Here is a 125,653-nt window from a genome sequence, read left to right on the forward strand (position 1 = left end):
AAAAAAAAACTTAAAATGGATTAAAGGCTTAAATGTAAAAGCCTATACTGTAAAACTCCTGGAAGAAAACAGGGAAAAGTCTTCTTGACATTGTTCTTGGCAGTGATTTATTGGATATGACACCAAAAACACAAAAATAGACAAAAGCAAAAATAAACAAGTAGGACTACATCAAATGCAAAGGAAGCAGTCAACAGAATGAAAAGGCAAACTATGGAACAGGAGAAAACATTTTCAAACCATGTATCTGACAAAGGGTTAAAATCCAAAATATATAAGGAACTCCTACAACTCAATAGCAAAAAAACAAATAACCTGATTTTAAAATACACAAAGGATTTGAATAGGCATTTCTCCAAAGATGGCATACAAACAGCCAACCTTATATGAAAAGTGCTCAACAGCACTAATCATCAGGGAAATTCAAATCAAAACTGGTGCAAGATATCACCTCACACCAGTTAGGAAGGCTGCTATCAAAAAACCGAAAGAGGGGGCTTCCCTGGTGGCGCAGCAGTCGAGAGTCCGCCTGCCGATGCAGGGGACACGGGTCCGTGCCCCAGTCTGGGAGGATCCCACATGCCGCAGAGCGGCTGGGCCCGTGAGCCATGGCCGCTGAGCCTGTGCGTCCAGAGCCTGTGCTCCGCAACGGGAGAGGCCACAACAGTGAGAGGCCCGCGTACCGCAAAACAAACAAACAAACAAACAAAAAAACCCAAAAGATAACAAATGTTAGGCAGGATGTGGAGAAATTGGAACACTTCTAACTGTTGGTGAGAATGTAAAACTATGCAGCCACTATGGAAAACAGCATGGAGGTTCCTCAAGAAATTAAAAATGGAGTTACCATATAATCCAGCAAGTTCACTTCTGGGTATATACATACACACACATGTATACAGCAGACACAAGGAAACCTTTGGAGGTGATGGAGCTCTATTACCTTGATTATGGTGATGGGTGTATGCATATGTCCAAACTCATCCAACTGTATACATTAAATATGTACAGTTTTTTGTACATCAATTCCACCTCAATAAAGCTGTTTAACAAAAACATACAGATTGGAAAGGAAGAAGAAAATTGTCTTTATTTGAAGATGAAATGATTGTTTATGTAGAAAATCCTAAGGAATCCATGAAAGAAAAACTACCAGAACTAATAAGTGAATTTAATAATATCATAGTGTGCCTATTATCAATTTATTGCCTCTGAGCTCCAAATGTGTCCTTTTAGCCTGCTCTGTGAAAATAGATCTGGGCCTGTTAAAATATTTTTTTCCTGCAACAATTGGTACTGAAGTTTTGTCAGTAGAGGGCGCTAGAGAGACATTACAAGAGAAGCTTTTGCTTCCTGCTTCCAGCATGCTTGCTCCTCGGGCTCTTGGCTGGAGGGCAGCTTCTCCAGAGCCAGCCTTCTGATGCACTCACACCTGGTCTCGTGCCTTCCCCGCCGCAGTGCACAGCAGCCAGCAGCTTCCTCTGCAACTCCATTCCCACCCCCTTCTGACAGTTTGTAGCAAAATGCCTCTAGCTCCTGAAGTGCTCACAGCTTCTCCAGAGCCCCTGGTGGCTTCTGGTGTTTCGCATGGTTTCTGGTGTTTCGCGGACAGCTTTCCTGGCTCCCTAGACAGTGGATTTCCAGTAAGTCTTTCCAGCATTACACCTCAGCAACTTCTCTGCTCTCCAGTGAGCTGCAGCTGTGCCCTATCCCGCAAGTTCTGTACCTCTGCCTGGAGTGGGAGGGTCTCTTCTATGGGTGCTTTGTATCCAACTGAGGATCAGTGACTGCATCTTATAACTTCTTTTTTAAAATAAATTTATTTATTTAGTTAGTTAGTTTTGGCTGCGTTGGGTCTTCTTTGCTGCATGTGGGCTTTCTCTAGTTGTGGCGAGTGGGGGCTACTCTACTCTTCATGGCGGTGCTCGGGCTTCTCATTGCAGTGGCTTCTCTTGTTGCGGAGCACGGGCTGTAGGCTCACAGGCTCAGTAGCTGTGGCTCGCAGGCTCTAGAGAGCAGGCTCAGTAGTTGTGGCGCACGGGCTTAGTTGCTCCGCGGCACGTGGGATCTTCCTGGACCAGGGCTCGAACCCATGTCCCCTGCATTGGCAGGCGGATTCCCAACCACTGAGCCACCAGGGGAACTCCATCTTATAACTCTTATTTCTATATTCTTCAGAATTCTTTTCACTTCTTACTAGCCAATCCCTCATCATTCAAACCCCTTGTTAATAATTCTTAATATTAAACTTTCCATATTCAAATTAGTGTGTGGTTACTTTCTCCTGTTTGGACCCAGGCTTATATACTCTGGATATACTTTTATATTATGCTGACTAACCATTATATTATCTTACTAGCATCAGTCAGTGGGAAGCTTTTTAAATTTTAAATTCCATTTACACCCACACCAAGAAACATAAAGTATTCAGGAGTAAATTTAACAAAAGATGGGCAAGCCCTCTTCATTGAAAACTACATTGCTGAGAGAAATTAAAGAAGACTTAAATAAATGAAAAAAATGCTGCATTTATAGATTAAAAATTCCAATACTTTGAGATGTCAATTTTCCCCACATGTATCCATGTATTTAATGCAAGTCTAATCATAATTCCAGCAGGATTTTTTTTTAGAAATTAACAAGATAATACATAAATTTATATGGAAATACAGATGTCTAGAATAGCCAGAGCAATCTTTAAAAAAAAAAGGTCTTACACAACCTGACTTCAAGACTTTAATTATAGAGTTACAATAATCAAGACAGGGTAGGGACTTCCCTGGTGGCACAGTGGTTAAGAATCTACCTGCCAATGCGGGTTCAGCCTGTTCCGCCCCTGCCACGTGCCGGAGAAGCCACCTCTTTCCCCCCTGCCCCGAGGTCTGCCCAGCGAGCTCCTGTCTGTCCACCCCAGCAAGGTAGCATTCCCTTCCCCGGGAGCACTATTTTCATGAGACCCTGGAGGGACCCAGCAGTCTCTGCAACCCAGGGAATCTCCAGGGACTCTCTCTCCCCGATCCAGGCATCTCTCTGAGTTCTCTCCTCTGTGACAGGAGCCAGCCAGTCCCTGCTTTCTCTGCCGCACGGCCTCTGCCACTCACACCATCGCTGGACGCTGCCTCCCCACCACTGCTTCTGGGTGGGACACAGTCTCTCCCCTTCCTCGCTATCTGTGAATGTGAGCACTTAAGGACCATATGCTGGTCATTCCTGGGGAACAGAGAATAGCAAAAGTAACGATGGGGAGATGGGGTCCTAAACATTTCAGAGCTGTACCGTTCTTCTCACACCTGCAGCCCCTGATCTTCTTCATTTTTCCATCACAAAGCGAAGACAGATGAGCTCTTCCTGGCCTGAAGCTTGATTTGTTTTGTTTCACTCATCTATAATAAGTTTCTTTAAGTAGTTGCCAGGATCTAGAAAGTGAGAGATTGAACATTAAAAAAATCTGAATTTCAAGCTTCTCTTGAAAAACTGTAAACTCTGGCCAGGCTAGGCCCGCATTTCCGCGCAGCAGTGATTAGCAGGGGAAGCAGCTCTCCCCTTTGGAAATGGAAGTGTCACTCTGGGACAGGTTGAGATCTGGGACCCGGGACCCTTTGCTGCAGGTCTTGCACCTGGACAAACGTCTCCTTGAGCAACAAAATACAAAGAAACTATAAGGGACTAAAAATAACTGTGTACATGCAGCTGGGGCAAATTATGGACAACAAGATACAAAAAGACCAAAAACCCAGCTGCCACTTCTGAGGAGGCAGGAGCAAAAGCAGGGTGTCGGGAACAAAAGCAGGGTCCTGCGCATGCCCCCTGCTCTCAACACCACCCAAGGGGTGGGCAGACCACCTAAGCCCCCCTTCTGGCCTGACCTCTGGACCCGTCCCTACCCTCACCCCATGTAAAGAACAAGCTCTCCCCAGCTTGGGGAGTGAGCAAGGGAAACTGTTATTTGTTCTCGCTCCCCTTTGCTGCATCAGGGGCCCCAATAAAGCCTTGCCTGAATTTCTTGTCTGGCCTCTGATCAATTCCTATCGATTAAGGAGGCCAAGAACCCTGGTTGGTGACTGAGTGACAGATTAACTGAGGTTCTCCAGCCGTCAGGGCAGAGCCCAGAGCCTGGGAGCAGGACAGACCTCAACCCAACCTGAGAAAGAGGATTTTGATGATCACAGAGGCCTGCAGGAAAGTGGATTCTTTTCTCAGCAGAGATTTCCAGGCTCAGGGCGGGTGTTACTAAGTCCCTTCTGACTTTGAAGTGTCCATTGCCATCAGACAAATGCTCCAGGAGATAGAGACATCACCGAGGGCTGGAAGACCCCACAGAGCGGGGAGAACCCCTTCCGGGTCTACAATAGTCGGTGATAGTTTCTATTTGATTGTGGAATCGACGAAGGAAGGGTTCGGTTTAACTGAATTTTCACAGCCAGCGTGCTCCCCTAACTCACTCCGCTGATGCCAAGTCAGCGCTGCCCAGGGAGGGGGGACCCAACTCTCTCAGTACCCCCAACAACCCCCATCCTCCTCGGAGCAGTAAACCTAGAGTTAACTCCCTTCCTACCCCCTACTACAACCGAAGAGCTGGAGGTGCCCTTTGCAAACAGCAGAATCAAAGTGGAAAAAATTACAAGGCAACTCTCCTGGTTTCAACTTGTCCCCTACAGAAAGGAAATAGATTTTAATATAAGATCTGAGAGGCAACATGTTTAATAAACGGCAAAAAAATGTACTCTTGGCTGGATGCTAGCATGATGAGCTTTGGGATAAAAGGAGATTTTTTTTCTTTAAAAAAAAAAAAAGTTAGACATGGATCCAAAAGGGGGCTGCAATCCACCTCCCACTGTCCCACCAAAATGCTCTCTCAGCAGTTGGGAGCAGTGACCCCAGCCCCATCCCAGATACCATGTAAAAGGCAAGATTAAAGGCTTTTCCTGCTCCCTTTTCACCCAAATGGAAAAGTTTATTGCAAAAACCCTTTGTGCAAGCCAAGCTGTCTCTAGTCTTCTTGTGATGGGCCATCACTGAGACACTGACAAATCCCATTTCCCCATGTTGTGGGACCTCTAGCTGACTGTGAGGGAGCCGGCCCCAGAGGTCAGGAACAGGGATACTTCATCACGCCCACCCCACCCCCAAGTGAAGAAATATTTCATTCTCATTTGCCTCAGCCCAGTTGGAATCTACAGTCTAGACAGTTTTCAGATAACGACCATTAGAGACAGAAGAGGGGAGTGCATATGATAAGGGATTCTGGGCTTCTCCCATAAGTTTTCTGGAAAGCTCTGATGAGCAAGTGAGGGAAGAGTGTCTGGTAATACATTCTCAGATGCTGGGACACATTTTACTCATCCCTGGAACCCTCACCCGGTTCCCAGAGACATGGCAGAAAGAGGTCATCCTCTCCCCAAAGCTTGTTCAGAAATGACTGCAAAGGCACGGGAGTGTACACCTGTGTCCACTTCAGTCTCTCTCCAATTCCTTCACGGAGCAAATATTTATCACGTGTCTGCCGCTCCTCAGGCATTTCACTGGACACAAAAGACATACCTGCGAATAAGCCCAATAAAGACCTTCTTCTCCTGAAATTGAAATTCCTGCTAGAAAGTCTGGCAAAACTTCGTTCAGAGATGGGACCATATCTAGGGTGTGCCAACTTAGAATAAAACTTAGAATATTGTGGATCTCACTTTACTGCTTGTGTTACCGTACACAAGTCATGTGCCCAACTCACAGCAAGGCCAAACAAACCGAAACATCAGAGTTGGAGCAGAGAAAGGTTTATTGCAGGGCCATGCAAGCAGATGGGTGGCTTGTGCCCCAAACCCCAAACTCCCTGAAGGGCTTCAGCAAAGCATTTTTAAAGGCAAAGTGAGGGAGGAGTGTGGTTAGTTGTTACAAACTTCTTGGTGTTCGAATCCTTTGTTCTCAGCTGCCCTCCACCTAGGTCAGGTCACAGTGTTCCTGTAAACCTCCAACAAGACAAATATTTTTCTCTGTTCTGCAACTTTTTATCTTTATATGAATGGAAAAGTGTTACACCCTTAAAGGTCAGAGCCTTGGGAATGGGCTATTCTGTATATTTCAGGATATAGGCAACATTCTTAACTTGTAGCAAAAGCAATAGAATACAAATACAAAGGTTAAAATAAAAGGAACAGATCTACTATGGAGTCAGATTTGTTCTTCCCTTATTACACTGGTACCCTCAAGCAATCAAATCCCCTCCCTTCTTTCCCACATCCACAGTGGTCTGGGGTTCACAGTCTCTCAGTGTCTCCTTCCAGACAGCAGAGACGTTCCATTCCACTAAACCATGGGACCTCTGACAGCAGAGGCCACATCCCACATCTTTCTCCAGTCTTCCTTAGTACCAAGCATGGTCCCAGGCACAAAACGGGTGCCCAGTAACTGCGTGTACAGTTATTGATTAAGCAAAGGGGCTTACACACGATGAAAGGGGTACCCGTGCCTGTCAAGAGCTGTTGTAATGCAGACTGTATCTCTCTGCCTTTGGGGAGAGGACCATTCATGCTGGTCTAGCTCTGTTCCCTTTACCATGGGCCACTATGGGCTGAGGCACTCACCATCTTTGTGTCACATCAACTCCTGGAAAAGCCACAGCAGGGCCCCCAGTCTAGGTCAGACTCTGAGGCAGCTTTTTTTTGGCTTTTTTTTTTTTTTTAAATTGAAGTGTAGTTGATTTACAATGTTGTGTTAGTTTCAGGGTACAGCAAGTGATTCAATTATACACACATATATATATTCTTTTTTTATTCTCTTCCATTGTAGTTTATTACAAAATATTGAATACAGTTCTCTGTGCAGTAAATCCTTGTTAGTTACCTGTTTTATGTATGGTAGTGTGCATCTGTTAATCCCATACTCCCAATTTATCCCTCCCCCCCTTCCCCTTTGGTCACCACAAATTTGTTTTCTATGTCTGGGAGTCTGTTTCTGTTTTATAAATAAGTTCCCTTGGACTGTTTTTTAGATTCCACATATGAGCCCTATCATATGGTATTTGTCTGTCTCTGTCTGACTTCACTTAGTAGGATCATTTCTAGGTCCATCCGTGTTGCTCTCCCACAGCTTTTAAGATGGTTGCATCGATGCCACTTTTCTCACAGGAGGAGCTGGAAGCTCTATCAAGCCTCTGATCTGATACCAGAGTCTAGTTCTGCGGCTTCCCTGGGTCAGCAGCCAGGGCACACATGAGCCCTGGGAAAAGGAAGGAACAGCTATTGTTGATGCCTCATTCTTCCCCGAAGCTGGAAAGAATTATATGCCTTATATGACTTGACCCCAGGGCTTCTGTGCCTCTGATGAAAAGACTCGACCCCAAGTCCCAGAGCACAAGCTCCAGTAGGATTTCACCTCTCCTCATGCCAGGGTGTGGCTTCTAGAGCCTGGGCTGCTGACAAAATGTCAACAATGTTGACATGAAGAGGGGAAGGCTCGCTCCACCCGCCCAGAGCCTCGGCATTCTGATACAACATTGGTGGTCACTGGGCAGAGAAAGGACACTCTTCCCTTCCCCGACCTAGAGGTCCGGTGCGGTGACTAAGTGTGCCTGCTCTGAGGGCTGCCTCAGTAGTGGAAGTGGAGGCTGGCGTGCCCTCCGCCTCCTACAGGGGTCCTTACAGGGGGCAGCTGGTCTCCATCCCATGTTCCAAAAGCTGGTCTCTGTTCCATGTTCCAAGTCTCTCCTGCAGCAATGGACACTTGGGATCCAGGTTTGGAATCTGACCCCCTTCTAAGATCTCCACAAGCACTTGCAAATTGAACTTGGTTCCAAAGGGCAACAACTGGACCAATCCCAGATGCCAAAGATCCAAATGATGGCAGAATTCACTAGAGGGAGGTTCACGTCCCTGTGGGTCTAGCTCACCCTAAGCCCAAGACTCACACATTAAAATGTGAAAGAATGATTTGGAGCTAAAGGACCTGGTTGCCAGATCTTGATTAAGAATGAGCTCACAGGACTGGGTTACGGAAGGTGATGGAATAGCCGAGGGAGGACAGGACTTGTTTGTCTCAACTAAGGCGTGCACTTTCTTATAAACGTTGCTACCAAAGGAGGAAAAAAAGTGTTAAGAAGTGTCAGTGATGCAATAGCTGGCTTTGTGGTGACTCTGAAAAAGGAGCAGATGTTTGTCACAGGCTTCGCTGTCCTTCCACAGGATTGTAGAATTCTCCAGTTGAGGGGTTTCCAAACCATTGTGAGGCGGAGAAAGAGTTCCTGAGAACTCTCCAGCTCCACCCACCAGCCCTGCTTTACTGATGTAGCCCCTCATGAATACCATTCAGTTCTGAGTAAGATTTTGTTTGACGAAGTGGTTTTGCTGTTTCTATTGATATGACTCTTTTAATTGAAAAGATAGAGACCCTGATTTATAGAAAAATAGGTATAGGCCAGAATGGTGATGCACGTAACCAAAAAGTTAAGGGCTATGGGTTTCAGGCACAGCGATACAGTGGTTTAGACAGTGTCAGCAGGACACTGCATTCTGTTTCTTACCCTGCTTTCTTCTATGTTGGCTTCACTCAGGCAACCCTTCCCATGCAGTGGCAAGTTTCAATCATCTCGCAAGTCCAGTGTTCTTTTCCCCGATAGCTCTCTGTCAGTTAGGATCAGGTTAGTCTGCCAAGTAAAAGAAAATTCAAAATGACAATGGTTTGAACAAGAAGTTCATTCTCTCTTTTATAAAGAAAGTCCAGAGCTAAGCAGTCCAGGAATGAAGAGTTACTCCACAATCATCAGGAATCCAGGCTTCTTTTTTGTTGCTTTGCTGTCACAGGTGGCTTCCAATTCATAGTCCAATATGGCTGCATGGGTTCCGGCCATCTTGTCTGTATTCCAACCAGCATGAAAGAGGAAGGGAAGAAAAAGGGTTTGCCCCCTTCCTTTACGGAAACTTTGGAAGAGTAATATATAATACTTCCTCTTATATCCCATCAGCCAAATTTAATCATATGCCCACAACTGACTCTAAAAAAGGCCGGAAATGTCATCTTTATTCCTTGCACTTATAAGCACAGCTAAACATTAGGAATTCTACCACTAAAGAAGATGGAAAAAATGAACATTGGATGAAAACTAACAATATCTGCCTTGTTGGGACTAATAGTTCCAACAAAATGAGTCTTACAGGTTGGGCTTTAGTCCTGTGTCCACACCTGAACCAATGTCTGTGGCTGGATAGAGGGAATACACTGATGGACCAGGAGTGATTCTCATAGCCATGCCTGATCCTAGAGACAAAGGAAGCAGGAGAAGATGCTGGGCCGACAGAGATGACAGTACACGTCACGCTGCCAAAATAAATGCTGACAACAGCAGAACCCCAGCACTCTAGCACAATCTCTCAATCTTTTTATTCCTCAGGTGCAGAAACTAAGGTCCTGAGTGGTGAGATGACTTGCAACGGTGTATAGGTATTATTACTTAAATTCAGGTGAAGACTCTCTGTCCAGTGCTCTTCCTACTTCTGTTTGATTGCTCTCTGCTATCAGTCAGATATATTTCAGAGAAATGTGAAGTTTGAAATGAAGGGTCCATATTTGTCTGAACACAATGAGTTTCAATAAATTACCCCTCAATTTTCTCAACCTTTGTGACCAAGATTGGAGGATTAGTGACCCCATGGACATAATGACATAAATTCAGAAGAACTTTTTTTTTTTTCTTGCGGTACACGGGCCTCTCACTGTTGTGGCCTCTCCCGCTGTGGAGCACAGGCTCTGGACGCGCAGGCTCAGCAGCCATGGCTCACAGGCCCAGCCGCTCCGCGGCATGTGGGATCTTCCCGGACCGGGGCACGAACCCACGTCCCCTGCATCAGCAGGCGGACTCTCAACCAATGCGCCACCAGGGAAGCCCCAGAAGAACTTTTTTTTGGCTTTCCCCTCTGATGCCTTCTAGGAGCAAATACTTAGTGGTTTTCCACCACCATGAGCAATCTGTCTTCCCATCATCTGAGAATGCTGTCTCCCTCCTTCATGTATCTATCCATCCATCCATCCATCCATCCATCCTGTCTTGAAGCTGCTTGCCAAGCACAAGTAAGCAAAGATGCAAAAGGGTCCTTTCCCCCAAGTCTTACGGGGAAAACAAGCAGGTAGATGGATAAATGAGATAAAATGGGAGAAATAGGTTTGTATGCTTAGGGTGTCAAGGGAAACAGAAAGAGAAGGGCCTTGTTGTCCAACTTCACAGGGAGAAGCCAGCCAGGCAGGAAAGTGCTCAGGTGCACAGAGCAGGATGTGCAAATAGACATTTGCCTAAGAGGACACGTCACAGATTTCCGCAGGGCTGGAGCCCCATTGTGAAGGGCCTGGAGGAAGACAAGGCAAGACAGGTGACAGTGTCAGATCTCATCTCAAAGGTCCTCCTTTGCCTTGTAAGTAGGCAGCTGGATGGCATCATCGCTTACCTAGACCCAAGGCCAGAGAATGGTTTAAATCATTCATCAATTCAAAATTATAATTAAACTTGAGGCAGGGACTTCCCTGGTGGCACAGTGGTCAAGAAACTGCCTGCCAATGCAGGAGACACGGGTTCAATCCCTGGTGCTAGAAGATCCCACATGCTGCAGAGCAACTAAGCCTGTGCACCACAACTACTGAGCCCGTGCGCCTACAGCCCATGCTCCGCAACAAGAGAAGCCACCGCAATGAGAAGCCCACGAGCTGCAACGAAGAGTAGCCCCCGCTCGCCGCAACTAGAAAAAGCCCACGCACAGCAACGAAGACCCAACGCAGCCAAAAATTAATTAATTAATTAAAAAAAAAAAAAAAAAACTTGAGGCAAATCAGTGCTAAGTCACCAACCAAGTTCCAAAGTGAAAGAATCCTATTTAGTGATTATCTTTCATAAGACCTGGGCTCTGTGAGAAACATTGGGAGGTGTCCAGAAGAGGTAAGGTGGAAGGAAAGTACAGTTGATCCTCATTATTCAGATTCCACGTTTGCAAATTTGCTTACTCACTAAAATTTATTCATAACCCCCAAATCAGTAGCGCCATGCTTCCATGATCATTAGAGGACACATGCGCAGGGGTGAAAAACCTGAGCACCAGTGCCCAGATGATGTCGAACAAGACGACGCCCTGCCTTCTCGCTACAGACTGTAAACAAATGTCCTCTGTGTGGTCTTTCTGGTGCCACGTTTTTATGCCTTTTGTTGGTGATTTCACCATGGCCCCCAACCGCAGTGCCATCCCATGTTCCTAAGCGCAAGATGGCTGCAATATGACTTATGCAAGAAAGGACTTGTGTGAGACACGCTTCTTTCAAGTGTGAGTTAGAGCTCTGTGGATTGTGAGTTCAGTGCCACTGAATCAACAATATAGAATAAGCAAGGCGTCTTTGAACAGAAACACACAGAAACATTTAAAATAGATAGTCAGCAAGGACCCACTGTGTAGCACAGGGGACTCTGTTCAGTATCCTGTAATAACCGAAATGGGAAAAGAATTTGAAAAAGAATAGACGTATGTATATGTAGAACTGAATGACTTTGCTGTACACCTGAAACTAACACAACACTGTAAATCAACTATAGTCCAATATAAAATAAAAATGAAAAAAAAGAAAATTCATTGGATGCACTGAGAAAATGTTATCTAATCTTTAATGTAGATAAAAGACAAAAGCTTATTTTAAGAAATCTTTTCTTAAAATAAATCTCCTTTGTTTTGTTATAAAAAAAAAAAAAAGAAGCACACATACTACAGGGTGCTATAATGATTGGTTGATGAAAATGAGTTTATCAGAGGCTTAAATGAACCTAGCCCTGTATTTCCCCACCACCATCACATTGACCTCCTTCACGCCACCCCACCCGACCCGGGCAATGTGGATCCCACTCACAGAGAGACACGCTGAGTACCTGCCACTTCCCTGTTCTCAGCTGGAGTGAGGCCGGCTTGTCTGAAGAGCCCCCCTCCGTGTCCCTACGTCATAGGACACTACAGGCATCCCTTCATTGTGCTTCAGAGCGACACACAGCAGCAGAGATTATGCTGTCACCTGAGCCCCCCTGGTCCTCCATCACAGCCTCTGCAACTCCCTCACCCAGAGGCTCACGTCTGGCCCTGTAGACAAGAGAAACATGCAGAAATTCTGTCTTGGCAGCCTTGCCAATGGTCACCCCCATTTCAGGGACAGCCACCAGGCAGTACTGAACTGCAGGAGCAGACAGCAGGCAGGAAGGAGACATGAAGCAGGACGGAAGAACAGGCTTTGCGCGATGCCAGGGCCCTCAGTGTATCAGATGTCACGTAATCCCTACCTGGGGATGATCCCTGCCGTACAGAGCAGGACATTGAGATGTAGAAGAGTTAACAACTTACCCAAGGTCACAGCTATTCAATCTAGAAGGAAGACTCAAACCGATGTCCGTTTCATGCCAATCCCTGGGCTATTTCTGCCTCTTCGTGTTGCCTCTGCTTTGTTCCCACGGAAAAGTCAACGGATAAGGACTGTGAAAGTGCTCTGTGAATTAAGTTCTGTACAAACATAGAAGGACATTACTGTGAGAAACCCCAAGGGATGGTCCATATTTTCCCAGCGCTCTGGCATCTGGTTGTAGCAAATTCTGCTGCCTGCTGGCTTGACCTTGTTCTTGGTGCTCCAAGGACCCAACTCCTAGGTGTCACTTCATTTGGAGGCAGAATGTGTGAAAAGCCCCGGAGACCAGCACCTTCCTTTCCATCTGTGCTTAGTACAGGTTCACAGGACTTGCAAAAAGGATGCTCAAGCCCCAGTCACCAACTGCATTCTAACCAAGACCTCAGTGGGCTCCCAGCCACCAAGGACCAGGCCTGGTGCCTGGTCCTGGTGTGAGTGCTGGGCACCTGTGCTCCTCTGGAAGAAGGCCCTTTTCCTAACCTCCGGTGTGCATCCAGAGACTGCAACAAAGTTTTAGCCTGGCTTTCCTGCTTTGACTCCCAATTCCCCTCACCCAAACAAGATTCCTGCTTTAATTCCTTCAGTCAGGAAGCTTAGAATTTAGCCCGGTATACAGAACAGAATCATGGATCCACAGATCCCCGCAAGAGCAACTTTCCCAAAGCTAAAAGGAGGAGCCTTGTTTGGAATGAAATGTAATCGTCAGAGTGACCACAGGCTGTCTGAAAACCAGGACCACAGCCCTCAAGCTTCAGAAGGCAATCCTGGCTTAGGATTCCCAGCTTCACTGTTCAACAGCTGTGCGACCCTGCAGCCCTCTGTCAGTTCCTCATTTCCATCCTTTATCGCGTCCTGGTCTGTATTTGTGTTATCTGTATAATTACTTAATAATGAAGCGATCACTCGTTGTACCCCTATATCATACACACATACATTACTTCTTATTTCCTAATATCTAGTTGAAGACACAGATCAGAGAAGTTAAGGGGTAAGTTAATTTGCCCTAAGACACAAGGTCATAAGTGGGCGCTTGACTGAGACTCAAGTATTCTGACTCCAAAGTTTGTGGTTTTTCCATTAGCTGTGCTGTGGTCTCTTTTCTTTGCTTTTATTTATTTATTTATTTACTTACTTACTTATTTCCTTATTTATTTATTTATTAAACATCTTTATTGGTATATAATTGCTTTACAATGGTGTGTTAGTTTCTGCTTTATAACAAAGTGAATCAGTTATACATATACATATATCCCCATATCTCTTCCCTCTTGCGTCTCCCTCCCTCCCACCCTCCCTATCCCAGCCCTCCAGGCGGTCACAAAGCACCTAGCTGATCTCCCTGTGCTATGCGGCTGCTTTTAGAACAGGAGTTCCTTAAGGACAGGGTACTTGTTCTTTGTTTTGCACCCAAAGCCAGTGTAAGCTTTTGAGGGAGGAGACAAAGGAGGGAGGGAAGGCTTACTAGGAAGACCGCGCTTCCTGGGTGCACCATGGCTTCACTGGCCCTTCTTACTAAGGGCCCCCAAGCAGAAGATGCACCCAGACGAGGTCTGGCAGTTGGGAGACGTGGGAAAGGAGCCGCAGGTTCCCTCCTTCCAGCAACCTCCACCGGCCTCCTTCTATTCCTCCCCGCATCCTTCCTTCATCCCCCAATGCCTGGCATCTCTGTTGTATATATTTAATGAGCTTGCTGCAAACTTTGATGTTCAGAGCTGTGGGGACAGCTCTAGGGCTAAAGCAGGTTTTCTATAAGAGTTTTGACTGATTTGCCACGGGGTCTTAGACCCCTTCACTCCTTCTCTGCTGCTGCCTACCTACCCAGGTCTTCCCTTAGAGACTAGCACCCAGCTGACTCTTACCAGGTGGCACTGTGGAAACAGGGCTCCAATTAGTCTGGGTCTTTGCGGGTAAGATGAGATGAATCTCCTCACTCAGATGTCAGGGCTAGGAAAAGCACCCCTGAAGGAGATGGGTGACCCCACCAGGGAATGTGTCCAGAGCCCTGGATGCAGTCCAGGTACTTGGGGAGATAAGCCATTAGTCCCACTGTCTGATCTCTGTCTCTCTGCCTGGCCCTGGTGTCAGCAGAGATTGATTGAGCCCATGCCCTGAGGATGGGGCAGGGGCATGGGAGTAGGGAGGGAAGGGTGAGTCAGACAGATGGGGCGTCTTGGGACTGGCCGACTGGCCTTCACCGAGAGGGAATATGGAGGGGGAGGGAGCCACAGAGAAGGAAGCTGCTCTGCTGACTGCTCCCACCGCAATCACCAGAGGGGGCATGATGCCTCTGACCCCCATGCAGTTAAACAGATGCTACTGTGGCCGGCGCACTGGACCACTCTCTTCGGCCAGTGATCTCATGGGCCCTAATTGGATCCCAGCTTTTCAGCTGCCCAAGGGAGGCATCTGCCAGTATCTCAGGCTGTCCCAAGACAAAGAGAGGAGAATGAAACATGGGGATACTTTGGAGCGATCTCCACGTTTCTGAAGCAAACCAGAGAGAAAAAGGTAAAGTTCATAACCAAAAAGCTGTCAAAGAAAGTTTTGGAGGCACACTCGGTGCAAGAGAATATAAGCACACAGGCTCAACATGCCGGCATCAATGAATCAACAGCCCCCCTGCTGAGCACTTCCTCTGGGCCCAGAGAAGAGCCAGATTCGTAGTTCTCAGCCAGGAGAGGGATTTTTTTTTTTTTTTTTTTAATTCTAGAAAGTAGGAGGTAGCTTGAAAACACTCCTGCTCATCATCCCATACTCAACCGCAATCGAAAACTACTGTTAGGGACTTCCCTGGTGGTCCAGTGGTTAAGACTCCCCGCTTCCACTGCAGGCGTCCCGGGTTTGATCTCTGGTCCGGGAACTAAGATCCCGCAAGCCGCGTGACTCGGCCAAAAAAAAAAAGAAAAGAAAAGAAAACTACTGTTAGATTTTGTAGAAGGAGAAATTCTTAACAAATAATTTAGTATCTCTAACCTTGAAGGAGCTCACACTCTTACAGACCAGACTGTCTCATCCTAAATCACAACCATGGAGGGTAGAAAAAAACCCAGAGGTCTCCACTCCCTTGTTTCAAAGGCAAGAAACTTGAAGTCCAAAGAAGGGAAGAGACTTGCTGGTGAACCCAAGTCCGTCTTTGCTTATGAGAAAAAATACAGGTTTATTATAAAACAGAAGAGAACCTAGCCCCGAACTGGTGGCCTCTAGAGGGTGTGCACATGTGTGTGCTCTGTGCAGCTCAGTGGTTCCAGGTCAGTAGTCTATGACATGGTGGTGTGTGGCCAACTTTCGGGCCATTTTGGCTCAACACGGAAATGTATTTTTGCAGCACTGCTCCCCACTGGATGGGACATGGAGCTGAGAAGGTGGTGAAACATGGCCTGGAGCCAGGGACAGCCTGCTGTTGAGAAAGTCTGCTGACTGGACCTTCCCAGAGCTTCATCTCATCCAAGGGCACAATCCAGGCAGGAAACAGTTCTGTTCAAAGAGCAACATGGTACCAAAGGCTGTCCGAAAGGATATGGCAATAAGAGTGAATGCAGTTTAATCCCTCCAAGAGGGCTGCAAAAATTCTAGAATTCACAAGTGAGCCAAAGACATGAAAAACTTACTGGCCAACGAGGGATGCTCAAGACAGACTGAGGCACTGGACTTCATTCCAAAGGCCATGAGACCTGGCCAGAGTAGAGGCTGAGAGTGGAAATTACCCTGACGGCCGACTCTAGCTAAGTTGTGGGGCCTGTCTGGCCTCCTTTGTCAGCCGCCCTTCCACCCAGCTCCCTGGCACACCCCCGGCTGTCATCTGCCCTGGCAGGCTCCCTCCCAGCTGTCTTCTCCTTCCCTGTCCAAACACATGCTTCCCAGCTGTCAATCAGAAAGGGCTCACATTCGGATTTACACTAAGATGTTTATTAGACTACTTCAATTTAATGTTTACAATCTAAAGAAAAAACTCCTGATACTGGCATGTAATAATGGAATTTCAGACCTAAGTTCTAGGTCTTCCCAAGTGCCCCTCAAATCGTCACTTTGGAGGTCACTTTCTCCGACCCGTGTGTGGACACGGATCCCCAGCTGTAGAGTAGTTGTGATGTCATGTGATTTTGTAACCACTCCCACCCTCCCGACATCATTCACTTAATTTGTGGACTGAGTTTATGCCCTTAGTGTCTGCCTCAATTGGAACCATATTCCAAGATCTGGCTTTCTGTCCTCCTTTTTAAAAAATAACAGCTTGGGGAGGAATAAATTAGGAGTGTGAGATGAACAGATACACATTACTATGCATAAAACAGATAAGCAGCAAGGATTTACTGCAGAGCACAGGGAACAATATTCAATGTCTTGTAATAACCTATCATAGAAAATAATCCGAAAAGTATATGTATATATATTTATATAACTGAATCACTTTGCTGTACAGCTGAAACTAACACAATATTCTAAATCAACTATACTTAAATTAAAAATATTAAAATAACAGCTTTATTGAGATATAATTCACATACTATAAAGATCACTCATTTAAAGTACAAAATTCAATAGATTTTAGTGTATTCACAGAGCTGTGCAACCATCACCACAATCACTTTTAGAACATTTTCTTTACCATGAAAAAAAATCCTATAACCATTAGCAGACATCACCCATTTCTCTCCAACATCCTCAACCATCAATTTATTTTCTGTCTCCAAGAATTTACCTATTCTGGACATTTCATTTAATGAAATCATATGATACATGATCCTTCATGACTGGCTTCTTTCACTTAGCCCAGTGTCTGCAAGCTTCATGCATGTTGTAGCGCGTGTCAGTATTTAATTTCTTTTTACTGTCCAGTAATGTTTCGTTGTATGGCTGTGACACATTTTATTTGCTCATTCATCAGTTACTGGGCATTTGGATTATTTCTACTTTTTGGCTATTATGAACAATGCTGCTATGAACATTCTCATACAAGGTTTTGTGTGGACATCTGTTTTCATTTCTCTTGGGTTTATACCTAGGAGTGGAATTGCTGGGTCATGTGGTAACCCTATGGTTAACTTTTATAGGAACTGCCAGGTTGTTTTCCAAAGTAACGGCGCCATTTTACACTCCCGCCAGCAGTGTGTAAGTGTTCCAAGGTCACTACATCCTCTCCAACACAACACTTGTTATTACCTGTCTTTTTGACTCCTACCTGTCCTAATGGAGGTGAATTGGTATCTCACTGTGGATTTGATGTGCATTTCCCTGATGGCTAGTGATGGTGAGCATCTTCCCATGTTCTTATTGGTCATTTGTGTATCTCCTTTGGATAAATGTCTTTTCAGATCCTTTGCGTCTGACTCACTTTTTAGAAAATATTTAGAAGTAGCAGGAAATATGTTTCTGGATTGAATCCATTTCACATGGCATGAAAATCAAGAGATTCCTCTGGAGATGGATAACAAACTTACTGGCTTATTCAGTTCCATTCCACAAACCCTTGTTGAACTTCCACGCTGTATGGTCTTTTCGACCCTGTGGAGAAAAAGAAGGAACAGTCACAGATTCTGCAAAGAAGAAGCCTAGGCTTTCATGAGACAGACAACCATTGGTTTTCCTGGTTTGAAGTAAAGTTTAACTACTTTCAGTATCTATACATGAGACTTTTCATTAGTTCAGATGCACTACCTCTGAATTAATGCAGGTAGTGGGGGGGTTTCCTACTGAATATTGTTTTAATTTCTTCAAAGCCCTTCTCTTTCCCCTACACTCAGTGTTTTAATTTTCTTTCCTAAATTATAATTTTGGTAGCTGATGACTCATGTAAAAAAAAAATACGTTTCTCATAGATACTTCTCTAACATAGTAAAGAATATCTATATCAAGCCAAGACTGATGACATAACAGCAAAACACTAGAAACATTCTAATTTAATTAGAATCAAACCTCACTCCCTTCAGTACAGGCTGGACTTAGTGACTTGCTTCCCAAGAAAAAGCAACAAAAGGGAATAAAAGTAACTTTGCAAGATAGAAATCCAGCAAACACAACCTTGGCCGGGGGTCACGTTTCTCATTGCCAGGGATGTCCTGTTGATAACACGTACCCACCCCCAACATGATTTGATGAGAAGGAAATGCACCCTCTCTAGTCTTCTTCCCCCAAAACAATCATCACAGTCTAGTATGAGAAAACATCAGACAGATCCAAACCGAGGAGCGTTCAAGACAACACTTGATTAATACACCATCAAAAACAAGAAAGACTAAGAAATTGTTACGGATCACGCTGAGACTAATGAGACATGACAACTAAAGGCAACGTGCTATCCTGGACTGGATGCTGAAACAGAAAAGGGATATTAGTGGAAAACCGAGTGAAATTCAAATAAAGTCTAGAGTTTAGTTGATGTTCATGTGCCAGTGTTTGTTTCTTGGTTTTGGCGGTTGTGCAAGACGTTAACAACAGAGGAGACTGGGTGTAGGGTATACAGGAACTCTCTGTACTATCTTTGCCGCTTCTGTAAATCGAACATTATTCCAAACTAAAAAGTTCTTTTTTTTTTCCAGAAAATGAAGCTTTATGGAACAATCCAGTGTTTTTCATGTCCCCAACTGGGAAAAGAAATAGAATCAAAACAAATATGCCCATTTAGCCACTATTATTTCAGATTGTTCCAGAGTTTTAATCTTTGTAATAAGAAAAGGAAAAGAAATAAAACCTTGTTATTTCTGTGTAGGAGGTACATTACTATTTGTTATAACTTGTATTTTCCACATAAAAATAATATCAATATAGCTATCAGAAAGAAAAACAATAATTTATACAGATCATATGATTTTATAAAACACAAGAGAAATAGCTAAAATTTTTATAATTACAAATAGAATTGAGTAATGTGGGTAACCATGAAATAAATATACAAAAAGGTAGTGGTTTACCTATTTGCCAAAGATGACTAGTTAGAAAATATAACAGGAAATAATACCATTCTAAAATCTAATAAAAGATGAAATAAAACCCCAAGGAATAAATTTAACAAACTTGTGAAAGCTCTATTTGAAAAGACTTATAAAATTTTACTGAGGTACATAAAAAATATTCACATAAATGGAAGGATGTGGTTTGTTCTTGGATGGGCAGATTCAAAAATAATACAGATGGCAATCCTATAAATTATTTTATAAAGTTAATGCAATTCCAATTTTTTAAATAGGAAAAATGATCTAAAGTTCAGGAAATAAATGAACAATTATTTGTGCTAATAAAAAACTGAAAGTGATCTAAGTAGGCTTCAAACAAGGACTAGCCAAACTAATTATATTATATCCACTCGATGGATTGTCATAAAGCAGTTAAAATGAATGATTTAGAACTTCGTGTACTGATATGGAAAGGTGTTCAGATGTATTTTTCAGTGAAAAAGCTCTGCATAACATGAGTCCATATATGTAAATATCCAAATACACATGTAATTGTTAATACATACTTTCAAAAGACACAATAAACTATTAACAGTCTTTGCCTGTTGGGAGTGGAACTGGAGAGCTGAAAAGAAAGGGAAAGAGGGCTTTTACTTTCCATTTTACACACTTTATTATTGAAGCTATTGAACACAAGCATGTATGGCTTTTTTTAAATTATGAAATATATATTGGCTTTTAGATTAAAAACTACTTAAGATATACGAAATTAAGAAAAATTAAAACAATATTGGCATATCAGTTATTAAAATATGTCATGAAATTAAAATCATCAAAAAGTTATAATAATTAGCACATTAATGTGATGAACTATGTATATATAACAGACCAGTGTTACAGACTAGAGAGATCCAAACAAACCCAAATACACGTTAAGCGTTTGGTATAAGATAAAGGTAGCATCTGGGAAAGTAATAGATGACCAATAAAATCAGGATGGATGAATAAATCATGATGGAAAAAAATAAAGTTAGAGCTCTGCCCCATAACTTATCCAAAATTCCAAGTATATTAAAAAGTTAAATGTAAAAGTGACTGAAAGAAAATAGACTTAGGTAATCTATTATAAGATAGATTTACATGATCCTAAGATAAAGGGAGATTTTCTAAGCTTAACACCAAAAGCAAAAAGCACAAAGAAGACCCATAGATTTGACTAAATAAAATGTTTACACTTCTGTTTTTAAAAAGCCAAGAAATAAAATTGAAAGGTAAACAAATAAATGCAAATAACATTTGCAACGTGTATAACAATAAAGAGCACTTAGAAATCAACATCAAAATATTAACGCTCCAAGGCTTCCCTGGTGGAGCAGTGGTTGAGAGTCCGCCTGCAGACGCAGGGGACACGGGCTCGTGCCCCAGTCTGGGAGGATCCCACATGCCGCGGAGCGGCTAGGTCCGTGAGCCATGGCAGCTGAGCCTGCGCGTCCGGAGCCTGTGCTCCACAACGGGAGAGGCCACAACAGTGACAGGCCCGCGTACCGCAAAAATAAAATAAAATAAAATAACGTTTCAACACAAAAATGAGCAAAGGAGGTAAGCTGTCAATTCACAAAACACTTTCAAGGGTCCACAAATATATGATTAGATTTTCAACTTCCTTAGTAATTAATAATATGCAAATGAGAACTACAATAGAGTAATATTTTATATCTATCCTACTGTAGAAAAAATTTTAAAGATAGCAAACACCCAGTGTTGGCAAGAACACAAGAAAGAGGCGCTCATACATTTCAGGTGGCCAGTGTGACAACTTGTAGGAAAATCCTTTAAAATATGCTTAGTCTGGGGAGGGGGAAGGGTGAGCTGTGACAGGGCGAGAGAGAGGCATGGACATATATACACTAACAAACGTAAGGTAGATAGCTAGTGGGAAGCAGCCACATGGCACAGGGATATCGGTTCGGTGCTTTGTGACCGCCTGGAGGGGTGGGATAGGGAGGGTGGGAGGGAGGGAGACGCAAGAGGGAAGAGATATGGGAACATATGTATATGTATAACTGATTCACTTTGTTATAAAGCAGAAACTGACACACCATTGTAAAGCAATTATACCCCAATAAAGATGTTTAAAAAAATATATATGCTTAGTCATTTTTTTAAACTTTTTAAATTTTATATTTAAATTTTGGTAGCATTTTAAGCATAAAACAATTTGAAATCTTCAATTAAAACATCAGTGACTATAACACCAAAACAACTCAAGTTTTAAAGTTTTAGAAAATTACAATCAAGCTTGAAAACAAAGCTTGTAAACAGAAACTTTGAAAGTTATCCCTATAAATGCTGGAGGATCTTTAAAAATCAATTGAGAGTTTTAACTGATATTTTCTAATTGTGAGAAGGATTTCTTTTTAATCGTGGTAAAATACATGTAACATAATATTTACCATCTTAACCGTTTTAAAATATACAGTTCAGTAATATTAAGTATATTCACATTGTTTTGAAAAGAATCCTCAGAAATTTTTATCTTGCAAAACTGAAACTCTATATCCATAAACAATTACCCACTTTCTCCCTACGCCTAACCCCTGGAAAATATGCTTAATCAGGGACTCAGCAAGCCATTTCTTAGCATTTTATACTAAGAAAGAAAATAAGGCTGTGCCCAAATATTTATGCACAAAATATTATCAAAGCATGATTCACAATAGTGAAATATTGAGGAAAATGTTAGCTTTACAAGTCATAGGACAACTTTATTCTATAATTTATATGAAAATGAAAGTGCCTAGAATAGTCAAGACAATCAAGAACAGCAGTCATATTTAGAACTCTTTATTTCTCTTTTTAAAGAGATTTCTAGAACAAATACAACATTAACATTTGGTAAATACACATGGTAGGACATGGGTGTCACATTCTTTTCTGCATTTTAGTACGTTTGAAATAGTTCACAATTTTTCAAATCTCTGAGGAAAGCAGACTTTTGCTCTCAGAGTAACCACTTGGAGGACCAAAAATGGCACCAGCCACCTCACCAGGTGATGGACATCCAGCCATTCGACCATCACCGGCTGGTTGCTGCAGAAGGGATGAGGGCCTGATGACAACCAAAGTCCCTTTCAACACTAACAATCCTGATTTCTGTGCCTGGAAAACTGGAATTCCTGAAGTTGGAAAAAGATTTAAGGTAACAAATCTAAGGGACTCCCATCCAAGTGCTAAGCAGGCCTCACACTGGGTAGCTTCCAAGATCAGACAACATCAGATGTGTTCAGGGTGGTATGACCATAGACAATAGTGAACCTCTGTTCGTGGTCTTACAAACACTTCAAGTGATACCCGAGCTCCATCTAGAAGGACAAGAAGGATTGAGGAGGGGGAGAGCAAGGGGGAGACTAGAGCCAGAAAAACATGAGCAAAGCCACCGTGGACTCTCCGGACCCAGAGCAGATATGGGGAAGAAGTGAGCATTAACCACGGGATAGGTCCAGGCTATGAGGAGCTCCACTGTAAAGCACGCTGTTTCCCTTGTTGTTTTGCTTTGGCCGAAATATTCTTAGCAACCAAAGTTCTACAGATCAACTGGCCTTGCTTAACTGAAGTGTCCCCAAGGCCACCTCACACACTGCTGATGGGAAGTTAAATCTGTTCGATCCGTCTGGAAGGCAATGTAGCAATATGTGTAAGAAACTTCTAAATTGTACACAGCCTCTGACCCAGTTATTCCGTCCACAAATTTTCTTCCTAAAGAAATGATCAAAAATGTCCTCAAAGATTTATGCATCAGGATGTTCACTGCCAAGAACAATGACCATTTAGAAAAATCAGAGAAAGCAAACACCCAGTAATAGACTGACTGATTGGATTAGGGTATATCCAAACAACAGACTACGTTGCGGAGCACAGGTTCCGGACGCGCAGGCTCAGCGGCCACGGCTCACGGGCCCAGCCGCTCCGCGGCATGTGGGATCTTCCCGGACCGGGGCATGAGCCCGTGTCCCCTGCATCGGCAGGCGGACTCTCAACCTCTGCGCCACCAGGGGAGCCCTAAAAAAATCACTTTCTTGAAGAATATTTAAGAATGTGAATAAAACAATGAGACATTGTGTCACATGAATGAGGCAGGTTATTAAAGAGTACACACACTCATATTCAATTTTGTAAAAAAGAAAGACAAGCAAGAGAAAGGAACTAAGAAAAGAAAGAAGGGAGGGAGGGAGAAAAAGAGTCCCCACTCACCCCATAACCTTGGGCAAGTGGATTCACTTCTCTAAATCTAATAAAAATTAAATGAAGAATGTGTAGGTGAGGGCTCCTAGTAAATTTCAGTGATAGGGTAAAGGTGGCCCACGATGGTAAAGAAAGAAAAATGGTTAGAAACAATTAGAAGGTACATGTCCTCTGCCTGGAGGAGTCTTCTTGGGAAAGAGTGAATGTAAACACTTTCAAAGACATCGAGGCAATTACAAACGAGCGGACACCAAATACCCCACGTGGCCCCGGCCCCTCGCCGCTCCTCTCGTCCACATGCTCCTCCCTTTTCCAGACTCCGGCACATGCTGCTCCCTCGACCTGGGACATTCTCCCTCCACTTCTTGTCCTAGACAATTTCAACTTCCAGAACTCTGTTCAGATATCACTGCGTCAAGGATGCCCTCTTAGACTGGGCTGGTTCCCATAATATGTAGCATCCTGTATTTCACCTTTATAGCTCTTGATCACGAGGGAAACTTATAAATCCATAACTTGTTGTTTTCCACCTGCCCTTCCAGCTAGAACAGAAGCCCTCTTGCTCTCTGTCAAATGCCCTGCATTGAGCAAAGGGCCTCACGTATGGTAAGGACTATAAACACGTGTCTAGTAAGTTAGATAGCCTTCTACCACCCAGGTATCCAGACAACCTACGAAGCACCCCTAGGACACACTGAAATCATCTGAACAGATTCGAAACATACCCCTGCCCAAGACTCACCCCAGAAAAACTGTTCTTAACGGGCCTGGGGAGTGTCTGGGCGTGAGTACCATCTGACTCCCCAGGTGATTGTAACACAGTGCCCCTGTAGGGGAGAATGACTGCTGAGAATCCAGGACACATCCCAGAGCAGGTGAGCACCTGGCAGGTGTGACCGTGGACTCAGGGCAGAGCAGAAAGCCTTGGACCTTGCATGCATCTCCTTCCGACCCACCTGCTCCGTGTGGCCTGTGTAACAAATCTGACACAGTGACAAATCTGACACAGCCCGGGCCCCAGGGCGTAGTTGTGACAGTACCAGCACTTGACAGATTAAAATCTGACTTCCCTGGTGGCGCAGTGGTTAAGAATCCACCTGCAAATGCAGGGGACACGGGTTTGAGCCCCGGTCCGGGAAGATCCCACATGCCGCGGAGTGGCTGGGCCCGTGAGCTATGGCCACTGAGCCTGCGCGTCCGGAGCCTGTGCTACACAACAGGAGAGGCCCTCATACGCAAAAAAAAAAAAAAAAAAAAGAAGAGGAGAAGACAGAGACATAGTCCATGTGGAGATGGAGGCCGACATGGAGTAATACATCTACAAGCCAAGGATGGCCGGCGCCCACCAGCAGCTCTGGAGAGAGGCGTGGGATGGTTTCTCCCTCAGTGCCAATCTTGAGACAGCTTGATTTCAGGGTCCTGGCCTCCTGAACTGTGAGAATAAAGCTCTATTGCTTTAAAGCCACTCTGTTTATGGTGATTTTTTCCAACAGCCCCCCTAAAGCTTGCCAACACACCTGCTACCAATCTGGGCGCTCCAAAACATTATGTCTGCATCCATCCCCCAACCAAACAGTTCTAGATGAGCATGGCAACCCGAGAGGCCCCACTGCTCAAAAACATCCCAGGGCCCCATGCACAGCGAGGCGAAGGAAGGCTGAGCTTCCCGGCCTGTCATTGGCACAGACGCCTGCAAGGAGCCCCAGCAAGTTTGTTTTCATAATTGTGGATTCTTTTCCTTCGACTGAGACCTCCAAATTTCATACACTTCGAAACACACAAAACCTGACTCTGCCCCTGCCTTTAGGGTAAAATGGAAAGTTCTTAGCCGGGCGATCAAAGCATTCTGCTCCGTCCCCACTCCGCCTCCGCCTCAAGCCCTCTCTCCAAACTCATCGCCCACCAGTCACCCACCCAAGCCTCCCCTCAGCTCCGCCAGACCGTCTCTGTGATGCTTGCCTTCCATCGCCAACTGGCAGCTCAGACTAGCCCTCTGCTTCTTGGCTTATCTAAATTAGATACGTGTGCTTTCCACAAGACCTGGTTCAGCCCAGGTCTGCTTGGCAAGCATTTCCTGACTCCCTAGCCGATGGAAATTGGCTTTCTCCTGCAAAACTCTCTGCTATGTATTGCTCTTACCTTCTTCGGTATTCATCTCCCCGCAGATTGGCCAGTTTGCTTCTTTGAATCTCCAAGCATCTGGGAAAAGAAAGGGCCTCGTAAGCCCATCCCTCTCCACACCTCCCTCCGCTTCTCTTTTCTGCCTTGCCCAATTCTGTGTGATTCCAAAATCTCATCCCAAACACAATCCTCAGCCCCCCCCACAAGTCAGGCCAGTCAATTTCTTATTCTCTCCACCATTGCTTTCTCGGTAAAGTTTCCATTCTGGGCTGCGGGGAAACCTCCCTATCCATCTGCGTATCCCAGGGCTACCTAGAACCTCCCCAAAGCATGGGGTCTAGGCGTCCGAAATGGGAGCTTACATGGAGACTGTGCCTCTCCCTCCTATGAGGCAAGAGATTGGGCTCCACCACGGCCAGCTCTGTGTCTCCAAACCAGACAGGGGACATCTGGAACCTGTAAAGGACATGCCATCTCTGCATACGTTCAAAAGGAAAGTTAGCCTGGATAGCTTCCCAAAAGACATTTGCTTAAGTAGCACGTTTGTTCTATAGGAACCTAAGAAGTTCTTGTTGGCCCCATCACTTTATTTGGATAGTAAAGGAAAAGATGACCCTAGGATGACCTAGGCAGAGATTCGTTTGTGGTCACCTGTGAGCTAGAGTATAAAGGCAGAGAAAATAGGATAGAGATAGCTGGCTTACATTTTGTATTTCTTGTGGTTATTCCCTTAATGATTTGGATTACAAGGCCTTCTTTAGCCCATACTTATCAAGATGGTGGTTTGCTTTTTTCCCCCATGTCAAACTCTTCACAGATATTCATATCGGGTTTTTTGCTAATTCTCCTCTTCTCTGTTGGAGTGATCTTGAAATGTTACAGTTCTCCTCAGTGGATAAGTATGAATGCCCCCTCAGGGATAGGTGTGAGGGATTACCATCATTCATTCGTGCCCCCAGACTGTGACAGCAGAAGGAGGCATTGGGAGAGAACACAGGCCAAAAAAGAGGATATGAATTGAAACAGCGTTGGACTGTAATTCCTGTGTGCAGTCCAACCCCAAAGGCAATTTTAACTAGAAGTACGAAGTACTAGGCTACAAATGACTGTGCTGGAGAGTGTGAGTTTTATGCAGAGTTTAACATTAAAAATTCTTTGTTCAGTTATGGTGTTCACTAATAACTATCCCAAATCCTCTCTTGTATATTCCATAGTACATTTTGCTTTAATTTTGACACACAAACCACTTGAAGAGGAAACAGACAGATACTAGCTAAAGAGTGGCAAAAGGCTTGAAGAAGGAAAGTTGAGGCTCCTAGGAATCTACCCTGAAGATACAGCTCAGCCAACACCTGTATGACATATGCACACACTCACTCATGAAATTATTTGCACCAGCCAAAGACTAGAAAAATACAAATGTCCATCAAGCAGAGACTGGTTAAATAAACTATGGTACACCTACCTGGTGTAGTTTTATGCAACCTTAGAGAAATGAAGTTCTCTAGTGAATGGATATGGAATTATTTCCAAGATCTTTATTAAGGAAAAAGTCAAGAATAATGTAAATGTTACCTAAAGTATACTTCTTTTTGTGAAGAAAAAAGTGGGAGGAAGTAAAACATACTTTTTTGTGCGAAATAAAGAAAGAGGAAAAATATGCATTGTTGTTGTTATTGTTGCTTCAAAAAGAAACATAGGAAATGTAAACCATCAACAAATGAAAATGGCAGCCTCTGAGGTCAGCAGGTGGGATGCAGAATGAGCAGGTAGAGATGGGACCAAGAATTTTCCAAGTAGTATAACTTTTATATTATTTTGACCTTTAAACTTTATAAATATTTAACATATTCAAAACCTAAAATTAAAATTAAAATTAATTAAACCTAAAATTAAATCAAAAAGAGAAAAAAAACTAAAACCTTAAACAGATCAGAAACAGAAACAAATCAGCCTAACTGGCTATCAAAGTAACAACACGACATTATTATTTCGAGTAACTTTTGAATACCACACTCTGTACGTCCCCAACGGCTCTGTTCTCTCTGTACGACTGTATTCTAAGGACAAAAAGTCTTGCAAGGAAATATTAAACTTCATTTGGTAAATGTATTGTTAATAGCAAAATTGTGATTATAAACATGAAATTATTTTATGTATATGACAAGGTAAAGAAAATAAGTTAAATAAATTATTCTGTAAACCAAGATTTCAGAATGAGAGCAGAGATACCTGTATAAAATAAAAGAAGGGAAGAAAAAAAACCCTCCAATTTTAGATTAGATTTGGAAATATCAACATAAACTCCTTTTTTAAAGTATTCTTTCCTAGCTCTGTCCACTGAAAGGACCTGGAAACTGACAGCAGCAATGATCTTGGTTGTTGCTTTTTTTAAAAAATTGTGATAAAATACACATAACATTTATCATCTTAACATTTTTAAGTGTACAGTTTAGTATTGTTAAGTCAGATCTTGGTTTTTCATGCTTTTCCCGTTAAAAGAAATCAGGGCTTTGTGACGGATGGCTGATTTCAGGTCTGGGGAGAGAGAAGAAGAGACACAGAGACATCATGGGCCAGAAAGCAAGGACAGCACGTGAGGAGCATCGGGGTCAGACCAGAAGGACACAGGGTCCAACTCGAAGGCACAGCTGCTGTCTAAGTTTGGGGAAATTTAAGCATCACAAGTGACTGTAACTTACTGTAACATATTAAATACATAAAATGCATGAGTCCGCACTGATCCTTAAAGAAGGAGAGAGAAGGCGGTTGGCGGTGGCCGCAGAGGAAAGCTCTTCTTCACAGAAGGCCAGGTAATGTGAAAAAGATGATGCACTGAGAAAAACAGCACTTTGCAACCCACAGAGTAGTCAGTGAATCAGCTAAGCGTCCTCCAAAGATGCTAAAACCATTTGGTGAGATGTTGTTGGAAGCAGGAGAGTTACCGGGTGTCAAAGTGTCACCCCTCAGATGGCCAGTGTGCAAGTGTGCCTTACAACTGCAAGACGCATGGGTCGCCACTGCACCCAGCAATCACGCACAACGTCAGGGTCTCCTGATGAGGCTCCAGGCGAGGGGAGCGGCATCACCTGTGATTTACTCTCGCAAAAACGTTTCACCGAAATCTAAGCAAGCCTTGGTCCTAATTTTCACTTTCCAGAAAAGCAGGGGAGAGGGGAGCAGGCTCCAAACACCATGAAAGGACAGACAAATCCAGAAGGTAGGATACTCTGTAAAACTCCTGACGTGGACTCTGAAAACATCAATGTTGTGGGAAAAAGAGTAAGTGATAAGACTCTTCTAGATTAACCCGGATTGAAGAGACATAAAAACCAAAAGCAATGTGTATGTCTCAATCAAACCCCAGTTCAAAATGATCAACAAAAGACATTGTTGGGGAAAACATATGTTTGTATAAAATTTGCATTTATGTATGTATGTGTGCATATCTACACACACACATGTACACGAAGAAAAGAGAGAAGGAAAGAATAAACTAAAACAGAAAAACCGACTACTTCAACCTATCTCTCTGACTGATTTCAAGCCACCTGAGAGATGAGTAAAGGACTCTCTGATATGCCAGGGAGTCATGAGTTTGTGCAGTCTGAGCTGAAAGAATCAGTTTTCTAGAATCCGGCCTCCCTACTAACAAGAGCCTGGAGGAAGTCCCATCATTTTTCAATTGCTCTGTTCGTAAAACTGAAATTAGAATCACCAGCCTCACAGAGGGACTCTCTGAGGGTTTACTAGTTAACATCTGTAAACTGTGAGGCTGAAAATCAGACGTGCAGATATGCACACGTCTCCCACAAATCAGCGCATGGGTAGTAAAGAGACTTGATAAAAGATGGCTATGGTGGCTCTTGTGAGGTCCTCTTGGGAACTTGCCCTTCCAAGGGTGGGACTGCGGAGTGAGACCCCTGCCAGGAGCACGACATTTATACTCAGAGAATCACGATGGGACAGGGAAGGAGCATCCAATCCTGGGGTCAGAAGACCCGGATGTACATATATTCTAACCCTGTCAATGTGGAGCCTTGGAACCAGTATCTGGCATAGTAACCCATTTCCCCTGTGTTGGATTCAGAGTCATTTCATCGTATGACAAGTCGTGGCTCGGCATTAACAAAAGCTACACAGCTCAATTAGACATATGTCAGAAAATGTGGTTAAAGCTAAGGGGCTCATCGTTCTAGCTTTCGAAGGACCTGTGCTTGAGCCCCGCCAACCCTAGCTCATTACTACCACCATATCCTAACGATAGAACCTGAGAGCAGTGAAAAGGATTTCTATTTTTCAAGGCACTTTGATAAGCATCATCTCAGTGGATTGTCCCATGAGACAGGCAGAGCAGAAAATAAATGAATTTTGCAAGTGAGTAAACTGAAGTTCCGACTAAGCTGTCCAAGACCACAGAACTAGAACCTTACAAAGCTGGGAACAGAATTCAGTCCAGCAATCTATGTGCCATCACAGCCCGGAGCCTCCCTTCCAGCATCGGGCCCAGTCTCTGACCCCTTTACTTAAACCTCAAACCAGCCCCGTGCTGTGCGCCATCAACAGCCTGCCACCAGGGACCAGCCTGTCTCCCATCAGGCCCCCTCATGAACCAGACTGTCCTGTGATGCTTCAGAACATCTGGAGATGGGCAGGGAAATGTGCAAGCCATAAAATGGGGCCATAATTAGTGTGTGATGGAGACAACAAGATCCCATCAACCATTTGCTTCCAGCTTCCCACCCCTCTGGTGGAGGTCGGGAATCAAAATCTTTTGCACAGAAGCACAGGGTGCTGGCTCAGGCACAAAGCTTGCAGATGACCCAATCCAGCGGTTCCCAACACTGCCTTGCCAATGGAATCTGCTGAGAAGCATGTTAAAAAATAGAGATTCCTGTGCATCACTTGCAAGGATTTTTGGATCAGAATATCTGCAGGTGGGACTGGGAATCTGTATTTTTACCCAGCTCCCTGGGGGCCCAGCTGGAGGGGGTGCACTGAGTAGCAGTGTGGAGCCACCATCAGAATGTCGAGGGACCCCCCCAGGACAGGAGGCTGATGAGAAGGGTCGAAGGACACTTGCCCAAGGTCGCATGGCCAGAGAGTGATTCACGGTTTCTAATCAAATTCACACGCATTATCACACTGCAGCCTCTCACCAGCGCTGTAAGGGAAGCGAGGAGCCGCCTGTCCCACTATTTCTGGGAGAGAAAGAAGGGACTTTCTCTCCAAGAACCCCCTTCCTGTTAGTTTGCTAGTGCTGCCATACCACAGACAGGGCGGCTTAAACAGAGAAATGTATTTTCTCACCATCCTGGAGGCTAGAAGTCTCAGATCAAGGTGTTGGCAGGGCTGGTTTCTCCTGAGGCCTCCCTGCTGGGCTTGTATATGGTGATCTTCTCCCCATGTCCTCACATGGTCCTTCCTCTGTGTGCGACCTTGTCCTATTCTCTTCTTATAAGAACACACCAGTCACATTGGATTAGGGCCCACCCATATGACCCATTTTAACTTAATTACCTTTAAAGATCCTATCTCCAAAGACAGTCACATCTCACGTACTGGCAGTTAAGACTTCAACATATGAATTTGGGGTGGAACACAATTCCACCCATAATGTAATGGGGAAGAACAAATCTGACTCCATATTAGATCTGTTCCTTTTTCTTTAACCTTTGTGCCCTGTGGCCTGTGCTTAGTCACGTTGGCTCTGCACCTTTTGTAGAAGAATGTTGCCTGTAGCCTGAAATATACAGGATAGCCAGTTCTCAAGGCTCTGACCTTTAAGGGTGTAACACTTTTCCATTCATGTAGAGATAAAAAGTTGCAGAACAGAGAATAACATTTGCCTTGTTGGAGGTTTACAGGAACATGCTGACCTGCCCTGTGTGGACAGCTGCAAGAACAAAGGATTCTGACACCAAGAAGTTTGTAACAACCAGCCACACCTCCTCCCCTTTTAGCACAAAAGGAGCCTGAATTCTACCTTGGGTAAGATGGTTCTTTGGGACACTAGTCCACCATCTTCTCGGTCTGCTGGCTTTCTGAATAAAGTCATATTCCCTGCCCCAACACCTCATCTCCCGATTTATTGGCCTGTCATGTAGCGAGCACAAGGAGTTTGGACTTGGTAACAATAACATTCTCCCTACTCTGAAGTGCTGAAATTGCCACTTGATTTAGACTAAAATCAAGGTAATTGGGAAATAAAAACTAAGCTTTGAAGTTTAATACCAATTAAGCATTTTTAATGCTTTTTAAAGTTGAAAATATCTTTGGTGTTATTAATGCAGAGAAGTTTCTAAGAAATGTTATTTTTAAGCCTAAGGCCTTAAAATGTGTTCAAATTTATTATCACAGAATGCTAGAATTCACAAATAATTAATATTGCCTCTCTACAAAAATCTGAAGTGTTTTGATTTTAAAAAGGAAACCTCTGAAAATAGATATAAGAAGAGGAATAAAACACATTTTGGAGCAGCTGAGTTGGTGGAATAACAACCATCCTAATGTTTCATTGAACAAAATAACCTTTGACCTTGCTTGTGTCGAGAAGGCAGGATTCTGGAGGTCAAAAGTTAATTGGTCTGGAAATGATAATATGTTTATCAGCAAAATAAACTGAGAAATAATCTGTGAGTAAAGGCCAATCTGTTCCCACTCTCTCAAATTCCTAGGAAAGCACAATGAAATTAACAATCCTTGTGGTTCTTTGCACCAAAAAGAGGACATTTTTCCTTTTTTGTGGACTGAAGGAGACTGTGCCAGTACAAACTTCTGCTTTTCATCTTCTGAGAAGTTCAGGGCAACAGTGGTATCTCTGATCCAGGGACATGTTTTTAGAAGTATTGGATCCCCTTCACACGAAATTAATTAATGGTGCCTTTTCAAATCCTTCCTAAGGGGCCCCCTCAGTGATGCTCCCAGCCCTTCGTCACCCACAGCTTGCTAAACAAAGCTGTTCTGCAGATCAGGCTGTGTTAGGAGGCTGTGGTGGGCACTTTCCACTAGAAGTCTGCAGAGTGGACTTCTAATCTCAGATTTACCATTTCTCTGTGGTGGAACAACTTAACTCAAGTTAATTCAACCCTCTGGGCCTCAGTTTTCTCATCTGTAAAGTGACAGGGCAAGACTTAGTGACCTCTGGAGTCTTTGCAATAATCTTTTTTTTTAAAGTATAGTTGATTTACAGTGTTTCGTTAGTTTCAGGTGTACAGAAAAGTGATTCAGTTTTACATATACATGTATATGTGCATATATATTATATACATGCTTTTACAGATTCTTTTCCATTTTAGGTTATTACAAGATATTGAATATAGTTCCCTGTGTCATACAGTAGTTCCTTGTTGTTTATCTATTTTATATACAGTAATGTCTATCTGTTAATCCCAAACTCCTAATTTATCCCTCTCCCCATCTTTTCCCCTTTGGTAACCATAACTTTGTTTTCTATGTCTGTGAGTCTGTTTCTGTATCGTAAGTAAGTTCATTTGTATCATGAATCATCTTTTTATTTTTTTCTTTTTTTTAAGGAAAAGGTGTGAGATCGTGAAAAATGTATTTCCGTTTTATCTGACAGAAGAAGGAGGAAGAGGTGAAGGAGGAGGAAGAAAGAGGAGAAAGCCAGCAGAAATGAATGAACTTTCCTCCATGCAGTGGCTGGAGCATTTGACCATGGGGACCCCGCAAACACACATCACCAGTGGGGAGCAGTCTAAGCTGAATGAAACTCAGCTGGACTAGAACTCAAGTCTTCCAACTCAAAGCACAGTGTTGTCACTCCCTAGCTGTGTGACCTTTGGAAAGTCACATCTCTGGCCCCCAGCTTCTTCATTTATGAAAGGAAAGAGTTAGATTAGATGGTTTCTCTCTTCTCCAGGGTTGCATTAGTGAGACAGCTGGTATTGTTAATTGATAAGGAAGCGTTTCAAAGAGGATCCATCTGTTTTTAATTAAATTCCATTTGCGACATCTTTATAAATGCTCCGGATTTAGGAGATAACATATTAAGAGATACTGAAAGCATACATATTGAAGCCATATGGCGATGTATAAAGGACAGATCCAATTAAGTAGAATTAAACCAGTGACTGGTGAGACCTGGGAAGCCTGTGCTTTGAGAGATTTGGGGAGGGAGGTAAAATTTATTGGGCATCAGAAAAATAAAAGAGTATTTTTGATGGAAATTGGATGTTAGCAGAAACATCATTATAGGAAACTGACATTCTGTGGACCCTGACAGAGTAAAAGGAAGGAAGAAAAATAAGAAAACAGGAGCCAGAGGTGAAATCGGAGAAATGGTTGGGAATGTCACCCATGGGGATGTGGAGTGGGAGAAAGAAGCACAAAACTGGAGAGATGACAACTCCTACCCACAACTCTAATTGACCCATGAGTTTCGGTTTCTGGTTTTTAAATGCAATAAACTTTATTTTTAGAGCAATTTTAGGTCCACAGCAAAACTGAGTGGAAAATACAGAGTTCCCATATGCCTTCTGTCCCCACACATGTACCCTCCCCTTTACCAACAGTCCCGCACCACAGTTGTGCATTTGTGCATTTCAATGGCTGAACCTACACTGACACATCATCATCACCCAGAGTCCAGAGTTTACATTACAGCTCACTCTTGGTGCTGTACATTCTATGCATTTTTGACAAATGTATAGTGACATGTATCCACCATTGTAGTACCATACAGAACAGTTTCACTGCCCTAAAAATCCTCTGTGCTCTGTCAGTTCATCCCTCCCTACCCCCTCACCCCTGGCAATCACTGGTCTTTTTATTGTCACCATATTTTTGTCTTTTCCAGAATGTCATATAGTTGGAATCATACGGTATGTAGCATTTACAGATGCGCTTCTTTCACTTAGTAACATGCATTTAAGTTTCTTCCATGTCTTTTCATGGCTCAATAGCTCATTTCTTTTTAGTGCTAATATTCCATTGTCCGGATGTAGCACAGTTTATTATCCATTCACCTACTGAAGGACATCTTCGTTGCTTCCAAATTTTGGCAGTTTTGCTATAAATACCCATAGGCAGGTTTTTATATGGACACAGGGTCTGAATTCACTTGGGTAAATATCAAGTATGATTGCTGGATCATATGATAAACGTTTTTAGTTTTGTAAGAAAATTCCAAACTGTCTTCCAAAGTGGCTGCACCGTTTTGCATTCCCACCGGCAGTGGTGAGAGTTCATGCTGATCCACATCTTCGTCAGCATTTGGTGTTGTCAGCGCTCTGGATTTTGGTCACTCTAACAAGGTGAATAGCAGAGCTCATTCTTTTCATTTGCATGCCCTTGATGACATGTGACATGCTTACTTTTAAGAAGCTTATTGCTATCTTCTTTGGCAAAGTGTCTGTTCAGGTCTTTTGCTCGTTTCTAAATCAAGTTGTTCATTTTCTTATTATTGATTTTTTAAAGTTCTTGCTATATTTTGGATAACATTCCTTTAATCAGACATGTCTTTTGCATATATTTTCTCCCAGTCTGTAGCTTTTCTCATTCTCTTTACCATGTTTTAAAACTAGTCTGTATCTGGTTAAAATGAACAAGGTCAAGTTTGAAGGGGAAAAGAAACCACAAAGCATACCCCTGAAGGGAACATAATGGAAGGGTGGCCAGCAGGGAGAGAAGGGGAGGGTAGTTTGTCTCCACAAGAGCACAGGTTCCATGAGGCAGGAGCCACCTGCCTTATTTCCAGCTCTATCCCAAGAACTAGCACAGGCCCTGGAAATGATCAGCTCTCAGCAAATATTGGCTGCATGAATAAATGAAGTAAACCCTGGAAGCTGAGACAGACTCACATTCTATTAGTTTGCTTGGGGTGCCATAACAAAGCATCACAAGCTGGGTGGCTCAAACAACAGGAACGTATTGTCTCAGATTCTGGAGGCTGGAAGTTCAAGATCAAGGTGGCAGTAGGACCATGCTTCCTCTGAAGGTACTAGGGGAGGATTCATCCCAAGGCCAATCTCCTAGCTATTGCTGGTTCCTTGGTTCATGGCAGCATTCACATGACATTCTCCCTCTGTGCCTGTCTGTCTCTGTATCCAATTTCCCCTTTTATAAGGACACCAGCCATAGTGGATTAGGACCTACCCTAATGACCTCATTTTAACTTGATCCCCCGTTAAGGGGACCCTATCTCCAAATAATGTCACGATCTGAGTTACTAGAGGTTAGAACTCCAACATACCTTTTTGGGGGGTGGGATGTAGTTTAACCCATCTAGGGACTTTGAAATTTATCATGTAAGTAGATGGGACCTCTAAACAGGAGTATGACACAGTCAAATTTTCATTTTGGAGAGATCTTCCTGGTAGAGATGTGAAAGGTGGTATAGAAGAATGCAAGACTGATCAGGAATGAGCCCCAGACAAAGGCAAGAGCAGTGGGGATGGAGAGAGAACAGTTTCAGAGATATTTGCGTGTAGACAGGCAAAGATGCAATGACTAATTGATGGTGACTAATTAGGGAGGGGACGCCAGTTATTCATTAAGAGAATTACCGAAAGGGGAGCAGGTAAAAAAGAGAATTAGCTCAATTTTGGAACTGCAGTTTGAGGGGTCTTTCACCACAATATCTGTCTCCCTGAATCTCTACCCAGTCAGTGAAACCCAGGATAATTTACAATGCTCTCATCAAGCCTCACCTAATGACAAAGAGATAAATACATATGGATTGCTACTTAACAGAGAGACCCAATACTTCTTACAATTTTTAAACTTTTTGTTTTGAAATAATTACATAAAAAGTTGTGTAAAAAAAGTCTTACATATCTTTCACCTAGCCTCCACAAATGCTACCCTCTTATAAAACCATAGTCTAATAGCCCATCATACTATTAATTGTATGATGATCAATCATACTAATTAATATGATCAGTAATTGTATTATTAGTAGGCTGTATGATTAACTTTGACATGTAACATTAACTAATCTACAGGCAAGCCAGTACTTTAGTTCTTTTCAAAGCAATCATTATTTTACAAAATTCAAAACAGTACCTGACACATAGGAGACATTCAATAAATACTTATGGAAGAATGAATAAATGAATGAAGGAAAAGTAATCTTAGAAGGGAAAGAAAACCAACATCCAGGGAGTTACCAGAAGCTGAGTTAGGAACTTAACTGAGTTATCTCATTTCATCTTTGTTACAATTTGTGGGACCAGCAATCAATTACCTCTGATTTCATACAAAGAAATCAAGAGTATAGAGTTTTTGCCCATTAAAATACACTGGATGGATTGAAAAATAAAAGAAAGACAAATGTCAAGGAATAAGTATGGCCCAGAGACAGACCACAGGAAGGACCTTCCCCATCCTCAGAAGCATGAAATGAAGGGCACATTTTCCACAGGGACACACCTCACCTGGCAGGATATACAACTTACCAGAGGACACCTGGTTTGGACACCTGTTCTTAACACCTGCAAACCTGGTCATCCCTCCTCAACTGCACTAAGTCCTGAAGCAGCCGGTTCTAAAGGTGAGCTCATTTTTGAAATGGTCTTATCGGTCGAAGCAGGGCCATGCCAGTACAACTACTAAGTAGGAGAAATTCGTCTTCCCCTATTTTCCCCTCCCAATCCTTCCCCCACCTGCCCATTAGAGATCATCACACTAGAGCCTGCCCTGCTTCAGACCTCGTGCTTCTTCCTCTGCCTGGTCCAGGCTCACCCGGCCTTTGTCCTGTTCTCTGTGGCCCTGTGGAAAAAGGAAACTTCTCTGCAGATTGGACATAATAGAGGGCTAACGTCTTGTCCTGGACCAGCTCTTAGCAAAATTGTAAATGTCGATGACATCCAAGATAAACACCTGTTACCATCTAGCTATGCCCTTTCCCAGGCACCCTATGACTTTGGGCAGCCCCCAGACCCTCGAGGAACCCTCTGGGGGCTGGTTCACTTGGGCTATTCCCTGTGCCCCAACTACTTCTTTCCACACTTCTCCATGGAAATAAAACTCCTTTACATCCTCCAAGGCCCTCCAGGCTTCTAGGAAAAAGAGAAATCTGTCTAGGCTAACACATTCGTGAATATCAACATGCCTCCAGTAAGAAATTGTCACTTTGGTGCCTGTAGCCAGGAGCTAGGAAAGGTTCCCACCACAGCCTGATCTCTCGCGCCTGAGGCCACCAGCCTTCCTGCGTGCCTCGTCACTGACAGGGCCAGATCTCTAGCTCACGCCAAATGCCCAGCGCACCTGTCATCGCCAGGGCTCCCGAGACCCCGGCAGCTGTGCCACCTCCACGCCCTGTCCTCACTGGGGCAGACCCAATGCTCCAGGGAAGCCTCGGGAGCAGACCCCTGTGGGTGGCCCCCACACAGAGGTGGGGCTGAAACCACTGCTGAGCACCAGGGGCTGTGCAACTAAGGAAGAAAAGTAGAAATCTCCCCTTGCTGCTGAGCAAACTGTGAATTGACACCTCCACAAGTGGCTTGGTAAAAACTCAGCGCCTACAGAACAACTGAACAGACAAGCGCTCCCACAGGCAAGACAGGTCTAGCTTTAGCAGCTGTAGCCTCTGTGGACACATACACATGGGGGTTGGGCCAGGCTAGACTCTGAGGGGCCCTCATAACACCCACAGCAGGTCCAGATCCATGATTACTGCAGTTCTGGGGCCTGACTTCAGTGGATCTACTCTGGTGGCCTGGTGGAAACAACGTCCAAGAGACACCAGGGCCAACTGCCTGCACACCCACAGTTAATGTGGGGCTGAGAGCAGTGCCAACAACAGTGTAACTTGTGAGCTCGCACAACGGGTGAAAGGTGACACAACAGATCACACCCACAGGTGAACAGCTCCAGAGGAGGAATACTCAGTGGCTGACCTCCCAGCGGGAGTGCTCCAAACGCGCCTGCCTCACACTGCAGATCAGAAACACAGCTAAGAAGCAGATCTGGGGGCTCTACTCCAACAGCTAGGGATCAGACCCTGCCCCTGACAGGGCAGTGACAACCACAGAGCAAAGGGGAGGCCCTGCGCAATATCCACGGCAAGCTCTGGTCACCACAACGCCAGTCACACCACCTCTCACGGGTCTGGCTTTAGTAGCTGGGGCTCTGTGAGCACGTACACGTTGGGGTAGGGCCAGACCAGAGTTCAAGCTGCCTACATAGCTCCCATGGTGGGTCCAGGTGCACGACTACTGCAGTACTGGCACCTAACCTCAGTGGATCTGTGCTGGTGGCCAGGTGAAAAAAAAGACCTGAGAGTCACCAGGGCCAGGTGCCAGCATACTCACAGATAAGGTGGGACTGAGAGCAGTTCCAACAGCAGTATACTTTGTGAGCCCACACAATGGGAGAAAGGGGACAAAATGGAGCACAATTACAGGTGAACAACTCCAGAGGAGGAAAACTCAGTGACTGCTCTCCCACTGGGAGCACTCTAATCCCACCTACCTCACACTGCAGATCAGAATCACAGCTAAGGAACAGATCTGAGGACCTCTACTCCAACACACAGGGAGCAGAGCCCAACGCTGACAGGGCAGTGACAACCACAGAGCAAAGGGGAGGTCCCACTCAATGTCCAGGGCAGGGTCTGATCAACATAACACCAATCAAACCCCCTATCAGCGGGGGAGAACAGCACAAGCCTCTGGACCAACTTCACCCACTAGGGGGCAGAAGCAAGATGAACTACGATCCTGCAGCCTGTGGAAAGGAGACCACAAACACAGCAAGTATGACAAAATGAGGTGACAAAGAAATATGTTGCAGACAAAGGAGCAACATAAAAACCTACAAGAACAACTAAATGAAGAGGAGATAAGCAATGTATCTGAAAAAGAATTCAGAGTAATAATAGTAAAAATGATCCAAGATCTCGGAAAAAAATGGAGGCATGGATTGAGAAGATAAAAGGAAAGTTTAACAAAGACCTAGAAGAACTAAAGAACAAACAAACAGAGATGAACAATAACTGAAATGAAAAATACACTAGAGGGAATCAATAGGAGAATAACTGAGGCGGATGAACAGATAAATTACCTGGAAGACAGAATGGTGGAAATATCTGCAGCAGAACAGAATAAAGAAAAAAGAATGAAAAAAAAATGAGGACAGTCTCAGAGACCTCTGGGACAACATTAAATGCACAAACATTTGAATTATAAGGCTTCCAGAAGAAGAAGAAAAAGGGAAAGGGCCTGAGAAAATATTTGAAGAAAGCATAGTCAAAAACTTCCCTAACATTGAAAGGGAAACAGTCACCCAAATCCAGGAAGAACAGAGAGTTCCATACCAGATAAACCCAAGAAGGAACAGGCCGAGACACATATTCATCAAACTAATGAAAATTAAATACAAAGAAAAAAATATTAAAACAACAAGGGAAAAGCAACAAACAACATACAAGGGAAACCCCATAAAGTTATCAGCTGTTTTTTCAGCAGAAACTCTGCAGGCCAGAAAGGAGTGGCATGATATATTTAAAGTGATGAAAGGGAAAAACCTACAACCAAGATTACTCTACCCAGCAAGGCTCTCATTCAAATTCAATGGAGAAATCAAAAGTTTTATAGTGAAGCAAAAGCTAAGAGAATTCAGCACCACCAAACCAGCTTTACAACAATTGCTAAAGGAACTTCTCTAGGCAAAAGACCCAAGAGAAAAGAACAAAAGAGGAAGGGAAGAAAAAAATAATAAACCCAAATCAATTAAGAAAATGGCAATAGGAACATATATATCAATAATTACCTTAAAATGTAAATGGGCTAAATGCTCCAACCAAAAGACACAGACTGGCTGAATGGATACAAAAACAAGACCCATATATATGCTGTCTTCAAGAGAGCCACTTCAGACCTAGGGACACATACAGACTGAAAATGAGGGGATGGAAACAGGCATTCCATGCAAATGGAAATCAAAAGAAAGCTGGAGTAGCAATTCTCATATCAGACAAAATAGACTTTAAAATAAAGAATGTTATAAGAGACAAAGAAGGACACTACATAATGATTAAGGGATCAATCCAAGAAGATATAACAATAGTAAATATTGATGCACCAACATAGGAGGACCTCAATACATAAGGCAAATGTTAACAGCTATAAAAGGGGAAATTGACAGTAACACAATAATAGTGAGGGACTTTAACACCCCACTTACACCAATGGGCAGATCTTCCAGACAGAAAATTAATAAGTAAATACAAACATTAAGTGACACATTAGACAGCAGAATACACTTTCTTCTGAAGTGCACACGGAACATTCACCAGGATAGATCACATTTTGAGTCACCAATCAAGCCTTGGTAAATTTAAGAAAATTGAAATCATATCAAGCACCTTTTCCAACCACAAGGTTATGAGATTAGAAATCAATTACAGGAAAAAAAAACTGTAAAAAACACGAACACATGGAGGCTAAACAATATGCTACTAAATAAGCAATGGATCACTGAAGAAATCAAAGAGAAAATCAAAAACTACCTAGAAACAGATGACAACAAAAACACAATGACGCAAAACCTATGGATGCAGCAAAAGCAGTTCTAAGAGGGAATTTATAGCAATACAACCTCACCTCAAGAAACGAGAAAAATCTCAAATAAACAACCTAACCTTACACCTAAAGCAACTAGAGAAAGGAGAACAAACAAAACCCACAGTTAGTAGAAGAGAAGAAATCATAAAAATCAGAGCAACAATAAATGAAATAGAAATGAAGAAAACAATAGCAGAGATCAATGAAACTAAAGGCTGGTTCTTTGAGCAGATAAACAAAATTGATAAACCACTAGCCAGACTCATCAAGAAAAAAGGCGGAGGACTCAAATCAATAAAATTAGAAATGAAAAAGGAGAAGTTACAACTGACACCTCAGAAATACAAAGGATCATAAGAGACTACTACAAGCAACTATATGCCAATAAAATGGACAACCTGAAAGAAATGGAAAAATTCTTAGAAAAGTACAGCCTTCCAAGACTGAACCATGAAGAAATAGAAAATATGAACAGACCAATCACAAGTAATGAAATTGAAACTGTGATTAAAAATCTTCCAACAAACAAAAGCCCAGGACCAGATGGCTTCACGGGTGAATTTTATCAAGCATTTAGAGAAGAGCTAACACTTATCCTTCTCAAACTCTTCCAAAAAATTGCAGAGGGAGGAACACTCCCAAACTCGATCTACAAGGCCACCATCACCCTGATACCAAAACCAGACAAGGGTATCACAAAAAAAGAAAATTACAGGCCAACATCACTGATGTACATAGATGCAAAAATCCTCAACAAAATACTAGCAAACAGAATCCAACAACACATTAAAAGGGTCATACACTATGATCAAGTGGGATTTATCCCAGGGATGCAAGGATTCTTCAGTATACACAAAACAATCAATGTGATACACCATATAACAAACTGAAGAATAAAAACCATATGATCATCTCAATAGATGCAGAAAGGTTTCTGACTAAATTCAACACCGATTTACAACAAAAACTCTCTCAAAAGTGGGCATAGGGCTTCCCTGGTGGCGCAGCAGTTGAGAGTCCACTTGCCGATGCAGGGGACACGGGTTCGTGCCCCGGTCTGGGAAGATCCCACATGCCGCGGAGCGGCTGGGCCCGTGAGCCATGGCCGCTGAGCCAGCACGTCCAGAGCCTGTGCTCCGCAACGGGAGAGGCCACAACAGTGAGAGGCCCACGTACCGCAAAAAAAAAAAAAAAAAAAGTGGGCATAAAGGGAACCTACCTCAACATATTACAGGCTGTATATGACAAATCCACAGCAAACATCACTCCCAATGGTGAAAGACTGAAAGCATTTCCTCTAAGATCAGGAAAAAGAAAAGGATGTCCACTCTTGCCACTATTATTCAACATAGTTTTGGAAGTCCTATCCATGGCAATCAGAGGAGAAAAAGAAATAAAAGGAATCCGAACTGGAAAAGAAGAAGTAAAACTGTCACTCTTTGCAGATGACATGATGCTACACAAAGAAAATCCTAAAGAAGCCACCAGGAAATTACTAGAGCTAATCAATGAATTTGGTAAAGTTGCAGGATACAAAATTAATACACAGAAATCTCTTGTATGTCTATACACTAACAATGAAAAATCAGAAAGAGAAATTAAGGAAACAATCCCATTTACCCCTGCAACAAAAAGAAGAAAATACCTAGGAATAAACCTACCTAAGAAGACAAAAGACCTGTACTCAGAAAACTATAAAACGCTGATGAAAGAAATCAAAGATGACACAAACGGATGGAGAGATATACCATGTTCTTGGATTGAAAGAATCAATATTGTGAAAATGACTATACTACCCAAAGCAATCTACAGATTCAGTGCAATCCCTATCAAATTACTAATGGCATTTATCACAGAATTAGAACAAAAATTTTTACAATTTGTATGGAAACACAGAAGACCATGAATAGCCAAAGCAATCTTGAGAAAGAAAAACGGAGCTGGCTAAATGCAGGAGATTCACTAAACCAGGAAAGGCATGAATAATTCTGATTTTCAAGGGCAAGATGGAGTAGCAGGACAGGTGTGAGGGGTTTAGGGATGCACAGAGTGTGCCACGCTTTATACAGGGCAGGGTTTAATAACATGTATGGACGCATGGTTTAGAAAGTGGAGAGGATTCTAGAACATACCGAATCAATGGCCAGTAATGTAGCCATCCCAAACAACATCCTCCCCAAGGCCTCCATCTTCTCTTCCTTTTGCCGGCAGCAGGGTTGGTCCTTCATTTATTCATTCCTCTCGATTATCTTCTAGCCCTGAATGCTCCAAATCCTCCCCTCTGTAAAGGAGTCTCCATGGTCAAATGTCAAGAGGGGAGTAATTTTACTAACCCCCTTCCAAAGCAAAGATCTAAGTATGCATCCTTCTTCAACAATGCTAGCTCTCAGGGGGAAAAAAATTCTTAAATTTACTGACAGCCTCAATTCTCATTTTTCCAATGCCCTGGAATGCATATTACTATGAAGATACTATAGGCATTAATCCTTCATGTCTGACGGGTATTTGTCCTTTATGAGAAAACTGGGTATAGCCTGCAGTGGACTTGAAAGGACCTCTTAGGGAGATGTGAAGTCTTCATCCCTACAAGTCACAAAGATGGTTTAACAGTGCTCCACTCTAAGAAGGATGCCTGAAGTAGAACTTACCAGGCCCTTCTAACTCTAGGAAGATTCAATTCTAAGAGAGATTCTTTTTCTTTTCCACTTTTATCAAAATTCACATTGAATCAGGTTCCATGGAGAGACGGCAGGTTAATCACCTGTGGACAAAAAAAAATCACCTGCCATTCCGATAAACAACGCCGTCAAGCCACCAGCCACGGTAGCCACCCCTGACGCTGCGCCCTGAGGGGAATTCAGGGTGGAGAAAAGCAGGATAGTGGCCCTAGATAGTTAAGGAATAGTTTCAATGAGTTCAGGCTCTTGCATCTTCCCATACATATAAAAGCACTAAAATCATTAACTTGCGGTGTCTGTTTTTGTGATTAGCGATAATGTTTTGATGTTCTACTACATGGGTTTTTTGAACAAAAACTCCTATGTAGGGGCATCCCTGGTGGCGCAGTGGTTGAGAGTCTGCCTGCCGATGCAGGGGACACGGGTTCGTGCCCCGATCCGGAAAGATCCCACATGCCGCGGAGCGGCTGGGCCCGTGAGCCATGGCCGCTGAGCCTCCGCGTCTGGAGCCTGTGCTCTGCAATGGGAGAGGTCACAGCAGTGAGAGGCCCGCGTACCGCAAAACTCCTATGTATCCTGGCTCCTCCCTTTCTTCTTCAGAACAATTGCTCCGCGCTATCTGAGAGGCTGTCTCCTGGGCTATAGTCCTCAGTAAGTTCCTTGAATAAAACATAACTTGCAACTTGTAGGTTATGCGTTTTTCTTCAGTCGACACATCTACCCAAGATAGTGATGGTGTGATGCTCTCTTATTCTTCCCAGCTATGACTAGATGAAAATTTGGATCCCCCCCCATGTTCAAAAATGAAGGATGTCAAGATGCAACAGCATCCTGGGGTCCACGCAAGCCCTGAGCCAGGTGCAACCACACAGGCTGTATACGTCCATGAAGCCACATTGCTTCCAGCTCTATGAATCTACACTGTGCTGGTGAAGAGAGTCTGAAATCTCCAAACCTGCGCCTACCACCCACTTCAGAGATGAGAGTTCTGCATGATTAGCGCAAACAGTAAAGGCAAAGGACCCCTGTTAATGGCATAGTTGAATCCACTCTTCTCCTTCACAATGAAAGAAACAAAAGTGCAGGCGAGAACAGCTCTTTCGTGGGGAAAGTGTTCAGGACAACTGTTAGGCATCTGTTCAGCCTGCTTTCTGAAACTGGGGAACGTGTGGCTTTGGATGGTGGGATTTAATTGGGAAGGAACAGATGCTGTCAACTCAGATATGCTAATAATGTAATCTCAAAATGCAATAAGGACATGCAAGCTTCTGAAACAGAAGCTAACTTGAAAATGCAATAAAGACAGGCAAGCTTCTGAAACAGGAGCTAACTTGTGTTCAAATGCATGAACACAAAGAGACAATGATCCTTGCAGTTCTGTCCATCATATGAGTGCGTTCTGGAAACAAGAAATGTAAACTAAGAAAATGGGTCTGGGGACTTCCCTGGTGGGACAGTGGTTAAGAATCCGCCTGCCAATGCAGGGGACACGGGTTCGAGCCCTGGTCCAGGAAGATCCCACATGCCGCAGAGCAACTAAGCCCGTGCGCCACAACTACTTAGCCTGCGCTCTAGAGCCCGCGAGCCACAACTACTGAGCCTGTGCGCCACAACTACTGAAGCCCGTGCGCCTAGAGCCCAGGCTTCACAACAAGAGAAGCCACCAAATGAAAAGCCCGTGCACCACAACGAAGAGTAGCCCCCGTTCGCCGCAACTGGAGAAAGCCCGTGTGCGGCAACAAAGACCCAATGCAGCCAAAAATAAATTAATTAATTAATTTTAAAAAACGGGTGTGATCTTCCCGTCTAGTTCTGCCTCGACGCTTTAGAAGGAAACAACCAAAAAACAATGCTGGATGAAATGGCGGGCTTGGTTAGCAACACGAGCATGGCCAGGGAGCACAGTCTCAAATTTCTTTAGTATAAGTACATCTTTCAATTCAAATCTTGGTGAAGGACCTCAGAGAAAGTGGTCAGGCACAAACAGAACAAAACCTGAGAGGGATGGTAGCTGAAGAGGGAAATAAACTGCAGCACAGAAAGCTGTTTGTAAGCAGGGCTGAAAATGATCTCTGGGTCAAAAGTTGAACATGAGTCAGTGATACAGAATAGGGTCCCATATTGAAAAGCTTGCTTTGTTCTGATCAGAAAGAAATAGAGTTTACAATGAAAGGACCAAAGGCCATTCTCTGATCATCTTCAGCACAGATGAATGCTCTTACTGGAGTCCTGCCTCTAGTTCTAAACACCAAAAGGGCCCGAGAGACGTACAAAAAGACTGAAGCTTTGGAAAAGAGATCCTACCTTACAAGACAAAGGGAACTGGTTCATTTATCTTGAAGAAGAATAGACAATAGAGGGGCATGTAAAAGGATGTAAGATTTTTACCACTATCTCTCTTCTCTGTTGAAGGTCTTTTACCCTGACGCCCACCTTGCCCTCACCCAGACAGACATCAAAGTCTATCACTCCAGGTGTATTAGCCAGGGTTCTCCAGAGAAGCGAAGCATGCATACATATATATAGATAGAGACAGACACAGAGAGAGAGAGACAGAGAGAGAAGGAGAGAGACAGAAAGACAGACAGACTGACCGGTTTATGTATAAAGAGACTCATGCAACTATGGAGGCTGAGAAGTTCCACAATCTGCTCTCTGCACACTGGAGACCCAGGAAAATTGCTGATGCAGTTGGAAGACCCAAGAGCTGGGAAGCTGATGTTGTAGATTCCAGTCTGGGTCTGAGGTCCTGAGAACAAGCGCTGAGAGCAGGACAAGATCAACGTCCTAGCTCAAGTCAGTCAGGTGGAGAGCAAATTCAACCTTCCTCCACCTTTTGGTTTCATTCAGGCCCTTGGTGGATTGGGTGACGCCCACCCACACTGAGGAGGGCCACCTGCTGTGCTCTGTCCACCAGTTCAAATGCTAGTCTTTTCTGCAAACACTGTCACAGACACACCCAGCTATCTGGGCGGCCCTTGGCCAAGTCAAGGTGAGATGTAAAATTTACCACGCCCCCAGGTATGCTCATCATTCCCTGGACACAGGGCTGGAATATCCTATTACTTCTCCATCCGTCAAATCCCATCTCCTCCTTCAAGCTTATCTACCTGCTATAACCTCCCCACTCCCACCCTCTGGCTCCTGCTTGCTAGGACTTACTCCATGCTTTGCTCACCCCTTCATCTTCATAGGAGTAAGTGCTCAATAAATATTCATTGTCAAATCATTTCTTGAGAATTTATCATGGACAGAGTAATAAAATAAACATGTAGGTTTCAAAGAAACTAGACACAGACAGTGGACTCAAGCTTCAAAATAGAAAAGAATGAAGTTTCAAGGCTAGAGACCAGTAGCTTGACTTCAGCCAGTTAAAATATTAAAGGAGTTTTGAAAACATATAAAAGATCATTTGGAGCTAGCATAGGGTCATGGATCATAGACTGTGTCTGATTCATATTATAGTATTATAGTAGCCCCCCTTATCTGCAGGGGATACGTTCCAAGACCCCCAGCGGATGCCTAAAACCTCAGATAGTACCGAACTCTATACAGACTATATGTTTTCCTGTACACACCTATAATAAAGTTTAATTTATAAATTAGTCACAGTAAGAGATTAGCTACAATAACTAAAAATAAAACAATTATAACAATATACTGTAATAAAAGTTCTGTGAATGTGGTCTCTCTCTCTCCTCTCAAAATATCTTACTGTACAAATTTAATACCTTTTCCATCTTAACTAAACACTGTGCACTGTACACACTGTGACTGTAACTTTTGTCGTTTGAAGTGTGACAACAAAACTAGCACAAATTTCTTTTTCCTTCACAATTTCATGGACAGAAGATTGGCTCTTACCATAGATCTCTGCAGCCATGGCATATGATTTTTTTTCCTTAGGAAGTGGAGAACTTTTACCTTTTCCCTTAAAGGAAGCCTTTCACAGGTTCTCTTTGGCATATCCGAATTTCTAGCATCACTACCCTTGGCCAGTATTAAATAAAATAAGGGTCACTTGAGGGCTTCCCTGGTGGCGCAGTGGTTGAGAGTCCGCCTGCCGATGCAGGGGACACGGGTTCGTGCCCCGGTCCAGGAAGATCCCACATGCCGTGGAGTGACTGGGCCCATGAGCCATGGCCGCTGGGCCTGCGAGTCCGCAGCCTGTGCTCCGCAATGCGAGGGGCCACAAAAAAAAAAAAGAGGAGGAGGAAAAGTAGGGGAAGGAGGAGGAGGATGAAGACTGATGCAAATGTAAATGTTTTCTCTGGACCATAGTCCTTGATCTAGGCACGTCTGTGGAAGTGTTTCATCAATGCAATTGTCGTCCATTTGGTATATCGAGGCAGAAAAACAGCTTGGGAGCCACTAAGGTAAAAGTATATCTCTGATCCTTAACCAGTCTCGCTGGGAGAAAAGTAATTCCATAGTCACACTTTTATCTCCCTCAACAGAGTAGGCCCTCTGTATCCTCGGATTCAACAAACCTGCGGTGCCCGTGGACATGGGGGGCCATCTGTGCTACACCATTTTATATAGGGGGCTTGAGCATCCACAGATTTTGGTATCCATGAGGGTCCCAGGACCAATCCCCCATGGATACCAAGGAACAAATGTAATTAGGTAGAAGCTCAACCCTAATCACTGGTACCAAAACAAACTCAAGTGCAGGAGAGAGCCCGCCTCTCCCTTTTAACTCCTTCCTATTCATATGGACGATCAGATTTCACATCTTTGGGGCTAACTTTCCAGGTGCTGGCTTCAAGAGGTGAAATTTAGAGGCTGTGATAGTTGGGCTAAAGAAATATAACTTGATTTTCTCTTTATTCTCTTTATTGCTACTTTAGCAGGGGAGTGGGGCACTTAAAGTTCTCTATTCAAAAAACCTTCCCTTCCGAGTATTTTTTTTTAACCTGGGTTAGGTTTTAAGCGCAGTCAACTCTGAGTCCCTCCTCCTGGAGGAAATCCAGGTTGTAGAGGAGCTTGCATAGCCTTCTGATTTGCGGGAAGGGGAGCTGGGCTCTTGCTCTGGCGTCCTCCCGGGTCTAGCTTGCCCTGCTTAGCCTCTGGACATCTTGTGCTGCTCTTCACTGAGGTGCAGTAGGGCACACATGAGCCTTTTGAGCATCACGCTGGCAGCAATGTAGAAGAATGCATGCCCAGCTGAAGGCCCTTGTGCGCTGCAGCCTATTCATCCCCGCCCCAGGCTTCTTCCGTGTCCCCGGGTCTCTGGGCATTTCCACAGAGGGGTTTCTGGTTCCCCCAGTCATAGGCACAGACCTTGGAGCACCAACTCTGGCCCACCGGTCTTGGCCTCTCTCACCCGCCACCTGTGTGGCACCTGGGCTCCTCTGATTGCCGGTTCGATGCTGGAAGAGGGACTTTCTGTTCTAAACCTTGAGAAGCAGTGAGCAAGATGTCCTGGCATCCTGGACTCCCCCTTCGTCCTCCTTCCCTCCCCCGGCAGTTTCCTCCCGAAAGAATACAGACACATGATTGTGTGAAGGGGGTAGGCAAAGACATTTACTCTGACTTATTGTCCCTTAATCCCTCTTTCAACCAGGTCCCTCTTCCCAAGCATCAAGAGTTGGGTTGTACTTTCCCTAGGGTAAGTACATTGAGAAATATTTCCAAAAATATTACCCTTGTACACATTGTATGAAAACTGTTTTCTTTGTTTACTCCCCTAAACTGACAGTTTGAGGGTGGAAACTGTTTTACCTACCTGTTTCAGGGTGTTCCCAACTGCAAATATTAAGTGTGTAGGAAAACAACTCCCAAGAGATCTTACTGAGGCAGTAAGGAAGCATCAATTTCATAGACAAACACTAGTAGACATTTAATGCAAAACACGATTAGACGATGGAACAGAACAGAAAATCCAGTAACACACACACACACACACACACACACACACACAAACTGATTTTCAACACAGGTACAAAGGCAATGCAGTGGAGAAAGGAGAGTCTTTCCAACAAATGGTGCTAGAACAATTGGATAATCGTATGGAGGGGAAAAATGAACTTCATACCTGTGGTAGGCAGAATAATGCCTTCCTCAAGATGTCCACACCCTAATCCCCCCAAACCCAAGAATGTGTTAAGAGACTAAAAAGACAAGCCACAGAATAGGGAAAAATGATTGCAAACCTTATGTCTGATATAGGACTTTGCTCTAGAATATACAAATAAGTCTCAAAACTCAAAACAGGAAAATAACCACAAATAAAAAATGGCAAAAGATTTGAACAGATACTTCATCAAAGAAGATATATGGATGGCAAATAAATACATGAAAAGATGTTCAAAATCATTAGGCATAGAAAAACTAAAGTTATAACCACAAGGGGATACCACAATACAAGTATTGGCAAAGATGTGGAGCAACTGGAACTCTCATTTGCTGCTGGTGGGAACGTAAAATGGTACAACCACTTTGGAAAATAGTTTGGCAGCTTCCTAAAAAGTTAAACATATGCTTATCCTATGATCCAGACATTCTACTCCTAGGTATTTACCCAAGAGAAAGGAAAACATTTATTTATACGAAGACTTGCAGAAGAATGTGCAATAGCAGCATTACTTGTCATGGCCAAAAACCGGAAGCAACTCCAATGTCTATCAACACATGAACTGTGGGTGAACAAACTGTGGGTGTCCCTACAATGGAATACTATCCAGCAACAAAAAGGAATGAATTCTTGACAGCACAACAGATGAATCTCAAAATAATTAGTCTATGTGAAAGAAGCCAGACAAGAAGAATACATACTGTGTGATTCATTTCATATAAAATTCAGGGAAAAGCAAACTAATGTATAGTGACAGAAAGTAGGTCAGTGCCTGGGGAAAGGGACTGAAGAAAGGAATTATCTTGATTGAGGTGATGGTTTCATGGTTGTATACATGTTAGAACTTACCAATTTGTCTGCTTTAAATACATTCAGTTTATTGTATGCTATTTATACTCCCATAAAGCTGTTTTTAAAATACAATAAGAGAAAAAATTTTTAATATATAGTAGGCAGTATCAGAGAGTGGTGCTAACAGGTTATACATTGGTCCCCCTTACCCAAGGCGGGGGGTACATTCCAAGAACCCCAGTGGATGCCTGAAACTAGTACCAAAGTACTAGTTTGATGCCTGAAGATAGTACCAAACCCTATATATACTGTTTTTTCCTACATATACATACCTACGATAAATTTTAGTTTATAAATTAGGCTCAGGAAGAGACTAACAACAATAACAAAATAGAACAATTATAACAATATATTGTAATGAAAGCTATGTGAATGTGGTCTCTCTCAGAATCTTACTGTACTGTACTCGCCCTTCGTCTTGTGATAATGTGAGATGATAAAACGCCTACGCGATGAGATGATGTGAGGTGAATGACAGCGTTAGGCTGCTATTGACCTGATAATAGGTCAGAGAGGAGCATCTGCTTTGGGAGATCCTGGATCATGATGATGTCAATGACGGGATGTCAGGAGTGGACATGGATGATTGGGGATACCAAAGGGATGGAGCCAAAAGCAAGACATTCCATCACGCTACTCAGAATAGGCACACAACTTAAAACATGAATTGTTTATTTCTGGAATTTTCCATTTAATATTTTCAGACTGAGGTTGACTGGGGGTGGGGGCGGAGGTAACTGAAACCTGGGAAAGCAAAACAAAGGTGGAATGCTGTATCAGCCAGGCACACCAGATAAAGGGATTCCGTGGCTGCCTCGCAAAGGTACGCCGAGCTGGGGGTGGGGGTGGGTGGGTAAGGGCCCTTGGCAAGCCTCTCAGGAGGGGTGGAGGCTGGACTGCTGGATGAAAATCTTTGGGGTAGAAGGAAAGACAACACTTCCAGGAAAGCTGAAGGAGGGATGCTTGACAATGAAGCCCATGCAGCTTCTCCCTCCTCCCTTCCTCCCCCCGCCCATTGCCAAACCGAACGTCCCCAGCCAAGCCTGCTTTTCATTTGTAAATCTGTGTGAGCAGTTGTTTTGTAGAGTTGGGTGGTGTCCCACTTGTAAACTGAGACTTCCAATCAAGAGTGAAAATAAACCCTTACAATCGGTGACCAGAAACTATGCCGCCATGATAACGAGGAAATGACACACCAGGGAAATGACACACCGGGGAAATCCCGAGTCTCGAACCCTTTGCACCCTCAGATGAACTCTGTCTCCACCTTTCTCCCCGTCGCCCCGCCCCGCAACCCCGCCCCCCCGGGTCCTGCAGCCAGGCCCTCCGGCCCCGCCCTGAGGCCCCGCCCGGCCTTTTCCTTCCGGATGGACTCCTCCGAGCTAGGTGGGGGACGGAGTAGGCCCTGGCCCCGCCCACGGTGCCCGCCCCCGCACCGCAGCGCGCAGCCTCGGCAGGATCGCTTTACGGCCGGAGGAGTGGGTGGGTCCTAGACTCGAGGTAGGAGACCGAGTTGAGGGGCGAGGAAAGAGGCCTTTTGCGGCAGGACGTAAGTGACGGCGTAGGCGGTGCGACAGCCGCTGGAGGGCAGCGGAGGCGGGTTCGTGATTCCCGGGCCGAACCGGGCTCTGGGGGGCGCGGGGCCTGGCCCGGGAGGTAGCTGAAGGCCCGCGGTGAAAGCATGGGTGAAGGGGAGTGGGGCGGGGAGGCCTTGGGCTGCTTTGGGCGGTGGGTGGTTCTGCGGGGCTGGCGGGCTGGAGTCCTGGGTCCAGGCCGGAGATCTGACCGTGGTTGGTGTCCCCCGAACCCGCAGCGCGGCCCGTCCTGTCCTCGCCATGAGGCCGCAGCAGGCGCCAGTGTCCGGGAAGGTTTTCATTCAGCGAGACTACAGCAGTGGCACCCGCTGCCAGTTCCAGACCAAGTTCCCCGCGGAGCTGGAGAACCGGGTATGCAGCCGGGCTCCCCGCACATGCTCTGGGGCGAGGCCGGGAGCCTCCCCCGGGGCGGCAGGGAGTGCGGGTCTGGGAGGAGCAGGCACAGGAGCCTGGGCTGGGGATGTGCGAAGAGGGCCTCTAAGCAAGATCTGGTGTTTGGAGGACAAGGAATAAAGCCAAGCCCCCGGTCTGACGACCTGGTGGAGCTCCGTGGTGCCCAGGTCCCTGATGTTTGCGCCGCCGTCTTCCCTGGCCATCCCCACCCCACCCCGGGTCATTGACCACAGTGATGAGGAACTAATTCCTGGCGCTCCAGGCCACCTACCTCAGCGTGTTGTAAGCTGCATCCTCCAACCTCACCACGCCAGGGAAATAAATATCATTTTCGTGACTGGCGTCTGTGGCCACAGTGCCGGCCACACTGCTTGGCCGGAAGGGTTTATTATTAAGGGCTGTGCTAGGCAGTGCAGACAGGCCTTGAACCTGGAAAACGCAAAGCATTGGATGGGCCTGGGCAGGGAAATATCTCAGAACGAGGCCCTCAACTTGTCCCTCGCAGTTCTGATAGCTGGGAGACACCTGTACTGTGTTGGCTTTCAGGTCAGAATTGTCATCAGGATGTGGGTCTTTGGGGCAGCCTTGCATGCAAAAAGGGATGTGCTTCCCCTTTTTTCAGACTTAGGAAAAATAATGGTAATGATTATTGTGAGCATATGTGAGTATGTGTGTCTTCTTGTGCCCACATGTGTTCATACACCCAAAGACAGACTGTTTGGTCTTGAGCTTTGTAAGATAAACCTGACTGTGTGTTTCCTGTTCAGAGGTCAATTTCTGGTTAGATGGGAGCAGGTTTTGTGGCTCTTTCCTCTTTGACAAGGGGTGGGTGCGGGACTGAGAGGTCATTGGGCATGGGTGTGGAGCTGAGAAGTGCTGGCTGTGGAGTAAGTAGGTGTTGATGAGTCTCCTGGAGCACTGTGTAGCAGTCATTTAAAATTGGCTTGTGAGGAGGTGGGTTGTCCTACTTGATTGCCATTGAGCGTGTTGCTTCTTGGTTAGAGCTACTGAATGTTGTTTTTTAAAAATAATTTAACACCACAGTTAACATGGTTTACATTTTAGAACTTACATGAAATGGATCAAATGTTTTACTTTTAAGCCTCTTACATTGAAACTCTGACAATACTATTTATGTACTTTCAACTCAGAGTGTAAACAGTTCTTGTGCACCACACTTATTTGGATGTCACATGATGCCTTTGTTTAAAAGTTTTAAAAGTCAAACTTCCAACTCATAATTGACCCAAATATATGTATGTAGAATCAGACATGAGCCTTCCACTCTGTGTGGTAGAGCCTTTATTTTATGGTCTGAATACAGAAACAATGTAGTCATAGAACTTCACTGTTACAGGAAATTGCTGTCTCTAAATTCTGGAGTCCTTTTACTTCTTTGACTTCATGTAGCCCAGAACTGCTTGTGATTCTGAGTCCTATATGGAATGTTATTTGGTATTGTGCCCTTGAATTTTCTTTTTTTTTAAATGTTTGGGTTAAAACACTAGCTTATACTTTAAACTGCTTGGGAAAGCTTTGGTTTTTTTTTTAAATGTGTCGAGATTAATTTTAAATTACAGATTTAAATTTTCCTTGCTTTGCTTGATGGAAAATTGAAAGTTTCTTTCTTTGTTTTTTTACTACTTACCCTAGAAATTGTACTGATTGCTCTGCCTCTAGGGCTGATTTTCCCTTTGTGAGAACATTGCACTTGGCAATTTAATAGAGGAAGAAATAAACATGCAAATGTTTTGTATGACTTTAAAGCATTAAACACACACATTTGTACCCTTTAATTTGTGAGTGAGGACAAGTTCTGTCTGTTAACAAGTTTACTTGCTCACTGCCTGTGAGAACTTAATACTTTGATGTATAAGTGCTTTGTTGCCAGGACAGTTCTTTAAAGAAAGCTCGATTCTCACTTTAGTGAAAATACAGACATCTTAGGCACCCTTGGCCTGGGCAGCAGAGAAGTGAGTGAACTATAATTGAGGCATTTGTTCCCCTGTATCCCTTTAAAAATATGTCTCTACATCCAGTCAGTAGAAATTACGTTTGACTTGCAGTCTCTTTAAGCTTCAGCCCCATTCTTTGACAGGTAGTTCAACAAGAAACAGAAATTCTGGGAAGATGAGCCTGATTCCTATTTCTATTCTGGCTGCCGGTGTTTATTGGTCCAAATTTGCATTTAGCTCCAGCTTCACATATCTCCAAATGTCAATGTAGCTGCTATATTAGTGTGCAGGTACCGAGGGGTGAACATTGACAGCCATGCTTCATGGTGCCTGAAGGGTATGAGAACAAGGCCCACACCTCTGTAGAGCCCTTCGTAAGTGTATCCTTGCCCTTACTGCTGCCCATCATGCTTTTTCCTTTTTTATTTTTATTTTTTGGCCAAGGTGTGAGGCTTGCGGGATCTTCAGGGACTGAACCTGCGCCCTGGGCAGTGAAAGCATGGAGTCCTAACCGCTGGACCACCAGGGAATTCCCCCCCCCCTTTTTTTTAATTAAACTTTTTTTAAAAAAATTCTTCACCTTGGATTTTTTTTTTTTTTTTATGATCTATGATTTGCCTCCAACCTATAAAGCATTGCAATCTTGGAATAACTTTTAAGAATTAGTGTTTCTGGTAGGATCAGTAATTCTGATCTGAAAGAAATAAAATGTTTCTGGGTTGATTCCCTAGTTTTGAATCATTCTGTCCAAAGAAACGTAAATAATTCAAAGAACTTTCTTTCTCAGATCATAACATCGTAGTAAATCAAATGCGAGTGTTTGAAATTATTTGGACCTTTGTGCTTTTACTGATGGACGAACTGAAGGCATTAACTTAGGCAAAACCAGGTGGAGATAACAATTTACCATTAATACTTGTTCACTGAGTTGTTCTCCTAAGTCTGTTTTCTGGGAATGGTGACAGGTTGCCTGGGTGACCGTTCGTAACACAGCACATCTTCAAGTGGAGGCTCGGTGAAGGGACGCTGCCCTGGCTCTCAGCACCATCTCCACCCACCCAGCCCCGGTCAGAAACACTCATGTTCTGGAAACAGGTCAAGCCACCACCACTTTCAAGTTTTCATGCCTTTGGCTCATTGAGTCCTCACAGTTTTCCACATGAAGGACAAGACAACCGCCTCTCACCTAAAGGGTTTCAATAGCTTAAGGGTGATGGTCATAAATCATCAGATGTATTCTGTACGTTAACAGAGAATTACGTTCTTGGGAACATTTTGTCTCACACTGTATACTGAGGCTCTTTGAGTTTCTTTCTGAGTCTATTTCTATGTAAAGTCTTCATGAAAGAGAGAATTCATATGTAAGTAGTTATTAGTTTTAGGAATAAGGGAGATATTGTGTGAGAGAAAGTGGAGAATAAGGACAGATAAATTGTGCTTTGTTACCTACCAAGAATGCTACAATTGGGTGAAATACGCAACGAATGGGACTTGAAATTTCCCAGGGCCAAGTATTGGGATTTGAAATCCACGAACTGTTAAAAGAAGAGAGTAATGTGCTACCGGAAGAAGAAGGTGAAAGCAGAAGATGAGCGTGAAAAGAGGCTACAACAGTAGTGTTAGTGCACGTGGTGTCACTGACTAGAAAAGGGTAGTAGGAACCCGTGGTATGAAGAGTTGTGTAGTAGTTTGAGATTTTGCCTGGTTCGGTGTCAGCTTTTAGTAACCAAATAGTTACTTTAAAAGAGATGGGAAGTGAGGAAATAATACAGTTTGCACCTTTTGATCTGCCAAAAATGTCCTTACTTCCCTTTTTTGCCTAAGTAGATTCCAGCATTTAGGGACTTGATTTAAGATTACCTGCTCTTTCCAGATAAAGAGAATGCACCCCTCCGTTTGTTTCCCCACCATACTTTATACATGCCTCAGTTACAGTATTCTGTTGACTTACTGTGTTTTTATTGTTACATATCTGTTATGCTTATGACTGTAAATGCCTTGAGGACTAGAAAGTATCTTAGTCATCTTTCTTTAAGGCCTGTCATGATACCTGATGGTAGGTGCTCCATAAATGTGAATATGAGAGGATGGAAAGATTGTATCATTTAATTAAGCTACCTGTGATTCAGTATAGAGGATAAAGAGACACCATTTTGAGCCTTGATGATATCCAGTGTCCATAAGAAGGATAAAATTAAACAAACACTAACCAGTTTCAGTAACTTACGTCCAGATTTAATCACCTAAAAATTTGTTTTCAGACAGTTAGATAAGAATGTTGACAAAACAACAACCTAAATTAGTGATAGCAAGCAGGAGTGAGGTGCTCGTCTTTTTTTGCAAAACTCATTTTTAAATTCTTTTTTTCTTACAGATTGATAGGCAGCAATTTGAAGAAACAGTTCGAACTCTGAATAACCTTTATGCTGAAGCAGAGAAGCTCGGGGGCCAGTCCTATCTCGAAGGCTGCCTGGCCTGTCTGACGGCATACACCATCTTCTTGTGCCTGGAAACTCACTACGAGAAGGTAAGCCTACGTCTGTCTTCGCACAGTCTCCTAAAATCATAAAGAGGGTGGGTTTGTTACAGGTTTATGCTTACAGGGTGACAGTTGCAGTAAAATTTAAAGGGGCATTCATAATAATAATAGTTCAGATTTTATTGTTGCTTCTGTGACCAGACACATAGAAAAGAATCCTGAGTCTTTCAGAAACAGGTTGCCCTGTTAATATTCAAATTGGCTTACACTTAGGGAGAATGTAGAAAATCCATGTTATCATTCTGCCTAGCCTTCTGAGAAGCCCTTTCTTCATTTCCCCAAATTTCTATCCTCCATCTTTCCTCCCCTCTGAGTTCTTGTCTTCTCTTTCAACTGTCTGCTGGGCCCAGGTTGCCGGCTTCTCAACCTAGATGTCCAGAAGTCACCTCCCCATTTCGTTCAGTAGCATCCTGTCTTTTTCAGGACCATCTTTAGGTGGAGGGCTAGAGGGGGAGAATTTATCAGTTGTCAGACTGAAATAGCTTCCATTTTCCCATTCATTAACTTTATGACTTCTGTCACCACCCTGATTCATGCCCTTATGACCTTTCTCCTAGACCAGTGCCACAGTCTCCGGAGCCTCACTCCTTCCCTTCTTTTCCATTTCCAAACAGCTGCTGTGTCATAAAACACAGCCATGCCTCCCCTGCCACTCCTGCAAAGTGAGAGGCCTTCCCGGGTTCCATTTCAGGCCCTTCTCGAGCCCACCTCCAGCTCACCTTTCCAGCTGTGTCCTGCGCCCCTTCCTCACTTTGTCTTTCAGCCAACCACGCAAAAACTCCGAGGTTTTCCTCCACCTGAAGTGCCGTTCTTCCCGTGTCCGAATCTCACCAGTCCCTCAGTCCCACTTTCAGCTAACTTTTTTTTTTTTTTTTGCGGTACACGAGCCTCTCACTGTTGTGGCCTCTCCCGTTGTGGAGCACAGGCTCCGGACGTGCAGGCTCCGAGGCCATGGCTCACAGGCCCAGCCGCTCCGTGGCATGTGGGATCCTCCTGGACCGGGGCACAAACCCGTGTCCCCTGCATCGGCAGGTGGACTGTCAAGCACTGCACCACCAGGGAAGCCCTCAGCTAACTTTTTATCTACCCCTGTAATCGGAATTCGTTCTCTCCTCTGTATCCCCACAATGCTTTACTCGTATCTATTTTCTGGCACTTGGCACTCTCTACTTAGGAATGTAGCCGTTTATATTCTTGTCTTACTTGCCCTTCAAGTATGTCTTTTTCTTGAGGTCAAGGACAGTGTATCCCTCTTCAGGCCTAGCACCATACCTTGGGTAGATGAGGCACTCATTTACTGTGTGTTAAGTGAATGAATTTATGTTAATCACAGTAAACCCCAAATAGATAATTAAATTCTGACCATGATTAGAAAACGAAAGGCTGTAAGGAGATCTATATTATACCCACCTGATAGAAGTTTCCCTGTGACTGTCTTGCACTCCATGTGGTGGAGAGCAGATACAGTTGCAGCTAAAATATTTTGAGCTATCGGCTGACAATGATGCTGCATTCTTCCTTAGCATCCTGACACGAATTCTCCTGGTGTTACTAAAAGGGAGCACTGAAGAAGAGTAGTTTATATCCCTCTCCATGTCGCACACTCTCATTCCTGCTGAATATTCCACATCAGGAGTTACAGAGGATCAGTATCAGCTTTCAGTCTGTCTGTCTTACCAGCTTCTCTGTAATAATACATTTGGTGAGTGAAGGGACAGGGGATTCATTCATTCTATAAATATTTATTGAACACCTACCATGTGCTATGGTTGCTGACGTCATGGAGTTTATAACTCAGTGGTAAAAACTGATAATAAGGAAACAAAACCCACAGAATTGTAAGTCGTGATAAATGCCTTGAAAAAAACGAACTTCCCTAGGATAGAAAATACAGGAAAGACCTAATTTAGATCGTGTGGTCAGAAAGGGCCTCTGAGATGGTAACATTAAGCTGCCGCGTGAAGGATGGGAAGCCCAGGGCCCTTCAGGCGGAGGGAGGAGTGTATGCAGAGCATCTGGCGTCCCCCGTGCGGAGCGGGGCGTGGGGAGAGGAGGGCGGAGGCGACTCGAGAGGTGAGGGGACCTGCATCCTCCGGGAGTGTGTGCTCCGTGGAAAGAGGCTTAGATTTTATTTCCCTGCAGGGAGGAACCACTCAAAGCTTTTAAGCAGGAGTAATAATTGGACTAGATTTTCATTTTAAAGAGATTCCTTGGCTCTGGGGGGAAAAGGAATAAAAGTGGAAGTAAGACGCTCTGTTGAAGTCCAGGCAAGAGAGGGTGATAGCTTGGATGGAGAGCAGAGCAGCAGGGATGGAAGGAGGTGAACAAATTCAGGGGACGCGCTGGTGGTGGAGCCTGGACACCCTGAGGAGCCACTGACCACGGTGGGTAAAAGCAGTCATCCCGGGTGGCCATTAAAGACATGTGTAATATTGTCAATCTAAGGTAGAAGTAGATCCTCCAGAGTATTTTATTCGTGCTTAGTGGAGTATTAGATGCTTGAATTCTCATTTCACTATAGCTTTTAAATTTGTTGATGAGATTTTAATTAACTTTTATTTATTTGTGTGCAGTTGCTAAAATAGATACAGATACCTGCTTCTGACCTCAGTTATAAAAAGAAATTGGTAATTGGGTGCCAGCCAAGTCATTTACTAATGATGAGATCATGGGCAAGTTAATCTCTCCAAGTCTGAGTTCTCTCAACCATAAAATGGGTCTTAGACTGGTGGTTGCCAAGGGGGAGGGGGCTGGGGGAGGGATGGAGTGGGAGGCTGGGGTTAGCAGATGCAACCTATTACATAGAGAATGGATGAACAACAAGGTCCTGCTGTACAGCACAGGGGACTATACTCAGTATCCTGTGATGAACCACATGGAAAAGAACATGGAAAAGAGTGTATGTACATGTGTAACTGAGTCACTTTGCTGTGCAGCAGTAATTAACACAGCATTGTAAATCAGCTATACTTCAATTTTAAAAAAGGTAAATCAAAAAAAATAAAATAAAATGGGTCTTAGAATTAATAAATTGCCTTATATGTGGTAGATGCTTAATAAAGTTTTCTTAAGATAGATTTAAAAATTAAGTTAGTGTATACATATATATATGTTTTAATCAGATATTTGTGAACTTACATGTACAGTTTATTTCAAGTGTGTAAGTAATCTTTTTTAGCAGCTGCTAGTTTATTTATCTACTAAAACATTTAGCAACCCTTAGTTAAAATTTTTTTGATTATTAATCTTGGAGGGAAGTTCTCAGTGTCAGAAATATAATGGACTTGAGTTCATAGGTAACATATAAGGCACTACTTTATAAGTCTAGTTAAGGTCTCTTTCTTTTTATAGAGTGAGTATTAATAAACACAAGTAAAAACCAAGTAAAATTAGTCAAGAAACCAAAATTTAAGGCATGGTCACTTTTTATAAATACATGATTTTATTTTAGAAACTGGACATGAATAACTAGATCATGCAAAGTAAATAACTGGAATGGCCATAATTAAGATACAATGTACCTGTACTTTTAAAAGAAAACATTTTAAACGTGTATTTGTATTTTTGATGCCCAGCCACCCCCTCTCTCCAGTTTGTCCCTCAGGAATTTCTGTGCCATTATTTTCTACTTTACGAAAGGACAGGATTGAGTCATTTAGTAGTCTTTATTGTTTTAAACACTAAAACTTCTAGTCTACAAACAGTAAGCCAAATACAACTGTGCTTACACTAGTCACGTGGGTTAAACTTTTGAAAATTGTAAATAGGCCTTTTAAAACCCACTAGAACAATCATGCATTTTTTTTCCTATAATGTGCTATTTATTGATTTAAAATGAAGATAAAGGCTTCAGTGTTATTCCTCTCTGTTGCTGCCCATTATAATCAGGGAACAAATGGGCTTGTAGAAGGTTCTCCTCTCAGGAGCTGTCTGCTGTGTTCATCAACCAGAAGACATCCCTCCTGCCCGTGGGCTGTGATCTGAAAGGAGCACAATCAGAGGAGCTTAGATCTTTCTGAAAATACTAAAATCCTGGTGCTCTCATGCAGCCTCACTTAGGATATCTTTCCTTGAGGGTCTGGTAGGCTTTCTCCGGTTTAATATTCTCAAGGAGGATAATAGTCTTTCCTGAGGTTTGAGTGTTTAGCTTGGTAAATATTATATAAATTGAGGTTTTATTGAGTGAAGATAACAGATAATTTTGTTCAATATCGTAGTTTGTTTTAACATTGATTTACCAAAAATAATAAAGTATGAGTAATATGTCAACATAAGGTTTCTTGGGGGTGAGAATGGTGCTTTGTCCTGTCTGGGCTGAGGTATGAGTTGACTCATATTAATGCTTTCCTATTGCTAATGACACTAATAGTTTAAAAGCATCTTGGTTAGGACAATGCTGGCTTCACCATAATACCGTAAGAGGATTTGGAACTTACACAAAAAGAAAACTAATTGTTTTCTTTCTGAACTGATACCCAAGTGCCCATGAATGTTACTAAAGTTTAAATAAAAACCTTGCATGACAAAGTTCTGCATGAATCACATGAAGGAATGCTGTTTCTTTGCTAGTAACCTGTACCCACGGAGACAGGGAGGAAAGCTGTTCTGAAGGTATTCTTTCTTTGAAACCAGCCATGCAGGCATTTTTCTGAGTGTGCCCCTGAGTATAAATGGACTGGGGTGAGGGGAGACTGGCTCTCCAGTTTCTAGCTCTGGCAGGTGAGCTGAGAAGGAAATTGGAGAGAAGATGGAGGGTCCTGAGTTGGGCACCTTCATGGGCTACTTCCTTCCCCATGTCATTTCAGCATGATTGACAAACGCTGATAGAAAGATAGCGCCCATAAAGACCCTAGCACCGCTCACATTCTTTGAGAGTTGAGAATAGGAGAATGACATATGTACTTCAGATAATTTGGTGAAAAGCTCTTTTCTTTAGAACTAGTATTCTTAAATTGCTCATAACCCTGCAGATTGCTCTTTTAATAATATCATGCTCTTTTTAAAAAAGCGTAAAACGTTAGATTGTGTTACTCCCCAAAGATGTAACCTGAATAAACTATTTATCTTCCTTTAATGAGAAAATTCATTATACAAACCACGTAGAGTTTTAAATTCTAAATCAACTTATACCAAAGCACCTAAATTTTAACATCCTAATTTGTTAGTTTAGCCTGGTACATTATAGACCCACACATAAATCATTTCTTAATTTCCAACTTCATTTTCATACAGTTCTTTTCCCTTTATGTTGTGATCACATTTATCTGTGACTTTATCATATTCTGGTAGTGTGAATTTAAGAAAGCATATAGTAATTAAAGAATTGGATCAAAGCCTCTTTGAAGATTAGAGCCAGAAAAGGATTATAATGACTTTGAATCTGAAATAAAACATGTAACTCTTTGATTTTGTATATAGCTATTAAAATTTATTTTCTTCTAGGTTATCTGTTTCAGAATTGCCCTTATTAAAGCTGGAGATTTGGCAATTTCCAGAAGTTCCTTTGTATCCTGTCTGGCTTTTGTCTACATTTGCTTTGACTTTTACAAGCTTAATACTAAACTTACAAGGTTTAGTGAGGTTGAGGTTCCCATCTAGGACACAAGAGCGAACTACAGAGCAATGCTCCATGCAGGCCTGGAAATGATATAAGACACTTGTCATCAGAACCTCCATGGCAGCCAGCAAGTGCATGCTTGATGAAGGGAATAAACTTTTCAGTTTAAAACTCACTGGGCTCCTTTGTTGTAGGCCTACCTTGTATCATTACTTAAAATTGATGAAAATGTACAAAGGAGAGAAGTTCTTTTTTCTTTCTTTTTTCTCTCTCTCTCTTTTTTGTTTTTTTTTTTTTTTTTTGGTTGCGCCGCGCAGCTTGCGGGATTTTAGCTCCCCAACCGGGCGTTGAGGCTGGGCCCTCAGCAGTGAAAGCGCCGAGTCCTAACCACTGGACCGCTAGGGAAGTCCCGAGAAGCAGTTCTTAAGTATTAAGGAGAAGGCCAAGAGCTGCCCTTGATATCAGAAGAGGTCACATGATGCGCACTTCATGAGTAGGGAAGGGGAAAGCATGCTAACCCTCGTGTATATAGTCACCTTGTATTTCTCCGCAACCAGGATGAAGGTGACCGGGAGGGGAGGGCGTGGCTCTCGTGCCACCGTGAGGCCGCATCTGCTGTGGCACTTGAACTGTGTGGACGGTGCTCGGGACTGGGGGGAGGCGGTGTCGGGAGCCCCGTGGCCTTAGCCACCTAGTCAGGGCCGTCCCTCCACGTGAACACCCATTCTTGCTTTGAAAACTAATTCCACTGCCTGAATATTTTGAGGTCCAGCTGATGCTTCACAGGGAAATCTGATGACATTTATAAAAACCTGTGGTGTTTCTTTTTGTCAGGTTCTGAAGAAAGTCTCCAAATACATTCAAGAGCAGAATGAGAAGATCTATGCTCCCCAAGGCCTCCTCCTGACAGATCCCATCGAGAGAGGACTTCGAGTTGTATCTTTTCAGCCTAGATCACAAGGTCTCAATATCTGTGAACAGAACCTTTTGATTGGTCCTGTCGAGCAGCGGCCGGAGAGAATTTAACTCCCTTACTGCCGTACTTGCCCTAGGACTCTTCTGTGAGAAGGCACACCCGCCATGAGCCCCCCAGCTCCAGCACTCTCCCTTGACGCACGCCTCTCCTTCCTCTGTATCATGCTGGTCTCTGTGCATTGTGTAGTGCTCGGGTTGCCGTCATCTTGGTGGCTCTGTGGCATCTTGTAGTAATAATGGGAGTGGTATGAGTCATGCATTTCAGCTGCAGAGGCTGGACCCAAAGCCCCTTTGAAATGCATGAACTCCTAACGTGCAGCAAGGTTGTCCAGATGAATCACAGATCCGTGGGTTCATCTGGCTCATTGAAATCAGCCACAGCTGCCAGATGTATCATTTCATTACCTTTGACATACTGCGCGTATTTTTAGAGGCAGCAAGCTTTGAAAATCACAAAGTGAATTTCATAAATAAAATTGCAAAAAAACCAATTTAGCTTGATAATGGGAGTAAAATAAATAACTGGGTAAAATAAATTTTCTTTTAAAACCTAGGTCAGATAACCCCAGGCCTTCCGGCTGATAATAATTTCAACAGTTTTATTATACTCAGCAGCAATGGTTCTTAAACTTTTAGACGTTGTGAGCTATCTCCCAAGAAAAAGTTTGCATATAATTCAGGGCATTTTGAACCCCTGACTTCATTACCTCCATGGATGCTCAATTAAGAGCCCCCCCCTTAGTTCTACAATAAAGCATCCTTTTTCAGATTTTTTTTTTTTTTTCAAAAAATGAATAATCAGTGTTTGGGGAGGAGCTACATGTGGTATACTACAAGCAATTACAGTTCTTAAATTTTTAGCAAGGTGTAGAAAACATCGTGTTTAACTCAAGCAGGAGAAAATTTTAATAATTCAAAATAAGTAAAGCAAATAATTTTTAATTATTTAAATAATTTAATTATTTTTAATTATTTAAATAAGAATTTAAATTAAGTAATAATTTAAAATAAATAAAGACAAGTCTGCACAGATCATACCTATCATCTTGCCGTGGTCCCTTTTTCTATGTTCTGTTCTTTAGTGTGTTTTCTTAACAGCCATGCTGTTTAGATTGAAATTACTATTTATGAAGACAGAGGCATGAGCAGTGGAAGATAAACCATAGGATTAAAGGTAAATATGAAATTATATGATTTATGTGCAATTTTTGTAATTTTGTAGGATGCATGAATTTTCTTCCCTGCATCATAAGTAGTGGCTCATTCTCTGTACTGGCTTGATATTTAAAATGTGTATTTAAACCGAATTCTATAACCCAAGTGATAGAGAATTTAATCCTGATTTTTTTTCTTCCCCCTGTATTGTTTTCAGACTGGTTTAGTTGTTACTTTGTTTTGGGGGTTTTGAGAGGTTTTTTTTGGGGGGGGAGGCATCTTATTTTAATATTTTAAAACTATCCTAGACATTTTAATAGATGGATCTTGCATATAAGAATCAGTTCAGAGATTTCCCTGCCTAAATGACAAACGGCTTTAATAACCAAAGAAACGTTTCAGAGTGGGGTAGGGAGATTCTAAATATTTCATTTATTTAAGTGGCTTCATAGCCCTTTAGAAGAACACTTACCTCTAGTGGGTAGAACCATAAATTTTCATTCTTTTTAGAATGTTTATGTTCTTATATATCCATATAATGACCTTGAACAAGTGAGAAACAAATTGGTGAATACTGATGGGAATCTACGGGAAGAATCACGTGGAAGCCACAGCACCTTAGCCCAGCCTTCTAAGTGACAAAAACATTGTACTTCACTGTTTCTGCCAAGTCCAGTCATGTGTTCTGCCGCTGTGCTTGCCTGATTGACTTTGTCTGCAGGCATCCATCACTAATTCACAGGCCGCACAGAAACAGATTGTACCAGAGCAGACCAGTTCCTTCCCAGGGCAACAGTCATAATAGTAGCTACCGTTCTGAGGGTACCTGCTATGTGCCCGCTATTATTCAAACGGTGTTTTCCAATTCTCACAAGATTCTGCAGAGGATTTCCCCCACTTTACAGATAAGCAAACCAAGGTACAAATATATTAAATGATGTTCTCCAAGTCACACAGCTAATGGGTATTGAGATATGAACCCAAATCTGATGGACCATAAAACCCCTGTTTTTTACACCGTACTTCCTGTAAGTACGTGCAGCAGCAGAGACGTGGAGAAAGGAAAGAGTTGATCAGATTATTCTAAGTATTTATCCCCTTCTTTTCTTTTCCACTACCTTTTAAAAATACGTTTTGTCTGCCATGCCATTTGTTGAATCCTACAAAGCTGCCTTCTTTTAGCTCTAGGGAATGTGTCACACAGATTCTTACAAGCCACAGACCTAAATAATGATGCCCTCTGCTCGGCTTTTTATTCTTTACTGAGGCTTTGTTTTGGAACACTTAGTGTTACCTATTCATGCACTTTCTCACATGCAGTTTCCAAACTGGTAATTCTCAGACGAGCAACCAGGAGCCCTACATGTGGTATTTGTGACGTGCCGTTGGGATAAGTTTGTTTGATCAGTTGTAGCTGCACTGACTCGGCCCAATCCGTTCGTCATCATGGCTCACTTTGCAGCTATTATTGCTCAATACACTGGTTTTCTGAGGTGGTGCGGGGTTTGGAGCATTTACACACCAGAGACCAATCTATCAACATTCAGCAACAGTAAAATTTTGAAAAGAGCTTTACAGTAGGAACTTGTGGTAATTTCGTGAATGCAGATATTTTTGTTCAGTGCAGTTAATTTTCCGAGCTATGTGTTCCTCAGACCCAGGATCCTGTGTGGGCTGAGGTCTTGGAGGAGGGGGAACACTATAAGAATAATGAATTCAGTTCTGTAATTTTTCTTCAGTCTACATGGTGTCTGCAGGTTGAAGCATTATATGGGAATTAAATTAATGATTTAACAGAAGACTACACAAATCCTGGAGGTGGCCTTTAAATAGACTGTTGGTGGGCTCCGCTGGTGGCGCAGTGGTTGAGAGTCCGCCTGCCGATGCAGGGGACACGGGTTCGTGCCCCGGTCCGGGAAGATTCCACATGCCGCGGACCGGCTAGGCCCGTGAGCCATGGCCTCTGGGCCTGCGCGTCCGGAGCCTGTGCTCCGCAACGGGAGAGGCCAGAGCAGTGAGAGCCCCGCGTACCGCAAAGCAAAAAAAAAATATAGACTGATGGTGTTTTCTCTCTTTGGCTTAAGATTGTCTTCTTTACTCAAAAAACAGAATATGTCATTATTCTGTCACAATAAATAAGTGATAATAAAAATAACCGTTTGTTGGCACTTCATATGTGCCTGTACTTTTCTAAATGCTTCATTTTAATTATCACAACATCCCTGTGAGGTAGATAATGTTATCCCTGTTTTTCAGATGAGGAAACTCAGGCACAGAGAACCTAAGTTACTTGTGCAAGGCCAAAAATGGGCAGGCAGTTATGGAGATGGGCAGGCAGTCATGGAGATGGGCAGGCAGTCATGGAGGTAGCCAGGCCCCGGATTGGCCGCCTGCCCCGTGCTGTGCTACCTGTCCTGACAGGATTGGTCAGAGATGGAAATACACAGCCTTGGATCTCTAGACCGTCGAGCTGTGTACTCACTCCGGCAGGTAGTACAGATCCAGGGATTTTATTAGCTAGCACCTGGCTTCATAGAGTGTAGCCCACATACTAGGAGCTCCCATCAGTCGATGTTTGGAGGTTAGTTAGCATCCCTTTCTAAAACCTTTTTTTCTCCCCTGTAACTCTAGGCCCACCTCCAGCTGGGACCCTCATCTGTCCACCGGCCGACCGCAGAGTGTCCCCCACCTCCTCTCCAGAGCATCATTCCTTCGTATCTGCTGCCAGAGCCACGGTGCCATTCACTCCAAGGACTGACTTTGTAAAATTCCACACCTGGAGTGACCTCTAGTCGCTCAGCATCCACTTTGTGTCTCCAAATTGTGTAGGACTCTGTAATCTTTTGATTAGTTTTTGAGAAAACGCAATGAAGCATTTCACTTTTTTTATTCAAAGCCATTAATAAAATATGCAGTTGGTCAGCCCAACACAGTTTATTTCTTACCTGCCAGCAGTGCCAGTGGCTCTCGTCATTCCTTGGGCCTCAGCAAGTCGTGAACTAGCCAGTGCTCAGTCTTACTCCCCCAAATTCATAAAACGCTTTTCGCCAGGATTTTGGTGAAGGGTGGGCTGCGTCTGGTTTTGCTAATGCATCTCCCAGATTTCAGAGAATTACCAGTTTTGCCATGACTCAAAGCTTAACGATCAAGTTCTGCTGTTCAGTTTCTCAAACTGAAGCTCATTGGAAAAATAATGTATAATGTTACTTGTTTTATTATAGCAATTCCTGATTAAAGCAGTATTTAATGCAATTTCCAGGTTTTTGTTTTTTGGGTTTTTTTTTTTTTGAGAATTCTGTTATTACTGCATTACCTTGAACATTGGGAAGATGTGGTATGTGTTGCTTGTTCCTTATAAAAATAAGTAAGCACAATAAAGTGGATGCTAAACCATCAAACACAAATGTCCCTGCTGTGTCCCTGAATGAGCAAGTGTTAATAAATATTTTAATTATAGTTTTGTTATAAATATAACTTAAGAGAAAAAAATTTGATAGGAATAATACTATATATTGCTAATTTTTAACTATCCCTACTGGCAAACCTTATGATTCCTAGACTTTCCTCATATACAGTATTCAGTGCACAGAAATATTATGATTGGTTCAAGTTCAGTAAGTTAAGTGATTTCCAACTAAAACTCTCAAGTCTGTGTCACTGTTTCTAGTTCTTTTTGGCTGTGTGTTCTTAGTATTGGGACTTCCTGTGCCCTTCATCTTTGGGGTTTGAGAGCACTGTATTTGGGAGAAAGTTAGGACATATACTAGGAGAGAATGAAAGGGTTAAAAGTTTTACTTTAAGAGATATTGTAGGTGCTAATACTGGATTTAACCTTTCAGATTTAATTTCTTTTATGGGTCTGTTAGTTATTCAGTAAATCCCATAGGTCTATGTAATATTTTAATTGTATGAAACTTGTTACTTTATAGCCTATAATAGTGTGTCTGTCTGCCTTTTAAACCCATTGCAATAACTTTGCTGAAATATTAACACATTAGTAAAACTTTTCTTAAACAAATTGTCTCTGTGTCATATTTGGTGTGATTTGGTAAAGTGATAAATGATATGGTATTAAATTTGGCAGATAGACAATACTACAAGAATTCCTGGTTCAGTGTAGCTTAGTATTTTTAAACAAACGTCTGACATACAGTTTGTCACACTTTGCAGTTTTTTACATGCTTTATCTCAAGTGCAGACATGTTAGCTAAACAGGTAAAAACCAAGAAATAGCTCCTAATGGTCAGAATGTATTCGGTTACAGAAATAAGAGATTGGAATGTCTCATTAGGAAAAAAGTATCCCAGTGCTGTGACAATCTTGGATCATCTGATGACTCCAGTTTTTTTTAAATGAAATGCCTTTGCAGAGAGTAACTGCTTATAAACTAGAGACTATATTCCGACTTAAATTCCTTCCATATTCCACTTGGCCCTAAATTCCTTCCATATTCCACTTGGCCCTAGTTTCTGGATCCGCGTCATTGCGTCTGAAGAGTGACAGGCTTTGTTCCTTGTTTTGTTGTTTGTTTCAGTCTCATAAAGGAAGTCAGGGTATTCGTGCCACCTTTGATTTCCAAACTTCCCTCCCCTCCCCCTTGCCGCCCCACCTAGCCCCTCGAATGCCCTGAGAGCAGGGGTGATTCCTCTTTCTCCCTGCATCCATCCCCAGCTCCCAGCATCCCGCACAGTGCTACATACACTTGGCACTCAGCTATTTATAAAGTGTGTAAATGCACGAGATATAAGTTGACAGGCCATTAACAGAGTTACTTTACTACATCTTCATTAGTAAGATGTTTGTCTGGCTGGATAAGTTAGTGGCTGGTAAACTCCCCTTATAAAGTCTTGTTCTAAGAGGCAGTATCTGTTGCTTAAACTCCATTAGAGTGGGCTTGCCTAGAGGTAACTATTCTTGAGGATTTCAGTGACCTTCCTCTGGATCAGGAATTCCCAGGGAAAGGAAAGGAATTGCATTCAAAACTCCCGAAGTAGATAAGTAATGAAAAAAAACGAATAAGCCTCCTACGCATACTTTGTCCTTTTGTTATTCTGTATGTCACTGGCCTTGCCAGTGTGTTATGTTAAATCTACCTCTGGTTAAAACTAGAAAACATTTTAAAGTATTTTTCTCCTGAGTTCTTTAAACTTCTTGAACCTGATAAACGTTCACTTTGAGAAAGTTTCCACTTTTCAAAGTTTTCTAGGACCTCGTAAAGCGTGAATGACACTTTGTATTCATGTTAAGTCCTTACTAACTAGACTTCTCTGTACAAAGTTACAAGAGACTGTATGAAGGATGTGCTTGTCACTCATTTAGCAGCTAGAATGAATCAAACAGGCTCGCAAATATCGCCACTCAATGGTATAAATACTAATTGAAATAGGTCAAAGTGTTCCTCATCGTTTGTGCCTGGCTGGAGGATAAACATCAATAAATATAACCATTACACAATGACCCACTTTAATCTGCAGATGTGTAAAATGTGGAGGATTTTATTCCTCCCACAAGAGCTGAAGTAAATGGTTATATAGTAGTACTCTGCAGTACTGGAAACATGGAAATGTGTAGAGGATAGCAAATGTCTGATTAACATCGTATTTGCCATGAATGGTGAATGCCAAAACGTAGGTTCTAGACCACCCAAGTTCTAGGATAGGACAGTGGTACATTTTGTTCCAAAATGAGTAAACAGAATTAGTGATCAAATAAAGGTCATGGCCCTTCTGTATTGTATCCTAAGTTCTTCCCATAAACCTTAAATGGTGCAGATGTGAAGTTCTGAGAAATTCTGCCTAAAACTAGGAAACTAGGAACTTAATGCCTACTTTAAAATTTTTTAAGCCTCCAACTTGCAAAAAGAAATAATTTTATAAATCGGACAAAACCAAAGATCTTCAGTTAAGTATCATTGTCAAGTTAAAACAAATTTATGCCAGCAGAATTTTCAGGTTTTTTTAAATAGTATCTGAGTAATAAGTATTTATGGACCTTGTTAAGAATTTATTTAACTTTGTGCTATCACTTTTTACCTGGATAGTGAAATCTTTATTCAGATTAATAAATCACGTTGAAGAATTTCTTTTTGTTTCTCATACAAAGAGTTTTTTAAAGGCAGTTGGGGCGGGGATGGCAGCTAAAAATCAGTCCATTGGCTGCTAGATCTGTTGTTCTTTTTTTAAAATTTTATTTTTATTTATTTTTTTGGCTGTGTTGGGTCTTCGTTGCTGTGCGCGGGCTTTCTCTAGTTGTGGTGAGCGGGGGCTACTCTTCCTTGCGGTGCACAGGCTTCTCATTGCAGTGGATTCTCCGGTGTGGAGCATGGGCTCTAGGCGCGTGGGCTCAGTAGTTGTGGCTCACGAGCTCTAGAGCACAGGCTCAGTAGTGGCGCACGGGCTTAGCTGCTTCACAGCATGTGGGATCTTCCCGGATCAGGGCTCGAACCCAAGTCCCCTGCACTGGCAGGCGGATTCTTAACCACTGTGCCACCAGGGAAGTCCAGATCTGTTGTTCTTAATGTTTCTGTTCATGTATATATTCTGTTACTTCATGTTTTCACAGACCACTTTATTGCCAGGAAATGAACATCATAACTTGTATTCACAATGTTTTAGCAATTAGTCTTCTTTGAACAACCAAATAAATGCCAAACAGCATAACTGTAGGAGTTCAGATTCTGTGATACGCAAGGACTCAGAAACCTAGATGTATTGTGGCCTTTTCTTTCCAATTAAAGGATTGGTGTGCACAACTCTTGCACATCTTTGTGCATCTCATACAATTTACAAATGTTTTATTTAGTCCAATTCCTAATTTCTTAGATATTTGAAGAATTATGAAAAAGCAACATTATTGTAGATGTTGCTGTGTAATTTTAAAATGAGGAGTGCTTCAGTTAAACAGGAAAGGCCTAACAGATGTTTGGGGCATTTTTAATACTGCAGAGAAAAATCCTCACTTCATATCTAATGATATGGAGGGGCTACTTGAGGATAGGAAAAATCATCTTTTTAAATAACCAGAATTATCAACAGCAATCATATTGACAATAGAAACTTTACCAACCCCTGCCAGCAAGAGCTATACATTAAAAATAATCAGATCCCTGATAGAAACTGAGAAAATTCTGAGGAAAAGAAAAAGTTGCTTGTGTACATTGTTTTCTGCTCCCAAGTTCTACGTGGATTTTGAAGTGAATACAATTTTTTTATTTATCAAGGAAATGTGTGGTGCCAATAAAACGCAGCTGCAGAGGCAGAAAGTAAAAATGCCTCTGAAACTGGGGGCATTTAAAAGGCTCACAGGGTAAAAATCTAGTCAGTTCACTTAACAGACAAGCTTATTAGGAACTTAAGAACTTATTGGCCTGACAATCAAAGTGTCAATAAGGGTTTTTTGTTTTTTGTCTTAATGGAACTTGACATGCTGATTCTAGGGAAAGTGAAGGGACATGCCCTGCAACTAGCAAGGCATGCCGAGTCCTAGAGCTGATATGCGTGGCTTTGGAGCAAGAATAGACTCTCATTAGATGGGACAGAATGCAGAGCTGGACGCAGGCTCACGTGCGGTGGGCGGGACAGTCTCTTTGCCCCTCGGATCCTTTCTCCTTCGGTGTCTTCGCTACATTCTGGAAAACTGACCTGTGCACAGCTTCAACCCGGCTCCCTGGTCCAAGCTTCCTGGAGTTTCGGCCGGTGGGAGGGATGCGCAGGGCCTGATCTGAGTGTGCGCACTGATCCAGGGCGTGGCCAGCGGGTCAGCCCGCAGCCCCGGAGGAGCAGAGGAACCTGGTGAGGACCTCTCGGAGCAGGTTCAGAGTGTGAGGACATCCACGCCACATGAGTGCCCATTGGAGAGCATCCTCCGCAAAGGTTCTTTCTCACTGTGGAAGTGGAAAACCCTTTGCTGTTTGCCAGCCTCTTCCCACCTCCCTGGTGCTTGCTCTGTGGGGCCGCCTGAAATGGTCCTTGCAGCGGGGTGGGGGGAGCAAGTGGCTCAACCACGTGGACTTCTCCACCGCCGATCTGTCCACGGGCACGGCTGAGTGCCCAGGCGGCCATCGGAGGCCCATGCGAAGCCCCAGTATGGCACCCTTCTCCAGGGGCGTTCTGATGATAACAAAACATTTTAATTACTGAATTGGGACAGTGATCATGGGATTCTATTTTCCAACAAACACTGACAAGAGCAATCATGGACCTTCCTCGGTTTTCATCCATGGACAGGGAAGAACTATACCCAACAAATAAATGAAAAGGGACAAAAACAAATGTAGCTTTATGGCTACATTCCGTGAGTTATCCTAACTGATACACATACACACACACCACACAATTTTTATATTATCATATTATTTTTGATAAACTATGTAAACATGCCTGGGAGTGAGGAACACCAGTTGTTACCTCTGGAGATGGAGACGGGATGGGGTCAGAAAAAGGAGTGCAGGGCCTAGATTGAACTTCTGATGTTAAATGGCTTACTGTTTTCCATACTTCATCAAATGCCTAAAAAATATTTATTACTAAAACAGTTACATGTTGTAAATCAACTATACTGCAATCAAAAATACTCAGGGCTTCCCTGGTGGCGCAGTGGTTGAGAGTCCGCCTGCCGATGCAGGGGACACGGGTTCATGCCCCGGTCCGGAAAGATCCCACATGCCGCGGAGTGGCTGGGCCCATGAGCCATGGCCGCTGAGCCTGCGCGTCCGGAACCTGTGCTCCGCAACGGGAGAGGCCACAACAGTGAGAGGCCCGCGTACCGCAAAAAAAAAAAAAAAAAAAAAAAGTAATACTCAATACTCTGTAATAACCTATGTGGGAAAAGAATCTGAAAAAGAATAGATATATGTACATGTATAACTGAATCACTTTGCTGTACACCTGAAATTCACACAACATTGTAAATCAACTAGACTCCAATATAAAATAAAAAATAATTAAAAAGAGAAAAAAAATTGAAAAAACTACATATATTTGTCAAAATAAATGACCATATCCTAAATATTATGCAGACCAGTTAACATCTCCAGTATCAGGTTGGGCTTTGATCATTTTACACAATACCTCTCACACTCACACACACAACCCCACTCCCCAGGACTTCACTCAGGTGTCCGTAATTCCTCCACGTGTTCAGGTCTGTTAGTCTCATTGGTCTCATTGTCAAGAGACACTAGCCTCTGAGTCCTGCTAGTTCTACTTATACCAAAAAAAAAAAAAGTGAAAAATATGGACAAATAGCTTATTCCTGTTCATAGGTATGTGAGTAGGCCTCTAAAAGAAATGAATTAAACTTGTAGCCTAGAAGCAGCCTCTAGCTAAGGGTAAAGTTCAGGGTCAAGCTGAATTTCTCTCTTAAAGTAAACATGTCTAAGACGAAACAAAGAGGGTGACTGGGAAATGTATGATCTCACTTCCCCACCAACAGGGAAAAGTCCAAAGTAATTTCATCCCTCACAGAGCTCCATGGGTCACATCCAAATCTTATTGATTCTACTGAGTTAGCAGCTCACAGGATGACAGCTGCTCACAGCAAGATCAGCTCTGACAGATCAACTGACCCAAGGTTTCTGGTTTTTGTTTCCAAAGATACCAACAAGTAACACAATTTCATGTCCAAATTTCAGTATTTTCAGCTGAAAATATTTTTATAACTGACTGAACATAGCATAAACAGAAAATATAATTCTTTAAATTACTTTTGGATACCCTAAAGGTGGAATTATTATCAATACATTATCTGTTCTAGCTAATTTAATAGTAAAATTATGGAACATAATTAATCATGCCATTCTTTAGCCATCTGATAGAGGGTGAATACGGAACTCAATTAAAATGTTTAGTTTTACCAGTGAGAAACCTGTAAGTGTTTAAATGAAGAAATTTAGATACAATGCCAAAAGTTTTTAAGATGTCACAAATTTTTAAATTTCACATTTTTATATTAACCCAAGCCTCTTATTCCTTATTATTTCACGTACTGACACCTCAAGAGATGTATAATTTATAGATCCTCCGTGTAGAAATGAAAACAAAATGGTAACAATTATAATACAATTCCATCTCTGTAACTCTAATTAGAAAGTTTGGAACTTAAGAAAATTTTAAAATAAATCTTACTGTATATTGTCAGCTCAGGGAAACCACTATCTATATGCAGACAAACTTGATTGTATTCTAACAGTTGCCTCTATACAGAAAAAATTATTTTAATAAACTTTAGTCTGAAGTGGAATGACCCATTTCGTTCGTTAGGTGAAGTTCTCAAAATGGTGCCATGCCTACAATCCATTAACACAAAGAAAGGTGTGGCATTAAAATGAAGAACAATGAATGGAATTTTGATACAGGGTACATTCTTTTTTTCAATTTATTTTATTGGAGTATAGTTGATGTATAACATGTGTTAATTTCTGCTGTACAGCAAAGTGATTCAGTTATACATTCTTTTTCATATTCTTTTTCATTATGGTTTATCCCAGGATATTGAATATAGTTCCTTGTGCTATAGAAGTAGGACCTTATTATCTATCCATTCTATATATAATAGTTTGCATCTGCTAACCCCAAACTCCCACTTCATCCTCCCACCCCCCGCCCCCTTGGCAACCACAGGTCTGTTCTCTATGTCTGTGAATGTTTCTGCTTCATAGATAGGTTCATTTGTGTCATATTTTAGATTCCACATATAAGTGATATCATATGGTACTTGTCTTTCTCTGTCTGACTTACTTCACTTAGTATGAGAATCTCTAGTTGCATCCACGTTGCTGCAAATGGCATTATTTCATTCTTTTTTATGGCTGAGTAGTATTCCTTTGTACATATGCACCACATCTTCTTTATCCATTCATCTGGACTCTTAGGTTGCTTCCATGTCTCGGCTATTGTGAATAGTGCTGCTATGAACATAGGGGTGCATGTATCTTCTTGAATTTGAGTTTTGTCCAGATACATGCCCAGGAGTGGGATTGCTAGATCATATGGTAACTCTATGTTTAGTTTTTTGAGGAACCTCCATACTGTTTTCCATAGTGGCTGCACCAGTTTACATTCCCACCAACAGTGTAGGAGGGTTCCCTTTTTCTCCACACCATCTCCAGCATTTGTTATTTGTAGACTTTTTGATGATGGCCATTCTGACCAGTGTGAGGTGGTATCTCATTGTAGTTTTGATTTGCATTTCTCTAGTAATTAGCAATGTTGAGCATCTTTTCATGTGCCAATACAGGGTACATTCTTGAGTAATGCTGCCCTTTAGCTTTTTCCTATGGCTATGTATTTAAAAACAAAAAAAAAAGAGCATTGCCCTAAGCTGTAAGCATTTAGAAATACTGAGTTTGCCTGGTTTTCATTTAGACCTAGAGACAATTCCCTAGAGTAATTATGTGGACCCTAAATAAACATGAGGACCTGCCCAGCACGTAGACATAGAAGCTTCTCACCAGAGGTTCATGACACAAAGGCACACATATTTCTTGATGGAAAGGTCACATTTCTCTTTGCTTGACTCTTATCCAGAAAATCATTAAGAAAATCATTCTACTTGGCCTGATAAATGCTATTTGGCCATAGTTTTTCAGAAGATATATTTAATTTTTTTTAAAAAAAGGAAAATTCATGGTCATTTTATATTCTGCAGTGAGCAAGTAACTGCACAGCCTTTGGATCTCCTCACAGTGCTGCACATTCGTCTCCTTGGAAGTGGCTCATTCTTCCTGCAAGCTGTGCTCACATGTCACTTCCTTAGGGAGTCTGCTATAGGCTGAATGTTTGTGTTCCCCCAAAATTCACATGTTGAGACCCTAACCCCCAAGGTGATGGTACTAGAAGGTGGGACCTTTGGGAGGTGATTAAGTCATGAGGGTGGGGCTCTCATGAATGAGATTAGTGCCCATATAAAAGCGGCCCAGAAAGCTCCACTGTCCCTCCTACCATGTAAGGTCACAGTGAAAAGACAGCCATTTGGAAGCCCTCACCAGACACTGACTTTGTTGGCACCATGACCTTGGACATCCCAGCCTCCAGACTGTGAGAAACAAATTTCTGTTCTTTATAAGACACCTACTCTATGGTATTTTGTTATAGCAGCCTGAATGGACAACCATCTAAAATGTCCTTCCTCTTAATGTTCTATATGTGTTACCCAGCTTTATTTTATCACCACCTGACAAACAATTGATATTTGTTTATTGTCTGTCTCCCATCATATGGTTTGTGTTTCCTATTCGCTGCTTTATCTCTAGCACCTACACAGGGCCTGGCAGTAGATACTCAAGTATCACTAGATGCTCAGAAATATTTGTTGAATGAAGAAATCAATGCACGTGGGAATGAGGGGTGCTGTGCTAGATTTGGGGATACCTTCAGGGAATTCACAACCTAATAGGAGAAATGGACATGTTAACACTGCCATATAGTGTGATAAATGCTATATCAGAATAGTGTAAGGTATAGTGTAAGGTATATACACTGACCTAATTGCTAGGGATGGTTTCACAGAGGAAGAGGTACTTCGGCTGAGTCCTGAAGGATGCGTACGAGTCCGTTAGGTGGTTACAGGGAAAGAGAGAAGCCTAGAAAGAGGGAACAGGAGGTGAAAAGAGAGGAGACAAAATCCCTCATGTCCCTGAGCAGTTCCACATGAAGGAAGCGAAGAGGGTGTAAGGGGGAAACACTGAATAACAAGAAAATCAACACTGCTGCTTTCAGAGCATGACTAAAATCACATAACCTCCCGACTCCTCTCAGGGGATTCCCTCCAGCCTCCAACAACCTGCTTCCTTGCAGTGGTCTAAAGCCTGAGGCGTTCTGTCCACGCCCCTCCAAGGAAAGCTTCGAGAGTGGACGAGAGAACATAATCTTACAGTCTGCCCGAGGAGGTGCCAGCCTTGGCTGGTGTCAGCCTCTGCTTCCTCGTTAACAAAGCTCAGGCAAAGTGAAGAGACAGCATCTACAGCTTTGCCCAGGGCTGGGGAGCCTTCATAAGAGCTGAAGTCAAAGCCAGATGCTCTATTTCCTGGGTCAGCTTTCTTTTCAGAAGATGGGTTCCCCTCCACAGCAAACTGACTCTTTTTGTTATTCCCAAGGCTCATTCTGGGCTTGGGAGGAAAAAAAGCATCCTCCCATCAACCATAAGGCAACAAGACACAAAGGTGGAGGTCGCGTCTCTGCTAGAATCTAGAAACACATTAAGACCGAACTAAGGAAACAGGGTCTCACCATGCTCCTACAAGGGAGCGGGTAGGAGAATAGAGCATTAAAGGTTTGTACCTGCTTTTTTTTTTTTTTTTGGTTAAACAATAGTACAAAGCCACGTTATTCTTGAAACTGTGATCTCAAAGCTTAGAAGACATTTGAAAAGTTTATATCTTTATTGGAAACATATATATGTTAATTCAATGTGCTTTTTTTTTTGGTATGTGGCCTCTCCCGTTGTGGAGCACAGGCTCCGGACGCGCAGGCTCAGCGGCCATGGCTCACGGGCCCAGCCCGCTCTGCGACATGTGGGATCCTCCCGGACCAGGACACGAACCTGTGTCCCCTTCATCGGCAGGCAGACTCTCAACCACTGTGCCACAAGGGAAGCCCTCAATGTGCTTTAAAGATGGGTTTTGAGTAAGGGATGAGGAGCTATAAAGTCTGAGGGGGAAAAACGGAATTAGAAATATCATGCACTGCCCAGATTTTACATTTTTCAGGGCTCTGACCTCCTGAGTTTTCCAGCATCTCAGCCATACAACTGTGTATGGGGTTTTACCATCGGCCAGAAAAATACTTACAATTCACCAGTCGACAGCTTTCCTTGTGAGGCTAAAAGGAAATATTCTAAGAGTACTTTTCTGCTTTCCTTAAAAATGCAAATTGCTCTCTTCCTTTCCTATCCTTAGGCCAAGTCTTCATTCATTCAGAACAACTGGGGCTTAAACTCTGCTTAACGAATACACTCCCCAAGACTTAGTGCTTTGCTTGTGAGGGTATCAAGACCAAGAATGTGATGGAATTTAGAGGAAGGAAACATTGAGAAACAGCTGTTGACCAATGAGCAAGGGCAGTGATGATACATGAACCGTAATGATGGTATTACTTTGTATTTAGAAAGCATCATCTTCAAAAAGGCTCACGGTGCTGTATAGATATGTATATGTTGTCTTTTATCCTTAGTGATTGAAAAAAATTAGGTCCATTCTTATTAATGATAGTTCCATACCTATCCACATATATTTTGGCTGTTTCCATTTGCCTTGTCTTTAAGTGCAATCAACTCCTTCATTGAGCAGTATCTGGAAATTGCATTGACTTTCTTCAATTGTACAGGGTCCTATTTTCTGTATCCTCTTCACAGTTGGGCACTAGCTTCTTCCTTCTTTTGCTATGTTGGTAGCTTCATGTTTTACTCATCTGAATTCATGCTGGCATGTTCACTTGCTTTTTTCATCATCAGAACTTGCCTGTAAATTCTGTCCTGCAATTCCATACATCACCATCAAACTTTACCCTCCTGCTATCATAACTTACGTAATTCTCTTTTTCACGTGATCATTTTCATGAAAGGCGTTCTATTTGCACGGCTATGTAATTATTTTTTAAAACTTCTTGACAATGGGGCTACGTCCACCAGATGTTCCTGATTTTTCTCTCCATTTAACATAATGTAACTTAAGCCGGGTCTTTTCTCCCACCTTCCTGAACTTCACAGGCCAACCGTCCCACCAGAACTTTGTGCTGCTTGCCCACAGGTAGCTCTGTCGATCCTCTTTGGACGTCTCCTTCAATGCTCCTTCTTTCTCTGCCAACTCATTTTTTTTTTCCAACTCATTTTACTCTAGAGTGATTTTATCTGATGAATATTAGTTGGAACCAAAGATCTCAGAAGCGAAAGGGGGGGCCCAATTTTGTATCTATCCCTCTGCCTTCAGGAAGGCACATCTTGTTCTCACTGGACAGGCAGTACAACTGATCGAAGCCCAAAGAAGTGATGTGTCCCAGGTAACGGCCCTGTTTAGTAAGGAAGCAGGCGCTGGACGCCGGCTCCCTAGCTGGGGCACAGCGGGAGACCGGGGTGGCAGTTGGCACCACGGAAGGGAAGACTCTGAGTGAGCAAACTTAGCAATGGGTACTCATACAGGGAAGTCATCGGTGAGTGGACTCCAATCTAGAACACTTAAGGAATATTTGGAAAGACCATTGCAAAGCTATGTAGGAATGAGAATTATGGAAGAATGGGATTGTGCTCAGAGACTAATGTTCACGTCCTCTAATGCTGATTAAAAACCACCCAAAATGGACTTCCCTGGTGGCGCAGTGGTTAAGAATCCGCCTGCCAATGTAGGGACACGGGTTCGATCCCTGGTCCGGGAAGATCCTACATGCCATGGAGCAACTAAGCCCGCAAGCCACAACTACTGAGCCTGCGCTCTAGAGCCCGTGCGTCACAACTACCAAACCTGCACGCCACAACTACTGAAGTCTGAGCACCTAGAGCCCATGTTCCGCAACAAGAGAACACTGCAATGAGAAGCCCACGTGCTGCAACTAGAGAAAGCCTGTGCATAGCCACAAACACCCAATGCAGCCAAAAAAAATTTAAAAATAAAATTTAAAAAAACACCCAAAACTTAGGGCCTTAAAACACCTATATTTTGCTCACAAATCTGCAATCTGGGCAGTGCTCTGCAGCGATGGCTTGTCTCTGCTCCTTTAGGGTCAGCTGGGGTCGCTCAAAGTCTAAGAGCTAGAACCATCTGAAGGCTCCTTCGACTCAGACATCTGAAGGACAGAACAGCTGGGGTTCCTTGGACATGGCTCTCCATCTCTAAGTGACCTTTCCACGTGGACCTTCCATGGCAGCTGCAGGACAGCCAGACATCTTACCTGTCAGCTCACGGCTCCCCAGGGATGCAGCTCAAGAAAGACAGTGGGTGGAAGCTGCACCACCTTTCATGACTCAGCTCCGGAAGCCGTTCAGCAGCACTTCTGCCACGTTCTCTTGGTCCAGGCAGTTACAAAGATCTTCCCAGATTGAAGAGGAGAGATCACAACCAGCAATCCCATTCCTGGGCATATATCCAGACAAAACTCTAATTCAAAAAGATACATATACCCCTGTGTTCATAGCAGCACTATTTACAATAGCCAGGACATGGAAACAACCCAAGTGCCCACTGACAAACGAATGGATAAAGAAGATGTGGTATATATATACAATGGAATACTACTCAGCCATAAAAAAGAATGAAGTAATGCCATTTGAAGCAACATGGATGGACCTAGAGATGATCATACTGCGTGAAGTAAGTCAGAAAGAGAAAGACAAAACCATATGATATCACTTATGTGGAATCTAAAATATGACACAAATGAACTCCTCTATGAAACAGAAACAGACTCAGACAGGATTCAGAGTTTGGGATTAGCAGATACAAACTATTACAGAGAGAACGGATAAACAACAGGTCCTACCAGATAGCACAGGAAACTATATTCAGTATTCTGGGGTAAATCATAATGGAAAAGAATATGAAAAAGCATGTGTATGTTTATAAGTATATATATATATATAAAACTTAATCACTTTGCTGTACAGCAGAAATGAACACAATTGTAAATCAACTATACTTCAACAAAATAAGATTTTTTTAAAAAGGGGAGATCACAAACTCCACCTCTTGATGGAGAGGTGTGAGCAGAAGAGTTCAGGATAAGGCTGATGTCAGAGCAGCTCTCTTGGGAAAACACAACTTGCCACAACTAAAAACCACTGGGCCACCAACCACTGCAACGCAGAATTGAAATGGACCTGGAAAAGGCCATCATCTGTCATTAACAAAACTCGTTCTGCAAGCACAGTTCAAAGGGCCCTTCCCTTGGAATACCTCTTTGCTGTCCCCCAGTTTCCTCAGCCCTTTGTAAATATGTCCACTCTCTCACCCAGTATATTCTATTGTAATTATTTTTATAACACTATTGTAATCAGGCAGGTAGTACCCAATTGGTCAATTAGCCGGACTTCTTTTTTCTTATCACATCACAAAGAATCTTCAGATTGGTGGGGAAGAGACACTTCTAGGGGAGCCAGAAGCGACACTTTGCACAGAAAACAAAGGAGAGCGGAAAGAAAAGCATCAGCAATTCAGAGATGAAAAACTATAATCACACAAAGAAAAAAAAAAAATATATATATATATATCTTTGCCCTACAGTAAAGGCAGAAGGCATAAACTGTAAATGTCAATATAACCTAGAGAGCAGCTGGGATGGAAGCATTGCCTAAAGCAATGGTTCTCCAAGCTCACCTGCCTCAGAATCACCTGATGAACCTGTTGACCGTCTCCCCCCCTCCTCCCCCGGCCCCCGCTAGTTCCCGATTCCGCAGTTCTCGGACTGGTCTGAGAACTCGCATTTTTCTCGGGTCCCAGCCGATTTGTTGCTGGTGGTCTGGAACCGCGTTTTAAGAACCACTTGCCTAAAGGCTTTTAGAGCTGGGAGTAGTGGCCACAGGTGCAGCCCCTGCAGATATTCGGTAACCAGAAGAGCCACAAGGGAAGTGGGTGGAGAAGACGACCCAGGAGGTGGAAGCGGCCCGATTTAACACAGCCCACCTCTCTGTCGGCCCGGCTATCGGCCAGAGCACACGCGGACGGCTGCAACCGGTGGCGGGAAGGCCCACGCCGCCGGAGCCCCCAGCCGCGGTGACCAGGCGCCTCCTGCCGACGGTCCTTGGGAGGTGTCATCCGGCACCGCACACCCCAGCCGGGACGAGGTGGGCGGGGCCCAACTCGGGCCCGCCTCCACTCAGGAAGTGGCCCTGAGAGCGAGCCACGGGGACGCAATTCCCGCCCCCAGGGTGGGCGGGGCCGTCTGGCCATGATTGGTCAGCCCCGTCCGTGCGCAGTGACGTTGAGTCCGGACGGGAAGTGTCCAAGAGGAGCGCGGGAGCTGAGAAGTAGAGGGTCAGCTGCGTCCCGGAAAGGCCTCGCGCGGACCGTTCTGCGGCCGGTGCTCCTCAGGCTGCTTCCCGCGAGGGTCCGGCCCTCGCCACCCGCCAGCCCGGGGTGACTTCGCAGCCTGCCCAGGCCCGGGTGAGCGTCCGAGTGGGACCGCTGGGAGTGCGCGCGCGCCTCGGGGGAGGCGGTGACCCTGTGCTCGTGGCCCCGGGAGGCGAGCGGGAGGAATGTGTTCTCGGTGTCCCCGAGGCTCCGGGGACGCGCCCTCGTCCCCACCACCCGCCTTCCTAAGCCCTTTGGGTCACTGACCGGACAGATGTTGCTGGGCCTTGTGGCTCCAGGAAACGGGCGTGGATTGGTTCTCCCAGCAATTTTATTTGCCTGCTCTTAGTGAAGAGCCATGCTGAGCCAGGGGCTGCACAGGTCACTGTGTCCCTAGTCCTTAGAGGTTCCAGGATTCATATTAGAGCTGAAGTGAACGCAGCCCCCGAGGAGAGGACCTCCTTCTGGAAGGCAAACAGATAATTACTGCAGGGTGCGGTAGGTGCTCAATTCAGGGTGCACGTGGAAGCCCTTGTAAGGAGTGATCGCTTTGAGAAATTGATCCCTGACCTAAGATTTGAACGAAGAGGTGAAGAATTACAAAACCAAAACCTATGAATTTCCTAGCCACTGCCAGTGAGCCTCTACAACCGCAGTAAACCTTTCCCTTTTCCAGGTACGTAGTTGCATATTCTTGAAAAGAAATGGAACACACAGCATAGTATGGGTTCTTTTATTTATTAGGTTCCTGGTTTCAGAGAAGATGACAGAGGAACTGGATCTCCCGGGACAGGACTCTGATGCGGGGAGTGAGGAGGTGGTCCTGACCCCTGCAGAGCTCATTGACAGGCTGGAACAGGTAAGCAGCCCAAACAGAATCCCCCTGCTCCAAGCTCAGCCTTCTAATTTAGTCCAGCTGTGCAAATGTCGGGAATCAGGAAATGTGATGGAACTCTAGGCTTATTTCAAGAGAAGAGAGACCGCATCTTACCATCTACACAGAAATGGGAAGTAGGGGGACAGCCGGATAGAAACCTCATAATGTCAGACACAAAATTCTCAAGTGGGGCCAGAGAGGGTCAGCTTTGGGGACATTTACGAGAACAGCTCACAGAGCAAAGGATCTGCTTGGTATTTGTGGGGACCGCAGAAGTGCTTGGTAGAGACTTGTAAGGTCTAGAAAGTGCTGAAACACCTTCTTTAGGAGAAAACTGGTCTTTTTTATTTTTTTAAGTTTATTTATTTTTATTTTGGGCTGCATTGGGTCTTTGTTGCTGCGCGATGCGGGCTTTCTCTAGTTGCGGCACGAGGGCTTCTCATTGCAGTGGCTTCTCTTGTTGTGGAGCACGGGCTCTAAGCGCGCGGGCTTCAGTAGTTGTGGCATGCGGGCTCTAGAGCACAGGCTCAGTAGTCGTGGTACACAGGCATAGTTGCTCCGCGGCATGTGGGATCCTCCCAGACCAGGGCTTGAACCCGTATTCCCTGCATTGGCAGGCAGGTTCTTAACCACTGCGCCACCGGGGAAGCCCGAGAAAACTGGTCTTATTCTTCCTTTTCCTCCAAATACTTCCTTTTGTCCACCGTTCTGTATGTTTCCACTGCTTACCTCAAACCACTTCTGGGTTGTTTCTCCTTTTAGTCATAATCGCTGTGGCTTGTTGAGTATTTCCTGTGTGCCAGGGCTCTTCACAATTGTTGTCTGAGGAGACCTTGGTAGTTTTGGAGTTCAGACTACCTGTGTTTAAATCCCTGCATGTCACTCGTTTTTTGTTTTTTTAATTTTTTAATTAAAAAAATTTTTTTTGGCTGCGGTGGGTCTTCATTGCTGCATGTGGGCTTTCTCTAGTTGCGGCGAGCGGGGGCTACTCTTTGTTGTGGTGTGCGGGCTTCTCATTGCGGTGGCTTCTCTTATTGCGGAGCACAGGCTCTAGGCGCACGGGCTTCAGTAGTTGCAGCGCGCAGGCTCATTAGCTGTGGCACGTGGGCTTCGGTAGTTGTGGCACATGGGCTTAGTTACTCCATGGCATGTGGGATCTTCCCGGACCAGGGCTTGAACCCGTGTCCCCTGCATTGGCAGGCGGATTCTTAACCACTGCGCCACCAGGGAAGTCCCCACTCGTCTGTTTTACAACTTAGGCAGGTTGTATAGCTTGTCTCTAGCACTTCCTTGACTGTCAGTGGAGGTAATAATAGCGGCTGCCTCACAGAGCTCTTGTGAGGATGAAATGGGGTATTATGTGTGAAGAGCTCAGAGTGTTGTCTGACGTGTGCTGAACGCTCACTGAATGTTAGGTGCAAGTGGTCATAATCAGTACAACAACGCCCTGAGGCAAGCACTTTTGTCATCTCCATTTTACAGATGAGGAAACTGAAGCTTAGAGGTTAGAGGTGTAAAGTAACTTGCCAAGGCCACACAAGGACAGCAGAGCCAGGATGTGAACCAGGTCTCTTTGATTTACTACACCTGCTGCCTTACTCTTCTCCCTCTCACCGCCCCTTTCCAGAGCTCTCTCATGTTTGTTACTTTAGGATTCTTCATTCTTTCCTACCATTACATGCCATCGTGAGTGATAAAACCCAAGGAAGGTCATTTAAAAATTTAAAACTTATGTCTCAGACCTTTTTAAGAATCTGGTGAAAACTCTGGCCCTCCCAGAATAATGCACATATACACCCATGCAGAACTTTGCATGTAATTTCAGGAGATTCACAGACACCCTGAAAATTTAAAACCCAATGAGATATCACTTATACCCATCAGAGTGGTAGAAATGAAAAAGGTGAACAGTATAAAGTGTTGGCAACGATGTAGAGAATTTAGCACATGTATACCACGATGTGCGTGTAACTTGGTACAGTCACTTTAAAATATTAACGTTATTTTCTGGTCAGGTTAAAGAAGGCACACGTGTCTTGTGGCCGAATTATTCTACTCCTGGGTGCATACCTAGAGTACGGCATATACACATAACGAGGGAGAAAAACAGCAGTAAAATGAGTAAAAGCTCCTGCCACAGCATGGACAGCTGTCAGGAACATCACATAGAAGAACAAAAGATAAGTTGCTGAAGAAACCGTCTGTGTACCGTTCAGACCCTTGCAAAGCTGTCGCCCAGGGCCGAGCTTGCCAGCTTGGTGGTGCTGCACACGCTGAGGCTCTGCAGAGGCTCAGATGCTGACCCTCGCCCTCCAGGTCAGCCGGGCCCAGACTGCTGGCATCTTCTGGGTGTCCTCAGGGCTCCCTGGGAGGGAACCCAAGGAGGGTGGGGTCTGGCGGCCTTGGCAGGAGGTGAGCAGGAGTCACGCCTGCGGCCTGATGCTCTCCTGCCCGGAGGGCAGCCACCGCCTGGACAGCTGCCGTGTAGCATGGCCTCGGGGCCGGCCTGACAGGCCATTGATGAGCACAGCTCTGGGAGCATACGTAGGATACTTTTGAATGCTGGTAAAAATACGATTTAAAACTTGGTACCTAAAATGCAAAGTTTCTCATTTTAATGGTCATATTAGTTTGCTAAGGCTGCCTAACAAAGTGCCACAGACTGGGTGGCTTTGCTGACAGAGATTTATCTTCTCAGTTCTGAAGGCTCTTCTGTCTGAGACGAGATCAAGGTGCTGACACGGTCTCCTCTGAGGCCTCTCTCCTGGACTTGGAGACGGCCGTCTTCTGTGTCCTCATGTGCTCTGTCCTCTCTGTAGATAATTTCCCATAGAGAGTGAATGTACATAAAGAAAAGAAGGTGCCAGGGACTGAGCCTTGGGAAACTCCGTGTCTGTGTCCTCTTCTTCTCCTACAAGGACACCAGCCGTATTGGATTAAGGCCCACCTAATGACCGCCTTTCAACCTAACTACCTCGTTAAAAGACTGCATCTCCAAATCCAGTCACATTCTGAGGTGCTAGGAGTTAGGGCTCTAACATACAAATCGGCAGGTGGAGGCGGCACAGTTTCACCCGTAACAGTGATAAACAGGTTGTTGTTAAAATTTTTTTGGTGCAGTCATTTCAAACAGAGAACTTCATTATTTTTAAAAAGACTGTGAACTTAAATACAAGTTTCTCACTAAAAATTTTGAAAAGATTTTATTTGAGCATTTTGTACTAATATAAACTTTGCCCTACTGTTATATGTTTTATTACCATGATTTCATACTGTAAATGAGAAATCTCCCCCAAATCTACTCCATTTTACCCAGTATACCATACAAGTGCTATCATTTCTTTGAGTGCCCTGTCATGGAAAGGTTGGTAAGCACCATGTAGAGATAAAAACAGAAGTAATGAAACTACAGAAAATTAATCACTAAATTCAGGCTAATGATCACCTCTGAGGAGGGAGGGGACACAAGGGGACTTGTAAAATGATGATGATATTCTTTAATGAAGCTGTGTGCACATAGGTGTTTATCAGCATTCTTCATGTTGTTATGTATTTCATAAATATTTTTGTACCTATTTAGCATTTAATAAAGTCAGGTAAAAAGAAAACCTGGGCCTCCCTGGTGGCACAGTGGTTAAGAATCCGCCTGCCAATGCAGGGGACATGGGTTTGAGCCCTGGTCTGGGAACTAAGATCCCACATGCTGCAGAGCAACTAAGCCCGTGTGCCACAACTACTGAGCCTGCGCTCTAGAGCCCGTGAGCCACAACTACTGAAGCCCGCGCACCTAGAACCCGTGCTCCGCAACAAGAGAAGCCACCGCAATGAGAAGCCCGCGCACTGCAACAAAGAGTAGCCCCCCACCCCGCTTGCCGCAACTAGAGAAAGCCCCTGCGCAGCAACGAAGACCCAATGCAGCCAAAAATAAATAAAATAAAATAAATAAATGTATCAAAAAAAAAGAAAATCTCCTGCTTTATAAGTTCTCTATGACAGTTTGATCTTTTCTCATTCATTATGCTACTTGAAAAGACAGATTGTCTTTCTGGTTAATTTTATATATCTGCAACACTATTGCAGAAGCTTGAGCACCTGAAAAAAAATTTTATGATAGTAGCAATACCGGTATTTAATAATGCGTCTGAATGGTGATAATTGGAGAAGCAGACGCTTAAGTGTGTCAAAATGAATAACTGGAGCGTGCTTGGCCTGTAACTCTGAGCTATGCTAGAACTCAATTTCCTGTGATTGAAAGATAAGTACAGCTTCCTCAGTCACCAGTGGATACTTCAGTTCCCTAAGCCTTGGTAATTGCTGAAACATACCAAGCGTCTGGGCCTAAGTCATAAATTAGGGATTTAACGTCTTATTCCGAAAACTGCTTAACAGATAAATCTCCATTTCCTTTGTGATCCTTTGTACTCTTGGGAAGTTAGTAAATAACGTAATCTGTGTTTTCTCATCAAGAAGGTAAGGATAACTGTATCCATTTCATCTCAGTTATGATAGTGATGAATGAAAAAATTATAAAGTGCTCTGAGCGGAATGGGAGGGCGCTGGTGCCCCCTGGTGGGCAATAGCAGATACAGACACTGGTGCCCGGTGACAGGTACCGAGTGGACACCAGGTAGGGTTACTCTCAGCCATAGGTGTACTGACAACACAGCCTTTCCACTAAAGGAAATAAAAAAGCCATCATTAAACATAGCTTGTCTTCAAAGCATTTCCAGTATTTCCAACCGGTAGACAGTTTCTTCGCTGAGGCGGCTGTGATTTTAGGGGTGAGTACTGACTCACAGGGTTATTTTGCTCCATTGTGAGTAATGCCCCTTTGTGTGTTTTTCGGGCATTGTTTTTTTAGGCCTGGATGAATGAAAAGTTTGCCCCTGAGCTGCTGGAAAACAAGTCGGAAATCGTTGAATGTGTCATGGAGCAGCTGCAGCACATGGTAAGAGATGCCTCCCTCAGCGTTCAGAGGAGGGCAGCTTAGAAAGTGTGTCGGCATAGTGAGAGGCCGTAAGCTGATAGCAAATCTGTTTCGTTGGGCCCATCCTAGTTTGGGTTTTTTTTTTCTTTTTTAATGTTGAATTAATTACCTACATTTACAAAGCCTGGGAGCTCCTATGAACATCTGGACGTCAGCTTCTAAAAACCTGTCCTCAGCATTCCTGCATTTGTACGCGAGAACAGCTGACCAGAGCAGGGTAGGGACCGCCCCTTCCAATGTGCTCCCCAGGCCCCCAGCTCCTGGCTGCCTACCTTTCTCAGGTACCTTAGCTGCCTGGCCCCGAAGCCTGTGAGTCTGCGGCCCTTGCCTTAGATGAGCCGGGCTTTAGTCACTGTCAGCCTCAGGGTGGCTTTGAAGCGTTGGTATTTTACAGTTTCTCAACTGGCGTTTTAACTATTTTAAGACCCTTTAGACATTTCTTCTGTCTGCTGCTGTCCTTCACACTCGGGCTGGGCTTCTTTTGGGCCCTTCTGACCAGCCAGATTCAGATTCTATTCAAGTGGTCATTTTCTAAAAGTAAACGAGTGCTGTCTGCACTTTATGTCGTGAGACTGTGGTCATGTATTGTTTGTGTAGTTAAGAAATTAGAAGGAAATGAGAGCCCTTAAACGATGAGTTTTTTGTTCTCCTCTGACCTAAATGTAGCCTCTGCGTCCTTACTGTTGCCGACAATGATGGGCCACACGCTGATTGAAGAAATAAGGTCCTTAGTCTTTGACTCTCATGTTTTTTACAAACTTCTTTTTCTCTGTTAACAGGAAGAAAATCTCAGGAGGGCCAAGAAGGGGGACCTGAAGGTCAGCATCCATCAGATGGAGATGGAGAGGATCCGCTTCGTCCTGAGCAGCTACCTGCGGTGTCGGCTCATGAAGGTCGGGGGGCAGGGGGCAGCTGTCGTGCGGACTGAGGGTCCTAGGAGGAGCTGGGAGGGTCCAGGGCCTGCAGGTGCTGCTGAGGCCCCACGTCAGGGGAGCCAGAGTCAGGAGGGCGGGACTGTTCTGGAGAAGCATCGACGGCACGGTTGTCTCCCACCTCCAGGGACACTGTTAGTTTGTCTGCTGTGCGAACGGCACCCCCCGGAGTGACCGTTGGGCGGTGCTGAGCGTGGAGGTATTGGCAGTGGATGAACAGGGAATACTGACCAGAGGGGACCTGGTTTTAAGAACTGTTTTGCATCTGTCGTCAAGTCAATGTCAAATGGACCATGCTAGTGACATTCAGCTATATCTCTATGGCCGTCTAACTTATAAAAATGAAACGGCAAAACATGCTTATTTTCAATGACGTCTGTTTTAACCCTGGAAGTTCTTACCTCCTTGAAGTCTCTTCTCATTTGGTTCCACTTGCCCTCTTAGTTATTACAAAGCAAATATGCTTGATTCTTGAACACCATGGGTGTGAACTGCGTGGGTCCATTGATACATAGAATTTTTTCAATATTTGCTGTAAAGTGATCCGAGGTTGGTTGAATCCAGGTGCAGAACCAGGGATACGGAGGGCCGACTGTAAGGCGGGGGGAGGGGAGGGCTGCTGGCACACTCAAGCCCCGAGTTGTTCAAGGGCCAGCCGTACCCTCTACCATGTGGACGCGCTTCAGATACTGAAGACAGCTCAGAAGGCTCTTGAGAGTCCTCTCAGCTAAACATTTCAGCTGTTTATTTCCATTTACTCTCCTGGTCTCTTCCCCTAAAAGGTTTATCAGTATCCTCCTTAAATTATCCCACCTACAGTGGAACAGAGTTCCCGTTGTAGTTTGGTCACTTTTGTGAAAAGCAGGATGATCACTTCCCTTGTTGGGTATCAGACTGGTAGTAACACCACCCAGTGTCATGTAGCGTCTGACGGACACGTCACCCTGGGTTCATTCCGCACTCGCCATGAGCACCAACCTCTTTGGAAGTTTTTAAGCTGTTGTTATTATTATTACGCCATCCCGTCACTCTCCTGTATTTCCATGGCTTGATTTTTGACCCTTCAGTGTAGGGCTCAGTACTTGTCCCTCTTCAGCTTCTTTTTTTGGGCCATTTCCCTGGTCTCTGGATCCCAGTCTTGTCACCTAGCCTATTAGTTATTTCAGCAAGTTTTATGAGTGTGTCATCAGAGATCTTATCTGGTTCTTTAGTAGGACTGGGCCAGTGATCGATGTCCCGCCAGAGCCTTCCCCGCCGATCGGCGTCTGTCAGTTGAATCCGTGTTCTTCTTTCACTCATTTATGCGTCTCCTAGTCTGTGCTGTCAGCCAGCACCCCTGCTACAGCTTGTCCACAAGGACGTTAAAGACATCATCACGCATTTTGAAAAACTTGAGACGTGCTACGCCTCTCCCCACCCTCAGCTGCCAGGCCGCTCAGTTTTTTGAGGCGTGTGGTGAGGTGAATGCTCTTCACACGCACCGCTACTTTCCTTTGAGTTCACAGACCGTCTGTCTGTAAGGCCACGTACAACATGAAGGACGCTGATGTGTGTTGGAAGAGTCTCCTCCTTTGTATTTTTGAAAATCAGGAAATGTGTGTGCCTCTAATCTTTCCCACCTCTTCTGAACTCAGTGACTCTGAGATTCTGAAATGGCATGTATTTTTAGTGCACGAAGTGATACAGTAGCAGCGGTGATCCACATAGGACAGGAGAAGGTGCCTCACACACTCAAACTCCGTACAGACGAGAATTTAGTTCATCCTGGAACACAGTCCGTCCGAGCCGGGAGACCTCACCGCTTTAAGGATAAGTGCTGCCTTCTCTGGGCCTTCAGCTCCTCCTTGCCATCATCGTGGTCCTGCTCGCAGAGAGTGTTTCCCTGGCGGAGGTGATCGTGAGAGCTTTGACTCCAAACGAGACTGCCTTTCCTGGTTCCTGACCACACACCTTTCTGTAGCTTTTAGCTTTGTTGTTGTTTTCTGGTAGTTCTTAGCACGCTTCCCAAGCCTCACCTCATTGTGGGTTTTATCCTTGCTGGTTATATTGTTTCTTTTGTTGTTGTTGTTAATTTATAAGTTTATTTATTTATTTTTGGCTGTGTTGGGTCTTCGTTGCTGCGCACGGGCTTTCTCTAGTTGCAGCGAGTGGGAGCTACTCTTCATTGCAGTGCACAGGCTTCTCGTTGCAGTGGCACAGGCTCTAGGCGCGTGGGCTCAGTAGTTGTGGTGTGGAGCACAGGCTCTAGGTGCGTGGGCTCAGTAGTTGTGGCACGTGGGCCCAGTAGTTGTGGCTCACAGTCTCAGTAGTTGTGGTGCATGGGCTCAGTAGTTGTGGCTCGCGGGCCCTAGAGCGCAGGCTCAGTAGTTGTGGTGCACAGGCTTAGTTGCTCCATGGCATGTGAGATCTTCCTGGACCAGGGCTCAAACCCGTGTCCCCTGCATTGGCAGGCGGATTCTTAACCACTGCACCACCAGGGAAGTCCCTGGTTATAGTCTTATAATCGAGCATCACTCTCTGTCTGCTTAAATGTTCTGTGTGTGTCTCTCCAGCCTCTGTATCTGTTTCACTTCACAGGTTGTACAGTTGTGTCTGTACAATGACATAGAAGTGCTGGGTAACAGCCCCTTCCTTTCTCTTAACTTCCATTTCCAGTTGTCTCACCATAGTTTCTTTCATGAAGGCCTCTCATCCTTTTTAAACTGTCTTCCTTTTTTGAGCCCTGGCCTTTGCTCCAAATTCTCTGAAACCTGCCTTCGTGAAGTCCAGTGTGTAAGTCTTATGATTAGAAAGAGCCTCAACCATGAAAACGTGTCATTTTAAGAGCCACTTTCTAGATTAACCTCGACCTGTTTCAGAAAACTAGCATGTGTGCCACTGGAGTCAGACCAGACCTTCGATGACACACTTGATCAAACTTGCTGATGGCAAAAAGCGTTGACAGGTGTTTCCTGTCCCCACAGATAGAGAAGTTTTTCCCTCACGTCCTCGAAAAGGAGAAAACACGCCGTGAGGGGGAGCCTTCCTGCCTTTCTCCGGAAGAGTTTGCCTTTGCCAGAGAGTGAGTAAGCAGCGAGAGTGGGACCCGCCTTTATTTCCCTGGCTTGCCAGTGTGTTTGGTGGTTGTGTCCCTGAGGCCAGTCGCAGGGCCACTGCTGTTGGTCTTATAGCCCTGGTGGCTCCGGGGCGTGTCGTCACTGCGATGTGGGTTTGTGTGTTTCAGGTACATGGCTAACACAGAGACCTACCTAAAGAACGTTGCCTTAAAGCACATGCCTCCTAACTTACAGAAGGTGGACCTCTTGAGGGCAGGTGAGCAGAACATTCTCCTTTCGGACATCCCGAGGGGCCGTAGTTTACACCCCACGTATCTCCAGGTGCCTTAGAATAACATCTTCATCTCCACTCTCTTCTCTCGAACGTGGGCAAATAGGTGCACAGATAGATCAGCAGAAAAGAGACAGAGGGGACGGGTTCTGGGTCAAAAACCAAAAATCGTGAAAAGCAGGCGCCGGGGTAGCGATTTCAGCATCACTTTTGTGTTCTTCCGGTTCAGAGGAAATTCTCGTAGCTGCCCCTGTAAGTGCAGACTCACCCGCGTACGCAGTCACCTCCCGAGGGTCCATGCTGTGCTCGGCTCCTCTGGGCGAGGAAGATGCCGGGGTCTGTGGTCTCTGGGGGCAGCAGCGTCCCCCTCACAGGTTCCAGGCCATGCAGGGCCTGTCTCCTCGGGAGGGACGTTAGCTGGGAGGCTGGGACGCCTACGGGGGTCCCTCAGGGCTCCTGATCTTCGGTTGTGAACAGCCTCCCGGCTGTGGGAAGGGGAGCAGGACAGACTGCAGGGAGGCGCCAGGGAGGGAAGCACGGCCATCTCCTCTGCCTCTCACCCCCTTGCTCGGTCCCCTGAAAGTCTGCCGAGCCAAGAGGGGGCCCTGGTGGTAACCCCTAACCTTGGATCAGCCAGCAGGGCCCCTGGCGTGTGGCCTCCAGTCCTCCTCCCCGGCCTTTCCCAGCTCGCCGTGTCCACGCAGGACCTCACGGGGGCCTGGAGTCCACAGGTTCCCAAGCTGAGTTCACGACAGCCAAGCCCTGAGCGTCCCTCGCCGACCCAGCCTGGGGGCCGCGCCCTGAGCCCTGCCGCTCGTGGGGGACTTAGCCCCGGCTGCCACAGCTAAGTACCACTGACAGGACGGGGGCGCCTGACCAGTCGGCGTGGATCTTCTCACAGATGTGGAGGCCAGAGTCCATGGTCAGGGTGCTGACAGTGTTGGTTTCCCTGAGTCTCTCTCCTTGGCTTGCAGGCGGCCGCCCCCTGCACACGCACCCTGCTGTCTGTCCCTCTCCTCATCAGGTTGCATCAGGACCCCACCATGACAGCTTTATTTTGCCTCTTTAGAGGCCTGGTCTCCAAATCCATTCCTGTCCTGACGTACTGGGGTTCAGGGCTTCAGTGTGTCATCGTGGAGGGGACACCAGGAGCAAGCCCACCGCGTGCTGGGCTTGTGGAACTCTGAACTGGTCGTTTTGGTGAACCTGCCTGAGGGACACGGGAGGCCCAGTCCGTGTCCAGTTTGGCCGCTTTCGTCTGCACTTACGAGTGGGGCAAGGACCACCTCCCTAATCACTGCCCAGCACCACCTGTCGTATCCAGTTGAGCCGGGTCCAGGCCGTTGCCCCAGAGCTGCTTCTACTTGATGCTGGCCAACACCTCCTGACGCTCATGTGTCGCTTGTCCTGGGTCCCTTCCAAGGACCAGAGCTGGGCGCCTAGGGCTGGAGCTGTTCGGGAACCAGCCTTCCCTCGTGAGATGAGAGCCTTGCTCACGTAGCCCAGACGCCCCCTGGAGCACGGAGACCACAGTGGCAGAGTCGTGGAAGGGCGTTGTAGCCGAACGTCCTTCGAGGGTTTCCTCAGATCAGCAGCTGTCCAGTGGGCCCAGCTGACCCTGCTGAAGTTGGTGTCTCTGGCAGGCCCAGAACCCCCGAGCAGCCCAGGGGACCCTTCCCAGACCTTTGCGGTCAGTTATCCTGACCCCCCTCCCGTAGACAGGGAACCGAGGGCAGCCCCACACCTGAGCTGGGCTCTGAACACTGAGTTGTCCGGTGGGTCCTCCGGACCCCGCAGGTGATGGGGTCCTCTTGGCACAAACGGAGCCGCAGGCAGGGAAGGGCTGGAGAGCTGCCAGCGCGGGGCACTTCGTGGTGAAGTGCTGGCTGGTGGTAGAGAGGGAGGGATGCTTACAGCGCGCAGCCCGTATTCATCTCCCTGACACTCAAGGCCATCACCGTGTGACCCAGTCTCCCTAACATCCAATCCTCCCACCCTTTATACAGACATACTTTCTGGCCCGATTCACACACTCTGTCCTCCTAAGACGTCACGCATGTTTCTCCCATGGCCCTCGCTCTTCCTCCCAGGTGCCCTGCAGATCTTACGTCCTCATCACTTGTCAAATGAGCGCGTGCCGTGTGAAACCTTGAGGGAAGTATGCTGTTTCTAGAAGGAGCCAGATCTCTCCTCTCATCCCTGCCCCCAAGATGCTTTTACATCAGGGGTCCCTTTGTGCCTGAGGCAGTTAATCCTAGCAGCTTCTCCATCCCGATCTTGTTAGCTGAGCATTTTCTGATCACACTATCGTCCTCCTGGCAGTTCCCAAACCAGATCTGGATTCATATGTGTTTCTGAGGGTGAAAGAGCGACAGGAAAACATACTGGTAGAACCGGAAACAGATGAGCAGAGGTGAGTGGCGTTTGCGTTGTGGATGGTGGGAAGCACTCCTCCCCATGGGGCTGCAGCTGAGCTCCGCGGGTACATTGTTCTCTCTTCCAGGGACTATGTGATCGACCTGGAGGAGGGCTCACAGCACTTGATCCGATACAAAACCATCGCACCCCTGGTCGCTTCTGGAGCCGTACAGCTGATTTAAAACCAGAAGCAACTAACCAAGAGTGAGGACATGGAACGTTGGAGAGCGTATTTGGAAACCCCACGTGTCAGCTGGTGCCCGAGGATGGGAACTTTTCCCGGCAGTGCCATGGGTCACTGGGGCATTGAGATCCGCTCGGGGCAGATCCCTCCCTGGCTGCTCCAGCCAGGATCAGCAGGTGGGGTCATCGCTCTGCCGACCCCGCGGCTGGGCAGGGACACGGAAGCGCCCTTCGTGATGGTGTTTGAACTGAGGAAAGTGAGGCCGAGGGGGTGCATAGAAAGGCCTCGCTGCCTGTGATGAGGGGACTGGTGGGCCCCGACCTGACAGCGGCAGGAGCACTCCCTCAACCCTCCTGGCAGGAAGAGTGTAAATAGATTAAACCGTGTGGCCGCCCTGTATAGTATGTCACTGACTCGTGTAAACTCAGCTTCTGGAGCCTCTGCTCTCGCACTTAAAGCCAACTTCTGTCGTGCCTAACTGAGCATCACAACCAATAAGCTAGTAACTAGGTCTCGGTTTCGTGGCAGAAGGAGCCCGTGGGCAGTTCCCAGCGTGTAGTCTAGTGAGGTGCATCCTCCCCGCGGCGAACTGCAGCGTCGGGCAGTCTCCCGGGCCAGCCTGCAGGCCATGTGCTGGCTTTGACCGGGGCCCCGGGGGCAGAGCAGCAGCAGCTCTCCTACGCCGCCACCTCAGCGGCAGCTGTTCCTTTTTAGGCTCTTCACTTTCTCAAGGGGAATAGATGAAATTAACCTCGGTGAGTGGACAGTGTCTCGGTGACACCCGAGGAGGGAGGTACACACGTGAATCGTCTTCCCTTGGAACGTGATACAGAGCAACTGCCTTCCAGTCTTTCTTGCTTGATGCAAAGGCAGGTTTTCATCTACATGATGTTGGCTCTTGGAGTAATCAGTGTGATATTGCTGTCATTTCCAAGAGAAATCACTAAGTGAAAGCAAGGAAGGTTTTATTCGTTAAGAAAAACGTTTTATATCTCACGCAGTGCTTTGTTTTCTCCAGAGCGTTTTCACCCTCTTCAGCCATTCATTAAATAAATGTGCAGTGAGCATACAGTATGCCGGGCACGGTCCGCCACACTGGGACTCCAAGCCAGAATGAGATGGTCACTGACCCTGCTCAGGTGGGAGAAGTGCCTTGAAGAGACTTAGAACGGGGGGCTCACGGGGGCTCACCAGCATGACTGGGTGCTCTGAGAGGCACTCACTGATTTCAGTGAATCTCACTGAATTAGGCTGAGGTCTGAATAACAAGAAGGGGCCAGACACAGAACTCGAAAGGCTTTCCAGGCAGAAAAGGCAGCTTGTGCAAAGGCCCTGAGGCAGAAACGAATTCTACCTGCAGTCGGTGTGGCTAGAAGGCAGTGGGCACAATGCAGAAGGGTGCAGGATTAAGGTCTGAGAGGCAGGCTGGCCCCAGATCACTTAACGGCTTTGTTAGCAAGGACCCCATGGGTCCTCACAGCATCCTGAGAAGCAGGCAGGGCTGGTAGTAGGTAAATAGGTGGGAAACAAGGTGGGCGTTTAGCAATAAGTCTGAACCCAAGTCTCCGTCCTCGGGGCCACCTTGTGGTCCCATGTCACCGTTGCCTCTGCTGTGGAAAGGAGAGGACCGGGCTGCATCATGTCACCTGCTCCCGCCCTGTTCATGCCGGGCAGCACGGAGGAGTAAGGTCGTCACTGAAGCCACAGAGCTCATTGCTCCATTTCCTAGGTCACCTCTGCAAAGGAAGACTGGTTTAGATAAGCCATTTCGAAATAAAGAGGAAGTTGAATTTCAAAACCAAGTGAAGGGAAATGATGTGGTTTAGTGTGACGTCTTCAACATTTTCAATTTGTGGGGAGTATTTTGCTTTATGGTTAAAAACTCATCACTGGAAGCAGGATGGGACATTTACTTCAAACAGTGGCATCATACCTTATCATAAGCTTGTTGCCAGCGAGATTCCTGAGAAATGCTTGCAGGTCCATATCTGCACGTGCAGCAAAAACATGTACCAGCTGTGACCTTGGAGCAAGACCCGCTGTGTTTACTCTGTGCCCAAACGTTGAGGCCTCAGTGCCCCCAACCCCGTGCACATCCACCTTCCTTCTGTGATGGACTTGAGCTAACCATGAAACTCTCAGAGGGATTGTGAAGTGAGCACATCATACGCCAGTACTTCAGATAAATGTTATGTGATATCGCTTCTATGTGGAACAAAAAAAAATACAAATGAACTTATTTCCAAAACAAATCAATCCACAGACATAGAAAACAAACATGGTTACCAGGGGGAAAGGGGGAGAGAGGGATAAGTTAGGAGTTTGGGATTATTTATTACTATACTATATATTAAATAGATAATCAACAAGGACCTGTGTAGCACAGGGAGCTCTACTCGATATTTTGAAATGACTTGTAAGGGAAGAGAATCTGAAGAGAGTGTACATATACGTATATATAACTGAATCGCTGTGCTGTATACCTGGAGCTAACACGATATTGTAAATCAACGACTGTATACTTCAGTTTAGAAAATACTTCATACAGGTCTTCCCTGGTGGCGCAGTGGTTGAGAGTCCGCCTGCCGATGCAGGGGACACGGGTTCATGCCCCGGTCCGGGAAGATCCCACATGCCGCGGAGCGGCTGGGCCTGTGAGCCATGGCCGCTGAGCCTGCGCGTCCAGAGCCTGTGCTCTGCAACGGGAGAGGCCACAACGGTGAGAGGCCCACGTACCGCAAAAAAAAAAAAAAAAAACCTTCATATAATGTTAAGTAATTTATCATGGGAGGCTAAACATTCCAAATATTTGGAATTGTTCAAAATTGATTTTTTTCTTTTTTGTATCATAGTAAAATACACATAACGTAATTGCCATCTTAACCATTTGTAAGTTCACATTCAGTGGTATTAAATATATTCACCTTGTGCATCCATCACCACCATCCGTCCCCACGACTCTTCATCTTGTGAAACTGAAACTCTATACCCGTTAAACAACTCCCTCCCACCGTCCCTGAAAACCACCATTCTACTTTGTCTTTACGGTTTTGGCAACTCTAAGTACCTCATTACGTGGAATCACAGTTTGCCTTTTTGTGGCTGGCTTATTTCCCTTAGCATAAGGGAAACCTTGGGAAACCCCAAGGTTTATTCATGTTGTAGCATGTGTCGGAAATTCTTTTTAAGGCTAAATAATATTCCCTTGTACGTATAGACCACCTTTTGCTTATCCATACATCTGTCAGTGGACACTTGGGTTGCTTCCACATTTCAGCTGTTGTGAATAATGCTGCTTTGAACATGGGTTGCAGATATCTTCGAAATCCTGCTTTTAAATTTTTTGGCTATACACCCACAAGTGGAATTCCTGGATCATAATGTAATTCTGTTTTTAATTTTTTGAGGAAACACCACACTCTTCCACAGCAGCTGTACCATTTTACAAGGGCTTCAATTTCTCTACATCCTTGCCTATACCTGTTTGCTAGTTTTTTGTAGTAACCGTACTAATGAGTGTGAGGTTATATCTCATAGTTTTGATTTGCATTTCCCTGATGATTCAGCATCTTTTCCTGTGCTTATTGGTTATTCCTACGTCTTCTTTGGAGAAATGTATATTCAAGTGCTTTGTGCTTTTCTAATCCAGTTGTTTTTATTGTTGATGAGTTTTAGGAGTTCTCTGTACATTCTGGATATTAATTCCTTATCAGATATATGATTTGCCAGTGCTTTCTCTCATTCTGTGGGTTGCCTTTTTACTCTGTGGATAGTATCTTTTATGCATAAATTTAAAAAATTTTTTCATAAGTCCAATTTGTTGATGTTTTCTTTTGTCACCTGCGCCTTTGGTGTCAAATCCAGGAAATCATTATGAAATCCAATGTCATGAAGTTTTTATCGTATGCTTTCTTCCAAGAGTTTTATTTGCTTAGGTCTTAAATAAATTTAAAGACCTAAAGGTCCTTGATTCATTTTGAGTTAATTTTTGTATGTAGTGTTAAGTAAGGGTTCAACTTCATTTTTTTGCATGTGGATATCCAGTTTTCCCAGCACCATTTGTTCAAAAGACTGTCCTTCCCCCATTGAATGGTCTTGGTACCCTTGTCAAAAATAATGTTACCATATATGTGAGGGTTTATTTCTGGGCTTTCTATTCTGTTCCATTGGTCTGTATGTCTGTTTTTATGCCAATACCACACTTTTGATTACTGTAGCTTTGTAGTAAGTTTTGAAATCAGGAAGTGTGCTTGCTCCAGTTTCGTTCCTCTTTTTTCAAGATTGTTTTGGTTATTGGGGGTCTTTTGAGATTCCATATGAATTTTAGGATGGGTTTTTTCTGTTTTTGCAAAAAAAAAGTCACTGGGATTTTTATAGAGATTGCATTGAATCTGTAGGTCTCTTTGGGTAGTATTGACATTTTAGCAATATTAAGTCTTCTGGCCCATGAACATGCAATGTGTTTTCGTTGATTTATGTTTTATTTAATTTCTTTCAGCAGTGTCTTTCAGTTTTCATTGTATAAGTGTTTTACCTCCTCGGTTAAGTTACTTCCTAAGTATTTTGTCCTTTCTGATGCTATTTTAAATGGAACTGTTTTTGTAGTTTCCTTTTCAGATTGCTCATATATAGAAATGCAATTGGATTTTGTGTGTTGACTTTCTATCCTGCTACTTTGCTGAATTCGTTTATTCTAACAGCTTTTTCGTGGAGCCTTTAGGGTTTTCTACATACAAGATAAACATCATCTGCAAACAGATAATTTTACTTGGTCCTTTCCAATTTGGATACTTTTTATTTATTTTTCTTGCCTAAGTGCTCTGGCTAGAACTTCCAGTACTATGTTGAATAGAAGTGGTAAAGCCGGGCATTCTGATCTTAGAGGAAGAGCTTTCAGTCTTTCACCATCAAATGTGGTGTTTGCTGTGGGTTTTTAAATATGGCTTTTATCATGTAGAGGTAGTTTCCTTCTCTTCCCATTGTGTTGAGTGGTTTTATCGTGAAAGTGTTGAATTTTGACAAATGCTTTTTCTGCATCAGTTGAAAAGATTTTGTGTTTTTTCCTTCATTTGATGATATGACCTATTACATTGATAATTGTCATATGTTGAGCCATCCTTGCATTCTAAGAATAAATCTCAGTCATGTGTATAATCCTTTTAATATGGTGCTGAATTCTATTTGCTAGTATTTTTTTGAGGATTTTTGCATCACTGTTCATAAGGGATATTGGTCTGTAGTTATTTTTTTAATTGAAGTAGAGTTGATTTACAATGTTGTGTTAATTTCTGCTGTACAGCAAAGTGACTCAGTTATACACATATAAACATTCTTTTTAATATATTTTTCCATTATGGCTTATCCCAGTGTATTGAATATAGTCCCCTGTGCTGTAGTTTTCTTTTCTTGTAGTGTCTTTGTCTGGCTTTAGCATAAGGTTATGCTGGCCTCATAGAATGAGTTAAGAAGTATTCTCTCCTCTTCGGTTTTTTGGAAAAGTTTGAGAATGATTGGTATTAGTTCTTTAACTGTTTGGTAGAATTCACAGTGAAGCCATCAAGTCCAGGGCTTTTTTTTTTTCCCCCGGTTTGGAGATTCTTGATTGCTGATTCAGTCTGCTTACTAGGTATAAAATCTATTCATATTTTCTGTTTCTTTGTGATTTAGTCTTGGTGGGTTTTGTGTTTCTAGGAGTGTGTCCATTTCATCTAGGTTATCCAATTTTTAGCATACAATTGTTCATAGAACTCTTTTATAATCCTTTTTATTTTTGTGGAATCTGTAATAATGTCCCCACTTTCATTTCTGATTTTAGTAATTTGAGTCTTCTCTCTTTTTTTCTTAATCCATCAAGGTAAAGGTTTGTCGATTTCATTGATCTTTTTGAAGAAACAACTTTTGGTTTCATTGATTTTCTCTGTTGTTTTTCTATTCTTTATTTCATTTTTCTCTGCTCTAGTCCTAATCATTTCCTTCTTTCTGCTAGCTTTGGGTTTATTTTGTTCTTCTTTTTTCTAGTTCCTTAAGTTATAAAGTTAGTTTGTTGATTCTCTCTTCCTTGTTTTTTAGTGTAAGCATTTATAGCTATAAATTGCCCCCTTAGCACTGCTTTCTCTATGTCACATAAGATTTGGTGTGCTGTGTTTTTCTTTTCATTTGTATCTAGGTATTTTCTAACTTTCCTTGTGATTTCTTCTTTGAGCTATTGGTTGTTTAAAAGTGTATTATTTAACTTCCATAATTTTGTGAACTTTTCAGTTTTACTTTTGTTATTGATTTCCAGGTTTATCCTCTTGTGGCCAGAGAGAATACTTTGTATGATATTTATCTTTTCAAATCTATTGACACTTAATCTGTGGCCTAATATATGGTCTGTTCTAGAAAATGCCCCATACGCACCTAAGAAGAATGTGTATACTGTTGCTGTTGGGTGGGGTCTCTGTATCATATATGTCTGTTAGATCTAGCTTATTTTAAGTCCTCCATTTTTTTTTCTGTTTGTTCTGTCCATTATTGTGAGTGGGTATTGGTGTCTTTATCTTTGTGGAGCTGTCTGTTTCTCTCTTCAACTCTGTCAGTTTTTGCTTCATGTATTTTGATGGTCTGTCACTAGGTGTGTAAATGTTTATAGTTGTTATATCATCTTGCTGTATTGAACCTTTTATTAATATATAATGTACTTTGTCTCTTGTAACCTTTTCTGATTTAAAGTCTATTTTGTCAGATATTAGTATAGTCACCCCTGCTCTCTTTTGGTTACTATTTACATGGAATGTCTTTTTCCATCCTTTCCCTTTCATCTTCTTTGTGTCTTTGGATCTCAAGGGAGTCTCTCGTAGATGGCATATAGTTGGGTCATGTGTTTTTATTCATTCTGCCAATCTCTGTCTTTTGATCGGAGAGTTTAATTCATTTATGTTTAAGGTAATTACAGATAAGAAGGGACATATTTCAGTCATTGTGCTGTTTGCTTTCTATATGCCCTGTAGCCATTTTGTCCCTCATTTCCTGCATTCCTGTCTTCTTTTGTGTTTTGCTGATTTTTTTGTAGTGAAATATTTAAATTCCTTTCTCATTTTCTATACTCTATAGCCCTTTTCTTTGTGGTTATCATGGGGATAACATGGTAAAGCTAACACACTAATTTGAATTTATATCAGCTTAACTTCAATAAGTTTTTATAAAACTGCTCCTTTACAGCTCTGTCCCCACCCCTTTCATTTGCTGATGTCACAGAACTGCGTCTTTATCCATTGTATGCCCAAAAACATAAATTAAAAATTCATTTAAATGCATTAGTCTAGATTTAGAGTTACACACCAAAGTTACAGTAATACTAGCTTTTACACTAGTAATTGTTGGGAGTTTTTTTCTTAAAATGTGTTAGTCTCTTACTTCATGTAGAAAACAAAAAGTACAGTTACAAACCATTGTTACAATGATGGTAGCTTACATAATTGCCCACGTGTTTGCCTTTTTTGAGATCTTTATTTCTCCATATAGCTTCAAGTCACTGTCTAGTGTCTAGTGTCCTTTCATTTTACCCCACCGGACTCCCTTGAGCCATTGCAGTTGTTGTCTGGGTGGAGAGACAGCTTCCTGGCACTTCCTGCTCTGCCACCTCCCAGAATCCTCTGAGAACTGATTTTTTTTAAATGTATCTAATCAACTAGCTCTGAAAGTACTCTCACCTTGTCCAAAAAAAACCTTCATTTTTTTAAAAAGCAAAATCAGTATTCTTAATATTTAACAGACTTGATTTCAAATAACTTAGTCGTTTCAAAAAAATTGAATATCCTTTCCACAACAGAAAAACAACTACTGGGGGTATTCAAAGGCAATACAGATTATCAATATAGAATATCAAAGGCACTGTAGATTCTGAAGGCAATAGTAATATCTAATGTTTATGATTTATTTACTGTGAATCAGACGCTCATATGCTTTAAGTAGATAAACTGTAAATCTTTACAACCACACTACGCAAGGAAAAACTTAAGATTTGGGGAATGAACAAAAGAGATTACCAGATATCCTTTCAATGGGATGCTTGATCCTTGTAGGGTGTGTGACCACGTCTTTGAATAGGCTATTTTACAACTCTCTAGAGGTAGAAGTTAATTCATAGAAAACTGATAGTAATGTGAATATTCCCTAACTGTTGCTATGCAAGTGATTCCCATCCATGGCAATGCAAATGAATTTTGTGCTGTAGAGAATAAAGCTAAATCCTCATTTGAACTGGTTTTAACATTTTCCTGATTCTGTCATTAAAAAAAATAAGTTAATTCACTTCACCATACAGTAGAAACTAACAAGACATTGTAAAACAACTATACCCCAATAAAAAAAAATTTAAATAAATTAAATAAAATCATTGGCACATGTTCATTTTACATCTGTCCGAGAGTCAACAGTTCCTACTGTTAAATACATTTTTTAAATGTTTCATATATTTGTAAGGTAGGTAATACTGATATCCCCATTTTATAGATGGAAAAAACAGACAGATCCACTGAAGGCCACACCCAGCTACTAGGTAGAGAAGGTGGGTTCAGACCCCGGTGAGCTCAGAGCTCCAGGTTCCATCCTCTTCATTACCTTGTAATACTCTCCACAAAAGGAAAGAAGATCCAAAAGTATTTTGAGCTATGAGAGCTTCACTGGAGTAAATTCAAGTCTTCCATAAAGACTCCTTGGGGGAATAACCACTACCATTCACATGACTTTAGAGGAGATGGCATTTTTCTTAACATGGGAGTATTTTCTGCTTTAAGTAGGTCATGTTCTATATACCAAGATGCTCACAAATTCTCCTGGCTAAGACAAGGAAAAACAATATCAATTCAGTGCACAGTTACCTAAGCCTGGCTTCTTGTCCAATTCTGTTAGGTTCTATGAGAATGAGGACAAAAGTAAATGACTATTTCTGCCCCAAGGAATTTACAAGGAATCCTAAGAAGACTTCCTAAGTAAATCTGAAAATATGAGATTGTTTGACTCAGAAGAAAAATTGTCCTAACAGCCGGGACTAAAAAGTTTGAAAGGAAATGATTTTCTTGGGTTCAGAGCTTTGTATATGACAGAATGTTTTCAGTGAATGTTTAAGTGGGGGTACTGCTTGGGACCCAAAGTTGTTCCCAGCTCAAATGTAAATTTTTTAAAACTTCTACTAACTGCTTCTGTCATCTCTGAACCTGCAATTTTCCTCAAGTATAATTCTAACCATGTCATTGCTTCTCTTAAAAAGCTTCCGTGGTTACTTATTGCCTACAGGAAAGGAAGGGGGGGAAGGAGATTAATATTTTTTGAGCATCCGTGTCCTGGACAGTGGACTGATTGCCCTCCACAAATTACCTTGTTTAATCCTCATAACAACCCTGTAAGGTAAGCACTAGTCTCACCATAGTATCCCAGCTTCCTGGTTAAATTGTATTTTCTCTTCCCCTAAATTGTTTCTAATCTCCTTTTCATACTTACATTTTTACTATTTTATCTTTCTTAAAATCCCACCAAGATTCTTTGGGGAATTAAGTAAGGTATAAATAATTTCACATTAGTAACACTGGTGCCAACAAGATGATTTGGGCATGGCTGCAATCTAATTTCCAGAACAGGTCATGAAAATAACCTAAATGAAAAATGGCATATGCTTCATCTGACTTCATCGTTAACAAACGGCAACAGCTTAGCTCTGTTCGCAGGCATGGCTGCCCTCAACCTCTGGGCAAGTCGGTTGCTCTTCAGTCTGAATGAGACTGTAGCCCGCCTCCTTCATTTTTATGAAAGATCATCAACTTTGCCATCTTCTGGTACCTAAAGCTTCCTGATCTCCAATCAACAGCATCGCATGTCTGCAGTCTGTGGGCTCAGTGATGAGCAGGCTTCTAATCAAGGCATGGCCACAGTTTAATAAGGGAAACAAGAGAGATACGAAGGACAGTATCATCTGTCTGTTTCTCTTGGTTCCCCCAAGTTTTATTTCCATATCAAACTTGATGCCGGAAAGCAATACCCCTGGGCTAAGGTATAAGTTCCTTGCTTTTAGCAAAGAAATAGCCCTGTGAGCAACATCTTCTGTCTTCCAAAAATTATAATTGAAGACATGGTCAATTACATGACCTATTCTTTTCTTTATAAGGATCCGTGTAATAGATTTTTCTTAGAATTTAGTGCAAGTAAAAGTTTGCCTCTTCAAATGTCTATGATTTATTTATTTTTTATTTATTTATTTATTTATTTATTTATTTTTGCGGTACGCGGGCCTCTCACTGCTGTGGCCTCTCCCGTTGCGGAGCACAGGCTCTGGACGCGCAGGCTCAGCGGCCATGGCTCACGGGCCCAGCCGCTCCGCGGCATGTGGGATCTTCCCGGACCGGGGCACGAACCCGTGTCCCCTGCATCGGCAGGCGGACTCTCAACCACTGCACCACCAGGGAAGCCCTATGATTTATTTTTATCAGATAGATGAGTCCTATCACTTCCCCTTGTTAGCCTTCCTAGCAAGGGGCACAGAGGCAATTCCTGTTTCACTGTCTCACTGCAGCTTCCTGTAATATTGCCCTGGATCTTTCCTTAAACACTCTCTGATCTCCTTTGCATGCCTCCAATTTTTCTATTTTATTTTGTCTTAATTTAAAAAGAGAGCCCAATTTGGGGAAGAATCAAGTAAAAGATAAATGTGGAGTAGTCACTTGGGCATATATGAGTAACTTTGTGTCCCCAATTTTTAAAAATATGTATGAGGGGACTTCCCTGGTGGTCCAGTGGTTGACTCCATGCTCCCAGTGCAGGGGGCCCAGGTTTGATTCCTGCTCAGGGAACTAGATCCCACGTGCCACAAGTAAAGATCCCACATGCTGCAACTAAAGATCCCGAACGCCGCAACTAAGACCCAGTGCAGCCAAATAAATAAATAAATACATTTTTAAAATAAAATAAAATATATATGAGAATGAGCCATTTCACAAAACACAAATTCCTAAGTGAGGCACATCAGCAAAAGTGGTGATAAAGGCAAGAGTCGTAGAGTCCTGTCACTCTAGAACTCTAAAAAGAGGGAATAGGTCACGTCAATGATGCAATAAAAATAGTAGTTGCCGGGCTTCCCTGGTGGCGCAGTGGTTGGGAGTCCGCCTGCCGGTGCAGGGGACGCAGGTTCGTGCCCCAGTCCGGGAGGATCCCACATGCCGTGGAGCGGCTGGACCCGTGAGCCATGGTTGCTGGGCCTGCGCGTCCAGAGCCTGTGCTCCACAACGGGAGGGGCCACAGCAGTGAGAGGCCCGTGTACCAAAAAAAAAAAAAAAAAAAATAGTAGTTGCTAACTGTAACTCCATTCAATTGGTACCTGAACACATAGGGTCAGACACTGTGTGTGTAACCTGCTTGTACCCTGTGCATTCAGAGGAAGAAGGCTCCTGACCTGAAACAGCATGTGGTCTAGTGAGAGAGACCAACCAGAGCACAAATCCCAGAAGAACATTCTTTTACAAAAGTAGGAATGGAAAAAAAAAAAAAAAAAGTAGGAATGGGCATGTAGCATTAAGAGAGAGCATAGGAAGGCCTCCAAAGACGAAGAAATCGCCAAAGCTTCCCAGAAGGGGTGATGCCTGAGCCAGGACTTGAACACTCAAGGAGTTAGCCAGGCCAAGGAGGGAAGAGGCGATGGCTGTTTTGGGTGGAAATGCCATGTTTAAAGGCACAGAAGCCATGGGCACATAGAGCATTCTGGGCCCTCCGAGGGGCTGGCTTGGCAAGAGCATAGGATGAGAGGGGGGGTGTAGCCAGAGAGCAGCTTCCCATTTCATAGGGTCTCATAGGAGGCTTATAAGACATACATGATGTGTAAGTTTTACAGGAGTCTGATTTTCCATGCTAAAAAATTTGGATTTTTGCACTAAAACATTTGGAAGCCTCTGAAGGACTTTGATTTGATCAGGTTTGCATTGTAGAAATGTGATTTGCATTTAGAAAAATCCCTCTGCTGACTGTGGAGAATGGAGGCCAGACTACAGAGTTAGAAACAGGTGGCCGCGCTGGCAATCCAGGCGAGGAGAAATGAGGACCCGGCAACACATAAAGGTGGAGACACGAGGCAATGGGCCGGCATCTCCGTGGTCAACTCTCACGCTGACGACAATTTACATGCTGGATAAAATAGAAAAAGTGTTTTTCTAAAAACGTCAGATGGCTAATGAGCTAGTGAGAAATTGTTGCACAAGGTCTAGAGGAAAACAAGTCAGGACAGGTGAGTGAGTCTAGCGTTGCCAAGGCAACATGGTAGCCGTGAAACAGCAGTGCTTCCTACAGCAAACGCAGTGACCCTAAATCTGGGGTTCACAGACAGGCCCACTCAGGGGTCTGTGAGCTTGGTTAAGAAAAAAATTACATTTTCTTTTCACTAACCTCTAAATGAAGCTTAGATTTTCCTTCTATTATGAGTCTAGGCCACAAGCCTCAGTGATGTGTGCATTCCTGTGACTTTGTCACCAACAGAAATCAGCTATTTTCACACCACATTTACAGCTGTATGTATCTCAAAATGTTTAGGGACTTCCCTGGCAGTCCAGTGGTTAAGACTCTGTGCTTCCACTGCGGGGGGCACAGATTTGATCCCTGCTTGGGGAACTAAGATCCTGCATGTCGCATGGCACGGCCAAAAAAAAAATGTCATTTACATTCATCACTATTTCTAAATTGCAGTCACTTTTAGACCTGCTGCTTGAACTTGCTATTTAATGCTCTAATAAGGAAGCACACATATGACTCTATCACAAGGTTTTTATAAATGTTTTGTTAACTGTATTTCAATTTAACGGGCTTCCTCTGTAACTCTGTATATTTTTCCCCTTTAATTTTTTTCTATTTTCTTCTTTTATTTTTTGTTCTCTACATATTTTATGTTTTTAAAACCATCGTTCTGAGAAGGCGTCCACAGCTTCATCAGATTGCCAAAGGGACAGAAGAGGCTAAGCACCCCTGGCCTGGTGGAACTGAAGCGGAACAGTTTGGTCCTTCCCTGCCCCCCACCCCATGTCCTCAGCCTACCTTTTGTCTGTGGAAAAACTTTAGCTGAAGAATAAGTTTAATCAGAGAAGTGAGAAAATGCAGAAACAGAGGAAAACAGTCAAAGGAGACCAAATAATAACAGTTTAGTCATTAAGCATAGTTAAGGATCTTTAGTTCCTCCTTAAGGGCTATAGATAATATTCTGAGCCATGTCCTGTGAGCTGTCTTGTACATACTGAAACCCCCACCAGATGGAAGAAGTTAACTCCATGATGACCAGGCTGTAGCCATGACATAAGCTGCCACAATTCCAAGAATTGGCCTCAAAGAAACGGAAACAAACCGACCCTGGAACTGAAGATTAACTGTACCTAAAACAATCGAGATGACACTGGTCAGGCCACCACATGACCAATTTCATGATGACTGTCAGGGCTGACTGTGCTGTTTCTGCATGTAGCCCCCTCCCTCTGTCTATAAAAGCTCTGGCCCCCTGGGCTTCCCTGGTGGCACAGCGGTTGACAATCTGCCTGCTAATGCAGGGGACACGGGTTCAAGCCCTGGTCTGGGAGGATCCCACATGCCACGGAGCAACTAGGCCCGCGAGCCACAACTACTGAGCCTGCGCGTCTGGAGCCTGTGCTCCGCAACAAGAGAGGCCGCGATAATGAGAGGCTTGCACACCGCGGTGAAGAGTGACCCCCGCTTGCCACAACTAGAGAAAGCCCTCGCACAGAAACGAAGATCCAACACAGCAAAAATAAATTAATTAATTAATCAACTCCAACCCCCAACATCTTCTAAAAAAAAAGCTCTGGCTCCCTGATTGTTGGGGGGTGGGGAGTCGGCCTTTGGACAGGTGTCCACCCTCCCCCCTGGTTGCCCGCCTCCGAAATAAAGCAACCTTTCCTTTCCTACCAACACTTGTCTCTCTCGGGAACTGGCTTTTGAGCGGCAAACAGCTGGACCTGGGTTCGGTAACAGAAAAAGCTGGAGTCCAGGGCCTGTGAAGGTTGAGAGCTCTGGTAACTTCATTCAGTATCAGGACTCTACAAGTGCAGGTGAATTAGAAGCGCAGCAACCCCTCACACAGAGATTTTAGGCCAGCTTTGAATCCAGTGGATGGTCCTGAAAATTTCAAACTCGTAAATTGGATTAAAGCAATCCAGGCACCTGATAGGACTAAAATCATCTCTGAGGAAAGAGAACATCCTCGGCCTTAAATGATTTCTATCCATAATTTTTCAAATACAATATCTAACATAGAGATAACTGGCCATAAAAGGAAAAAAAACAAAGGGGGAACAGATAACAGAGACGCAGGTCCTCTAGATGGTGGAACTAATAGACACAGGCTGGAAACCGGCCATCCTCATGGAGATAAAACACGAATGCAAACATTTCAGGGAGGAACTAGAAGGAATACAGAGTAATGCTGCAGATTTGAAAAAGAATGTTAGCAAAGATCAAGCCTGAGAGAAGGGGATGAGCAGTTAGATTGGAGGTGGGCGGAAATTGGAGTAAAAGAGAGAGGAGGCTGGGACTTCCCTGGTGGTCCAGTGGCTAGCTCCCAATGCAGGGGGCCTGGGTTCAATCCCTGGTCAGGGAACTAGGTCCCACGTGCATGCTGCAACTAAGACCCAGCACAGCTAAAAGAAATAAGTAAGTAAATTTTTTTTAAAAAAGAGAGAGAGAGGAGGCTGGCTACCCACCTGATCTGGGTAACTGTGAAAACAACAATGCCATTCATTGGTACAGGATAATGTAGAACAATTTTGTAAGGTGGAAGTGGAGTAAAGAAAGTGATGGGGGCTTCCCTGGTGGCGCAGTGGTTAAGAATCTGCCTGCCAATGCAGGGGACACGGGTTTCAGCCCTGGTCCGGGAAGATCCCACATGCCATGGAGCAACTAAGCCTGTGCACCACAACTACTGAGCCTGTGCTCTAGAGCCCACAAGCCACAACTACTGAGCCCACGTGCCACAACTAGTGAAGCCCGCGTGCCTAGAGCCCGTGCTCTGCAACAAGAGAAGCCACCGCAATGAGAAGCCTGCACACCAGAAAGAAGAGTAGCCCCTGCTCGCCATAACTAGAGAAAGCCTGCGTGCAGCAACGAAAACCCAATGCAGCCAAAAATAAATAAATAAAATAAATAAATTTTTAAATTAAAAAAAAAAGTTACTCAATCCCTCTGTTAAAAAAAATATAAAGAAGAATTTTTAGAGTAATGCTAAATAGTTCATTCTTTAAAAGGACTAAACAGTAATATAATTACTTACACAGCAAAAGAAGTGTTCTCTGAACATCAGGACATCTCTAGACTACAAGGAAGATAAAATCGTAGACTGGGCAATGTTACAGACTGAATGTTTGTGTCCCCACCACTGCACCAACAAATTTCATGTGTTGAAGCTCCAGTACCTCCAGGTGTTGGTATTTGGAGGTGGAGTCTTTGGGAGGTCATTAGGTGTAGATGAGGTCACGAGGGTGGGGCCCCTATGATGGGATTAGTGCCCTTACAAGAAGATGAAGAGCCCAAAGTCCTCTTTCTCTCCACCATGTGAGGACACAGCAAAAAGGCAGGAAGAGGGCTCTCATCAGAACCCATCTGCACTGACACTGTGACCCAAGTCGTCCAGCCTCCAGAACTATGAGAAATAAATGTTGTTTAAGCCACTCAGTCTATGGTATTTTGTTTTACCACCCCAAGCTGACAGCAAACAAGAGACCCATGGAATTTCCATCCCTGGGAGCCTCTAAGAAATGCATAGCCCTGTCCTCTCTCAGATGGGAACCTGGGCTTTCCTCACTGCTTGTGATTCACAGCCAACCACTGATGGCTTAGACTCCAGTGACCTTTAAAATGAACCTGCTCCATTTAATGAATTAACCAGAACAGCTGGGGGTCTGGACATGGTGATGAATGATGAGACCATCAGTTTGCATGTGGTAATTCAAGGCATATACTAGATCTGATGACCCAATATGATCCTGATTTTTAAGGGGCAAATTAGTTTTGTGGGATTAAAAAATCCAGGAGGAAATGGTTGTGGAATTACTCAACTGAAAAGAAAAAGGAAGGAATTAAGCAAGTTTTTATTTTTTAATTTATTTAATTAATTAATTTATTTATTTTTGGCTGCGTTTGGTCTTTGTTGCTGCTCACGGGCTTTCTGTAGTTGCAGCGAGCTGGGGCTACTCTTTTTTTTTTTTTTTTTTCGGTACGCGGGCCTCCCACTGCTGCGGCCTCTCCCGTTGCGGAGCACAGGCTCCGGACGTGCAGGCTCAGTGGCCATGGCTCACGGGCCCAGCCGCTCTGCGGCACGCGGGATCCTCCCAGACCGGGGCACGAACTCGTGTCCCCCGCACCGGCAGGCAGACTCTCAACCACTGCGCCACCAGGGAAGCCCTGGGGCTACTCTTTCTTGCGGTGCACGGGCTTCTCATTTGGTGGCTTCTTTTGTTGCAGAGCTCGGGCTCTAGGCACATGGGCTTCAGTAGTTGTGACTCACGGGCTTAGTTGCTCTGTGGCATGTGCGATCTTCCCAGACCAGGGCTCGGACCGTGTCCCCTGCATTGGCAGGTGGATGCTTAACCACTGTGGCACCAGGGAAGCCTGCAAGGTTTTTTTAGTGAATGTTAAAAGACCAAAAATTTATAATATTATGACTAGTGGGGGGAAAGCAATGGAGTCTTATAAAAATCAAGCTGCTTTGGGGCTTCCCTGGTGGCACAGTGGTTAAGAATCTGCCTGCCACTACAGGGGACATGGGTTCGAGCCCTGGTCCGGGAAGATCCCACATGCCGCGGAACAACTAAGCACGTGCGCCGCAACCACTGAGCCAGTGCTCTAGAGCCCACATGCCACAACTACTGAAGCCCCTGTGCGTAGAGCCCGTGCTCTGCAACAAGAGAAGCCACCGCAATGAGAGAAGCCCACGCAGCGCATCGAAGACGTAGCCCCAGCTCGCTGCAACTAGAGAAAGCCCATGCTCAGCAACAAAGACCCAACTCAGCCAAAAATAAATAAATAAATAAATTTTTAAAAATTGCCTGTGAAACTGCTCTTGCCATCTACATAAGCTTTGATAGCAGTGCCAAGATCATGCTGAGCTTGGCATCAGCCAATACAAACAGAGAAAAACAAACTTACACAACGTAGGTCATGAAAACACTTACTGAAAGTATAAGAAAAAAAGAAGCCAAATCTAGAAAAGCACAGCCCAACTACATTCTGTTCCCCTACAGTAACTTGACACTTAAAATAGTGGAAAAGTGGATAACAGAGAAATAAGCAAAGCTGTAACAGACTGATATTGACAAAGCAAAATAGAGGTATCTATAGAATTATCAACATAGACTCCAAGGTGAAAAAGACTAGATAGGATAAAGAATTTTATCATCCATTGATATGGGATGAAATCACTTAGAAGATATAATAGTGATGAGTCTTCACACGCCGAATAAGACAGTGTTACAATAATATGAACCCTAAACTGTTGGAGAATATACGGATTTGAGAAAAACGCAAACCTCATAGGAGACTTGAACTCTCCTTTCTCAGAATCTGAAGATCAAATTGGGGAACCTCATTTGAACAAACTGAGAAAGCACTTGCTTTTTTTAAGAAAATTTGTTCACATACTAGCCAACAAAGAAAAGCTCAATAAATTCCACATTTTCTGAATGCTAGGAATTAAACCCCAAGATGATCAGCAACCTTGCCAGTTTTGTTCACCTTTGTACCTGAGCACCTGACACAATGTTTAGCACACAGTAGGGATCCAAAAGTATTAGTTTCATAAGGAAGGAAGGATGACCCACAATACAACACAAAAGCAACTTGAAGAATACATCCTCCCCCCAATTAGAAATTTCCATTACACTCTTCAAAATAATTCTTGTGTCAAAGAGAAAACTGAAATGGAAATTAGAACCTATTTAAAAGTAAATGGCAATAAGAGTACTGTGTATAAAAATGTACAGTTTAAAAAAATGTACAGGTTGTCTTTGTGGAAAATTTACACTTTTAAATGCATTTCTTGGAAAACATAAAAGATTGCAAATAAATGAAATAAAGTATTCTGCTGAAGAAAGTAGAAACAAAGTATTATAGAAAAAGAAAAGGGGAAATCATAAAATGAAAACAAAAGATAACAAGCTAGACAAAAAGAAAATCACTGCCTAAAAAATTAAAGGAAAACTAGTCTGATCATGAAAAAATAGAAAACACAAATAAAGTATATTAAGTATAATAAAAGGACTGCAGATAACACAGAGCTTTTAAAAAATTAATAAAACACTATGCCCAACTTCACATCATTAAATTTAAGTTTAAATTTAAAGTTTAGAAGAATGGCTAATTTTCTAAGAAAATACAAAGGATCAAAACTGACTCAAGAAGAAGTAACATCACCTTGGTTGGTCAAATATTTCCAAATACATTTTCCTAGTCTTTTGTTTGTTGACTTTTTTATGGTGTCATTAGCCATACAGAATTTCTCCCACCCCAAAACTATACAAATATTCTCCGATAATCCTTTCTTATGACTGATATTTTTTAAATTAAATTCTTCAGTTATTTTTGGTGCGAGGCAGCGGTCTACCTTTATTTTCTTCCAGCTAGATAGCCCACTTGCCAATGTCATTTATTAACCTAAGAGCTACTACTACTTAATTTAAAAATATACAAATGGCTTACTATAAAAATTGGCCAAAGGTTGGAATATGCATCTGATTGAGAAGGAAATGGAAATGACCAATAAATACATGAAAAAATAATACATACCATTTTTGTTTAAAAATATAATCAAAACAATCATGAGATACTGTTTTTCACCTATCATATTGGCAAATATTTAAAGTTTGACCATTTTTAGTGATGGTGAAGGTATGGAAAAAGGGTAATTCTTCAAGGTTATCGGTGAAATTATAAACGTATTCAGCCTCTCTGGAGGCGGTTTGGCCGCACTTAACAGAATTTTTAATGTGTACCTTTGAACTAACAGTCCTCATTCTAAATACCTGTCGAGGAGAAGTTCTCACACGTGTACAAAAATGTATGTATACAAGAATGTTGGTTGGACTATTTTATCAGCCAAAAACATTGAGAATCCCTTAAATGTCAATAGTAGAGTATGGTGGACCCAATATGATGGACTCCCATGCACCAGGGTGAAAAATAGGCTACATCTATAATATACTAATATGAAAAACGCACATTGCCTGTATGTACCCTGAGGCCATTTTTGTAAGAATAAAATCTCCAAACCACTTTATAACCAACAACTTTACTTTCTTGCTGTTTTTTTTTGAAATAAACTTTTGATTGATTGAAGTAGAACACACATACAGAAAGTTACACAAAGAACATACCTGACTTTACCACCACCCAGATCAAGAAGTGCATTATTATCTAGGAGTCTGGAGCACAAGAGAAAGGTCCAGGCTAAAGACAGAGACTTGGGAGTTAGCATAGGAAAATAATTGACTATTGTCAAAATCGGATAAGGACATCCAAGAAAAAGGTATAAAGTGAAAAATGTGAGGGCTGAGGACTTGGGGTACATTAAAGCCTAAGGGGTAGGGAGAGTATACTGGGTCTGCAAAGGAGACTGAGAAGGATGCCCAAGGTAAGAACCCCAGGAAAGAGACAAGATATTGGAGTAGAAGGACGTCAGCTCCTATTCTTACAAAAACACCAAAATCACAACTAACTGCTGAACAGCCATCGACAAAAAAAAGAAAACACACACACACACTGGAACCTACCAAAAAAAGATAACCTGCATCCAAAGACAAAGAAGAAGCCACAACAAGATGGTAGGAGGGGTGCAATCGAGATAAAATCAAATCCCATACCCTCGGGATGGGTGACCCACGAACTAGAACCCCAGGAAACTGGTCCACCACCTGAGACAATCTGATCCAGCAGAGGCTCAAAGCCCGCGAGTGCCATCCAGGCACACAGGTGGGATGCATTATGGATGTACTTTGTATACTATGACCCTGTAACTCCAGCCACAACTGACTGAACCAGAAATCATTGCCCAGGGCTCTGTGCCAGCTCTCAGTATTGGTCAATGAGTGCCACACCCAATGACCCCCCAGTCTCTTTGGATCACACATGTATCGAGTAGTACATCAACACAGAATCCAAAATGGAGAGAGAAGGCAGTAACAGAAGTGTGATTGGGAGGAAACCATGGTGGAGAAAAGCGGCCAGAAAGTGGGTAGCTTGGAGTAGCGTAAGGAAAAGCAGCAAGGCTGACTCTCTCACAGAAGCAGAGAGTGCCGTGGGAACCCTGGGGAAACTTCTCACTCCTGGAAGCCTGTCTTTCACAGCTGAAAGGAGTTCAGTCTCATCACCGATCTTCCTCTCCCTATCACAGGTGACCCTAAGCCTGCCTGGTCAGGGACGGAGTGCCACCGCCTGCGCAGAGTGTCTGAGTCACGCTTCTTGTCACCTTTTCATTTCCCCAACCAAGTGTTTAAGACATGAAAGGCCTGATTGGCTGCGTCCCGGGCCGGTGCCTCAGTGCGGCTGGCCCTTGAGGGGTCAGGAGCATATAAATAGTTCTTGCTGGGGAACCTGGTCTCAGACAAGAGGAGAGACATCTCTGCCACCGCTGCTGCCCAGACCCGAGTGGGGTAAGCGCTCCTGCGTCCAGGAATTGGGAGCTCCCTGGGCGCGCAACGCTCTGCCACTTCCTGCCTGCGCTTCTTTGCATCCACTTCCATCCGACACGTGTGGGCCGGCGACCCAGGGGAGGAGAAGTGCAGTGATGGGGCGAGGGGAAGGGGGTAGGCGGACTGCAGTTGAGAATGCCTGGCCCTTCTGCCCTGTCATAAGAAGGCCCTTCCTTCTCTGTTCAAAGGTCCCGGTGCTGCCGCGTCACCCGCGCGCGGCCCCATGCACCTGTGCCTCCGCCGCAGCGCATCCCCGCAGCAGCGCCCCACGGACCGTCCCAGAGGAGCTGCGTCCCCGGTCATCCTTCCGCTCCTGCCTGGCATCGCCTCCTGAAGCCCGGAGACGCAGAAAGCGGGTGGTGTTCGCAGACACCAAGGGGCCCTCGCTGACGTCGGTGCACAGATTTGAAGATGCTGCGGGCGGAGACTCAGAAGAGGACTCCTGCCGCGGGTCCAGCTGCGCGCGCCCTGAACAGCCCAGCTCGCCAGAGCCAAGCCTCTAGGCCCCGGGCTGCTCCGCCACGGGCAGGACTCCGGGATCCCGGGAGACGTCTTCAGACCCCTCGGGCGCCGGGAGCAGTGTGCGGGGCCGGGGGCCTCCTGCGAGGCGCGGTGCGGGCGCGCGGGCTGGGATTCCAGAAGGTGTTGCAGATGCGCATAGCCTTGGATGCCTGGGGTCTGTCCTTGAAGCGCCCCGTGTCACACGCCCAGTGCTGGCGGAACGCACAACACGTCCGCGCGGTGTTGCCGCGGGGTCCCCCGAGGCGGGGGGCACCATCCAGTCTTGCTCCTCTTTAGAGTGTGTTCAGAGCTTTCGAGGGACGATGATCAAGGTCAAAATTATTGCTTGGCGCCTACTTCACAGTCCTGCTCATCGGAATGAAACTGAACTCGGCGAGGGCCCACAGACGGGAGCCCTCGGGGATACTTTTTATGAGCAAAGCGTGAATCTCTTGCCCAGGACGTGCGCCTTTCCTCTCTCGCCTGGAGCCCATCTCAGACCCTTACAGCTCCTGCATCACAGTGGGCAGACAGGAATGACGCAACTCCTAGTCGTCCAATAAGCCTTGAATGCCTTGCATTCTTATCTCACAAGGTCAGGAAGTAGACCAAAGAGATGAGATTTCCTTTAGGAAGATGCCGCCAATGGCGCCTTTCACGCTCTGCAGGAAAGCTTTTGGAGTGTGGAAACAGAAGAAATGTAAACAAAGCTTTTCTATGTAATTTGTTCAAAGGCCTGGCAGAGAGTGTCCGTAAGGATGGTGTGGAGGGTAGGAGGGGTGAGGGAGGGGTTCTTTACATTAAGGCAGGACTATGCAGCGCAGAAACAGGCTCTTTTACTTCCCTCCCTGTTTGGAAAGGCCTCGTTTTCTGGTAACTCGGAATCGTCTTGCTTCTTCAACTTTGGCCAAGAGAAATATTTGTTAAAGCATTTTCGAGTTGTAAACACTTGACCTTTCCCCTCTTCAGCAGATAAGAGGCAGGGACAAGTTTGTCTACCTTAAAGTAGGTAGACTTTAAAAAATTATGGTTTAGTACCGTTTTTTTCAAGCCGCAATTTACTGAGGCCCAGAAGGCTGACCTTTGCTCCCATGGCCACCCACACTTTCCCTGTTGTATTTACTACCCCGTATTGAAACTGCTGACTGAACTGTGTCTCCTGTAAGGTAAAGAATGTTGCCCACCATCCAGCTCTACAAGAATCAGGTCATTAGCCAGTGCAGTCGCTGGCCTACAACACACTCTGAAAGGAATTCAGGGCGAAGACCAGTTTGGGGCACTTTGTGCTCTGCGAAAACAGGCCAAATGAGCCCTGAGATAGTTAGAAATATTGCAGGAGACATTTTTTATGAACCTGGATTCGTGCATCTTCCTCTCCTTAGAAAAGCACTAAAATCGTTAACTGAGATACCTGCTGTTTGTAACTAGCAGTAACCTTCTGCTGAGATGTATGCTTGAGTGCACATACCCTTTTGCCAAAATCACATGTATACTGATCTTATCTCTTCGGAGCAGGTGCCTCAGAGCTATCTGAGAGGCTGTCTCCCTGGCTATAGTCCTTAATAAGTTCCCCAATAAAGCTGAAACAGCTCTCACGTCGTGGGGTTTTATTTCAGTCAACAACTCCCTCAGGTCTGGGGAGGCTGGGACAGACCTGCCATGTACACTGCAGTCCCTGAGCCTGGCCACCACTGAGAAGCCCAGAATGTATGGGTTGGTATAATACATGAGTATTTGTGCCAAGTATGCCAAGTATGCTTCTAGCTTCAGTTTACAATATTCTGAGATCTTTAGGCTTTGGAAGATTTTAATCTCTTTTCAGAGTTTGTTCATTTCCTCAGTTTATTGTTCATGGATGACAAATTTTAAATAACCATGCTTTTTAAAAAATCTTTATCTGCTCTGATCCTTGACTTGTTGGGCTACAATTGTTTGTGCCAGTGGCTGGCTATATAAATGCAGTCATAGTGGTCGAGCAAGCAACCTTCTCTTTATTTTTCTCCCTAAAGGGCCTGCCCTGGCCAATTCACTCTGTAAAACAACCAGGTGGTTAACATCGTAAAGAGAGAGGCGGCCAAACACAGAGGCTTCCAGGGACAGTGTGAACACAGCTGCAACTTCCTCATCTGAAAAGGGATGCTGTTGTGACTGCCTCTGTTTCCTCCCCATCCCTATATCCTGCCTCTAGTCCTGACTCCATTAAGGGATGATCGGGAATAGGGTAGGTGGTCCCCACAGGGTATGTTGTCAGGATTGGGGAACGAACGCTCTCTGAAATTAAAGCTGGTAAGATTGTCCATGAAAAAGTTAATCAACAGTCAACCTGGGGCTTCCCTGGTGGCGCAATTGTTGGGAGTCCGCCTGCCGATGCAGGGGACACGGGTTCATGACCTGTTCCAGGAAGATCCCACATGCCGTGGAGTGGCTGGGCCCGTGAGCCATGGCCGCTGAGCCTGCGCGTCCGGAGCCTGTGCTCCGCAGCGGGAGAGGCCGCAGCGGTGAGAGGCCCACGTACCGCAAAAATAAAAAATAAAAAAGACCCAGTCAATCTAAGAAAGAAATGGAAAATGTTCTTCACGCCAACCTGAGGATTATAACCCAGGAGACAGTCTTTTAGAAGGCTCTGAGGACTCTTTCGAAGAGGTAAAGGGGGAAGCCAGTATATGTGTGATTTTGGCAAATGGTTTATGCAACCATGCAATCATCTTGGTAGGAGGTTACTGCTATTCACGATGAACAGATATCTTAGTTAATGGTTTTAGTGCTTTTCTAAGTATGGGAAGATGCAAGAAACTGGATTCATAAAATTTTCTCCTGAAAATATCTAACCGCCTCAGGGCCAGTTTGGCCAGTTTTCCCAGAGCACAAAGTGCCTCATACTGATCTTCCCCCAGAATTCCTTTCAGGGTGTCCTGTAGGTCAGCGACTGCAGTGGCTAATGACCTGATTCTTGTAGAACTGGATGGTGGGCAGCATTCTTTATCTTACAGTCCCCTCCCTTGTGGTCTTAATTTCACCCAAGGTTTGGGAAGCATTTCATGACCAGTTTGTCTCACGTCGCTAGGAATGCTCATTCCCAGGTCAGGCGAGGATTTTCTTGATAGGCCTCTCAATGTGCTATTACTGCATTTGGTCCTGTTCATAGTAGCTCAGAGCCTCTGGATCGCCAGTCTTACTAGTCTCTTGTGGTCCAGGAAATGGTTTCCTCTTCTTGCTTCTTCCCCTATCTAGAGTTACAATATATTACAGTCATTGATCTTATAGAACTATATAGTTCATCAATCATTTCAAGTCACCTAATAATCATTAACTTTATTTGAGACTCAGTCACACATTTGCAAGAAACAATAATCTTGTAAAATCGGCAGAATACAAGTATCAATAATATAGCTAGTAGCATTAATAAGGTCATAAGTAAGTATTTAAGCTAAGAACTTCCATTAGGTGTGGCCTAGTGTCTCCCCAGGTCATCTGACCGGTCTGTTCTACACCAATCACTGTCTTTAAGGGAAACAATATATTGGCATTGTACATTGAAAGCTCACCAAAGGTGTCGGCACATACAAGGTGAGTGGTGGGTCATTATGACCCCTTACAAGATTGAGGAAGGAATGTTATCTTCTAAGGAGTTACATGGCTGGCGCCAGAAGAAGAAAAATGGATCTATATGGCAAGTATTTCTGCCATTGGAGAGGTCTGGTTAACTTATAAAACAGATGCACAGTGCACACTGGAGGGGAGAGAAGAGGCCTCAAAGGACAGATTTTATGTTTAAATTTTGTGGGGTTTTTTGTTTATATTTATTTTATATGTTATGTTTAACTTTTTGTTTATTTTCTATTTTATGTTCCATTTTTGTTTTATTTTATTTCAATTTTATGTCTTGCCTTACAATGTGAATTTTTATTTCATCAGTGTCAACAGAAAAAGTAAGTAGCCAGCTATAAAGGTGACTTACCCCTAGAAATGTGCTGTAATATATTTGTAATGAAATTAAGCTTTCTAAAATCTCATCGATGAGCCTTTGAAAAAGTACTACTCATGTCAGAACTCACCACTGGGGAGGGGACGTCTGGAAGACCATGTGGGTCTGGTCTCACAATTACGGGGACCTGGAATCTAGGCTTTTGATATTATCTCCGATGACGTTATACATGCCACCACAGCCATAGCTAACAGGATTGAAAAAAGCTGCTACTCATCATGATCTGTGAATTTCGCAAGCCCGTAGTGCACTTTGAATTAATATTTGGTATTTTATAAAGCCTTATCTTGTAAATTGCACAACTGTGCTCATTGCCCCCTTTTCTGTTAGAATTGTTGATTTTGGAAATATGCACGTGTACTATATGTCACAATATTAATCCTGTAATTCTTTTTTCATAGTGATAATCTCAAAAAAAAATGAAAGTGGCTCAGGACCCTCTTGACCTCTGAAGACTCCAGACTAAGATAAACTGGTCTAATGTATAACACCCTTTCTTATCTGGGTAATATTTCCATTCACTGAGCTCTGACCTTTTTGCTGTTATGAACCCCTTTTACTATTTTTCCCCACACACAATGTGTGTTGTCTACCAAATTTCATGCATTCAGTACTAGTTCATTTCATGATTTCATTAACTGCGTAAATAATTTGTCAAGTTTCTGATGGTTACATTGTGTAGTTTTTACTCATTCAACAAACATTGATTGAGCAAGTGCTATGTGCCAGATACTAACTACTAGGGATGGAAAGATGGATTTAAAAAAATCACAGTCCAGTGAGGGAAGCCAGCCATATAAATAGATAATAAAAATGAATAGGGAATTCCCTGGCCGTCCAGTGGTTAGAACTCCGTGATTTCACTGCCAGGGGAAGGAGGGCGTGTGTTCAATCTCTGGTCAGGGAACTAAGAGTGTTAGGGACACGAGGGAGAAATCAGAGACCACTTCCTGTTGGAGTTGCCCGCTGTCATGAGTCCCTACAAGCTGAGCAGATGTTTGCCAGAAAATGCATTTTAGTTAGCTTAAGTGGCCTTATTTACATATGTAATTTCCACTAGACTTTTTGAATTAAAGCAACTGAAGCTCCCCTTTTCTTTTCTTGAGACTCTCTGGAAGGCAGCCCGTTGTCTTAATGGAGGTGATAATGACTGGTGGGTGTGAATTTTAGAAAATGGAGAGCCTTAATGGAGGTGATAATGGCTGATGGGGGTGAATTTTAGAAAATGGGGAGCCTGGCGAAGAGGAGTAGTTTCCCGTATTCATCCAAGAGGATGCTTTGCTCAGCCAAGGATTTTTCAGCTACGTGGCAGGTAGAATGCTGTACAAGTAGAATTTCGGGGGTGTATCAGATTGCCAGAGCCTTTACAGTCACACATTTCCTTTCTTCTTCTTTTAAATGTTATAGTCAACAGCAACCTATTGGTATTGATTTGGTTTCCCAAGTAGATTTCCTACCGCTAAGGGTATGAACTGACCTATGGATTCTATTATCCCAGTTATATTATTCTATTATTCTAGTGAATTAAGCATTTTCAATTAGCCACCTAAATTAATAAATAAGCCTTATCTTATTATCAGTGTCTCCTGTTGGCTTGATTACTACAGATCAATCCCCAGAGCCGGGTCATCCTGCTGTGAATTGGCAGAATTGAGTCTGTGTATATTCAAACTGAGGACCACAGTGTGGATACAAACTGAGAAACTGGTCTTCATTTTGCTCTTAACTGCAAAGTCCTACTTAAGACCGAGTGTCCTTGTATTAATCTGATCCAACATGTATATCATCCATATTCCGAGGATTCTTAAATTTATATTACTAGCCTGGGTCTCTCCTCCCAACTCCAGACTCATATGTCAAAGAATAGCATATCAAATGGTGGTTCCCCGGAAGTTAAAAAGAGAACTACCACACAATTCAGCAATCCCATTTTGGGGTATATAACCAAATGAACTGAAAGCAGGAACTCAGATATTTGTACATTCACATCACAGCAGCATTATTCACAGTAGCCAGAAGGTGGGGGCAACTCAAATGCCCACCAGTGGATGACCAGGTAAAGAAACTGTGGTCTACACATACAATGGAATATTACTCGGCCTTGAAAAGGAAGGAAATTCTGGATGAAGCTGGAGGGCATTATGCTAATTGAAATGAGCCAGTCACAAAAAGACAAATATTGTATAATTTCACTTCTATGAGATATGAGTACTCAGAGTCATAGAAATTGAGAGTAGAATGGTTGGTTGCCTGGAGCTGGGGGAAAAGGATTAGGCAGTATTTGTTTAATGGATACAGAGTTTTCTTTTTACAAAATGATAAATTTCTAGAGATTGAGTGCACAATAACGTGAATATACTGAACACTACTCAACTGTACACGTAGAAGTGCTTAGGATGGTCAATTTTATGTGTATTTCACCACAATGAAAACATTTTTCAAAAAGAACCCAACTTTTGCTTAATTTGGCCTTTTCTCTAGGGGCTTGGAAATGAGCATCTCTGTTGCTGGTTGTGGATTCACCTCTCAATAAATGTCAAAGGCTTTGCACACATAAAGGTGACTTGGATGGGAAAGAAGTTATACAGCACACGAACGGGATTATTCTGCTGGGGGAAGGAGTATCTTTTTTTTTGGCTGTGTTGGGTCTTCGTTGCTGCACGTGGGCTTTCTCTAGTTGCAGCGAGTGGGGGCTACTCTTTGTTGCGGTGCGCGGGCTTCTCATTGCAGTGGCTTCTCTTGTTGTGGAGCATGGGCTCTAGGCACACGGGCTTCTGTAGTTGTGGCACACGGGCTCAGTAGTTGTGGCTCGCGGGCTCTAGAGCTCAGGCTCAGTAGTTGTGGCGCACAGGCTTAGTTGCTCCGCGGCATGTGGGATCCTCCCAGACCGGGGCTCGAACCCATGTCCCCTGCATTGGCAGGCGGATTCTTAACCACTGCGCCACCAGGGAAGTCCAGGAGTATCTTTTAAAAGGAGTATCTTCCCAGTTCATAGCACCGTGTGACATACACACAGCAGACACAGTGATCGCAGAGGCGCATTTTGGGAAATGAGTTCAAAGTTAGGACGGCGTGGGAGGTTATTAAACTTCTCACTGAGCTCTTAAACACTGTGATCCCCTACTCTTAATGGACTATCCTTCATCAGGTTTTTTAAATTACTCAGGTAATTTTTGTAGTATGAGAGTATATTCATTCTAGAATGTGAAAATTCCTTTAACAATAATCTAAAAGTCCCAATTCACCGTGACAAGGAGTTTACTGTTGGATATAAGCTGATCATGCTATAGGCAAGAGGCCTCCTCTGTAGGTAAGCCTACTTTGTGTCTAACTTTTCAAGCTGCTTGCTCATTTTCTCTCTCCCATTTGTATTCCTCATGCCTAGAAATGACCATGACAGAGATGTGACCAGATCACTGACCTTTGCAAACAAAAGTTTGGAGCCTAAGGGAATTATATTAACCCGGTTCTTATTGGCTTCCGCTTTGGAGAGAAGTTTGATTGCCTTCCTGCACTCAAGAAGTTTAGAGATGGTCTCAGGGAACGTGTACATATTCTCTCGCGCATGTGTGTGCGTGTATGTGTGTGTGTGTGTGTGTGTGTGTGTGTGATACCCAACAACTGAGTCTACTATTTGGTTGGGCAAAGAATCAGTCAACACCATTTGTGTTCAGTCTCTAGTATGTGTAAAACATTTTAAAATTTCAAAATTATTATGTACAAAGAAATGTAGTGTATGATAAGAATTGTGAGGAAATTTAAACATGAATATATATGAGCAAAGCAGGTGAATGGATGACTTCTACATTTTGACTGATTCTGGATCAAGAAAGGAGAGCAGATATAAGAACTCAGATATAAGAGCATTTATGATGGTGGTGGCCACTTTAAAGCCCTATGCCTCGCGTTGATGATGTCCAGTTTCTCCTTTTATGGAACTTAATCTATTTGACGATTAGACATAGGCATGCATTGTTTGGCTTTGCATCATTGGGACCAAAATTTGTTAAATGAATGGATAAATGATTGAGTTAATGAATATGGGATAAGTCCCACAGGTGTGGTAGCATTTAGCATGGGGATGAGCGGTCCAGTGTTTGAGAGCAGAGCCATCATTCTTATATGATGATTTTGAGGTCTAAGAATATGGACTTTACCCTCAAGCCTTACTATTAGATCATTTAGCATGGATTGGCAATCTGACAGCAGTGTGCAGAATAAACTAGGAGGGAGGGCTTGATCTTTTAAGAACAGGAAGGAAAAGGGCTAATTTTTTTTAAGGAGAACCAATTTTAGGGCAGATGATACAGGTTTGGGTTAGGCGTTTGAAGTTTAAAGAGATGGTGAGCAATACACATGCAAACTCTAGCAGGCAGCAACTAGACTTTAGCAGAGAGGTAAGTTACAAGTTGAGGTAGACGTTGGAAAGTTGCAGCTGCGAGGGAACAGGGAGATGCCTACACCAACCCTTGAACCCCTTGGCTTTGCTAGTTGGTAAATGAGACTCGGATGATGATGGTGGTGGTGATGACAGCTAATATTTCTTGAGCGTGCCGGCCGCAAGCTAAGTTCTTTCCATACCGATCTGTATCTGATTGTATACTCACAACAGCCCCAAGATGACAAGGCCATTTGGTGACTCAAGCCTTTTCTCGCTAATCAGGGCTGATTTCACTCTCTCCAGAACCTATAAGAGTGTTCTTTGCGGGAAGCAGCCAGCATTCGGGCCCTGGCGCAGCTCAGAAGCGTGGAGACCTCTCTTTAGGAACTGCTCCCCTTATCACAGCAGGAGTC

General features: G+C 43.9%; 2 protein-coding genes across 7 annotated transcripts; both read left to right on the forward strand.

Moving 5' to 3' along the window:
- The first annotated feature begins 52,241 nt into the window (after positions 1 to 52,241).
- Positions 52,242 to 68,978, forward strand: GOLGA7 (golgin A7). Of its 6 annotated transcripts, none has more exons than XM_089903785.1 (6): positions 52,242 to 52,340; positions 52,605 to 52,737; positions 57,109 to 57,261; positions 63,665 to 63,766; positions 64,917 to 64,979; positions 67,592 to 68,978. In XM_089903785.1, the coding sequence occupies exons 2-5, from the start codon at positions 52,627 to 52,629 to the stop codon at positions 64,962 to 64,964; spliced, it is 414 nt and encodes a 137-aa protein (XP_089759911.1). In that variant the 5' UTR covers positions 52,242 to 52,340; positions 52,605 to 52,626; the 3' UTR covers positions 64,965 to 64,979; positions 67,592 to 68,978. The 6 variants fall into 6 exon arrangements, with proteins under 6 accessions (XP_089759911.1, XP_030618436.1, XP_022426991.1 ...); XM_030762576.2 differs by having other exon boundaries at positions 52,314 to 52,391; XM_022571283.2 differs by lacking the exon at positions 52,242 to 52,340 and adding an exon at positions 52,347 to 52,447 and having other exon boundaries at positions 64,912 to 64,979.
- A 13,863-nt stretch (positions 68,979 to 82,841) lies between these two features.
- On the forward strand, positions 82,842 to 114,230 carry GINS4 (GINS complex subunit 4). Its single transcript, XM_022571287.3, has 8 exons — positions 82,842 to 83,045; positions 83,697 to 83,811; positions 88,691 to 88,777; positions 89,596 to 89,709; positions 92,712 to 92,809; positions 92,972 to 93,060; positions 95,398 to 95,488; positions 95,579 to 114,230. Exons 2-8 carry the CDS (start codon positions 83,716 to 83,718, stop codon positions 95,673 to 95,675), a joined length of 672 nt encoding a protein of 223 aa, XP_022426995.1. The 5' UTR covers positions 82,842 to 83,045; positions 83,697 to 83,715; the 3' UTR covers positions 95,676 to 114,230.
- Positions 114,231 to 125,653: the final 11,423 nt, after the last annotated feature.

Source organism: Delphinapterus leucas, chromosome 21, assembly GCF_059928025.1.
Source record: "Delphinapterus leucas isolate spDelLeu-1000000601 "Yukka" chromosome 21, BTC_Dleu_Yukka2, whole genome shotgun sequence".
NCBI classification, from domain to species: Eukaryota; Metazoa; Chordata; class Mammalia; order Artiodactyla; family Monodontidae; genus Delphinapterus; species Delphinapterus leucas.

Bases quoted from the DNA above. Each gene is read 5' to 3' on its own strand.
- GOLGA7 (XM_089903785.1), top strand. From the start codon at position 52,627: ATGAGGCCGCAGCAGGCGCCAGTGTCCGGGAAGGTTTTCATTCAGCGA. The intron at 52,738-57,108 runs GTATGCAGCCGG...TTTTTCTTACAG, and splicing joins CCGCGGAGCTGGAGAACCGG to ATTGATAGGCAGCAATTTGA. The intron at 57,262-63,664 runs GTAAGCCTACGT...TCTTTTTGTCAG, and splicing joins TGGAAACTCACTACGAGAAG to GTTCTGAAGAAAGTCTCCAA.
- GINS4 (XM_022571287.3), top strand. From the start codon at position 83,716: ATGACAGAGGAACTGGATCTCCCGGGACAGGACTCTGATGCGGGGAGT. The intron at 89,710-92,711 runs GTCGGGGGGCAG...CTGTCCCCACAG, and splicing joins TGCGGTGTCGGCTCATGAAG to ATAGAGAAGTTTTTCCCTCA. The intron at 92,810-92,971 runs GTGAGTAAGCAG...TGTGTGTTTCAG, and splicing joins GAGTTTGCCTTTGCCAGAGA to GTACATGGCTAACACAGAGA.